At 43.7% G+C, this 144,179-nt stretch overlaps 1 protein-coding gene across 3 annotated transcripts; it reads right to left on the bottom strand.

Annotated features, from left to right (window-relative positions):
• Positions 1–42,861: 42,861 nt before the first annotated feature.
• On the bottom strand, positions 42,862–136,647 carry POMGNT1 (protein O-linked mannose N-acetylglucosaminyltransferase 1 (beta 1,2-)). Of its 3 annotated transcripts, XM_033916588.1 has the most exons (22): positions 136,361–136,646; positions 124,536–124,638; positions 107,704–107,819; positions 104,180–104,245; positions 103,833–103,946; positions 99,631–99,748; positions 90,641–90,739; positions 89,244–89,371; positions 88,311–88,381; positions 87,903–87,978; positions 80,593–80,676; positions 77,208–77,249; positions 70,102–70,160; positions 68,806–68,878; positions 61,726–61,854; positions 57,693–57,818; positions 56,483–56,547; positions 52,022–52,066; positions 51,332–51,467; positions 48,621–48,730; positions 45,179–45,211; positions 42,862–44,740 (listed from the first exon to the last, which is right to left on the bottom strand). In XM_033916588.1, exons 1-21 carry the CDS (start codon positions 136,454–136,456, stop codon positions 45,208–45,210), a joined length of 1,860 nt encoding a protein of 619 aa, XP_033772479.1. In that variant the 5' UTR covers positions 136,457–136,646; the 3' UTR covers positions 42,862–44,740; positions 45,179–45,207. The 3 variants fall into 3 exon arrangements, with proteins under 3 accessions (XP_033772479.1, XP_033772478.1, XP_033772480.1); XM_033916587.1 differs by lacking the exon at positions 45,179–45,211 and having other exon boundaries at positions 136,361–136,645; XM_033916589.1 differs by lacking the exons at positions 42,862–44,740; positions 45,179–45,211; positions 48,621–48,730; positions 56,483–56,547 and having other exon boundaries at positions 136,361–136,647.
• Positions 136,648–144,179: the final 7,532 nt, after the last annotated feature.

The raw sequence follows: 144,179 nt of genomic DNA, 5'->3' as shown, positions 1-144,179 counted from the left end.
ACAGAAAAATGCACAAAATCCAACCTCAGTTGCTCTTGGCTGGACCACTCATTCTTCACGACAACACTCACCCGCACATAGGGAATGTCATTGAAAAACTACACGACTACAGCTGGGAGGTGTTAACTCATGCTCCCTACAGTCCAGACTTTGACCTTTTTCCAAAGTTGAAACAACCTATGAATGGACATTGTTTTGCATCTCTGGAAGAGCTTTTTTCCGCTGGTACCTGAGCCATTTGGCAACTGAACAAAAATGGTGTTGGAATAATGGATGGATGGAATAATGAACCTTCCCAGACGTTGGGGCTCGGTCATTGCAAAGCAGGGAGACTATATTGAAGGATTGTAAAGAAATACTTGAAAAAATATATAAAACGTACATTTAAAAAAATTAGTGTGCATTATTTATGAAATGACCCTCGTGTATTACTTCTGTTGCTATTATCAGACATCTGTGGCAACCTTAATTTGGGGGTTTTGGTTCTCACATGTGGCCTGGACATATATTTTGAAATTTTTTGTTTGAGAATTAAAAAATTAGTTGTGTTTTTAGCAGCAGACTGACTAACCTACTGAAGAGGACTTTAAACTAGGAATTGTTGGGACAGGGTGATCAAAACCCATATAAGCCCTCAGGAAAGTGAATCACTAAATACCGCTGTTCAAATAAGAAAAACGGGGAGCAACGTCTGGAAAGCACTCTATACTAATGCTCGAAGTATGGGAAAGAAGGCTCTGGCTCTAGAAGCTGTGATGGAAGAGGCTGAGTTGGATTTAATGGCAATCACGGAGACTTGGTTCAAGAAGAAGCATGACTGGAATATACAGTGGTTATACTGGCCTAATCGGTTGAGAAAAGACAGGGGAGGAAAAAAAGGATGGGGAGTGGCGATATATATAAAAAAATCATATTAAAGCCACACAATTGCAAGATCTACAGCTTAAGGAAGAGGCACTGTGGGTCAATCTGGAAAGAGGGGATGGAAATTGTATTTACGTTGGTGTAATACACAGGCCTCCTTCACAGACAGAAAAAGTGGGCAGAGATTTAATAGCAGACGTTCAAGGACATAAAAAGATTTGAGGAAGGCTGCAAAAAATGGTTCAGGATTTATGCCATAAGACGTACGAGAAGAGACTGGAGGACTGAAATATGTAAATGCTTGAGAAAAGGGGAGAGAAGTGTGACATAATAGAGACGTTTAAGGACTTCAAAGTTATGAATATTCAAATAAATGTCTTCCAGAGATGTAGAGGCAGAAGAACCAGAGGATATGAATGGAAGTTGCAGGGAGTTAGACTTAGGAGTAAAGAATGACATGGGGACAAATTTTCCCCCGTTCCCATGGGAGCTCATTTTCCTGACCCGCCCCCACCCCATTCCTGCAAGCTCTGTCCTCATCTGCACAAGCCTCAAACACCCCAATAGCCCTTAAACCTGCAGGTGGCACCTTATAGTATGGTTTGGGTGGCCTCATATTTTCCACCAGAAATGTAACAGAGTGGCTTATGGGCCTGGGACCTCCTCTATGTGGTTCATTGGCCCACCCACAGGGCCACTTAAGACACCTGCTGCAGCTCTGCTAAGCTATCCCATATCCTGTTTTAGATTCAGGTATGTACTGTTTCATTCAGATCTTTGTGGAGTGGGTGGAGGCCAGTGACCACTAGGGGAATGTGTGTATGGGTGGGTGTGGGTGTGTGGGGAGGGTCATTTTGGGCACCTTTTTGGCGCTTAGGTGCTTTTAAAGCAAGTCTAGTTCAGAACATCTAGGTTCTGTCCAGAATGTCTTGGGAAAGGTTCGCTTATTACTGCAAGACATTCAAATCTAAGCCCGCCCAGAACATGTCTCCGACATGTCCCCTCTCCCCCCCCCCCCTTTAGTTTTGGATGCAGAGCAGCTAAGACACCTTTCAAGATGTTCAGAAAGATGGTTTTGAAAAATCAGCACTTGGATGTCCTGGCAATTAGGCTGTCCAAGTTAGGGTCCTCCTTTTGAGGACATGCACGGGGGGTCTGGACGGCTTTTCAAAACCCGGCGCTTTGTCTGGTTTTTGAAAAGCTGCATCAGGCAAGGAGGAAATCCGCGCTTGCGTGGACGCTGCGTGATGATGTCATGCAGACTTCCTCCTTGCTCTACAAGCAGGCAGCAGAGGCGGGGCTAGGGAGGGATTGGGGGCGGGATTAGGGTGGACCTGAGGGTGGGGCTAGGGGGTCCAGATTTTCCAAAAGGAAAATCTGGCAACCCTAGTCCCTGGGGGGGGGGAGGGGGGATTTTTACAACTTAGTGTTTTGAAAATGCCCCTCTTGAACAATAAGGAACAAGCATTTTGGAAAGATAAGGCATATACATGGCAACCACCTTGTTACATCGTGAAACTGTCACATGAGTCAGTCTCTCTCGTTCCTTATGACCTGAAAAACAATCATTAATCTAGCGAAATACATAAAGGCCTTCATTACAAAAGCATTATCATATCATAAACCAGGAACTGCTTCTTAGGTCAATAGTACGTATATATAATTAGTTCGCCCTGAAGGTGGCAAAAGCCAGAAGCTGCTCCCTATATTCACTAATGTGATAAGAGCCAGCCGCACTTTGTTCCACCTAGAAAGCTGGGCCTTGCACTTTTCCAATCTGCTCTAATTTGCTAGCAAATGCTTTCTAGATTACTCAGTGGCAGTGCCCCTGCCCAGTCCGTGAATGCAGGAGGCATTCCTTGGTCCACGAGTTCATTAAAGGGGTCTCTATTCCAGATCATGTAAGCCCTTATTACAAAAAACTACACTGGCTGCCGATGGAGGCAAGGGATCATCTTCAAATTTGCTTGTCTCTGCTTCAAAACCTTAACAGGCTCGTCTCCAGTCTACCTGTCGGATCACTTTGAACGTTCAGGCCTCACCCGCACTCGTAATACCCACCTAGTTACCTTCCCTAAAGGTCTACAAGAGGTTCCTCGATAGATCCCTGACATTTCAAGCAGGCAAATGGAATAAACGTCTTACCACTTTCATCTCTAGCTCACCCTCCTACCAAACTTTCAGGAAATCAATCAAATCCTATCTCTTTGACAAATTCCTCTGCCTCCCCCCCCCCCCCCCGCCTTGTAACCCCGCCTTGCAGTTCCGACATACCTCTGGATTCCCTGACCACTCCCTACTTGCTAAGCTATGCTGACTGACTTATTTGTAACATCACTGTCTATGTACAGTCTCTTACTCTGTTAAACGCTCTGAACTGTTATGGTACTGCGGTATGCAAAAATAAAGTTATTATTATTATTATTATCACATTTTCAGAGAGCCAGGAGAAAGACAAGACTTACGGCCTCTTTTACAAAGCCACGTGGCAACAGCCCCGAAGCCCTTTAAATCTCTATGGGCTTCGGGGCCGCTAAGCGTGGCTTTGTAAATAGAGGCCGTTAGTCTCCATTTCTTATTGAAAGTATTTTTCTTTAGCACTTGAAAACATGGACAAACCAGTGACCACTTAGAACATGCCCTGACTCATTTGAGTACAATACTTAGGAGCTGCTCCTGCCCCAAAGACTTGGAGGAAGAGAGAGATATAGAAGAAACCGTGGAACAGTCTCATTGTCCATCTTTCAGGATTTTAGATTATTAGTATTACATAGTAACATAGTAGATGACAGCAGATAAAGACCCGAATGGTCCATCTAGTCTGCCCAACCTTACCCTCTCTTTAAATGATTGATTAATTCCAATTTTTTCCTTCTTCTTAGCTATTTCTGGGCCAGAACCCAAAGCTCTGCCCGGTACTGTGTTTAGGTTCCATCTACTGAATTCTCCATCAAAGCTCACTCCAGCCCATCTAAACCATCCCAGCCATCAAAGCCCTCCCCAACCCATCCTCGACCAAATGGCTATATACAGACGCAGACTGTGCAAGTCTGCCCATTACTGGCCTTAGTTCTTCAATACATACCATTTTTTTTTCTGACTTGAGTTCATCCCACGCTTTTTTGAACTCTGTCACTGTTTTTTTTCTCCACCACCTCCCTCGAGAGCACATTCCAGGCATCAACTACCCTCTCCGTAAAGAAGAATTTCCTTACATTACTCGAGTCCACCACCCCTCAACCTCAAATTATGTCCTCTGGTTTTACCATTTTCCTTTCTCTGGAAAAGATTTTGTTCTATGTTAATACCTTTCAAGTATTTGAACATCTGAATCATATCTCCCCTGTCCCTCCTTTCCTCTAGTCTAGGGTATACATATTCAGGGCTTCCAGTCTCTCTTGGCGCAAACCTCCCACCATTTTCGTCACCCTCCTCTGGACTGCATCAAGTCTTCTTATGTCCTTTGCCAGATATGGTCTCCAAAACTGAATACAATACTCCAAGTGGGGCCTCACCAATCACCTATACAGGGGTATCAACACTTCTTTCTTCTACTGGTTACACCTCTATCTATAAAGCCCAGAATCCTTCTGGCAACAGCCACTGCCTTGTCATACTGTTTCTTTGCTTTTAGATCTTCGGACTATCACCCCAAGGTCCCTCTCCCTGTCCGTGCATATCAGCTTCTTACCTCCCAGCATATACGGCTCCTTCCAATTACTAATCCCCAAATGCATTGCTTTGCATTGAATTTTAGTTGCCAGATATTGGATCATTTCGCTAACTTTTGCAGAACCTTTTTCATATTTTCCACTCCCTCCTCAGTGTCTACTCTGTTACAAATCTTGGTATCATCTGCAAAAAGGCATACTTTTCCTTCTAACCCTTCAGCAATGTCACTCGCAAACATATTGAACAGGATCGGCCCCAGTACCGAACCCTGAGGCACTCCACTATTCACCTTTCCTTTCTTTGAGCGAATTCCATTAACCACCACACTCTGGCGTCTGTCTGTCAACCAGTTTCTAATCCAGTTCACCACTTTGGGTCCTAACTTCAGCCCGTCAAGTTTGTTCAAGAGCCTCCTATGAGGAACCGTGTCAAAGGCTTTGCTGAAATCTAAGTAAATTACATCTGGCATATGTCCTTGATCCAATTCTCTGGTCACCCAATCAAAAAATTCAATCAGGTTTATTTGGCACAATTTACCTTAAGTAAAACCATGTTGCCTTGGATCCTGTAACCCATTTGATTCTAGGAATTTCACTATCCTTTCTTTCAGAAACACTTCCATTATTTTTCCACCAACCGAAGTGAGGCTTTCCGGCCTGTAGTTTCCCGCTTCATCTCTGCGACCACTTTGTGAATAGGGACCACATCCACTCTCCTCCAATCCCCAGGAATCACTCCCGTCTCCAGAGATTTGTTGAACAAGTCTTTAATAGGACCCACCAGAACCTGTCTGAGCTCCCTCAGTATCCTGGGATGGATCCCATCCGGTCCATTCACTTTGTCCACCTTCAATTTTTCAAGTTGTCCATAAACACTTTCTTCCGTGAACGGCACAGAATCTACTCCATTTTCATGTGTAACTTTACCAGACCATCTCGGTCCTTCTCCGGGATTTCTTTCTGTGAACACAGAACAGAAGTATTTGTTTAGCATGTTTGCTTTTTCCTCATCACTCTCCACATATCGGTTCTTAGCATCTTTCAGTTTTGCAATTCCATTTTTCATACTTTTCAGGTGATCGACTCCACAGCATCTTGTGCAGAACCTTTCACACAACTTTGGTATAGACTAGTGTGGCTTTTCTTTATTCCATAAATCTTGCAATGATCTTTAATGATTTCTTCTTTGAAATTACAATCCAAACAAATCCTCATTGGTGCCCCTGAAGTATCCCTGTAGCAGTGGTAGAGAAAGACTGGTTGCTGATTGGAACGGCCACAATGAACCTTGTAAAGAGATCAGCCGTGATTAATATATTTTCTAATCCGGTCATTCAAGGTTCTATTACTGTAAAATCTACAACCAGTCCTGGGAATGTGGCTTGGAAGCATTTCATTTTGTTGTGATTCTGGAGAACACATCTTTAGCTAATATACACCTAAAGCAGGGAGGTCTCCTAGAATTCTTTGGAGAATTCCTTACCCTTGTGGCCACTTAAGATGACGGCCTAGCCATAAATCACAGTTGCAGACAGGTTCAGAAAACCATTAAGCAGACTAGGCAATTGTCTAGTGTGGGACATCCAGAAGGAGCAGAAGCAAAGCTTAGCTGAAAAGGCTCTGTGCCCTTTTTGCCCACTGCTGCTCTTTTCCCTAATAACCTTATGGGCTATTCCTGCTGAGTTTCATAGCTTCTTTCCCGTGGGACAGTCGAAGGTATTACAGAGCAATACTTTTAAAACCAGTAGGAGGAAATATTCTTTCACTCAGAGAATAATTAAGCTCTGGAATGTGTTGCCAGAGGATGTGGTAAGAGCGGATAGCATAGCTGGTTTTGAGAAAGGTTTGGACAAGTTCCTGGAGGAAAAGTCCATAAACTGCTGTTGAGACAGACATGGGGGAAGCCAGTGCTTGCTCTGGATCAGTGACATGGACTGCTGCTACTATTTGGGTTTTTGCCAGGTACTTGTGACTTGGATTGGCCTCCGTGAAGACGGGATACCATTGGTCTGATCCAGTAAGGCTATTCATATGTTCTTATGGGGGCCGCCGCGTGAGTGGATTGCTGGTCCAACCCAACAGCGTCAACTCTTATGTTCTTATCTTTTCCACAGGTGACCAGACAGATGTGCCTCTTAATTATTTTCCTGACATTCGTTTAGGTGAGCTTTCATTCCCCTTCCTCAATCGTGCAGTTGGATCTTCAGTCACAAGGGGATTGAAAAGTGGGTTTGGGCTGTGCTTCCATGTGGCACTCCATGTGCGGTGAGCTCCGCAGTGGAAGAAAAAGTCAGGATGCTGGGGCTCAGAGCTGAAAATAGTGTCTGATCTTCTGACTTAATAGCCAGCACACCCTGGACCATAATATCAGCAACACAATCATTTGCACTGCTGTTTACCTATTACAGCTCCGAACAAAAGCAAGCAACTGCATTTCCAATGAAGAACAAAGGAACCAGATATGAAGTAGAACAGGACTCGGCTCCCTTTTGCTAAACTGAGTTAAACTCTTAACACCCGGTAACGGCCAGTACGCAACCACATTAAGGGGCTTTGCAGTCCTTTTGCAGTTATCGAGGGATAAACTGGTTCATTAAGTGCTTTTTGTGTTAGAGGGCAGAGAACGGGTATAGAAGGTGTTTCAAGGTTAGTGTGTGTAATCTGCGTAGGGTTACCATATTTTATTATGGAGAAACCCCCACCCCATTCCGCCTCCAGTGCTGCCTCCAAAAAAACCTCTTGTCTCCTTTTCCCAACCTCCAGGCTGCATCTGGAGGGCCTCCAGCGTGCACGGATGTGTATGATGTCACCTGCGCATGCTTGTTGAAAGCTCGAGGCTTTCCAAAACCCAGACAAACTGCCAGGTTTTGGAAACCATTCGGGAACCTGGACATTCCTCTAAAAAGAGGACCTATCCGGCTTTTCCCGGATGTTTAGAAGAAATTATATGAATATTCATGTTGCTACAATTATATAAATGAATATGTTAATAAATATAAGAAGAAATGGGTTTATTTTTTTAAAAAAATTTCTATATAAATATTTTTTTACATATACTGTAGTTGTTGCATAGAAAGAAGATATAAAAAGATTTGATACAAGTATAGTAGAATAAAATTTTTATTTTTCTATTATATTAGGATAATGTGTATTGGTCCATATATGATTTTTTTAATAAAAATTTTTTTTAGCAAAATCCATCTATTATATTTATGTTTGAATTTATATGTATAAGCAATGCCTCTACCGGGTCAGACCTGAGGTCCATCGTGCCCAGCAGTCCGCTCACGCGGCGGCCCAACAGGTCCAGAACCTGCGTAATAATCCTCTATCTATACCCCTCTATCCCCTTTTCCAACAGGAAATTGTCCAATCCTTTCTTAAACCCCAGTACCGTACTCTGCCCTATTACATCCTCTGGAAGCGCATTCCAGGTGTCCACCACCCGCTGAGTAAAGAAAAACTTCCTAGCAATAAGCACATAAGCACATGTATGTATTTGAATATATTTTTATATGTTTCTGTAGACTCCTGAGACAGGCCAAGAGCCGAAACGCTGGCAGTGTCGGGTGTTTTATTGAATAAAGAATTCTTCGTCCCAGTTCTGTTGGCATGTACACTTCTTTGTGGGTGTCATTGACTTTTGTTGTGTATTTTGATCCCTTTTTTGTACTTGTATTAACACAGAGGGACATTTGCATAAAGACTCCTGGTAGAGCCGTGCATCGATATCTGAACGCATGGCCTCTACTATGAGCGGGAAACCTCAGAAAGCAAATATGTGGGGGGAGGGGGGAGGGGAGTATGCTAGATCCATGCACAAGGTTTTGTAACAAGCTTGGCTTCTTGTAGTGTCAGCACACATTGGCACTTGTATTTCTTTGCTTAAATAGGAGCCTTGCACGCGTTGTTTGCACTTGAAATTTAGGAGAGTCTCAGATTGTGGCGTAGAAGAGCAGGCGCCAATGTGGGCGTTCACTTTCAATTTTGTTTGGACAGGGGCACGTGCTTGTTCCTTACCATCTGCCTTCAAAACTCGCACGGGCTTCTTTCCGCTTGATTATTTTTTTAAAAAAAAACCCTCTCTGCAACCCTTCTACCCTACGCTTGCATCAAAAGTGGGTCATTTTCTCTCTGCATTTATTTAGTTTCTATACCGTTTTCCCAGGATTCACATGAATTTATTCAGGTGCTCAAGCATTTTTCCCTCTCAATCTACCTGGGGCAATGGGGGATTAAGTGACTTGCCCAGGGTCAGAAGGAGCAACAAGGGATTTGAACCCACAACCTCAGGGTGCTGAGGCTGTAGGTTTAACCACTGAGCCACTCTAGAAATCAACATGTAGTAAAAGTGAGCCAAGTATAGGACAATCAAGCCATTGTGACATCACTGAAGAGGTTGGCTCTTATTGGTGGAATGAGGCATTGTGATGTCACAATACCAAAGGCTGAAACTTTTCACACTATTCTCCCAGGGGAGCTCAGAACAGTTTACATGAATTTATTCAGGTACTCAAGCATTTTTCCCTCTCAATCTACCTGGGGCAATGGGGGATTAAGTGACTTGCCCAGGGTCAGAAGGAGCAACAAGGGATTTGAACCCACAACCTCAGAGTGCTGAGGCTGTAGCTTTAACCATGGCAGTACACTTTATCTACCTCATTAACAAAGATTTTTTATGTAACCTGCCCAAAGCTAAGACCCATCTACATTTCCTCTAAGCACGTATATCCCACCTGCAACCCCAGAGAGCTTCGCAGCTAAGCCCCAGTTGCTTTCTGCATCAGCCGCTAAATGACTCCCAGTACAAGGGAGGGTTGCTACGCTCACGGACGGCAGGGAAGTAATCGCATGAATCAGGCTGAATAGCTGAAAATTCGCCCTTCTCTCAGCTTCTTGTCTCTGGGGTGTCCTGTCTCAGATCCCAGGGCCCCAGGCCTGTGTATCAAGAGGCCCTTTCTCTAAGAGACCTGCTGAACAAGCTAAACCAAGGGCTCCTTTTACGAAGCCGCGTTTAGCACATGCGCCGTTTAATCACGCGCTACCCCTGCGCTAGCCGAGAAACTACCGCCTGGTCAAGAGGAGGCGGTAGCGGCCAGCACATCCGGCGGTTTAGCGTGCGCCATTACGTGCATTAAACCGCTAATGCGGCTTCGTAAAAGGAGCCCCAAGTTTCCAGGTTTAATCAAATTTGATATACCGCTTAAAAATTGTCTAAGCGGTGTACGTTACACTTAAAAAAAGAAATGAAAATATAAAAACTTTGGGGGTATTTGTCATAGTTTTAGTTTTACCCTTCTCTTATTTTATTTTAACTAAATCTTAAATTTTATTCAATTTTTCTAATTTTTAATATTGTGATGGTCGGTATATCAAGCCATAAATAAACTTGAAACTTGACCAAAAAACAAAACAAGATGAAGGGATATAAGTAGGAGGGGGGAGGGGAGAACTACGATCGTAATAGGAAAGAAAGACGGAAATGGGCGACACAGTAGGGAGGGGAGGCTATGCTCTTCCTGATTTAGATTTTGAGGGGAGTTGGAGGTCTGGGGGAGGGAGAGGATATCGCATGTCGTAAGCGTCCCTAAATAAAAAAGTTTTAAAGTTTGTTTTAAATGTATGTTTTCCAAGGGTAAATCTGCCCACCCTCCTTATTTGAGAATCAGCCCATGAAAAGTACGGGAACACTGTCACATTTACACCAGCTATTCCGTCGGCATCGATTCCCAGCTTTTCCACATTTTTTTTAAACTTATACATGCAAATGCTAATCCGTTCTTGCCTCCACTCAGTCTGGATAAAGATATCCGAGTAAGTTAGTGCACTGGTAATTTTATAAAAGCCTATTTGTTTCACCTGCAGAACTAGCTCTTACAATTAATTATCCCTTAATTGCCGGATGACAAATATTCTGTGGTGCTTCACTAACAAAGTGAGGCGTAGTTTGGAGCCACCGTATTATTGTTTTTAAATGAGAATCCCAGCTCCTATATACGATCTTTCTCCCTGCCACAATGAGCTATCATATTTATTTGCTGGAAGAGTATGAAAGAATGTTTTGTAGGCAAAGGGCCTGGAGCCACTGTGCAGGAACCAGTTGGACCAGGAAGGGCTGAAGCCAAGAGAGAGAGAGGGCATCTAGAGTTAGAACAGAAGAAATCCTGGCTGCATTGAGAAGACAGACTGGAAAACCAGGCCTGGCTTAATATGTCCCACCTGACATGGAGCTGCTCTAGGAAGAACTGGACGGCAATTACTTTTAGTGCTCCAGAAGTCCTATGGCCAAATGTTCAGCCATCCAATGCATGTTATCTGATTCCTTTAAAAATAACTGAGAAGATGGGTGCAGGGACACAAAGCCGGCAACCTCTAGCAGAAGAAAGCTCAGGGCTAGAGAATGACACAGTGACAAAAACTCATCACTGTTCTCGTCCCCGTGGATAACCACGGGAAACCATCTCTATGTCATTCTTTAAGGAGAGAGGGAAGAATCAGAGCATGAATGGACTCAGCCACCGACCATCAAGCCTTGCATTGAAGAATGCTGGTGTTGGACTGAGGTTGAGAGAGACACTATAGAATGACAGTCTCTGGTATCCAGAGTAGATATTGTGATGTCACAATGCCTCATTCCACCAATAAGAGCCAGCCTCATCAGTGATGTCACAATGGCTTGATTGTCTTAGACTTGGCTCACGTAAGAATCAGAGTCTGAATGGGCCCAGCCACTGGCCCTCAAGCCTTGCATCGAAGAATGCTGATGTAGAAGGACTGAGGTTGAAACAGACACTACAGAATGACAGTCTCTGGTATCCAGAGCAGATATTGTGATGTCATAATGCCTCATTCCACCAGTGCCTAAGAGCCAATCGCATCAGTGATGTCACAATGGCTTCATTATCCTTGGCTCACATAAGAATCAGAGTATGAATGGCCACAACCACTGACCCGTAAGCTTTGCTTTGAAGAATGCTGGTGTAGAAGGACTCAGGTTGAGAGAGACCCCGCTAAGCTAACTGATTTCACCACATTCTCCAGCAACGAATTCCAGAGCTTAATTACACATGTGAAGAAATATTTTCTCTGATTTGTTTTAAATCTACTACTTAGTAGCTTCATCGCATGTCCCCTAGTCCTACTAATTTGGAAAGAGTAATCAAGCGATTCACGTCTACCCTTTCCAGTATTTTATAGACATCTATCATATCACCCCCGAGCTGTCTCTTCTTGAGGCTGCAGAGTCCCAGCCGCTTTAGCCTTTCCTCATGGGGAAGTCATCCCATCGCTTTTATCATTTATGTCACCCTTCTCTGTCCCTTTTCTAATTCTGCTATACATTTTTTGGAGATACAGCAACCAGAATTGCACACAGTGTTTGAGGTTGGGTCGTACCATTGAGTGATACAAAAGCATTATAACATTTTCATCTTTGTTTTCCATTCCTTTCCTGATCATTCCTAACATTCTATTTGCTTTCTTAGCCGCCGCCGCACACTGAGCTGAGGGTTTCAACATATCCTCAACGATGAGACCTAGATCCTTTTCCTAGGCGTTGGCTCCTAACATGAAACAACTATAGTTTGGGGTTCTCTTTCCCACATGCATCATTTTGCACTTACTCACATTAAGGGCCTGTTTTACGAAGCCGCGCTGGCGGCTGCGCTGCGGTAAGGGCCCCATAGAGATTTAAAGGGCTTCGGGGCCGTTGCTGCGTGGCTTCGTAAAACAGGGGTTAAATGTCATCTGCCATTTTGACGCCCAGCATGTATGTATGATGTATGGATTGATATTGCCTGCACAATCTGGAACATTTGTGAAGGATTTCATAATAAACTCTTACATCGAGTACTTTGCATCCACAGGTTTGCTTTTGTTTTACATACCATCTACGCGTGATGTTAATTTTTGACCTTTGCAGCTGCTCCTCTAAGTTTACCATTCTCCTCATGTTATCATAGTCTCCTTTTTTTAAAGTTAATTGCTGTTGTATTGGATTTCCTGTATAGACTAAACTAAACTAAACTAAGCCTTAGGTTTATATACCGCATCTTCTCCACTGAAGTGGAGCTCGACACGGTTTACAGAGTTTAAAAAATATGGGAAGAGAGAAGAGAAAGAGTTTACAAAGCTTAAAAAGAGGGGATGTAATCAGGAGAAGAGATTATTATATGCTAGAGAAGAGCCAGGTTTTCAGTTGTTTTCGGAATAGTTGGAGGGAGTCCAGGTTCCGCAGCGGGACAGTGAGGTTGTTCCAGAGGCCGGTGATTTTGGAGAGGAGGGATCTACCCAGTTTACCTGCGTGGAGGATGCCGTGTAGAGAGGGGAAGGATAGTTTATGTCTGTGGGCAGATCTGGTGGTAGTTGGTGTCGGGGCGAGGAAGGATAGAGGGATTAGGGGCGGAAGGATGCTGTGAATGATCTTGAACGCCAGGCAGGAGCATTTGAAATGAATTCTGGAAAGTACTGGGAGCCAGTGAAGATTGATAAGTAGAGGGGAGACGTGGTCATATTTGCGTTTAGCAAAAATCAGCTTAGCCGCAGTGTTCTGGATAAGCTGGAGTCTGCGAAGACTTTTTTTCGTTAGGCCTAAGTAGATGGCGTTACAATAATCGAGTTTGGATAGGACGATGGATTGTACAAGGACGGTGAAATGCTTTTGGAGAAAATAGGATCTAACTTTCCTCAGCATGTGGAGACTGAAAAAACAAGATTTTGCCAGGGAATTCAGGTGATCGTTGAGGGAAAGGGAGGAGTCGATAGTGATGCCAAGGACTTTGCTTGAGAACTCAAGGTGCAGAGCAGGGCCTGTGGGTAGGGTGAAGAGGGCGGGCAGGTGAGCTAATTTTGGGCCGAGCCAGAGTAATTTTGTTTTTGATTCATTTATAGATTTATTCCAGGGATTATATCAAATATGACCGTGTTATGATCACTGTTATCAAGCACCATAACCTCCTGCCCCAATTCCTACTTCGCCTCTTGTCAGTTTTCTAAACCAGCTGCGCCAAAAAGCAGTCCTTGGTTTCATCAAGGAATTTTATCTCCCTAGCCTGCCCTGATGTTACAAGGTAGTTGAAATCGCCCGTTATTATCGTGTTACCCCAGTTTGTTAAGCTCCCTCATTTCTGATCAAATTTCAGCGTCTGTCCTTCCGTCCTGGTCCACGCCTATCACCAAGTTTCTTAAAATTTGATAGACCGCTTTAAAAATTGTCAAAGCGATGTACATTGCATTAAAAATATTAAAATTGGGAAAATATGATTTATACTTTAAATAAATACATGACACACCGATACATAAGGGGAGAGTGGTAGAACTACAATCATTTATAGGAGAGAGGGAGAAAAAGGATAGAACAATTAGGGGGGGGGGAACTACGCTCTTCCTTGATTATTATTTTGGCAGTAGTCAGAGATCTGGCTGGGCAGGAAGTCATAAATTATATGCGTCCTTGAACAGGAGGGTTTTAAATTGTTTGAATTTTATTTTACTTGTGAGGCTGATTTATATTTGATTTTATTGATCACGTGTTTTGCTGCAATTTTTGGTAAAGTTGTATTTTTATTTTGTTTGTAATGTTGTTCTGTGTTTGTTTATTGTGTATGTTTTTATTGTTCCTCGGATAGGCAGGTTATAAATTATTTTCAGTCTCTTATAATAAAATGCTAAGCACACATGCGCACTCTCACCGCCGTGTTGCCTGATCTGTAGTTCCGTGGCCGCAGAGTGCGCATGCGAGTTTGCTGGCTCCGGCCAGACAAAGTTCATTTTTTAGTTCAAAGCCGCCGCCGCGGCTCCTCTATCGAACTTAACCAGAGTCGGAGAAGACTTCCGACTCGGGCGGGGATCGAGAGAGGAGACGCAGTGTCGGCTTTGAACTAAAAAATGAACTTTGTCTGGCCGGGAATCTGGGGTCTGCAATGCGATGGTGCGGGCGCACAGAAGGCAGACATTGTGTGAGCAGGGCAGGATGACCGACTCCCAAAATAGGCAGCTGCACAATGGCCACTTCAACGCTTCCTCCTTGGCTGCTCAACGAAACGCGACAAAATAATGAACAAGCAAACAGACCCACGCGGAGGGAGAATAGACCTGTGAGGATGGTGGACCAGGTGTGAGTGTGTGGAGGGTCCATCAGGGTAAAGGGCTGGGGACAGGCAGTCTGCCCAAAGATTCAGTGCAATGGCCAGGGGGTTGGGTTTGAATTGGTACAGGCTCTGGTGTTGAGGTATTTTTGGCAGAGCAGGGAAGAGGAACAGGGGGAGCAGGGAAGAGGTGCTGCTGGACAGGAAAGTGGAGTGGGGAGGGAAATGCTGCTGGTGAGAAAAGGGGGTTTGGGTTGAAAGGGAACAGATGGGAGAAGGGGTCTGAAAATAGGGGACATGTGAGGGAAGGAGGCTTTACTAGCACCCGTTAATGTAACGGGCTAAAAAACTAGAAAATAAATAAATTAGTTGATGTTTTCTTCCTTTCTTAACTAACCTGGTGATGAATTCCAGTGCTCGGCTGCACTTACAGCAGGGGTGTCAAAGCCCCTCCTCGAGGGCCGCAATCCCGTCAGGTTTTCAGGATTTCCCCAATGAATATGCATGAGATCTATTAGCATACAATGAAAGAAGTGCATGCAAATAGATCTCATGCATATTCATTGGGGAAATCCTGAAAACCCGACGGGATTGCGGCCCTCGAGGAGGGACTTTGAGACCCCCGACTTACAGAGAAAATACGTTTGCGGGTTGTGTCGTAAAAAAGGTATCTTAAGATGGGATATGTAGGCGGTGTTGATTACTGGATCTTAGGGTTCTTGGAGACCAATAAGGGACAAGTAATCTGTCAAGGAAGTTTGGTGTATGGAGAGATTTTGTTTTAAATGTTAATAGTAAGATTTCCTATGTTATCGGGAGCCAATGTGATTTTATTAAAAATGGTGTTACTATCCTTTTCCCCGTTATCCATGGAATTTCTACCCTTCGTGATTCCAAGGTGTGTTTAGTCCATTCGATTTAAGGCCCTCTTTAACGCTATGCCTCCAGCAGTTCGAATTCCTGATGGATGTTCAGTCTTTCGTTAACCGCTTTGAACTCCAGTTGGTATTATGCGGTTTACAAATGTCCTTTAATTAATAATAATAATAATAATAACAACTTTATTCTTCTATACCGCCACAATCTTGCGACTTCTAGGCGGTTTACATTCAAGAGAGCTGGACATTCAGCGAGTTACAATATGCAGATAGTCAGAGGAAATACAGAGTACATCAACTTTAAGAATGCGAAAGTATAAAGTGTATAGTACGCTAAGATATTTTCGAGAGGACCTGCTAGGAAAAAGGTTGCGAATTACAAAAATACATCGAAAAATATAATATACAGTTTAAGAATTTTCAGGGGGGAACATATTAGAAAAAATGTCCCGAATTGCAAAATACAGTTTGATAAGGATTTCAGAGGGGGTATATTTGGGAATGAGAAAAGAAAGAAGTGTTCGGTGAAGATTCAGTTTAGGTGATATATTTGTCGAATAAGGCAGTTTTTATGAGTTTTCTAAAAGCGTTGTAGGTCAGTCTAGCTTTGTTAATGTAGTTGTCTAGCCAGTGTTGTTGTTTGTTTGCTTGGTACGTGAAGGTTCTATCCAGAAAGGTTTTGTATTTACAATTGGTAATGCTTGGGTTTGCAAAGAGATAGCGGTTTCTGGTTTGTCTTATAGGGCTGTAGAATACGAAGTGAGATAGCAAGTATATGGGAGTTAGTCCCCAAATTAGTTTGAAACATATGCAGGAGAACTTGAAAATTATTCGTGCCTCGACTGGCAGCCGGTGCAGTACTTTGTAGTAGGGGGTGACATGGTCGCTCTTTTTTAATCCAAATATCAAGCGGACCGCTGTGTTCTGAATAATTCTAAGTTTCCTCACTGTTTTTTTGGGTATACCCATGTAAATGATATTGCAATAGTCCAGAGTAGAAAGCACTAGTGATTGCACTAGTAATCTGAACGATAATGGGTCAAAGTATTTTTTGATGGTCTTTAATTTAATATCAGGAAACATTTTTTTACCACTGTGTTCGTGTGTTCGACCATTGTCAGGTGTGTGTCCAATGTGACTCCCAATATTTTTATTGTATTAGTAATCGAGTAATCGTGGTCTTTTGTACGTAACGTTGTGTTGGTAATTTTATCCGTTGGGCTTGCAAGGAAGATTTTTGTTTTTTCTGTGTTAAGTTTCAGTTTGAAGTTGATTGTCCAATGTTCTATTTTGGACATAATATGAGAAATGTAATGAATGACCTCCAAGCTGCTTTGTATTCTAGGAGAGTGGCTCTCATTCTTTCCCTGGATCTAAACATTAACGGCCTCTTTTACAAAGCTGCGCGGAAACAGCCCCGAAGCCCTTTAAATCTCTATGGGCTTCGAGGCCATTAACGCACCTTTGTAAAAGGAACCCTTAACCAAAACTCAAACATTTTGTTTTGTCATTAGCAATATCCTTATGTACTTTTATACGTCTGTCCTCGTTTATAACAATATGACCATTTTAATGTTTAGTCTTTGATGCATGACTTGTCGCATTAGGACCTTCAGGGGATGTATCTTATTACTCTCTCTTCTTCTTAATTCTGTTTATCTTGGCTCCTTCTAGGCATGTTTTATCCATCACGGCATCTGTCATGCACTTCACGGGATACGGATCTTTTGACGTCCAATCACATCACTCCACACTTCAGAAACACAACTTTCACACCTGTTCAAACGCGACGTTCATAGCATTCGATCGGTCACCTCCAGATATTTTCCAACACATGAACATTTAGGGCTCCTTTTACAAAGGAGCTTAGCAGGCGCTAAAATGCCCCGCGCCCTCGTCGCTACCACCTCCTTTTAAGCAGACGGTAATTTTTCAGCTAGCGCCCGCTAATCATCCTTAGAGTTTTTTTAACAGTTTTTTACAAAACACATTTCTGACACCAGTCGCTATTCACATGTTACTTAAAATCCACATTTTCAGATATTAAAGCACAATTTACTGTACGAATTTTTGCAATTAAATCATTTCATCACTTTAGGAGACATTCCATCCTATATAATAAAACCCTAAGCGCACATGCGCACTTAGGATTTCGTGTTCCCTGCCGCTGTGGTGTATGATCCGTGGCAGCCAACCCAGCGGCAGGGAACTTTCTGGCCACTCCCCTCCTCCCGCCCTCACTCACCCTGGAAGCCAGGCAAGCTCTCTCCCTGCCCGTGTCCTCGGCAGGGAACACACCTCGGCCCTCGCTCTCCGCCACCGCCGCCGCTGATCCTCCTGTAAAGAGCAGCCTGCGATGGTGGCCGGCTTTAGCGAACCTCGCAGGCCGCTCTCCAACTCGGTAGCACGTTCCCTCTGACGCGATCCCGTGCGTCAGAGGGAACGTGCTACCGAGGCTCTCTTCATCATCTGTCCCTGACTTTCCACATCACTAAGATGAGTACAGGGGAAGGAAAAATGGGCCACTTAGGAGGGAATTCAGAGAAATAAACCAAAGCTGAGGTAACAAATAGGTCTGTGGAAGAGTTTAATAAAGGATATATTTACTCTCCAAGTTCTTTTAATGTAGGGATGAGCTAACTGCGGCCCATGAGACCATGGGAAGTATACAGAGTTTGAAATACAATAAGCCAGTAAGCCTCAAGAAACGCAACATCAGTACACCAGAGAAAATTAATCAACAGCTGACAACTTGAGACTGAATGCCTAATGCCACAATTACCTAAGAGTAATTAGCTCATAAAAAAGAGCAGATAGCTTAACCTATCAGGGAAAATCAATGGGTAATAATATCATTTTTGGCAATCAATATTTTATTATGCTAATTGAGTATAATTAGAGCAAATAAGCAGGGAACAGAAATATCCACATGACCTCAAAGTACGTCAAACACAAAGATCAAAGCACACCAGTGTTTACAAGAAATTATTTATGACTTTTGGTGGGGCCCTATAGAGAATGCTTGAGAAAGACATGGGGTAGCCAGTGCTTGCTCTGGATTGGTAGCATGGAATGTTGCTACTCTCTGGGATTCCAGAATCTTGTTACTCTCTGGGATTCCGGAATCTTGCTATTCTTTAAGATTCTATAGGGAATGTTGCTACTCCTTGGGTTTTGGCCAGGTACTAGGGACCTGGATTGGCCACCGTGAGAACGGGCTACTGGGCTTCATGGACCACTGATCTGACCCAGTAAGGCTATTCTTATGTTCTTATTTACATCCACAAGTTGGCTTTGGGTTTTTTTTTAATATGTAAAACGTTCTTTATTTAATGCAAGCACATCAATAAAATGTAGTGCAACAAGAGATCAACAGTACAAACACTGCAATTTCCATGCCACAGAACAAGTAAATGATCACTTAATTGTCACACAAACAACCTATTTTATAAATTTTTACTCCCCCTTATACAAAGAGAGAAAAAGGACATAAGAAATCCCCTCCCCCCAGGACACCCCCACAGCCCAAAGAAAGAAAAACCAAAGTTTTAACTAAAATCTTCAGACTATTCACCCAAGAATCAGTCTCATTTCAAATGCTCTGTACAAAAAAGTCCCATATCCTCTCCCAAGGCATTATTTGATTTTTTTTTTCATGTTGACGCCATGATCTAGACCAAAGCTTCCCAAGTCTGGTCCTCGAGATATACTGGCAGGCCAGGTTTTCAGGATATCCACAATGAATATGCATGAGAGAGATTTGCATACCAAGAAGACAATGCAGGCAAATCTCTCTCATGCATGTTCATTGCGGATATCCTGAAAACCTGGCCTGCCAGTGGATCTCGAGGACCGGACTTGGGCAGCCCTGATCTAGAGGTAATACAAGCCTCAATACCTTACATCACTTACTATCCCATATTCCCCTGCCCAAGTCCCTCATTTTCTGAATGATTATAAATTGATCATTCCCCGTCTTTCGCCTCTTCAATCTGTTCAAAATGCTGAGCTGCTCTTCTCACATGACTCCTCTCCTCAAGTCGCTTCATTGGCCCCCTGTCCATTTCCGAATACAGTTTAAACTCCTCTTGCTGACTTACAAGTGCGTTCGCTCTGAAGCCCCCCCCCCCCATATCTCTCCTCGCTCATCTCCCCCTATGCTTCTCCCCGTGAACTCTGTCCATTGGGCATGCCCCTCTTATCTGTACCCTTCTCTTCCACTGCCAACTCCAGACTCCGTCCCTTCTTTCTTGACGCACCGTATGCCTGGAACAGGCTGCCTGAATCAATACGTCGTGCTCTGTCCCTGGCAGCGTTCAAGTCCAAGCTAAAGCCCCACTGCTGTCAAATATCTAGACCCACTATAACTCCCCCAACCCTGAAATATCCTGTCTAAATTAGATTGTAAGCTCTTCTGAGCAGGGTCTGTCTTTTGTGTGTTTAGAATGTACAGCGCTGCGTACGCCTTTCAGCGCTACAGAAATAATAAATAGTAGACCAAGATTGGCTAAATTTGAATCTGTTTTTTTCATGGCATCTGCCCCTTGGGATATTCTTCCTCTACAAATTCATTCTGCTCTTTTAAAAAAATTCAAATCTTTACTCAAAACCTTTTGAGGGTCTACGAGCAGGTGGATGATAGTCACAGAACAAATTATTGCAGTTTATGTGTCGCTTTGTCTAATTATTTATTTAATTTTCCAGCCTCTCCTCCCAAAGGAGCTCAGAATGGGCTACAAATCAGGTACTCAAGCATTTTCCCTATCTGTGCTGGCAGGCTCACTCACGCCTGGGGAAGCAGAGGATTAAGTGACTTGCCCAGGGTCACAAGGAGCAGCGCAGGATTTGAACCCACAACCTCAGGGTGCTGAGGCTGTAGCTTTAACCACTATACCACACTCTCCTCCCTGAGTCTATATAATGGAGTTCCTTTCTTATTTTAAATGTTTAGACTGTATACCACATTGCCTTGTTTGTTCAGTAAAAGCAGTAGGGAAAGATTTAATAAACTGTAAACTGTCTGCCTTAATCCTAAACCATATAGATTACTGCAATTCTTGCAATTACTGTCTGCCTTAATCCTAAACCATAGATTACTGCAATTCCCTTTAGTATGGAGTACATAAATCAGCTCCTCCACAATATTATGGCCAGATTACTCACAGGTGCAAATCGATTTGTTCATGTTACCCCCCAACCCTTAAATCTTAATGCCGGTTTACAGAGCATTTCATTCTAATATTCCTGTACCCTTTCCAACTTGACCCCCCAACCTAGGTGCAGCTCAATGTATCAACCCCCCAACCCTTAAATCTTAATGCCGGTTTACAGAGCATTTCATTCTAATATTCCTGTACCCTTTCCAACTTGACCCCCCAACCTAGGTGCAGCTCAATGTATCAACCCCCCAACCCTTAAATCTTAATGCCGGTTTACAGAGCATTTCATTCTAATATTCCTGTACCCTTTCCAACTTGACCCCCCAACCTAGGTGCAGCTCAATGTATCAACCCCCCAACCCTTAAATCTTAATGCCGGTTTACAGAGCATTTCATTCTAATATTCCTGTACCCTTTCCAACTTGACCCCCCAACCTAGGTGCAGCTCAATGTATCAACCCCCCAACCCTTAAATCTTAATGCCGGTTTACAGAGCATTTCATTCTAATATTCCTGTACCCTTTCCAACTTGACCCCCCAACCTAGGTGCAGCTCAATGTATCAACCCCCCAACCCTTAAATCTTAATGCCGGTTTACAGAGCATTTCATTCTAATATTCCTGTACCCTTTCCAACTTGACCCCCCAACCTAGGTGCAGCTCAATGTATCATCCCCCAACCCTTAAATCTTAATGCCGGTTTACAGAGCATTTCATTCTAATATTCCTGTACCCTTTCCAACTTGACCCCCCAACCTAGGTGCAGCTCAATGTATCAACCCCCCAACCCTTAAATCTTAATGCCGGTTTACAGAGCATTTCATTCTAATATTCCTGTACCCTTTCCAACTTGACCCCCCAACCTAGGTGCAGCTCAATGTATCAACCCCCCAACCCTTAAATCTTAATGCCGGTTTACAGAGCATTTCATTCTAATATTCCTGTACCCTTTCCAACTTGACCCCCCAACCTAGGTGCAGCTCAATGTATCAACCCCCCAACCCTTAAATCTTAATGCCGGTTTACAGAGCATTTCATTCTAATATTCCTGTACCCTTTCCAACTTGACCCCCCAACCTAGGTGCAGCTCAATGTATCATCCCCCAACCCTTAAATCTTAATGCCGGTTTACAGAGCATTTCATTCTAATATTCCTGTACCCTTTCCAACTTGACCCCCCAACCTAGGTGCAGCTCAATGTATCAACCCCCCAACCCTTAAATCTTAATGCCGGTTTACAGAGCATTTCATTCTAATATTCCTGTACCCTTTCCAACTTGACCCCCCAACCTAGGTGCAGCTCAATGTATCAACCCCCCAACCCTTAAATCTTAATGCCGGTTTACAGAGCATTTCATTCTAATATTCCTGTACCCTTTCCAACTTGACCCCCCAACCTAGGTGCAGCTCAATGTATCATCCCCCAACCCTTAAATCTTAATGCCGGTTTACAGAGCATTTCATTCTAATATTCCTGTACCCTTTCCAACTTGACCCCCCAACCTAGGTGCAGCTCAATGTATCAACCCCCCAACCCTTAAATCTTAATGCCGGTTTACAGAGCATTTCATTCTAATATTCCTGTACCCTTTCCAACTTGACCCCCCAACCTAGGTGCAGCTCAATGTATCAACCCCCCAACCCTTAAATCTTAATGCCGGTTTACAGAGCATTTCATTCTAATATTCCTGTACCCTTTCCAACTTGACCCCCCAACCTAGGTGCAGCTCAATGTATCAACCAACTGGTTGTTCCGTCCCCTGCCCAGCTGAACTGTGCTCTCATATATTGACCTCTTGGAATGGAACCCCTATCATCTGCAAGGAGACTCAATTTGGGATTGCTTCAAAAGAGCTTGGAAAACATTTTCTCTTGCCTATCGTGACGTGCAAGGTTGCAGTGCAGGGGTCAATGGGAAACACTAGTGTTTCTCTTTCTGTCCCTCGATATCAGTTGATTTTATATTATTTCATTGTAAATTGTTTTGCTGTGTCTTCACAATAATAAACTAAATTAAATCTCCTCTTTCTTTTGGCAGCTCTCTATATTCTCCTAAAAAATTACAGATTGGGGGGGGGAGGGGGAGGAAGGGAGAATGAGCAAGGTGAAAACGTTTGGGAATAGAAATATTTCCTGATTTTGACCCATTGATTTCTTACTCCTTCCTCTGTACAATTCTCTCCAAATCACTATCCTTTCCTAGGCTCAAACTCAAAGTTGGGCTTTTAACCAAATATATTTCACCTGTGGCTCCTCAGCTTCCTTGTGCCAATACAAATACCATACCCAGGAGTTAAAGATATCTGTTCTTAAAGCCCTCCCAAAACTCCCAGAGGAAGTGAAAACCACATTGCACTGGGAGTTCCCTTTCCCTAACCCAGTCTGCTTTCCATCTTTTCATATGAACAGCATTCACATAGTGATCAGAAGGTTCTTTTTTTTTTATTTGGAACAAACAACAGGTTAAAATTGCTGACGCCAGCCTCTTCCTTGCATTTCTTTAAAGCAAGCAGTGGAAACAGCCAGCAGATGCTTTGGAGTGAAAATCCAGGAGTAGGCAGGTTTAGTGTTATTACCCTACATAAAGCCTGCAGTACTGTACACATGCCGCACCTGTTCGGCACTTCCTTGAACTTTTGCCCAGCGACATGAGGAAGTGATCTTTTAGGACTGTGGGCACCACATGCAAATAAAAGAGTAACAGGATAAGACTGACCTCATTGGCGGTGGCTCTGCTCCCCCACCTACCTCCTCTTCTGGCCACTGTAACTTTAAATCGTCAGCGTGTACGTATGTACGTACGTCCTTCCTTCCCCTCGAGTGGGACCCTGCTGCATGACCTCTCTCTTGTGCTCCCCACCCCTCCTCCCCGGTGTTTGTTATTTTAAATCTTCGGGCAATGTCCACGAGATCAACGTGTTGCCGTCGGCCTGTCCCAGAAGGCTTCATTCAGCAGCAGCCCGCCTATGAGGAAACAGGAAACCGCTGCTGAATGAAAGACTTCCAAGGCAGGCCGACGACAGCACGCTGATCTCGTGGACGTTGCCTGAAGATTTAAAATAACGACCAGGGAGAAGGTAGGTATGGGGGAGTCAGCAGCCGAAGAGAGAGGTCATGCCGCAGGTTGTGGGGAAGAAAAACATATGCTACATGCCACGGGCTGGGGGTTGGGAAGGCAGGGGGCACAGATGCTCAGGGGCATGGGAAACACAGATGTTGCACATACTGAGAGAGGGTTGGGGTGGGAAGGCAGGGAAGGACAGATGTTACACGGGCCAAGGGGGAGAGGGTTGGGAAGGATAGATGCATGGGCTGGGGGGGTTAGGAAAGGAGGAAAAGAGAGATGGGGAGAGAATAAAATGCTGCCAGTGGGGGAGGGAAAAGGAATGGAAAATTGTTGGACATAGTTGTGTGAAGTGAGAGGGAAAGAGAGATGAAGCCCATGGGGAAAGGAAGAAAGAGGGAGAATTGTTGGACATGATAGTGGTGAAGAGGAAAGAGGGAGAAATATTGGATGTTGAAAGGGAAGAGTGGAATAGATTGAAAGGGATGTAAGGGAGCAATGTTGAACATGGTGGTGGAGGGAAGGGAGGAAGAGATGCAGCATTGTGTTGGAGAGAGTTGATGGAGAAATTTTGGGCAAGGGGATGGTGGGGAGGGACAAAAAGATCCGAGGGAACAGTATGTGCTGGAAGGAGAGAGGCTGATAATAATAATAATAATTTTATTCTTATATACCGCCATGCCCATCGAGTTCTAGGCGGTTCACAATAGTTACATTAGGATCCGCATTGACATGCCGATTTACAAACAATGTATTGGGTTTACAGGCAATGTATTGGATATACAAACAATGTATTGGATTTGTGGGAGTAGAAAGTAGAGAAGGAGGAAGCGGTCAATAAAGGGGGGGGGAGGGCCGAACGGGCCGATTTACCACGATTTATTGGATTTACAACATCTTTAGCCGAACTTGGCTGATGAAGAAGGAGGAGGGAAGTGAGCTGGAAGACAGCGATCAATGAAGGGGGGAAAGGGGCGGGCGTGTGGCCAGGTAATTCCGGAGAGGGGGCGTTAGGGGGCTTGTTTGTTGAATAGGTAAGTTTTGAGTGTTTTTCTGAAGTCGAGGTAAGTGGGAGCCTCGAGAATCATTTGGGCGATCCATGGGTTCATCTTGGCTGCTTGGAAGGCGAAGGTTTTGTCTAGGAATCTTTTAAGATGACAGAGCTTAAGCGAGGGGTAGGCGAACAGTTGAATTCTACGAGATTTCTTGTTGGTGCAGTAAAGGTTAAAGAGGGGATTGATGTATCTTGGCGAGAGGCCGTTTACCGATTTGTAGCAGAAGCATGCGAATTTGAAGAGTACTCTGGATTCGAAAGGCAGCCAGTGGAGTTGGTGGTAGAAAGGGGTGATGTGTTCCCATTTCTTTAGGCCATAGATGAGGCGGACGGCTGTGTTTTGGATCACTTTTAGTCTCCTGGTTGTTTTCTTCGTGGCGTTCAGGTAAATAATATTACAGTAGTCTAGAATGCTGAGAATGGCAGATTGCACTAGAAGGCGGAACGAGGAATCATTGAAGTATTTTTTTTATGGTTCGGAGTTTCCAGAGTACTGCGAAGCATTTCCTGACGCTGAGGTCGGTGTGAGATTCTAAGGATAAATGTCTGTCCAGCGTAACACCCAGGATTTTTACGGTGTTTTCAAGGGGGAAATCACCCCAAGCACCGAGAGAGGGACCTTGGGGTGATTGTGTCTGAGGATCTAAAAGGCGTCTAAATGGCTGTAGCTAGAAGGATGCTAGGTTGTATAGAAAAAGGAGTAACCAGCAGAAGAAGGGATGTGTTGATGCCTTGTATAGGTCATTGGTGAGGTCGCACTTGGAGTATTGTGTTCAGTTTTTCGAGGCCGTATCTGGCAAAGGATATAAAAAGACTTGAAATGGTCCAGAGGAAGGAGACGAAAATGGTAAGAAGTTTGAACCAAAAGAAGTATGAGAAGAGACTGGAAGACCTAAATATGTATACTCTGCAGGAGAGGAGGGACAGGGGATATATGATACAGACGTTTAAATACATGAAAGGCATTAATATAGAACCAAATATTTTTCAGAGAAGAAAAAATGGTAAAACTAGAGGGCATAATTTGAGGTTACGGGGAGGAAGACTTAGGCGCAATGTTAGGAAGTTCTTCTTCACGGAGAGGATGGTATATGCCTGGAATGCCCTCCCGAGGGAAGTGGTGGAGAGGAAAACAGTGATGGAATTAAAAAAAGCATGGGATAAAAATAGAAGACCTCTAATTAGAAAATGAAGGATGTAAATTAAAGAACTAAGGCCGGTATTGGACAGACCTACACGGTCTGTGTTCCATATATGGTGATTCGGTGTAGGGTGGGCTGGGGAGGGCATCAATGGGAACTCCACTAATATGGAACAGGAGGATGTTACTGGCCAGACTTTACGGTAGATGTCCTGCAAACAACGGGATGGTTGGATAGGCTGGAGTGAGCTTGGACGGCAACTTCAGCATTTGGAACCTAGGACAATACCAGACTTTACAGTCTACGGCCCAGAAATATCAAAGAAAAGACAAGTTCATCTAATCATGTATTTTTGAATGAGTATAACTTATGGGCAGACTGGATGGACCGTTCAGGTCTTTCTTTATCCGCCGTCATTTACAATGTTACTATGTTATCACAAAATCCAAGTGCAGGGTCTGAGCTTGAATTTACAATCCTCCTCCTTCAAGAACTCACAAAGTAGTGGGAGGGAAGTTTAATAACTTGTCCCCTTGCTGATATGTAGGAGACCCAAGATTTAAACTCTATGGGCTAGCTACAGCATTCTCACCGTTGGGATCATCATCATAAATATATTGCATGCTGGCATGAGGGAGACCTTGATTCACACCCAACTAGGACATTTGAGTTAACTGCAGTTGTGGAAGGCAGCATTCATAGTCCCTTGAAGATACAGAAAGAGGAAAATTATTCCTGGATGGATAACTGTCCAGTGACATAGTAAGGGGGTGGGGTGCCCCGGGCACAGCACCCCTCCTCCTCTCTGCCCCCTCATTGCTCCCCATGCATTCCCCCCTACCTTTTTGACTTCCCTGGTGTGAGGTTGCTACCCACGTTTTTCTGACATCACTTCCGGGACCCGCGCCTAGGAAGTAACATCAAAGGACAAGCTGACATCGACGTGGGCATGCTGCTTACCCCGAAGTTAAATAGGTATGGGGGAAAGGGAAAGGAGCACATGCGTGGCAGTGGGGGTGGGGGGCTTTACTTTTCTGTTGTGCTGGGCGAAGGGTTCTTTCCGCTACCTTGGTATCCGACTTACAGTTATGACTGCTCGGCTATATTCCTTTACTATTTCTAAAGTGTTGCAGCAAACGGCTGAGCAATTGGATAAGTGACAGGCCTTACCACTCTCGTTAATGGGGCTTGTTGCCTTGATCTGCCGCATGATGACATTTCCACAATGGCTGTATTTATTAGACGTTGCCTCTGAAGCTTTTGGAGAGGGATCTAAAGACCTTAGATAAATTCTTCTCTTGATTGTGTTGGAAGGGTAGGAAACCTAGACTCCGATACTCGTATCTGGTTGAACCATGGTCCCAGGGTGCTTTTGGGCTCTCTGACTTGGGTTTATATAATTGGGCTTGCTTGTTTGAAGGATTGGATTCTGATGGAACATCAATACATGCCACTTTTCTTGGAACTGGTTTATTATGCCCCGTATTCTCATCTTGTTTTGCTGCACCTAAATGGTAGGACTTTACCAGGGGAGGAGTGTCCTGCTAAGATGATTGTGGGCTGTGTGGGAGTTTTTGGTGCTTAGATTGAGAGGGAGATCTTCATAGCTCCACTTTCTTACCCTTGCGGGGCAACCCTTCTTTTATACCTGGGATGGACAATGTTGCTTTTGTAGCATGGGAGCGGTAGGGAAACATTTGGTGACAGATGCTGGTACCTTATGACCACTGGCTGGGGGAACACGTTTGCTTAATGTCAGGTGAAACATTGTGTTGCTTCCCTTCCAACTGGAAAGCTAAGTTGTACATTGGGACAAGAGCTCTGGGGATTTTTTCTGGGGGTGGCACCTTCGCTGTGAACACTTCAGTTTCTTCACTGCACAGGACACTCCGTAATCTTCAAGGAAATAGGGATGTCCAACCTATTAAGGCTGCTCGGGCAAGGGAACTTCAAATATCTTTGGATCATTGGGACCTGTTGGGTAAGACCCGGGGCTAACCAAAACTGAATGAGGGGGCGATCTTGAAGGAGTGTTATCTTAGGGTGTTTTATAGGGCTTATTTGACCCAAGAGCAATTGTATAAAATGGAAGGAGTGTTTAAAATGTAGGGAGCCTTTCACATTCCTTTTGGACCTGCTGGCTTATCCAAAGGTTTTGGTCCTCCATATGTCACTATTTGCAGAACCTTTTGGGGAATCCTTTGGAGGGCACAGTGGTGCAATTGGTTTGGATGCGCCCCATGCTTTTTGAGATTTCTAGGGGGCATCATCTCTTCTGTTGTAAGGTGTGTCCCCTGGCCCGCAAATGCATTTTGCAGTCTTGGACTTCCGCAGAGACCCCATCTTTTTTGGAAGTGGAGAAATCAGCTTCAGCTTCATGTCTTGGCTACCTGGGAAGCTAGAATGGTGGAGGGCCCATTTTCCCCAGGCAGATGGAATATATTTTTGCTTATTTGGGATGCCTATTTACAGTTTTTGCCTCCCCCCACCCCCACCCCCACCCCCCGGAACATAGTCTACTTTTGAACTAGTTGTGATTATATCTGTATAGACCTGTATTTTTTTCTTTCTTTCAACTGGTTATTTGGAGAACCACTTTGTGGAGATTGGCTATGTTCAGGGACTATAATAATAATAATAACAACAGTTTATATACCACAATACCGTGAAGTTCTATGTGGTTTACAAAAGATTAAGAGAAGGTACAAAATGATTGAAAATAAGAGAGGTGAACGAGAGAGGGTAAAAGATCTAGAAAACCGATATTGAGGAGAGGGAGATGTACGGGTCAGTTGTCTAGATACAACAGGAACAGGTATGTTTTTAGGCGCTTGCTGGGTGAGAGCAATTGTTCTAGGTCTTTACCCCATAATGCTGCTTGGTGTGAGAGGTGTTCATGGATTCTGGTTTCTGGACTTGCTGAATATAGGCTTTGTTGGGTTATCGTTGGAGTGGTTCTAGAAGTTGGGGGTTGGGAGGAAGGGATGGATGGGGGGAATATGTTCTATACAAAAACTTTTCGATGACTGGACTAATCTTTGCTGTCTTAGATTGAATGGGTTGCGGTTTTGTATCTTGTTGTTTGGTATTCTTTTGCCATCAATAAAATTATTAAAACATAAAAGAAATTGAAATGATTAATACTTTTGTTGCAAATACTACTATTTATCATTTCTATAGCACTGAAAGGCATACACAGCACTGTACATTTAACATTCAATACACGTAGCTTAAATACTGCCACAAAGATTTTGCGGGGGTTTTTTTTTTTATAATTAATTGCTGCATAAACTTAAAACATTGCCTTAGTGACCGCGCAACAAACATCTTGAAAGCACTCTTCTCGAGCTGATTAAACAATGAACCTTTCTCAGGAAGATTTAGAAGCTTTAGTCAGAAGCATTTTCACTGTGATGGCAATAAACTAACCAGGGCAAGGATGCACAAAGCTCCAACCCCACAGTAAAAAATACCATGGTGGGAGTGATTTTGCTTTATCTGGCCATGCTCAGCACAAGCAGCATGCAAATTATATGCATGCTATTTGTGTGGAGCAGCCCTGGTAAAAGGGGGAGGAACTGGGCCTGGCACTTGCTCAGAACAATTGCTAGCATAGCTCCTCAACCTGCCTGTCCTAACCTCTCCTTTGGACCGTGCCACTGCTCTCCCTACCTGCCGGCTCATCTGATTGCAGCAGGGGATTCCCTGTTTGGGGCTTCTCCTTCTAGCTCAGCTGATAGCAGCTCTGGAGTCTTCTCCTTATATGGTATTTAGGCTCCTCCCAGTGTATCCCAGGATGCACCAGGCAGCAGCAGGGCACCATTTTGAAGAGGCGATTTTTCCATACAGCCAGGTGGTGGAGGGGGGTTTGCAGGAGACGAGGGGTCACTCCCTGCCAAATCATGCCTTTCTCAATTGGTCCAGCTGTTGTGCATGTGTTGTATGAGTGCACAACACATGCACAGCAGTTAATTTTGCACAGATTATTCAGTGCGGGGGGGGGGGGGTCATTACTTTAACAACTCTTAACAGAGAAAGCTTTTGAGCATTAGGGCCTCACACTATTTCACTTTAGGCAAAGTGGATTATTTTCCTACTGCTATTAAGAAGCACTTGTTGCTGTGGCTATAATGTAAAGCACAACCACTGAAATTGTATTTCATCTCATTCAAATTTAATTCTTTGTCCCAGCGCACTTCACCTTTACTTTTTTGGTACCAGATTATTATTATTATTTTTTAATGTACCACCATGTAATGTAACTACATAGCTACAGGGGATCTTGTAATGTACCATTCAAATTTTTATTTTATTTTTTGCTTTGTTGATTTTCTTAGGCTTAGTGTTTACTCATAGCTCTTATTTCCAGTCTTGAACCTTGTAAGGAGACTTATTGACGAGTCACTTAAAATTCACTTTTTACATATTTTTATTAATTGAACTCTTTCCTATTTATTGAATTTGATTATTTCTTTTCTATGCTAAAATACTTGTTTATGGAATATGATTTCTAACAATTTATTATGCATGTATGAGTGCATCTGATTCATTTTGTTTTTTTATCTCATTTTGGATTCCTTTTACAACGCCACGGTAGAGATTTCTAGCATTGGCCAGCAAGGTAAATGCTCATAAGAGCTCTACGAGTGTTGAATTTACCTTAGTGGCCCATGCTAGAAACCTCTTCCGCGGCTTTGTAAAAACCGGCATTTGTTCATATAATAGTGCTTTTAAATTTATTATGTATATATCATTGAATTTTAATTAGTTTGTGTCACATTGTTGTTCTACTTTTTTTTTTTTGTTGTAACTTATGCCTACATTAATTTTAATAGATTGGACTGCTGATGAAGGCTTTCGCCAGTGTTGAGCCCCTACTTCATAAAGAGCTTAGGCCTTTGCATCCCATTCACATGCCTTGTTTGTTCCCATGTTATTTGTGTGACATTGGTATTTTTTTTTTTTTTTAGTAACATCCACACCCGATACAAATTTTTAACATTGACTCTGCTCCTCTTAGATTTTATTTAGCTCCTTTTTGAAAATTAAATGCTAACGTTTTGGACTTCCTGTGTACTTACTCCAGATATAAAATCAAATCTGATCATATTATGGTCAGTGTTGTCAAGTGAACTCTTTCACCAGATCATGTGGTCCACTAAGGCCTAGATCGAGAGTAGCTACCCCTCTCGGTGGGTCCTGAACCAGCTGCTCCATAAAGATGTCCTTGATTTCATCTAATAACTTTATTAGAGAATGAGACGAGATCGTGTTCCTGTGACAAACCGCAGTAAAGCCACAGAAACAGGAAAAATTGCTGCTGATTTATTCTGGGAATGGAAGCAAGGCCCTGTAGTAAAAAAAAAAAAAAAAATGGTCTTAGGTTGGACTCAGCCTCTCCTCCCCAGCTTCCCTCAGCACCTGTTTTACCTGAAGGAGCCAACTATGCAAGGGTGAAAATGGGATAGAAAGATGGCAGAGAAGCAATAGGAGATGGAATAGCGAGTAATAGATAGAATGACCTGGATGCAAAACCCAGAAACAAACAAAAACCTCAAAACTCCACTGGACAAAAGTGGAAGAAGCAGCAAAATCCAGTATTCAAAGAAAACCAGAAGAGTGGAGTAACTAAAGCAGCAAGTCCCCGGTTTATTGACATAAAAAATAAATTAAAAACCTAAATTAATAAAAACAATGCACACAATAATGAAAGTGTAGCGACTTGCCCAGGGTCCTATTTTTGCTCTAAGTTGAAATTGATATAAAAAGGTTTTCCCTCATTTGTAAAATTATAGTTGATAAATTAATCTGTATTCACCCATGCTTTCTTTTCAAGAGGAATTCTTGTTATGTTTTTGATATGCCAAAAATAAATCTAATATCCAATTAACCCTTTAATTGGCAAAAAGGTTGCTTTATGTAACTTGATGTTGAACAAGAGCAACGGTGCCAAGTAAACAGACATTTGGAGACGTAGATCTCCCATAAGAGCCATAGAAACACATATTGCTTCTGAGTAACAAAGCCAAGTAAAGGGTTAAATTGTGTTCATTATGCGGGTGGCATGCTTGAATTGTTTGGGTTGAATACAATTAAAAAAACTATTTCTTGTTTAGATTTTATGTAGACTGAAAGTAGTCAAAGGCAAGCAGAGGAGCTTCTGCTGAGCTTAAGAAAATTAAGATGGCCAAGCATTGCAGAAAGATGCTGAGGACAGAGAATAGGCCAAACTGGTGGTGGAACCCCCTGGACATGGTGCAGAAATTGCCAGTGGTGGCAACATAAGAACATAAGCAAGAGTAGGGATATGTCAGATTGAGATGCCGATCAATTGCTAGCCAGTGAATGGTAGCCAGTATTTGAAAAAAATGCTGCAAATTACCTTGAGCTAAAATTGAAAAGGAAGTCTAGACATCCACAACCGAAGTATCCAAAAATAAAAAAACGCTTTCAGACCTTTTTCGTGAAAAAGCTTCCTGAATGAGTTGTGAAAGATACCTGCATTACCTATCAGCCACAAGACAAAGAACTATCTTTTCTACCACACTGTAACAGTCACCTTCAACGAGTTCTTCAAGGTCACACAATGAGCAGCAGGAGGATGCAGGGTCTCGGGTGTCTGCTGGAACCTCAGTTCAATTTCAAGTTTACATCAACACTCTCCATAGTAAATGTCTCTCTTCCTGACTCACAAATACAAAAAATGGGGAACACCCTGAAACAATTATGGTACTCTAGCAAACCCGGTACAGCAGGAAACTATTTGCTCCCTGTACTACAGGGGTGTCAAAGTCATAAGCACACACAGATGCTTTCCTTACCGACAAACAAGCAGCAGGGGGCGGGGTTGGGGGGCAGAGCTGAGGCATAACGGGGCAGGGATGGATGGAACTGGGGGGCGGGTCTAGGGGGTCCAGATTTTCCTGACATAAAATCTGGTAACCTTACCTGCGATTAAAAAAATCCCTAACACACCTTGATAAAAGGGGGCCTTAAAGAATTGTACTAAGAAAGGTATTGTGGGTCAAAGCAATTGTAGATGCAATGCATCATATGCACCAAAACGGGGACGGCCATAGGGACCATTGGCGGTCGACAGTTGGTGCTCGCCCTCTCATCCATTACCCAATGTGCTTTATATCTTTGGGGCAGCTGCCGCGCAGAATTAACGAGCGGGCCTGCCCCGGAACCTTTCATTCTTTTTCCAGGGACAGGCTTGCTCATTGAAGATTTAAAGTACAACGCTGGTAGGAGGAGGAGTCAGGAGCCGATGACGGGCCATGCGCTGCCTATGCAATACATATAGGTTTAGGATGTTTCCTGACTTATGATTGAGTTTGGTCCATAAGACAAGTAACTTTATAGGCAGTGTGGCTCTTCTCAACTCAAACATCAGCCAATTCTCAAACCTTTAAAAAACACCCTCCTAATTTTTTCTGGCTCATTTTACCTCACCAGGGGTGGGGTGTGATGGTATTGCACTGCATAAAGGCTGCTTATATGCATGTGCTGGCACAGAACACACTATACAATAACTTCTATTTATAACCTGCTGCAGATTTTCAAGGACAAGGGAAGCCAGAGAAATGCAAATTAAGGCCCAACCAAGGTACAGACGAAGCAAAGTGGACGTGCTGAGGACAGTCTAAGCTGGTGTTTACAGAACAATTTACAACAGACAAGCCAGTTACCAAAATGTCAAGTGCAAAATGATACAGCTTAGGCAGATCTAATGTATTTCACAATAAATGTTACTTCTCCTAGTGAAAGCCTTTTACCTACAGGTCGTTAGTTCAGCCCCCACGCAGGTCAGTGATAATTCCAAGCAATTGAGAAGGGAGAGTGGTTAACTGCGGACGTCTTCCTTCATAGGAACTGCGCAGAGCTCTGAGGACACCTGGTGGAATTTGCTGTGCTAAGAGAATTATGTCCTACTTAATACCTCCAAAAGTACAAAAACTAATGCATGCTGTTTGAAGTCTTTGCTAAAATTTTCACATATATCCACATAAGACACTCACAATTATATGCACAAAGACAAGTGGAGAAAAACAGACCTTGATCTTTTGGCTCAAGAACACTAAAAAAAAGTGCAAAACGAGCCCACTATCATCACATGAGCTGAAAAAAAACTCCACTTAAACATCATACTTCATCGCTTTCAAATATATGTTTTAATGTGGATGATATAAAGCATGAATAATCAACAGCAAAAATCTTATGGAGTGGCGATAGCAATCAAATTGTAGGAGGCAAATACGCAAAAGAAAAAAGTGGTTCCAGAAATGCAGTATCGCAACAATGTCTCAAAGAAAAAAATGGGCAAAAAAGTAATCACTTATCTTGAAAGGTCCGTCATACAAGGAGGCCAATATCTTGCAGTGCACTGCACAGCTTCCCAACAGGGGACCTGTTTTGCCACCAAAAGGGGCTACTTCAGGGGAAAGACCTTTTCAACCTTCTTATTCACATTTCACCAAACAAAACTATAGAGTCTGTGTTCAAAGATGGGCATCTTTCAAAATTGTGTTGGCCATCTTTGAACATGCAAAACTTCTTCTTCACTAAGTAGTTGTTGAGAGTGTGAAGGTCTCGAACCTAACATTTGTAACTATGATTTGGATTATTCTTGCATTGTCCACATTAAATTTCATCTGCCGTTTGTATGCTGTTTTCCCAATTTCCTAAAGTCTTCTTGTAATTTTTCACAGGCCTTGTGTGTTTTTAACAACTTTGAAAAGTTTTGTGTCATCTGCAAATTTCATCACCTCACTTGTTCCAATTTCCAGATCATTTACAAATGTGTTAAATAGCCGTGGTCCCAATAGAGATCCCAGCAGCACTCCACTATTCTTCCATTGAGAAAAATGGCCATTTCACCCATTTTCCGTCCAATAACCAATTCTTAATCCACAATAGAACATTGCTTCCTAGCCCATGACTAATTTTCTCAAGAGTCTCTTCACCAATTCTCAAATAGATTATGCAGTTAGATTAGCTTTTAAGAAAATGTCTTAGGTTGAGTCTTTATGTAATCTAGGTACCTGCTGATGCTTTATTAGACTGATGAGTTAATTCTTATAGCAAAGGGTTTTCTTGCAACCATTTAATTTGTATATACTGTCCATTATTTATGACTGTGGCTATGTAAACCATATAGGTAATATAGCACAGTTACTTACCGTAACAGGTGTTATCCAGGGACAGCAGGCATATATTCTCACATGTGGGTGACGTCATCTACAGAGCCCCGATGCAGAAGCATTTTCAAGCAAACTTGATTGAAGATTTAAGTTTGCTCTGCTGCTCCACACATGCGTGCCTTCCTGCTCCACTAGAGGGTGCATCCCCTCGTGGTCTCCAGTTCACTTAACTAGCAAAGAAGCCAACCTCGGGGAGGTGGGCGGGTTGTGAGAATATATGCCTGCTGTCCCTGGATAACACCTGTTACGGTAAGTAACTGTGCTTTATCCCAGGACAAGCAGGCATGATATTCTCACATGTGGGTGACCTCCAAGCTAACTGAAAAGGGATGGAGGGAAGTTGGCAATTTAAGCGAATAGATTTCGTAAAACCGATTGGCCGAACCGGCCATCGCTCCTGGATAGTGAGTCCAGACAGTAGTGGGAGGTGAAGGTATGAACCGAAGACCATGTGGCAGCCTTGCAGATTTCCTCAATAGGTGTGGACCTGAGGAAAGCTACGGAGGCTGCCATCGCTCGGACTTTGTGTCCCGTTACTCGACCATGCAGCGCGAGACCAGCCTGAGCGTAGCAAAAGGAGATGCAATCGGCCAACCAGTTGGACAAGGTGCGTTTGGAAACTGGGTGACCTAACCGGTTTGGGTCGAAGGACAAAAACAGTTGTGGGACTTTCCGGTGTGACTGAGTGCGTTGGAGGTAAAAGGCCAACGCTCTCTTGCAGTCAAGAGTGTGGAGCGCCACTTCTCCGGGGTGAGAGTGGGACTTGGGAAAAAACACAGGCAAGACAAAGGACTGATTGAGATGGAAATCAGACACTACTTTAGGCAAGAACTTTGGATGGGTGCGGAGTACCACCTTGTCGTGATGGAATACCGTGAAGGGTGGGTCCGCTACCAGAGCTTGTAATTCACTAACCCGCTGGGCGGAAGTGAGCGCGAATAGGAAAATTACCTTCCAAGTGAGGAATTTTGGATGGCATTTGTCTAGGGGCTCAAATGGAGGTTTCATTAGTTGAGCCAGAACCACGTTAAGGTCCCAAACCACCGGGGGAGGTTTGAGAGGGGGGTGGACGTTCAGAAGACCCTTCATGAAGCGAGAGACTAAGGGATGGAGCGAGAGGGCTTTCCCTTCCAGGGGCTGATGAAAGGCCGCAATCGCACTGAGATGTACTCGAATGGAGTTGGTCTTTAGGCCGGAATGAGATAATTGAAGTAAATAGTCCAGGACCAGAGGGACGGGGACCGACACCGGGTCCTGGCTGTGGGAGGAGCACCAGGTTGAGAATCTGGTCCATTTTTGGGAATAGCAGGTTCTCGTCGAGGTCTTTCTGGAGGCCTCCAATATCTCCTTGACTGATTGAGACACGGGGAGAGCAGTCAGGGGGAGAGAAACCAAGCATTCAGATGAAGAGATTGAAGATTGGGATGTAACAGCGAACCCTGACCCTGTGATAGTAGAGAGGGAAACAGAGGCAGAGGCAGTGGATCTCTGACACTGAGTTGAAGTAGAAGGGAAAACCATGGCTGGCGTGGCCAGCGAGGGGCAATCAGGATCAGGGTGGCTTGTACTGTTTTCAGGTGGACAAGCGTCCGCAGTATCAGAGGAAACGGCGGGAACGCGTACAGGAACCTTCCGTCCCAGTCGAGGAGGAAGGCGTCTGCCTCGAGCCGGTCCGGGGAGTACATCCGGGAGCAGAAGAGAGGCAGCTTGTGGTTGTGGGGGGATGCGAATAGATCTATTTGAGGCGTCCCCCACTTTTCGAACACCTGTTGTAGGGTCTGAGAGTGTAGTGACCACTTGTGTGGCTGGAGGAGGCGGCTGAGTCTGTCCGCCAGACAGTTCTGTTCTCCTTGTATGTACACCGCTCGAAGGAAGGTGTTGTTGGAGATTGCCCATTTCCAGAGGCGCAGGGCTTCCCGGCAAAGGGGCCAGGACCCTGTTCCCCCTTGTTTGTTTACGTAGTACATTGCTACCTGGTTGTCGGTTCATATGAGAACCACTCGGTCGTGGAGCAGATGTTGAAAGGCTACAGCTGCGAGATAGATGGCCCGAAGCTCTAGCACGTTGATGTGGCAGCGACGGTCTTCTGCTGACCACATCCCTTGGGTGCGTAGGCCATCTAGATGGGCTCCCCAAGCGTACTCCGACGAGTCCGTGGTGAGTATCTTGCTGTGGGGTGGGGTGAGGAAGAGCAAACCTTTGGAAAGATTTGAAGAGTCGGCCCACCAGCGGAGCGATCGTTGCAAAGAAGGCGTCACTGTCACGGGGCGGTCGATCGGGTCCCGGTCTTGACGCCATTGAGAGGCCAGGGTCCATTGAGGAATTCTCAGATGGAGGCGGGCGAAGGGTGTGACGTGGACGGTGGAGGCCATGTGGCCCAGAAGAGTCATCATCTGCCGAGCTGATACTGAGGTCAGCAGGGAAAACCTTTGACTCAGACTTACTAACGCCTCTCGACGCGGAGGGGGGAGGAAGGAACGGAGGCGAACCGTGTCCAGCGTGGCCCCGATGAACTGTAGGGACTGGGAGGGGCGTAGTTGGGATTTTGGGAAGTTTATCTCGAACCCCAGACTTTGTAGGTAGGTAATAGTCTGTTGGGTCGCTGAGATAACCGCTTCCCTGGACGGGGCTTTGATCAGCCAGTCGTCCAGGTAGGGGAATACCTGGAGGCCCTGGGAGCGTAAGGTTGCTGCGACTACCACGAGGCACTTGGTGAAAACCCGAGGTGACGATGCTAGGCCAAAGGGGAGGACACGGTATTGTAGGTGCCAGTCCCCTACCTGAAAACGCAAGAACTTGCGGTGAGCGGGGTGCACTGGGACATGTGTATACGCCTCCTTGAGATCGAGGGAGCAGAGCCAGTCGCCCTCGTCGATCAGGGGGTAGAGTGTCGGTAGGGAGAGCATCCGAAATTTTTCCCGTACCAGAAATTTGTTGAGGCGTCTCAAGTCTAGTATTGGGCGAAGGTCTCCCATTTTTTTCAGTACCAGGAAGTAACGGGAGTAGAAGCCCTTCCCCCGTTGGTCGGGGGGAACCTCCTCCACTGCTCTCAGGCGAAGCAGGTCTCGAGCTTCGGAGAGGAGTAGGGGTAGCTGAGTCCGGTTGGGAGGGCAATTCCTTGGGGGGTTGTCCGGGGGAATGGCCCGAAAGTTGAGAGAGTACCCTGATGAGATCACGCCAAGGACCCATGCGTCCGACGTGACTTGTTCCCAGTGAGGGTAAAAGGCTTTGAGCCGACCCCCGATGGGAAGGGGGCCTGGGACTATGGCGGAGGGGGCCCGCCCCCTTCCGCGTATCCCGTCAAAAGGACGGGGATGGTTTGGTAGTCGCAGGCGGTTGGGACTTGGGCATGGCCCGGTGGTGGGCTTGCGGACGCCTGGGTGGGGGCCGCGAGAAGGCAGGGGTGGATTTTTGTGGGTAGCGGCGCGGAGGGGCCCTATACGGCCTGGACGCGGGCGGTTTGGGCTTTTGTCGGACAAGGAAGGCAAACGAGCGTTCATGTTCGGAGAGGCGTTTTGTAGCCGCCTCGATAGTGTCATCGAACAGTTCTTTTCCCACGCAGGGGAGGTTAGCCAACCGGTCCTGTAAGTTGAGGTCCATGTCGACCAGGCGTAGCCAAGCTAGTCGGCGCATGGCGATAGCAAAGGCTGCCTCTCTGGAGGAGAGTTCGAAGCCATCGTAGGCAGCGTGGAATAGATGGAGGCGTAGGTTGGAGAGGGATTCCAAGACCAGGCTAAACGCTCCTTGGCGGGAGGCCGGTAGGTCAGTCTCAAAGGCTCTCAGTAGTCCAATGAGGTGTTTGAGGTAGGATGTGAAGGTGAAAGTGTAGCTTTGCACCCTAGAGGCCATCATCGCATTTTGGTATAGTCTCCTGCCGAACTTGTCTAGGGTTCGGCCTTCTCGGCCTTGGGGGACCGCCGCTGAGACCCGGGAGGGGTGGGCCTTTTTTAGGGAGGATTCTACTAACAGCGACTGGTGGGAGAGCTGCGGTTGTTCGAATCCCGGGAAGGGTACTGTGCGGTACTTGGCCTCCATTTTGGAGGGCACGGCTGTGACCATATAGGGGGTCTCCAGGTTCCTGAACAGAGCCTGTTGGAGTATAGGGTTAGGCAGCAAGCGAAGGGACTCTCTGGGCAGTGATGGCATATCCAGTTCCGCTAGGTATTCTTTAGAGTATCTGGAGTCAGACTGGAGGTCTAAATTCAAAGCGTGGCCCATGTCCTGGACAAAGCGCGAGAAAGATGGTCGGGATGTTCCCGAGGCCCCGTGCGGGGTCGGTGAACGAGACCTTCGTCGGGTGGAGAAGGAAGGGGAGGCTTCCCTCGAGTAGCGAGGTTCCTGCTCCGATCCAAGCTCCGAAGCCGGGGAAGCACTGTGAAAGTGTTCAGGGGTCGTGGATCTCCGACGTCTCGAGGAGCCCCTCGGAGACGATGCCGGGGTTCGGGGTACCGATCTATGTCGGATCGGTGACCTCGACCCGGACTCCCTCGGTGAAAGCCTGATACCTCGGATCGGAGCCCCGGTCCGAGGGGGAGTTCGGAGGATGCGTGGGTTGGAGAGTGATAACTCCGCCACCCTCAGCGGTCCCGTACGAGGTGTAGGTGAACGTCCTCGTGGAGTGGGAGAACCCCGGGCCTTCTTAGAGGTACGGCGGTTCGAGGTTTCTGTCGGTTTGGCCCGACGTTTTGCCCTGTGGCGGTCTGTGGAGGGAGAGCGCCTCGGTTGCCTCGGCGAGGAGTCCGAGGAGGATGAGATGCGGCGAAGCTTGCGCACTTTCCCCCGGGGTGGCTCGACGCGAGGCTCAGGCTGGTCTGGCACATGCGGGGTCGAGGTCGAGGCCGGTTGTAGATGGGCCATTGCAGCGGACAGCTCCGACGAGATCATTGCTCGGAGTAGGTCCTGGAAGACGGGCACGGACAGCATCGAGGGCATGTCCCCTGCCTCGGTGCACTCCTCCGGGGGCGACCTCGTATCAGAGTATTCCCGTGTGGTGGAGGCACGGCCCGAAGGCTTGGAGGGCTTTGTAAGCATGGGACTTTCGCCATGCGTCGCCGGTGTCCCCGAGGTTGGTTTCTTCGCTGGTACAGAACCTGAAGAGAGAAGAGGGGACTTACCCGGAGCCGAGGCTTTCTGTTGTCCCGAGGACTTCGGAGTCGAGTCTCGAGGCGATGCCGAGGTATTCGGGGCCGAGGTCAAGGCCGGGGCCGACCTCGAGGCCGATGTAGAGGGTTGGTCTGGGGTGAAAAGATCCGCCATGTGGGCTTTCCTTCGACGGAGGGCCCGGTTCTGGAAAGTAGCGCACTGGGGGCAGGAGTCGGTTGGATGAGCGGCCCCCAGGCAGAGGATGCACCGGCGATGCGGGTCTGTGATGGAAAGCAGCCGCTCGCACCGGGTGCACTTTTTAAAGCCGGTCAAAGGCCGAGACATAGAATCGAAAGTGGCCGCGGCTCGAGTAGCCACGCGGCCACGGGGATCCGGAAGCCTCCGGGTCGATCAAACGAAGCAGGAATCAAGTTGAAGGTAAAACTTTTGCGCACAGCGACTTAAACGATGAAAAAACAAGAAATCGCGGTGCTAGAAGGCAGTTGGGGCAGAGCCTGAAAAAACACGACTTCTAGGCTCAGCGGAAAATTTTGAACTGGAGACCACGAGGGGATGCACCCCCTAGTGGAGCAGGAAGGCACGCATGCGTGGAGCAGCAGAGCAAACTTAAATCTTCAATCAAGTTTGCTTGAAAATGCTTCCGCATCGGGGCTCCGTAGATGACGTCACCCACATGTGAGAATATCATGCCTGCTTGTCCTGGGATAAATGGTATATAAATTTTTAAATAAACTTATTTTGCTTCATGCTCATGGAGTTCAAGTTACAATGAGTACAAAGAGTCGGGCCTTGCAGGCTGGTTACTAGTGTTTCATGTTTACTATATATAACGCCTATTTTAAGACAATTGCACTGGCTTCCCATAAAACAAAGAATACAATATAAGGTGTTATCGATAGTTCGCTAAGGTTTGTATCATTCAGCCCTTGCATGTTTCCAACAATTAGAGATATCTCAGCCAGGTCAGAACGTGGTATGTGATTTGAAGTTTGAAGAGAGATGGAAGTACACCAGGACCTCTATGTTTTCAATAGCTGGGGATCGGCTCTGGCCTGTCTTGCTGGGTCAATTACGTTTAAGTACAGAATAAACTAGCTTTAAAAAATGATTTCAAACAGTGGTTCCCAACCTTGCCTTGTCGGGTTTTCAGGATAGCCCTAATGAATATGCATGAGAGAGATATGCATATAATGGAGTTGTCAGGCATGCTAATCTGCTCCATGCATATTCATTAGGGCTAGCCTGAAACCTGACTGGCCTAGTGGGGGAACCACTGATTTAAAACATAGTTGAATGTAATGCTAGTGCAGGATTTAAGGCAGCTGTTAACATATGTATTATTTGATGTTATTAACTTATGTATGTTTTTTTTTTAAACTGCCTAGGTTTTAGGAAGTGTATATATTTTAAAATACATAAATACATTTGTGGAACCATAGCTTTACCCACGTCGGAACATCTTAAAAATATAACAACTGACATTCTGGGACAGACCAAAGGTCCATCAAGCCCAGCATCCTGATTCCATCTCAGCTTGGAGAAGAGACGGTTCAGGGGGGATATGATAGAGGTCTTGAGGGTGGTGGAAAGGGTAAATATGGATCACCTGGTTACCTTTTCCGAAAATACTAGGGGGCATGCAATGAAGCTACCAAGTAGTAGATTTAAAACAAACATGAGAAAATATTTCTTCACACAATGTGTAAACTCTGGAATTTGTTGCTGGAGAATGTGGTAAAAATTCAATCAGCTTAAGAGGGTTTGGATAATTTCCTAAAAAGAGAAGTCCATAGGCCATTATTGAGATGTCTTGGGGAAATCCACTGCTTATTCCTAGGATAAGCAGCATAAAACCTGTTTTATTACTTGGGATCTTGGTTGGCCACTGTTGGAAAGTCTGTCACAGTATGGCAATTCTTCTGTTCTTATCTAGCTAGATCCCAAGTAGTAAAGTAAAACAGATTTTATGCTGCTTATCCTTGGAATAAGCAGTGGATTTCCCCAAGCTTGACAAATGCGCTCTGGATGTAATAAAGTAAATTGAATCATAGTCCGACCCGAAGCAGCAGGTAATTCTTCTCCATTCCTGCTTATCAGCCTTATGCCGGGAGCTAATAGCAATAGCTGCCTCTCCACTTTTGGAGGAATAGGCTCGGGTCTCAACCCTGAGCCAGAGTAATGCTAATAACTTCAATAAGCATCTGTTTAAGCCTCCCATAGTCTGGGAACATAATGTAAATTATTTTCATTGTCACAAATGATCACTCTGCTCCTTCCTAAAATCATAGTTCCTGATAAACTGTCTCGGCACTAATGAGGGCCGAATTATCACAAATCATACAGAGCTAAGGGCTCCTTTTACTAAGCTGCGTTAGGGCTTCAACGCGCGCTACATGGCCCCTCGCGCTAGACCTTAACACCAGCATTGAGCTGGCGTCAGTTCTAGCCGCGCACCTTCGTAAAAGGAGCCCCACGTGTCACAAGTGAACACTGACAGAGGCACTTCTGAAAGCGTTGGCAACATTCTCATAGCAGCTGATCCTACAGAGAGGTCACAACTCCCAAGCTTAAGTTTACACTTTCAGTATTTCAAATGCAAATCACTGGAGCCTGTAAAATGGAAAAGCAAAAACAACAAATCATTTTGATTAGTGTTTTATTTGTCAGACTTGGCTAACAGCAGTGAGGACTCAGCTTTACCATGACTGATCCTAGCTTTTTCCAGCTTAAGGGTATACTAACCCACAGCTGCTACTCAAGATGACAGTGCCTGGGATTTGTGTTCCCTATCCTAGGAAGAGGGGAAGGGCCATTCGCTGTCTCCTATAGTTTCCAGAATCACCACTCCAATGATCATAAACCACAGAGTTTGGAAATCTACATTTCCTATACAGAATGACAGGCTCGACACACAAATCCATGCATCTGTATACATTTTGGTAACTTGCCCCTTTTTTTCCCAATATGAAACTAAGCTTGCCACCTGTCCTCTCCACCCACTAACTCCCTTGGATCAAACCAGGCCAAGCAATTGCTCATTCCTTCCCTGTCCCAGTACATCACTTGGCCCTTTCATGTTATCACAAGATTAGGCTTACCACCTACCCCCTTTCTATCTTAGATCTGAAATGACCTACGCTTAATGGTGGAGATGAGAATGCATACCTTTTCTTCTGATTTTAGTACCATAATTGTGGTTTACCCCTGTGCAAAATAAGCTTTCCAGTGTACTTTGACATAACAAACACTTCAACAGCTGCAAAACAGTGTGGCTGACATCATAAATATAAGTCTGTGGCTAGACCAATCCAGTGAAGTGTCGGAGTGTGGCACTTACGATGAATCCCCAAGAAGTGAAACAAGCATCCCATTGTAATCACAGAATCTGGGTTCTCGATACAAGTGCTAAGTAAATATTTCTTTGCTTATTCTCTCAATGTTAATAAATAGGGTTAGCACTTCATTTAAGTTAGCATATTGTGAATTCAGGGACAGGATGACCCTTTTTGCAAGGTTAACCAGCACCATACAACATATGCAGCAGCTGACTATATACACAGTACTCTGCTAACTCCTGAGCCATACTGAGCTGAGCTTTCACCGACTTGCCCACCTCTGCTGTCAGTGTTTCTCTAGAACAATGGAATCTGCTTGGCCATCCCTTCTTCTCTGGAAAAAAAATTCTTATCTTTTCTTCAATTTAGTAAATGAGCTAAGGAGTTCTAATCCCAAGTCTGCTTGTGTTTAAGAGTGACTGAAGTACAAAGGCCAGTACAAGAGATGCCTGGCTGTACAAATGTCCTCTGTAGTCAAGACTTATTCAGGTCTTCCTCTTGACAGACATCTGTAGTGAGTACAGTTCAGTTTTGCTCATCCCATCAGGGCTGCATGGAAGCTTCAGCAAGGCAGGCTCACATAAGAAAGCCACTGAAAATAGCATTTGCACATGCGCACATTAGTCACTCAGGAGAATCAAGTCCTAGTCTCATAGGATGCATAAAAAGGGATTCTAGAAGTCCACTATTCAAAGGTAGGAAAGCAGCGACTGCACACTACCCAATAATAATTACCAGTACCATCTTGTTTGGTCTTTGCTGAGCAGGCTTGAGACATCGGGTGAAAGTGGAAAGGGACATAGTGGTCGCATGTACTAGTGCCCTGGGTTGGGAGATCCCCCTGCCACTACATTTTAATTTAGTAAAAAGTTTGTTTAGTGTTACAAAAAGTAAACTTCTGTGTTTACAAAAATATTACAGCAGGCCCAACCATTCCAAACCCAGCTGAGTTTCTTCAGTTGGTCAAGATCGCTGGGCCCATTCTTGCCCCCAGGCATATGGAGCATGCTTAAACTTAGTACATGGTACTTATAGTGGACGGACATGGTGCTTATTTGTCTGTCTCTTGCCCCAGTAACCGAGATGTGGACTCCTTCATGTCTGCTCTGCTACAGCACCTGCTGCATCCTCCTTTGGAGGTGGTTCCATGTAAATTGGAGTCACTGAAGGCAGCTTCTTCACCCTGGAATGAAAAAACAAAACCAAACTAAAACACCAAGCTTACTTTCCAGGGAATAGAGTAGAGTATGACGGCAGAAAAGGGCCATCGGCCCAACAAGTCTGCCCACTCGAAGAACCCTCCCTCTAAGAATTTCCCGGAGCGAACTCACTGCCAAGAACCCTTCCTCAACAAGAAGCCTCATTACAATATATATGTTATATAAATTCATAAGAAAAATAATATAAAATATGGTTTATATAAAATACATTATAGAGATATCAAGTGTATTGTTAAGATAATTGTATGGAAAATGTTATAACACTTGTTGATATGTGAAAAAATCAATAAAAAACTTAAATAAAAAAAAAAGAAGCCTCTTTTTAAGCATTTCCCCGGAGCGAACCTACATGTTTATCCCATCGTCCCTTGAAGTCGAGTGCGTTACTGGCCTCAACTTACATAAGGGAAAACCAAAAATTGTCCAGCTTTCACCTGCAAAATAAAATCAAAAGGACGGAAGTTTGGTCACCTCTGCTCAGCTCAATCAACATGGTCCTAGGTAGAGGGTTTACGCTCTCAACAAATACTACCGTGGGAATTTGCACAATTATAAATTAAAACAAATTTTGCGGTACAGCACCATTTTTATTGATGCACTTTGGCTGAGCCACTCATTTGCTATTTATACAGTCTATTTGCTATTCTTTTTGCATTTTGAATCCAAGTTTCTTTATAGTTTGATATACTGACCATTGACATGTATCTGGTCGGTTTAGAATGCTAAAAGTTTAAATTAAAACAAAAGTAAAATGGGACAATAACATTGACCTTGGACGAGGCATAGACAAAATGATACGAGAGGGACTGGGGAACATAAGAAATGCCTTCTCCGGATCAGACCTAGGTCCATCTAGTCCGGCGATGCGCACACGCGGAGGCCCATTTAGGTACTCCTTTATGGAGACCCGGTTTTCCCATATCCCTCAATATGATTAGCAAGTTAAAAAAAAAAAGAAAAGAATAAAAGAGGGGGGTGGGAAGGATAAGAAGGGAGGGTAAATTGCTTCTTAAAAGCAGTTCTCATTCATCATTAATTGGAAAGGGTCTTATATTGCAGTTTGGAAAGCGTCCTGAAATAGGAAGGTTTTACATTTTCGAGGTGGAGGTGTGATGGTAGAGCATTCCAAAGAACAGGGGCTGTTGCAGAAAAGATGGTGCTGCGAGGGTAGAAAAGTTCCTTGATTGAGGGAATAGTCAGCAGATTCTGATCGGCCGATCTCAGTGCCCGGGGGCATGCCCAGGGAATGAGATATTTATCTAGAAAGGCTGTGGAATGAGTGAGTTTGATTTTGAAGGCAAGGAGGAGTATTTTATATGTTGTTCAGTGGGAAATTGGAAACCAGTGGGCTTCACGAAGTAAGGGAGTGACATGGTCATATTTTTTTGCTTTGTAGATAAGTTTGATGACGGTGGTTTGGATTCATTGTAGTCGACAAGTTTCCTTTTGGTTAGTCCATGCTATAATGAGTTACAATAATCGATGTGCGAGATAACAGGGTTTGGATGGATTCCTGAGGGATAAAGGGATCATGGGATACTGAGAGAAGTGCTGGGATGTAACACAAGTATAGAAAGCCAACCAGGTCGTGCATGTGCAAGACCGGAGGGTTAGGACTTCGATGGGAAAATAGGACTTCAATGAGAAACCAAGATGGCAAGGGGGCCTCTTCTGGTGATTCAGACAGGTCGTGACCTGTTGGGCCGCCGCGGGGGCAGACTGCCGGGCGGGATGGACCTATGGTCTGACCCGGCGGAGGCACTGCTTATGTTCTTATAATCAGAGAATGGATTAGGGCAGGGGTGTCAATGTCCCTCCTCGAGGGCCGCAATCCAGTTGGGTTTTCAGGATTTCCCCAATGAATATGCATGAGATCTATTTGCATGCACTGCTTTCATTGTATGCTAATAGATCTCATGCATATTCATTGAGGAAATCCTGAAAACCCGACTGGATTGCGGCCCTCAAGGAGGGACTTTGACACCCCTGGATTAGGGTTTGAATAGAGGAGGATTCAAGAATGGAAGTTATAGAGCGAATTATGTTACTATGTAATTAGTTGGAGTTTGTAGAAGCATTTTTGGGTCAATGAATGCAACCAAACTTATCAGGAGAGAATTTTTCATCCACAGGAAGATCATGGAACTGCTGTTCTAAACCAGACACACTGAAAAAGAAATAATTCACTCCCTTCTTTGACCTTTTCATTAGGGAAATCACTTAAGATAACAGGCAGTACTCTAGAGACTGATTTTCTCATGGCCAGCTAATATGTGCCTTGCTGAAAAAAACAAAACAGGAAACCCCCCCCCCCAACGTTGTACGCATTCATCACCAACTCTAAACCAGCCACAAAAATACACTCAACATCCCAATTCTTTGTTAGAAAAATAGGACCTAATATGTTACAGTTTGAGGTTTACTCTTTTGGGCATTCTATGCAACTGTGCAACAAAGAATTTGTGCAGAATCTCCCTCCCCCTCCTCACAGAATTTAGGCAGCTGCTGGGATTGAAGAATATAAAAGCAGTGGGGCTCCTTACTAGTTTCTTTTTCCCAATTTCCTTTCTGCATTATCTTTTTTCAGTGTAGGGAATGCCTCAGCTCTCAGTTTGAGTCCTGCAGTGCATGAGTCTATGCTCACAAGTGAAAGGAGAGTTCAGCTGGCGAATACAGGCACTGCATTGTGAGCCCTGCGGAGTCTGAATTTGAGCTCGTCCGTGCACTAAAGAGGACACACTGCAGAGAGAGCAAAGCAAATGAATTGGTGAGCAGTCCTGGGGCTTTTACACTCCGATCCTGGCACCTTTGCCTGATGTCTACCCTTTTTTTTGGGGGGCGAGGGGTGTTGGTAGCTGAATTGGCGAGTACAATTTTCTCAGACAATGATCGAATTGAATTGATTCATCGAAGTGAATCGATTTGAATTGGCAAATTGGGCAGCACTGACTCTGTGAAAGTGCTGCCATTGTTACTGCCAGAATTAGCAGCTCCAAGTTTTCCCTCAGGCTCTACAGACTGAGAAAGTAAAATCTCCCAAAGCTAAGACCTAAAGTTGAAAGGGGATAGATTCCGTACAAACGTAAGGAAGTTCTTCACCCAGAGTGTGGTAGAAAACTGGAACGCTCTTCCGGAGGCTGTTATAGGGGAAAACACCCTCCAGGGATTCAAGACTCATTTAGAGCACTGGTCTTGACCTGAGGGCCACCGCGTGAGCGGACTGCTGGGCACGATGGATCACTGGTCTGACCCAGCAGTGGCAATTCTTATGACCTATCACTATGATTGTATTCCTAGGGGAATATTGCCCTAAGTCTTAATAATCCTACATATTTGAGAAGTAACATTTTTTTCCCTATTATATTTTAATTCATTATGGCTCAAGGAGAGCAGTTATATTGCCCCAGGTTTAAATTTCTTGCAATAAAAAGCAGTAGGAGGTTACAGAGACCTCCTTGGCCAGAGGAAAAGTGGGCTTTCTACAGGCTCCGACACAAGTTATCTGGCGATTATCTACATAAGCTTTCAGACCATACAGGTCCTTTCTTAGGATGTGAAATTATAATTTAAACAAAAATATTTTGCTAGACAAAAATAAAATGTGTTAACATCAAAGTAGCCAGATACAGCCAAAACTTTAGTAACAATAACAAATGTTTAACGATGAACACTTTCGAAAGTACATGACTATGCTTTAGATCTGAACACAAGCACGCTGCTTTCGCTTTGATTCTGTCATGAGGTCAAATTCTTGGTCTATGTGCCATTAGCTTTTCAGGATCTCCGAGGCACGTGGTCCCTCAGTCTGCAGGAAAGGTGCTCAAGTCTACCTACGGTACTCACGAATAAGGCGAGGCAGGCACACCGACTACAAGGAGGTGGTTCTTCTTTCGGAAGAGGCGCCAAAGTCCCTTGTGGTTCCCACGGACATCCAGGTCCCAGATGTGCAGGCACTAAGAAGGGAAACAGCAAAGCACATCTGTAAAACATCAGTCCTGAGACAGGCACGAGTCAGAAGAGCAAGCTTCACAGGAGCAGAAACTCAACTGAATTGGGCAGGTGTTTTCAACCAGTAAATGGCTAGTCATCAAGAGTAGGGTGGGTTTTCTGAGTCTATTGATATATTTTGCCTAAGCAGCCTTTAATTCATTCAGGCTTTGAGTGAAAGGACTAGAATATATCTTCCTAACTTCAGACACCAAAAGTCACCTTAACATCCCAATGAAAAGTCTTAAGAGACTGAAGTTGCCCCAGAACAGAGGACCAGGTTTGAGAGGGCCAGTCCACTATTAGCGGAGCTGCACTGGTTGCCAGTTAAGAGCAGAATCCAATTTAACCTCGCAGGTATAGGAAAAACTTAACTGGGCTAACATTGGCCATTCAGGTCACACATTCCTTCCTCAACTCAAGAATGACCTAGTGCTACAAACTGCCTCTTCCCTCTCCAGGTCAAATCCAGAAAAAAATAAAAATAAAGATCGCTGAGTCTACATTCAAGTTCCAAGGTCTCAAGGTTTGGAATTGCCTTCCAGCATGCTTATGACAGATCCCTTCCTACCTTCAGTTCAGGAAATCACTAAAGACACATCAATTCTCACTGTAACTCAAGACATGAACTCTATAACTGATCCTTGATGTTACTGTTATAAATCCTTATTAATCTCATGTAAGCCACAATGATTTCTTTGCTGATAATTGCAGGTATAAGAAGCAGTATGGTATGGTATGATTAACTTTTTAAAAAGTATTAATATTCTACATTTCTTTTATACTAAACAACTAGCAACCATGCTGCTTTCCTACAGGTGGAATGGTCCGACTGCTGCTCCAAAGAATAAGCTAACTTTATATCTAAAGCTAGTCAAACAGTGAATCAGACTCCCAAAATAGAGAGCTGAACAGGGTCGTCTGGAATCCAGGAGTCCGCAGGGTTGAAAGCAGTTCCTGTGGGGCTCATGCAGGAGTATAGCTGCTGGCTCCCTTCTTAATTCTGCAGACACTCTCTAACAGGCCAAGGGCAGTGGTTCCTACACGCTGTTGGCAGCTGATCCAGAAGCCTTCCCTCAGACATGTTTGCATCAGAGGAAAGGCATTCTGGTCAGCTGACGGCAGCGTGTAGGAATCGTTGCCCACGACTTGTTGAAGCGATATGCCAGTAAGAAATGCTGCTTGACAGAGGAGAGGAGAACTGACTTCAGAAAGCGTGAATGGAAGAGAGAAAGAATGATTGGACATGGGTGTGGAGTGGGAGGGAAAGAGATGGTGTACATGGGGAAAGGGAGAATTGTTGGTCATGGGGACAGTGGGGAAGGGAGAGAGAAAGAGCTGTTGTACAATGGAGGGAGAGAATTGTTGGACATGGTGGAGAGAAGGGATTGAGAGATGAGGGAGAAATATTAGCTGTTGTGGTGGAGGGAAGGAGATGGAAAGGAATGCAATAGGGAGAAATGGTGGTGGAGAGATGCAGTATGGTGATGGAGAGGGGTGATAGAAAAAATGTTGAGCATGGAGCTGGTAGGAAGGGGTGAAAGATGCTGCATGGGGGTGAGGGGATGACACAGGGAGAAATGCTCAACATAGCTTTAGAAGGGGGAGGGAGAGATGCACTCTGAATCCAATCTCTCTCTTCCCACTCCTTATGCAGCAAGAGAGGGAGACCGAGATGGAGGACATGGAGTGAAGTGGAGAGGAAGAAATGCTGGGAAATGAGGGAGATGTTGGATCTAGGGACAGAAGGGCATTAGGATGCTGTACAATGGGAGGGAGGGAGAAATGCTGGACCACTGCAGGAGGGACAGAAAAAAGAATGAAGGAACAGGAGGATGTTGATGTGTGCGTGTGTGTGTGTGTGGGGGGGGGGGGGGAGTAGAATAGAAAAGTAAATGTTCAGATGACAAAAGGTAAACACCCCCCCCCCCACACACACACTTTATTCTGAATTTATTGACCAATATGTTAGTTTGGGGAAATGTGTATAGCAGATGTCTTTGTATTGTGTTTAATAGAAAATGAAATGTATTTCTATTTTTATTTCTCCAGTGTTGAAATACCTGAGTTTAATTTCTTGGAGTTCCCTGTTCAATTTTGTCTACATATTTTTGTTCCTTTGTTCTATATTTGGCGAGATATGCACGGGAAGGAGGAAGAAATCCTGTTGAGCAAGAGGCTCCTCCTAATTCCCATGGTTGATTGGATCATTGTCCTCACAAGAACCAATTGGTCACAGAAGGGGGAACAGTAGCAGCAGAAGGCCTTTCATTCTGCAATTCACTGCCTCCCAACTGTGATTTGATCCCCTTCCTATCTACTCCTCTTTCCTGTTAGAGACTCTTGCAGTGAGCTGGCTCTAGTGGCTGCAGCCCCCTTCACTGTTCCTGTTCTCCTAGTTTATCTGACACATCGAGGGCTCTTTACAAGAGCTGAATGGGAGAAGTCATGAGAGGCAAAACACACAATAGGAAAGAGGCAAAATTTTCTGTTTCATACACAATACTGAGACCAGCCATCAAGAACAGAATGTGAGTAGAGCAGCTGGTAATGACCATGACAGACACCTTTGCCAGTTGAGTCCAAGTGGTAAAATCTGCTTCTTGATTCATTCGGATGAACATCACATAAGTTTTGCCCTCTGTGTCTGGAATGAAGGAATCCTCACAAGGGTTTTTGCTATGATCCAAAAGTTTGGCCTCACTGAAACGAAGCACCAGAACTGTGAGCAGAAAGCATTGTACTGGGAAAGGAAAAAAAATCACCTCCAACAACTTATTTTATTTATTTAAAAATCTCTACACCGCTTCTATCCTACATGGCTTACAATCTTCACAAACACAATAAGGAGAAAGTTGATACAGGACAGTGACTGGGCTGATCTGACTGGAGGCAATGAAAGGAATTTACCATGCGTTTTAGTACACAAAGACCAGATTTACAAAAAGTGGGTACACTTCAGGTCTTGCCTAGTAAAGACCTTAGGCCAGGGGTGGGCAGCTCCAGTCTTTGAGGGCCGGAATCCAGTCGGGTTTTCAGGATTTCCCCAATGAATATACATTGAAAGCAGTGCATGCAAGTACATCTCATGCATATTCATTGGGGAAATCCTGAAAACCCGACTGGATTCCGGCCCTTGAGGACCAGAGTTGCCCACCCTTGCCTTAGGCAGACAAAGCTCATTTCATTACCATGCAACAACCATTAGGTATCTGCATGCTAACAATGACACTAACATTTTTGAAGAAGTACTATACCTCAGCAGCTGGTGAATTTCGACTTCGTAAGCATCCTTTCTCAAGCTTCGAGGAGGTTAAAAAAAAAAAAAAAAAAAAGCAAAGTATCACATTTAATTCAAATATCTTTTCCTCTACACTTAATCTGAGTATTGTCAAAGCAGCTGTAAATTTCATGGTACTAATAAAATTGATTTTGCACAGTCAGGATCCCTCACTCGCCAACACACAAGCTGCCCCACACACATAAAAAGGGAATGAGCTGAGCATGAGCAATCACAAGTTACTCAACTGGGTGCAATGTCAGCACCGTTTTGCAGGTTTGCTCACTCCCAGAAGTATCAAATAGAGATATCTTTGCCTACATAGCTAATAACTTGAAGGACTTGCAAATTTCAGCCATATTCTGTTTCTCTTCATGGCTCTAACTCAGGGGTGTCAAAGTCCCTCCTCGAGGGCCACAATCCAGTTAGGTATTCAGGGTTTCCCTAATGAATATGCATGAGATCTATTTGCATGTACTGCTTTCACTGTATGCTAATAGATCTCATGCATATTCATTGGGGAAATCCTGAAAACCCGACTGGATTGCGGCCCTCGAGGAGGGGCTTTGACACCTCTGCTCTAACTTGACTCCCTGTCAAATTTCACCTCACCTACAAGTGCATGTACTCTGCACAACCACATTATTTCTCCTACATCAGGGGTGTTAAAGTCCCTCCTCGAGGGCTGCAATCCAGTCGCTTTTCAGGATTTTCCCAATGAATATGCATGAGATCTATTTGCATGCACTGCTTTCAATGTATATTCATTGGGGAAATCCTGAAAACCCGATTGGATTGCGGCCCTCGAGGAGGGACTTTGACACCCCTGTCCTACATCCTTCATGACTTGTACACTTGCTAGGTAAGCTGCAATCTGTGCCCTTCTCCTAGGTACTTTCTCTCTTGCAGCACCATATGCGGTGCACAGTGATCCTTCTCTGGCCAAATATAAGTCCCAAACCACCACTTCTGAGGTTACTTTTAAATCCAAGAACACAGATTTTGTGATCATACCTTGTTCAAGTTAGAAAGGATTTATTGCAACAGCAGGTGACTGTGAGAAAATTATTTGCCTTGACTGTGCCTCAACCTTTTTGTTAACAACTTAGGTCAGGGGCTGCTTTAATGAATCTGCACAATGCTGCTTCACATTATAAAAAGGAAAGGGGACAACCAGCGGTAGCAGGAGGCTCTTAACCTCCATAAAGGGAGCACGTCTCAAACAAATGGTAACGGAGCCCACTAGGGCCCAGGCGATCCTCGACCTGGTACTCACCAACGGGGAAAGCATCTCAGAGGTCTCAGTAGGAGATACGCTAGCCTCCAGCGATCACAACATAGTATGGTTCAACCTTAGGAAAGGCTTCCCTAGATCAAACACGAAAACAAAGGTACTCAATTTCCGGGGCACAGACTTCGCACGCATGGGAGATTTCGTCCATCAGACGCTGCAGGACCAAGCGGAGACCGATGATGTAGAAGCTAAGTGGTTAACACTGAAATCAACCATACATGAAGCAACTAGCCGCTTCATAAAATCAGTAAATAAACGACAAAGAAACAATAAACCCCAATGGTTCACTGCGGAGATCTCGCACCTCATTAAGGAGAAGAAAAAAGCGTTTCTCTCCTACAAGCGCACGGAGAAAAGAGAGGCAAAAGTAGAATATAGGACCAGGTCTACAGCGGTCAAAATGGCAGTTAGGGAGGCAAAACTTCGAGTGGAAGAAATTCTGGCAAAAAACATTAAAAAGGGGGACAAATCCTTCTTCAGGTATATTAGTGACAGAAAAAGGAACACAAGTGGGATAGTACACCTCAGAAGACCGGACGGAAGTTACGTGGATGCAGATTCCGATAAAGCCGAACTACTGAATGAATACTTCTGCTCAGTCTTCACCTGTGAGGCACCGGGACACGGTCCGCAGTTGAAGGCAACACAAAGCACAGAAGACCTGTTTCAGAATTTTGAGTTCACACCAGGTGAAGTTTACAGTGAACTGGCAAGACTCAAGGTGAACAAAGCCATGGGACCAGACAATTTGCACCCAAGAGTGCTCAGAGAATTGAGCGATGTCCTGGTGAAACCGTTGGCTGAGCTATTCAATCTCTCCCTAAGTAAGGGGAAAGTTCCCCTGGACTGGAAATTAGCTAATGTCGTTCCTCTGCATAAAAAGGGTTGCAGGGCAGAGGCTGCGAATTATAGACCGATGAGTCTCACATCAATAGTGTGCAAGCTCATGGAAACACTAATTAAAAGCAAATTGGACACGATCTTGAATGAAGGGAATCTTCGGGATCCCAGTCAGCATGGATTCACCAAGGGTAGGTCCTGCCAATCCAATCTCATCAGCTTCTTTGACTGAGTAACAAGAAAGTTGGACTTGGGAGAGTCTTTGGACATCGTGTACCTGGACTTCAGTAAAGCTTTTGACAGTGTCCCACACTGCAGGCTGCTAAGCAAGATGGAATCGATGGGGTTAGGAGAGACACTAACTGCATGGGTCAATGATTGGCTGAGTGGCAGACTTCAGAGGGTGGTGGTTAATGGTACCCTCTCTAAAACATCGGAGGTGACCAGTGCAGTGCCGCAGGGCTCGGTCCTGGGTCCACTCCTTTTCAACATATTCATAGGGGATCTGACTCAAGGGCTTCAAGGTAAAATAACACTATTCGCCGATGACGCCAAACTATGTAATATAGTAAGTGAATGCAGTTTACAGAATTATATGGCGCAGGACCTGCTTACGTTGGAAAGTTGGTCCTCAACCTGGCAGCTAGGCTTCAATGCTAAGAAATGTAAGGTCATGCACCTCGGAAGCGGAAATCCATGCAGGACGTACTTCTTGAACGGAGAAACTTTAACTAGGACTTCAGCAGAACGAGATTTAGGAGTAATCATCAGTGCAGACATGAAAACTGCCAATCAAGTGGAGAAGGCTTCATCTAAGGCAAGGCAGATATTGGGTTGTATCAATAGAAGTTTCGTCAGCCGAAAGCCTGAAGTCATAATGCCGTTGTACAGGGCCATGGTGAGACCTCATCTGAAGTACTGTGTGCAATTCTGGAGGCCACATTACAGCAAAGATGTGCGCAGAATTGAATCGGTTCAACGGACGGCTGCCAGGATGATCTCGGGGCTCAAGGGTCTCTCGTACGAAGAGAAACTGAACAAATTGCAGCTCTACACTCTCGAGGAACGTAGGGAGAGGGGAGACATTATCGAAACATTTAAGTACCTCACGGGACGTGTCGAAGTGGAAGATGATATTTTCTTTCTCAAGGGACCCTCGGCCACAAGAGGGCACCCGCTCAAACTCAGGGGCGGAAAATTTCATGGCGACACCAGAAAGTATTTCTTCACAGAGAGAGTGGTTGATCATTGGAACAAGCTTCCAGTGCAGGTGATCGAGGCAGACAGCGTGCCAGACTTTAAGAATAAATGGGATACCCATGTGGGATCCCTACGAGGGTCAAGATAAGGAAATTGGGTCATTAGGGCATAGACAGGGGGTGGGTAAGCAGAGTGGGCAGACTTGATGGGCTGTAGCCCTTTTTTGCCGTCATCTTCTATGTATGTTTCTATAATTCAGATGTTCAAATACTTGAAAGGTATTAATGTAGAACAAAACCTATTCCAGAGAAAGGAAAATGGTAAAATCTTCTTTACAGAGAGGGTGGCTGACGTGTGGAATGCGCTCCCGAGGGAGGTGGTAGAAAAGAAAACGGTGACAGAATTCAAACAAGCGTGGAATAAACACAGAGGATCTCTAATCAGAAAATAATGGGTATACATTGAAGGAACTGGGCAGGCTTGCACGGCCTGTGTCCTGTATATGGACATTCAGTTTAGGATGGGCTGGGGAGGGCTTCGATGGCTGGGATGGTTAAGATGGGACTGGAGTGAGCTTTGATGGAGACTCCAGTAGATGGAACCTAAGCACACGACTGGGCAGGGCTCTGGATTTCTGGCCCAGAAATATCTAAGAAAAAGGACCATTTAAACTAAATAATTAATTTATGGAGCATGTAGGGTTGGGCAAATTGGATGGACCATTCAGGTCTTTATCTGTCATCATTTACTATGTTAAGAACATAAGAACTGTTGTACTGGGACAGACCAAAGGTCCATCAAGCCCAGTATCCTGTTTCCAACAGTGGCCAACCCAGGTCCCAAGTCCCTAGCTAGATCCCAAGTAGTAAAACAGATTCTATGCTGGTTATCCTAGGAATAAGCAGTGCTAGAAAATAAATCCTAAAATGATAAGAAAAAGACTGAGAATTTCCTGCTTGTAATTCCACACTGGAATTATTTGATTTCCTATTCCTATATTCTCTGAGTTTAAGTAAACAAAAAGTTAGACAAGCCAACGTCTGTTTTGACACCAGTATTGAGTGCAGTATAATTCTACATGATATGTATACTGTACATATATACCTTTCAACATTTTTAAGCTGCACACTGGGAATTGTGTTGAACTTGTGCTTTTTGAAGTAGGCTTCCTAAAAGGAGGGAAAAAGACAAGATTGTGAGGCAGTGTTAAATCCGTGCCTTAAGAAAACCCATACAGCAAAATTAAATCAAGGCATCTTCCTTGATGAGCTGGTTGGGCTGCAGAGAGAAAGTAATATATTTACCGTGTTAATATATGAAGTGATGGACTCAAATACAGCTCAATACAATTCCCAGACAGGATGAGCCTTCCGGATCCAGTCCGATGCACAAAATCTCACATCCTGCTATTGCAAATCTTTTTAAAATCACACTGCCCTGTCTGATGCGTTTCCTTCAGCTCTGCCATTGTTGCAATAAGCCCAACAGAATAAAATCATTGATCGATTCAGTACTATTATTCATCCAGAATTCCAGCCCTTTGAAAGAAGGTTTATGCAATAATGTAAAGAAGTTTTGTTTCTGTTGGAATAGGAGTAGCCTAATGGATAAAGCTGTGATCCTGGGGAACTGGGTTCAATTCCCACTGCTGCTTTTTGTGACCCCAGACAAGTCACTTAACCCTCTAAACTAAACTAAAACTTAGCTTTATATACCGGGTCATCAACCAGAGGAAGCTCGACTCGGTTAACAATAATTAATAAAAATATGCTAAAATTGCAAGGAGATTAATTTTCAAAATGTTTAGCAAATAGAAAAGTTTTTAAAGATTTGCAGAAGAATTGGAAAGGATTAGGACATCTCAAAGTTAAAGGAAGTTCATTCCATAATTGAGAAAATTTAAAAGCCAAAGAAAGGCTAAAGTTCTTGACTCCTTTAATTCCTTTCCTAGAAGGAAGGGAAAGTTTAAATTGTTGGATGCCTCTTGCATTGGGAAATCTGTAAACGTTCCACAGCAGGGGAATAAGAGAAATAAAAATACCATATAAAATTTTGAAAGTAATGGATACACATTTAAATTGAATTCTATTGCCCCAGGTACAAAACTCAGATTATCAGTCTGTTGGGGACAGAGGAAGTACTTGCATCTAATGTGTACAGCACTGTGCACATCTGCTGTCCAAAAGCAAGCTCATACTGTACCTCGTTATTCTGAAACCGACCAGCAATTTGTACATCACAATTTCCTCAGCATAGTTTTTCTGCTAATCAATTGCTCACGTGCTCACTAACAAAATGAAGAAAAGTGACTTACATGGAAATATCCATTCATGTTGAGTCCAACAATACCAAAATGATAGGAGCGCGACACGTCAGGAATAATGCATTCTCGGCCTTTCCGCTGCTCGGGGCTCCGCATCCATATATCCCAGTCCCAGAGCTACGGAAGAGAGAGATGATGATTGGTCACTTATCGAAGGGTGGCTTATAAAACACAAACTGGTCTGTGGATGTAGAAGTAGAATTGCAAATGTTGAACAGCATTAGGAAGTCTGCTATTAAAGCTTAAACATTATAAGACTGTGTTCCTCAAAGGATACCTCACTTTCACACTACCCTAAAGGAAACAAGGTGGTCTGCCCGAATGACTCAAGGTCTGTTAAATCTCTCTCTCTTTACAATCAATTTTGCCTTTAATTAATGATTCCTTGCAATCTGCTGTGGTTTGGCCTATTAAAAACAAACAAACAAAAAACCCAACCACCTACTTTGGACGTTGTAATTTTAGACCTTTCCTAATTTACCATTTTAGAAAAAGTGTTTTTAGTGCAGTTGCAGGATTTTGTTGAAAAACAAGCTGCACTTTCTGTTTATCAGTCAGGGTTTAGAAAGATTCACAGTACCAAAACAGTCCTATTAGATATTACTGACGATTTTTGGAAATGTCTGGATAAAGGGGATGATGTTTTGGTTTGATTCGACTTTAAGTGCGGCTTTTCATACCCTTGATCATCCTCTTCTTTGCTGATATTGGGATTTGTGATGTTGCTTTGCATCTCTTCCTTTTTGGATCAAAGATCACAGAGTGAAAGGTTTTTTCTCCCTCTTTTTTTTGTGGACTGTATTGTTGTAACTAAGATATGGAAAAATTTGCTTTCAGGAGTTGTATTTTAATTTCTTATTCAAAGTTTGTTTGCTTTGATGTAAATAAAAGACAATAAATAGAACAAAGATCACAGAGTGTGTTGTTGGTGTCCGATATGTCTACCTAGTTTACTCAAATATGGTGTGCCTGAGGGTGCTTTACTGTCACCATTACTTTTTAATTTGTATGTTAGACCAGCGATTGGTATTGCTTGGAAATATCAGATTCAGATTCATTCTTTTACGGATAATATTCAGTTATATAGTCCACTGGGATCAGATTGTCAGAAATCAAAGACTGGAGGACCATAAATAAGCTGCAGTTGAACTTCTTTGGTTAAATAGGGATAACTGTGCTTACTCTTGGCCTCCTTCTTCAGGCAATGCTACCCGTGCAGCTAAAAATCAGGTACATAGTTTAGGAGCATAACTTGACTCCGGATTGTCACTTACAAATCATATTTCTCAAGTGGATCAACTTCCTTTTATGTCAACTATGAAAAATTCAAATGTATTTTTCTGAAGATTTTGCTTTTATCCCATATACATTACTGCAATGCATTCATTGTAGGCTTGTCTGCAAAGACTGTAATTGCAATGTGTACAGAATGCCTCATATGTACTGTTCCTTTCTAAATACTCACCCCCCAGGGAGACTGCATATCGCAGTACATTTCAAAATCCAAGAGAAATAATAAATAATGGGAGGTGATCTTAAGCAATGGACCAGCCACCTTGACAGTGGAGGCTCTGAGCAAGTTACTCTGTGACGCACACCAGGTGTGCTATCAATATGCTTAAATTAAATATTATAAGAGAAATGTGTACAGAAAACAGCCGTTCATCTGCTGAAAAATTTGACCATTCATAACCATGTCTCCCTAGCACTGGCTTCTGGTTCCTTGGTTGTCTATTGGAAGACGTATCTAAGGTCATGGTTTTGGCCTTTAAAAACTTTCATAACATGGTTCCAGGTTATATGTTAAAGACATTATCTTAACAGGGATGGAACCAGGCTGCTGGCACTAATGTATAAAAAGGAGATAGAGCAGCTTTTAAACTGAGATGTGGGGGAAAGCCGACAGTTGCACGGGAGAGGATGGTTTGGTGTGAGGTATCCTTGGAGGATACTATTGAAACAGGAGATTTAGGGAGTCCCAGATGAAACAAAACCAGGAGGGTTTAAGAGGAAGGCAGAGTAAAAAAACTCAAACTTTCCCTGTCTTCTCAGCAGTCTGTAGTTGGCAAGGAAAAAAGCAATTTGAAGTGTCTGTATACAAATGATAAAAGCCTAAAAAATAAAATAGGAGAGTTAGAGTATATAGCACTGAACGATGAGATAGATATAATAGGCATCTTGGAGACCTGGTGGAAGGAGGACAATCAATGGGACACTGTTACCTGGGTACAAATTAGAGTGGATCAAATTGGAGGAGGGGTTGCGCTATATGTTAAAGAGGGAATTGAATCAAATCAAATAAACATTCTGCATGACATAGAAAGCAGTGTGGAATCCTTATGGATAGAAATTCCATGTGTGAAGGGAAGGTTGGGTTATACTACCGTCCCCGGGACAAAATGGGCAGACAGATAAAGAAATGTTTACAGAGATTAGGAAAGCTGGAGAAATGGGCAACACTATAATAAATGGGTGATTTCAATTACTAAAAGCCACAGGATGAGATAAATCAATCACATAAACAAAAAACTTTTATTTCCTACTGCTGAGATGGGACTTACAAAAATTAAATAATAACCTGTGGGGGGAGAAAAAGACCTCACAGGTACTCATCAAACCAGCCAAAGCTGCAAAGTGAATAAGCCCTCAGAGTTCATCACAGGCCATAAACAAAAACCTCCTCCCCAGACTTATCAAATTATGTCCCATGATGCAACAGCAGGAAAACCGCAAAAACTGAAGAAGTTTCTTCAATACATATGAGATGTGGAGTAGTAAATAAAGAAACATAGCATCTAAAAGGAAGAGGCAGTCTAAATCCAATTGGGTCTATACAAAGGTAAACTAGTCCAGATGAAAATTGCACCATCCATAAAAAAAAATCAAGTCCAAAATACTTAGCTCAAAAGGATGGTCACTTTATAACTGGAACACTCAACTCTGCAAAATTTCTCTGGGATTAGACTGTTCATACATCCAAGTAGAGCTGAAGAACGTTAAAACTAGCGACATGAATCCTCTTCAACTCCAAAAGCCAAAAGATGCAAGTCTCTATGGGAGTACCCCGTTTCGCTTGCGCGGTGTCAGGGGTTGAAACATAAGCACAGTACTGAGATGTGCCACCAGGCTGGGGGCGGTGTTGCTTGGCAGCGGGAGAGAGTTGGCATCTCTCCCGCTGTTGCATGGATGTGTATGGGGGTGTTGCTTGGTGGCGAGAGAGTGGGCATCACTCCCACTGCCGAGGGGGTGTTGCTTGGCGGTGGGAGGGGAGATGCAAAATCGGCTTTTAACAAGCATGCAAAAACCACTATAATTCATAAGATACGGCTATAATACACGCGCTCACCTGTTTTTACCATCCCCCCCCCCCAAAGTCTATAATTTGTGAATCAGGTAATTTCTATTTTGTTTCTTCAGCTACAGTCAAAACACACACACCACGAGATGCATTTTTCACAGGGCTGGCACTGTACTGGCATCCCCGGACCAGCTGTTGATTTTTTTTGCCAACAGCAGACACCGCTCTTGGAGAATGACTCGGCGAGGTTGAAGAATCCACTGGAGTGCTCATTTAAATATCAATTGAGCCTATTTGCATGGCAGTGTTGGAGACTGCTAGAAAGCTTGCAAAAGACCGCAATAAGCCGCTTTGATAATCCGCCGGTAAAATGCAAACAGGCTAAACCAGCTGGAACTGGTTTAGTGACCACGTTAAAGGCAAGCTTAAGTTTTGAGAATCTGGCCCTCTGACGAAATGAAACCACTGAGAAGCTTTTTCCGTAATGTGTAAATCCCTTAAACGGTCTAATAAAACTGAATGATCCACTGGATCAAAGGTTGCGGACATGTCCAATGAAAAAGGATGACAGGGAAACTGCAAGTTGCATGGCATCCTGTATAGAGTGATGTAAGCAATCTAATTGCCCTTTGTCTACATTTGTTGGCAGTGTAGCAAAACCCATGTGATATACATATATTTGTTAAAGATTAAAATGTGATGTAATACAAAGAATACATACAGTACCTTTTCTGGTGTTGGCCACTTTGCCTCCAGCTCATCCTTATAAAGACTCTTCCTCAATACCCATCCCAAGCCTGGCATGGTCTCCACTCTGTATAACAGGGATGGGTCTTCTGCTGTGTGCTCATAGCCCTGAACAACAAAGAAACAGCACTTTAATTTTCCAGTTTCCAGAAGATTCAAAAATTCAGAGAGCCTCAGGAGGGGCTCTCGGCTGCAGACAGGACTTATTGTAGCAACATATATCATGCATGTCAGCATTACTAGATGAATATCAGCTCGCTTTTAGGTTCTGCAGATTTCCAAATTTAAATTCCTGAAATAGTTTAGTTTATTAAAATTTGATCTATGTCTATGCAGATTTAGGCAGTTTACAATAAAAATATAACTATTAGAAAAGAACACCATAAATATGTTGGATGGGAGAGTTTTCTTTTATTTTTTCTGTATTATTATTATTATTATTTATTGATTATAAGTGCTTATTATGATTATTAATATATGTATGTATATTGTTTTCCACTTTTATTAGCTTTGAAAACTTTTAAAAAATTAAAAAAAAAAAGAAGAACACCATAATCACTAAACAGAATAGGCCTAACTCATACAATCCTAAAAAGAAAGAAATAGAAAATCCTCTCTCTCATTACTCTGTATTCCCAGGTACGCTAGTAATCTTCCACTCCTCCTCAGCCTGTAAACTGAATCCCAATCTAAAATTGAGTTTTCAATATTTTACATTTTTTCAAAACCATCTCTGCTCAAATAAGTTAAGGGTATTCCACAAAGTGGGGGTGATCCATGTACAAGCATTTGTACATGTCAATTTTTTTTCTGGACTATGGCAATATAGTTATGACCTTCCACAAAGCACAGTTACTTACCGTAACAGGTGTTATCCAGGGACAGCAGGCAGATATTCTTAACGTATGGGTGACGTCACCGACGGAGCCCCGGTACGGACCTTTTTAACTAGAAAGTTCTAGTTGGCCGCACCGCGCATGCGCGGGTGCCTTCCCGCCCGACGGAGGAGTGCGTGGTCTCCAGTTAAGATAAGCCAGCTAAGAAGCCAACCCGGGGAGGTGGGTGGGTCGTAAGAATATCTGCCTGCTGTCCCTGGATAACACCTGTTACGGTAAGTAACTGTGCTTTATCCCAGGACAAGCAGGCAGCATATTCTTAACGTATGGGTGACCTCCAAGCTAACAGAGAGGGAGGGGGGATGGTTGGCCATTAGGAAAATAAATTTTGTTTTTTTTTTTTTTTTTTTTATTTTTTATTTATAAATTTTCCATTCTTACAATATTTAAATCATACAATATATATTAATTATTACATATCCATAATATTATCATTATTAATTCATATTATTTAAAATATAATATGATAAAGATTATACAATAACATATAAAATATAATTCCCACTCCCTTTTTATATAATATATTTCCATTAATTAATCAAATCCCACCCCATTCGTATATAATTTTTATCATTGTGCTAAGAAACTAATCATTAGAATATTTTGTCAATGGTTGCCAAATTTTCTTGAAGTTAAGAAGATTTCCCTGTTGTAACGCTAATATTTTTTCCATTTTATAAATATGACAAACAGAATTCCACCAAAATGTATAATTCAATTTGGTATATTTTGTAACACAGATTGGCCGAAGTGTCCATCCCGTCTGGAGAAGGTATCCAGACAGTAGTGAGTAGTGAACGTGTGAACTGAAGACCAAGTGGCCGCCTTGCAGATTTCCTCAATAGGCGTGGAACGGAGGAAAGCCACAGAAGCAGCCATAGCTCTGACCCTGTGGGCCGTGACAGCTCCTTCCAGTGACAGGCCGGCCCGAGCATAACAGAACGCAATACAGGCAGCAAGCCAATTGGACAGCGTTCGTTTAGAGACAGGACGACCCAGACGGTTGGGATCGAAGGTCAGAAAAAGTTGAGGAGAGGATCGGTGAGCCCTGGTACGGTCAAGGTAGTATGCAAGGGCACGTTTACAATCCAGTGTGTGTAACGCCTGTTCTCCAGGATGAGAATGGGGTTTCGGGAAGAAGACAGGCAATACAATAGATTGGTTGAGGTGAAAAGCCGAAACCACCTTGGGAAGGAATTTAGGATGGGTACGCAGAACCACCTTGTCATGGTGAAAAACAGTGAACGGTGGATCGGCGACCAGTGCATGCAGCTCACTGACCCTCCTGGCAGAGGTGATGGCAATGAGGAAAAGCACCTTCCATGTGAGAAGTTTGAGCGAAGTAGTAGCAAGAGGCTCAAAAGGAGGTTTCATGAGGGCTGACAAAACCACATTTAGGTCCCAGACGACAGGAGGAGGCTGTAGAGGTGGTTTGATGTTGAAGAGGCCTCTCATGAAGCGGGAAACCAGAGGGTGAGCCGTGAGAGGTTTTCCGAGGATAGGCTCATGAAACGCAGTGATGGCACTGAGGTGGACTCTGATTGAGGTAGACTTGAGACCAGCATCGGACAGAGAGAGCAGATAGTCCAGAATGGTCTCTACCGCCAATGAGGTGGGATTGTGATGATGCAGGAGGCACCAAGAGGAAAACCGGGTCCACTTCTGATGGTAACATTGGAGCGTGGAGGGTTTCCTGGAGGCATCCAGAATGCGACGGACAGGCTGAGACAGGGTATCTGGAGAGGTCAGCCCGAGAGAAACCAAGCAGTCAGGTGGAGGGAAGACAGATTGGGGTGCAGTAGAGACTGATGCTGCTGTGTAAGCAGAGTAGGAAACACATGAAGAGGAATGGGCTCCCTGGAGCTGAGCTGGAGCAGGAGGGAGAACCAGTGCTGTCGGGGCCACCGGGGGGCGATGAGAATCATGGTGGCCCTGTCCTTGCGGAGCTTGAACAAGGTCCGCGACATCAGAGGGAGTGGAGGAAAGGCATAGAGGAACCGATCCGTCCAGTCGAGTAGGAATGCATCTGGGGTCAGACGATGCGGAGAGAAGAGTCTGGAACAGAACTGGGGCAGCTGATGGTTGTGAGGAGCTGCAAATAGGTCCACTTGCGGGGTGCCCCAGCGAGCAAAGATGGAGTGGAGAGTAGGAGGGTCCAGGGTCCACTCGTGAGGTTGCAGGATGCGGCTGAGCTGGTCAGCCAGGGAGTTCTGTTCGCCCTGGATATAGACAGCCCTGAGGGACAGATTGTGGGCTATGGCCCAGGTCCAGATTCGGAGGGCCTCCTGACAAAGGGGACGAGATCCGGTGCCACCTTGCTTGTTGATGTAGTACATGGCGACTTGGTTGTCCGTGCACAGGAGAAGAACCTGAGGGTAGAGGAGATGCTGGAAAGCCTTGAGAGCATAAAACATGGCTCTGAGCTCCAGGAAGTTGATGTGATGTTGACGCTCCTGAGGGGTCCAAAGTCCCTGGGTGCGGAGATCGCCCAAGTGGGCCCCCCAAGCATAGGGGGAAGCATCCGTGGTTATGACCATGGAATGAGGAGGCGGATGGAAGAGAAGTCCCCTGGAGAGATTTGAGGAGTTCAACCACCATTGAAGAGATTGCTGAAGAGACGATGTCACAGAGATGGGATGAGAAAGAAGATTCGTGGTCTGTGACCATTGGTTGGCAAGGGTCCATTGAGGTATCCTGAGGTGGAGTCGTGCCAGAGGGGTCACATGGACTGTTGAGGCCATGTGGCCTAGAAGGACCATCATTTGGCGAGCAGGGATGGATGGATGAAGGAGCACCTGCCGGCAAAGGTGAAGTAGCGTCCGGTGCCGGTCGGCAGGAAGGAACGCCCTCATCTGATTGGTATCGAGAACTGCTCCGATGAACTGCAGGCGCTGCGTAGGAAGCAGATGTGACTTGGGATAATTGATCTGGAACCCCAAGAGATGGAGGAAAGAGATGGTTTGATGAGTGGCTTGCAGCACAAGCGGAGATGTAGGTGCTTTCACCAACCAATCGTCCAAGTATGGGAACACTTGTAGGTTGTGGGATCTGAGAAAAGCCGCTACCACAATCAGGCACTTGGTGAACACCCTGGGTGATGATGCGAGACCAAAGGGCAGCACCTTGTACTGATAGTGGTGATTTTGTATCTGGAATCGGAGGTAGCGATGCGAAGCCTGATGGATTGGGATGTGAGTGTAGGCCTCCTTGAGGTCCAGGGAACATAGCCAGTCGTGTTGAGATAGAAGAGGATAAAGCGTGGCCAGGGAGAGCATTCTGAACTTTTCTTTGACCAAACACTTGATGAGGTTCCTGAGGTCTAAGATGGGACGAAGATCTCCCGTTTTCTTGGGTACCAGGAAGTAGCGGGAGTAAAATCCCTGACCCCTTTGGTCTGGAGGAACTTCTTCGATGGCATTGAGGAGGAGGAGGGATTGGACCTCCCTGAGGAGGAGAGGAGTTTGGGAGGAGTGAGAAGCAGACTCTACGGGAGGATGATCTATGGGAAGAGTCTGGAACCTTAGTGAGTATCCGTGGCGGATGATGTTGAGAACCCACAGGTCTGATGTGATGGCCTCCCAGCGTTGGAGAAAGATGGTGAGGCGGCCTCCGATAGGTTGAGGAAGAGGCATCGAAGGGTGGAGACTGGCTATGCCCTGGAGAAAGGAGTCAAAAGGGCTGAGGAGGTTTAGTCTGAGGGAGAGGCTTGGTCGCCTGGTGAGACTGAGAGCGAGCCTGAGTGTGCTGTTGTTGGCGAGGACGGCGAGATTGCTGCTGAGGAGGATTCAGCGGCCTGGCAGAGAATCGACGTTGATAAGAGGACTGAGGCCTGTATGGTCGTGCCGGTGGAGTTTTCTTTTTGGGTTTAATGAGGGTGTCCCATCTGGTCTCATGAGCCGAAAGTTTTTGTGTTGTGGTATCAAGAGACTCCCCAAAAAGTTCGTCACCAAGACAGGGCGCGTTGGCGAGACGGTCCTGGTGGTTTACATCAAGGTCAGACACCCTCAGCCAGGCTAGGCGTCGCATGGCCACAGCCAGTGCGGAGGCTCGTGAAGTAAGCTCGAAGGAGTCGTAAATCGAGCGCACCATAAACTTTCTGAGCTGAAGGAGGTTGGAAATCTGCTGTTGGAAGAGTGGGACCTTACGCTCAGGTATATATTTTTCTAGAGCAGAAAGTTGTTGGACCAGGTGTTTCATATAAAATGAAAAATGAAAGGTGTAATTGTTGGCTCTGTTAGCCAGCATGGCATTCTGGTACAGGCGCTTTCCAAATTTGTCCATTGTCTTTCCCTCTCTGCCAGGAGGGGTGGAGGCATAAACGCTGGAGCCTTGAGATTTTTTGAGAGTGGACTCTACAAGGAGGCTCTCATGGGGCAATTGGGGTTTGTCAAATCCCGGAATAGGGATGACCCGGTATAAGCTGTCCAGTTTTTTAGGGGCACCTGGAACAGTCAATGGAGTCTCCAAATTTTTATAAAATGTTTCCCGAAGGATATCATGTACAGGAAGTTTAAGAAACTCCTTGGGAGGTTGGTCGAAGTCCAAAGCTTCTAAAAAGGCCTGGGACTTCTTAGAGTCGGACTCAAGGGGGATGGAGAGAGCCGCTGACATCTCCCGAAGGAACTTCGTGAAGGAGGATTGCTCGGGCTTAGAAGTGGTTTCAGCCATGGAGGGTTCCTCATCTGTAGAAGAGGCATCCTCCTCGGTACCGAGTGGGGATTGTTCCCATAGGTCTGGGTCCCTGATAGCCGGTTCAGTATGGCGGGTTTTAGAAAGGGACTTGCCAGATCGCATGGATACGGTGCCGGGGGATGAAGACCGGCGTCGATCTCTGTCCCTGGAGGAATGGTGCCGATCCCGATCCCGAGACGACCGGCGTCGATCTGGGGCCTGGGAAGGGTCCTCTGCCGAGCAAGTCTGAAGTGCAGGCTGAGCAGATAAGACCGGCATGGATGTGTTCAACGGTACCGAGGGGGTGGATACCGGTGGAGCGGTGCGAAGCTCGGGCTGGACCGGTACCGGAAGGAGCGGTGCCAGTAAGGTTGGAAGGAGCTGTTGGAGTTGCTTCTGTAGCTGCTCCTGAAGCTTGTCCTGGAGGATGGCTGAGATTCGGTCCTCCAATGGGGGCACTGGTACCGCTTTAGATTTCTTCGGTACCATAGGTGCTGCTCGACGCTCCGGCGATGAGGAGGCCGATGACGAGGCACTCACCGTGATCGGAGCGGAGCGTTTACGGGAGTGGCGGGACGTCGGAAGAACCGGGGTCACCGCTGTAGCTGGAGGTCGCTCAAGGGAAGTGGAAGGCTTCTTAGCCGGCTTACCTGGCGCTATCGACCCCGAAGGAGGATCAGGCGGTGTCGATGTGGTCGGTGCCGATTTAGGCGGTGCCGTCGACGTCGGGGCCTGATCCATGGTAGAACCGGTACCGAAAAGAATATTTTGCTGTATTTGCCGGTTCTTAAGAGTGCGTTTCTTGAGAGTAGCACAGCGGGTGCAGGTGTCAGCCCGATGCTCTGGACCCAAACACTGAAGGCACCAGTTGTGTGGGTCAGTTAAAGAGATCGGGCGTGCACACCGCTGGCACTTCTTGAAGCCCGGTTGAGGGGGCATGAAGGGAAACATGGCCTCCGCGAAATCAAACCCGGAGGCTTGGATGATTACAACAGGCCCCGCCGGGGCCGGCTGCAAAAATAAGGAAAAAGACACGAAAAGAATTTTTTTTTTTTTTTTTTTTAGAAGAATGAAGTCGAAAGACAAAAATAGAACCAAAATTGGATCAAAAATCGCGAGCGGGAAGGCAAATTGAGAGTTTTCAACGGCCGTTGAAAAGCACATGCGTCTTCTTCGCTCCGCGGAAACGAAGAAACTGGAGACCACGCACTCCTCCGTCGGGCGGAAAGGCACCCGCGCATGCGCGGTGCGGCCAACTAGAACTTTCTAGTTAAAAAGGTCCGTACCGGGGCTCCGTCGGTGACGTCACCCATACGTTAAGAATATGCTGCCTGCTTGTCCTGGGATAATAGTTTATATGGTCGAGTGCTCAAATAAATGGTTTTATTATGTGGGCCATTCTTGACACCCTCTATCAGAATTCCTCCAGAAATAAATACACCACACACACAAAGACATGCCTATAAACTAAATGCCCCTAAAGCTTACCTACCTGATCATTCCAGGCTGAAATGCAGTACAAACTCTCATCTTCTTCTAGTAAATGTAATGTCTGACTCAGGAAACTAAAAGAGAACAGAGCAGCAAAGACTTCAGATCCATTTCCCACTAAGCCAAACACAAATGTAATCCTTTGAGCACACCAAGTATAAGACAAATATTGAATATAATTATGAATATGCCTTATTGATCAAAACACATGATGCCACTGTTGTGGATTTTTTAAAATAAAATTCTTTGATCCCTACAATAGTTTAAGTCCCTTACAATTTGGGTTTAAACTGTTCAAAGCAAATAGCTTCTGTGCTATGGTTTCAGATGCTAAAACATTTCTGTCAAAGGTAATAAAGTGATTTTGCTACAATCTGACTTGACTTGGCAGCATTTGCTTGATTATGCTACTTGCCCTCAACTTCTGAATCTGGGTTCCAGTTCTTGGTAGTTGGTTTGTGCCAGTCAGACTTTAGAGTGCCCCAACTCTAATGCAATGCTTATCAATCTTTTTGTGGCCATGGCCTTATGATTGCAACCAAAGAAAACTGTGATATTCCTCCCCCCATCAAAGAGACGCAGAATAAGGATGCACCCAGGTTATGATCTCATTTAGGCTCCTGACCCCCAGTTAGGGAAGCTTTGCCCTAGTGGCTACCCAGGCTCTAGTCAGAGACTCTGACATGGAGCCAGTTGCATGAGAGATCAGTAATTACCATGTGTTATAACATTGATCAGCCATTGAGGCCTTCAGTCCATGCCTATCCTGTGCAGAGGTCCTTCCAGAAGAGAAGAACTTGCAAGAGGAGCAACATACAGTCACCTCACTCCTTATATCTGTTTTAACTAAAAAGATCAAAAACGGACTCGCCACAATTCTGTTTTACTTCAAGTCACATGTTTATCTTTTTAGTTTGTGTTAAACTGAACCCTGATGATCTCTGCTGATATTCAATAAGGTCAGAGCCATCTGGACGTACTACAATGTTAGATGGAATTGGGATTTGGACAGCCATGCAATAAGGACATCTAAATGCCAGTTTTCAGACATCCAACACAACAGAGCTTCTAAAATAGCCACTATACTCTCAGCTTCTACTAGAGAAAGACTGTGGAGAATTCATTTTCTTTGTGAATACCACATCCACAGCAGACTCAACTTAAAAAAGGGAATCCAAGCTCCAGGCCTTACTAAGAAAAGTTGCAGATAATGTGCAAGTTAAAGGACAAATGCAGGGTGATCTCGCTTGAGGGGACAATATGGTATCAGAACCAGATATCTGGTAACAATCCTCACCTAAAAAAATCTATTGATATATCCAAGTCTTCTTCTAAAACAATAGCAAATTTGGCATCCTGTGGGGAAAGAAATCAGACACTCAGTTAACTGCACATTGACCTTGATGTTTGATAACCTATGGGACACAAACATATGAAGAAAGGTACTTCTGGAAGGCACTTGATGTGAAACAGAATCCTAGCAAATGTTATCTATTTTGTGCAATGACGAGAGAAATTATATCTTACCTGATAATGCTCTTTCCTTTAGTTCTACCAGTCCAGATCTGCGGATTGTGTATCAACCAGCAGATGGAGAGAGATGGAAAGTAATTTTATTTGCCCCATAAGGGTAGCATACAGGCTTAGAACACTCAGTATTTCAAATGACTAAGCAAAGGAACTCATATACAGAGTTGAAGAGAAGTAGTATAATGACGCATAACGCATGCCAAAATCAGACCCTCAGAACTGCAACTGAAGTCAGAGTAACTGAAATCTACTGATAGGACAAGCAACTAAAGCAGAAACTATTGTGGTGTACTGTCAAATCTCCAAAACTGAAGCAGGCGTGATTGTACTCCAATGAAACACAAATGACTAAGTGAAACAGATGGTACTGACCGCCACTGAAACAGAGATCGACAATGAAAGCACCAGAGTTTTCCCTAGTTGAAGGTGGAACTGCTTGAAGAAACAGCACATAAATCCCTAGTAAAGGCAGAACCATCCAAAGAGGAAACAAGCAATGTAGGAATCCACAAGGGTGGGTTTCTGGGCTGGTCAGGTAGGCCTAAAGCAGGGTTCTCAAAGTCCCTCCTCAACGGCCGCAATCCAGTCGGGTTTTCAGGATTTCCCCAATGAATATGCATGAGATCTATGTGCATGCACTGTTTTCAATGCATATTCATTGGGGAAATCCTGAAAACCCGACTGGATTGCGGCCGTTGAGGAGGGACTTTGAGATCCTTGGCCTAAAGGAAAGAAAATGACACAAGACAATTCCCCTTCCTTAGCATCCTATGAGACCAGTCCAGAACTAGTAGGTTGAAGCAAGGGAATGGAAGTGGAAGCCTATAGGCTAACAAGCCTAACCAAAAGCCTGGAAAAACTATAGGCATTAGAACAGAAACAAACCTAAAATAAAGAGGTCATGTTGCCAAAGATACTAGGAAGCCAAGCTTAACATATACAGAGGATTATATACCCAGGACAGTGAAAAGGGTAGGCACAATAGATATGGAGAAACAGGCAAACCCAAAGTAGAACTTAAAGAGGCAAGCTAATGCTTTAACATCCACTGAGAGACTAAAACACAAGAAAGAAAAGATTGAAATGGATGAGACACTGTCCGGGTGAAGTCTGGTGGTGACTTCAAAGCTAAAAAATAAAAATGTAAGGTTGAAAATCAGTAACATTGAGATCCTGAAATCCAGGAAACAGCAAGTCTGAAAGACATTGTATCTACAATGAAGATAAAATACAGCAGAGATTTTGACATATGGAATCACGAGAGACAATGAGACACTGAAGCACAGCTGGCACCACCATGTCACTGAGAAGCTGAGGTACAGCTTAATCTGTGAGGAGAAAGCAACAGTAACCTCACGAAGGCTGAATGAATGAGATTAAGTAGAACTGATTCTGTGCACAACGGTCTTACTGCCTCTATGAACAGACACTCAACTGTTTTGACAATCAGAAAGCCAGTCCAGTCCAGGTCATTTTATGAACTTATTTAAGGGAGTAAGCCCAGATGATTCTGTGAAGTTTCACTCAGCTTAAATTCTTGATGTGAGGTCCAGCTAATGTTGTGGGTTAAACCAACCCAGTTGTAAGGTTATAAATGCAGCTGACTTATGAGCTGAAGTTCAACTGAGTCCTTGAGACTGAAAGAAGCTGATTCTGAAAGAAAAGATGCAACTATTGATTCAACAAGAAACCAGGTCTGTTAGACAGGAAGACAAGCCTGAAGACCTCCTTAAAACAGGGATCTACACTCTTGCACAATAGCAAGAACCATTAGATCCAATTCAAAAGCAGGTGCAGTACAGTAGACCAGGTATCAGTTAACCAGGATTCTCACTAACTGGCAAAAAAATCGCTGGGGGGGGGGAAGCCCCCCGAAGCACCAGTGGCAGTATCCTGAGCCATAAATCTTCCCTCAAGCCCCAAAGCAGCTACGAACCCCTCTCCCTCCCCAAATCATCAGTGCGGTAGTGGTCCTGAGCCACAAAACCCTCCTCCCTTAAGCCCCTAAGTGGCAGAAGTAAGTGACAATCCAGAGCCACGAACTCCCTCGCTCACTCCCTTCCTTACCTAAGTGCAGCCAGTCAGTAGGAGGCAGCCTCGAAACAGACTGCTCACGGCAAGGCTTGTTTTGAAGCTGCCTCCTACTCACTGGCTGTGCTCGGGTAAGGAAGGGAGCGAGTGAGGGAGTTCGCGGCCAACTGCTTCTGCCACTTCAGGGCTTGAGGGAGAGAGGAGGGCTTTGTGACTGGTGCTTTGGGGCGGGAAGGAGGGGGGAATTGAGTGGGTGTTAGACACATTCAACCAGAAAACCAGTTATCTGGTATCCACCAATTCCCGTGGCTGCTGGATAACGGAGATCCTACTGGATAAGGATAGAGCCATTTAACTACCTCTGAAAACAGCCACCTATACTATGCTGCCAATTCTAAGAACTCAGAAGTCCATATTAAAACATTTTTTTAATCATTCTTCTGCACAGACTAAAGGTCAGTGTTTTCCTCAAGAAGCAAACAGCCTCTGGGAACTGGAGAGACATCAATTTAAGCAGCGGCAAAGTCTATTATAAATACCAACTTCCACTAGTGAAACAGTAATATTGATTGGCTGAGAACTGCAAAGATCTGCCATTAGGTCTCTTCCTGAAAGATCTATGGTAGCCCTTAGCTAGGCACTAGGAAGGATAAGATAAGCAATGATAAACCAAGCTAATAAATATTAGACTGAAGAGCCCAAATCAGGCTCGGTTTGGCAGAAAAAAAATTAGATTATTTTACCAACAAATGCTCTAAGAATAGCTTACCATAGTGATGGCCGCAGCATTTAATTAGGTACAGGAAGTAACATAGTAGATGACGGCAGATAAAGACCCGAATGGTCCATCCATCTGCCCAACCTGATTCAATTTAAATTTTTTAAATTTTTTCTTCTTAGCTATTTCTGGGCAAGAATCCAAAGCTCTACCCGGTACTGTGCTTGGGTTCCTACTGCCGAAATCTCTGTCAAAACCTACTCCAGCCCATCTATACCCTCCCAGCCATTGAAGCCCTCCCCAGCCCATCCTCCACCAAACGGCCATATACAAACACAGACCGTACAAGTCTGCCCAGAACTGGCCTTAATTCAATTTTTTTTATTATTTTCTGAGAGGAGTTATAAGGGGTCAGACCAATTGTCCATCTAACCCAGTATCCTGTTTTCACAGTGGCCAATCTAGGTCACAAATACCTGGCAAAAACCCATGCTACTAATCTCAGGGCATGCAGTGGCTTCCCCGTATCTTTTTTCAACAGCAGACTATGGACTTTTTCTCCAGGAACGGGTCCAAACCTATTTTAAACCCAGCTATGCTAACCGCTGTTACCACATTTTCTGGCAACGAGCTCCAGAGCTTAACTATTGAGTGAAAAAATATTTCCTCCTACTTGTTTTAAAGGTATTTCCATGTAACTTCCGAGTGTCCCCTAGTCTTCATAATTTTTTAAAGAATAAAAAAAAAAATCGATTCACTTTTACCCGTTCTACAACCCTCAGGATTTTGGAGACCTCAATCATCTCTCCCCTTAGCCATCTCTTTTCCAAACTAAAGAGCCTTTTTTTATAACAAGAAGAGTTCCATCTTCTTTATCATTTTGGTCACTCTTCTTTCAACCTTTTATTACGAAAACAAACAAATGTAAAGTACAATAGTGTACAAAAAGTACGAGTCATACAAGCTGTATTGAATAAATAAAAACAAGATCATAGAAGTCATGCAGTATTGGTTAAATGACAATATTTGTCCAGTGACGCCCAGGTTTTTGAAAGCTGGATATGGTATAATTTTTGATCCTACAAAACAAAAATTGGAAGAAAAATCTCAAAGCCCCTTTTCAAAACCGACCAAACACTGGATCAAAAAAATCATCCTCTATAATAAAACCCTAAGCGCGCATGCGCCTTTAGGACAGCGTGTTCCCTGACAGTATGGTGTGTCCCTCCTTGCCGAATTCCATTTTTGAACACGGAGGCAGGGAACATGCCGGCGACTCCCCCCTCCCACCTTCACTCACCCAAACAAACCACTGCTGATCCTCTTCAGAGCAGCCTGCTGAGGATCGCCGACAGGCTGTAGCGAACCTCGCAAGCCGCTCTCCACCTTGGCAGCACATTCCCTCTAACGCGATCCTGTGCGTCAGAGGGAACATGTTGCCGAGGTGGAGAGGGGCCTGCGAGATTCGCTACAGCTGGCCAGCGATCCTCAGCAGACTGCTTTGAAGAGGAGCAGCAGTGGCAGTTCGTGCCGGTGGGCCAGAAGAGAGAGCAATACAGGCAGGCAGGGGGCCAGGGGGAGAGGGAAAGAGGGCTGCTTTGGGGGGAGAGGTGTGCTGGGAGCAGACAGCAATCATGCTTTGCTCTGGGAAAGTAAGACAAACAGACAGACAGCATCCAAAGAGAGAGAGAGAGAGAGAAAAAAAAAGACAGACAGTGGCCAAGGAGAGAGAGAGAAAGAAGGAAAGACAGACACACACACATCTATTCTAGCACCCGTTAATGTAACAGGCTTAAAGACTAGTGATTGAATATTTATTTAAAGAAAGGACAAATCAGTACGGGCCAAAAAAGTTAGCTCATAAATAAATATATAAAACTCTTTTTGTCCCAGGCAGGAAACTCGTAGGTGACCAGCATCAGGTTAGTAACCTAAATAAGTCCTGCCCTGTTCATCATCTAGTCCTGTCACCATGCCATTCTCTACTTCTGAGTCTTCCTCCCTGAGCTTAATTGAAAGATGGTATCCAGCAGGAGGCAGCTTCCCTCTTATTTTGTAGAGGCACTTCAATTCCAAAAAATCCTCTGCCAGGGAAAAAATTTGGTGCGAAAAGAAAAGGACTTGACAGCATAATTTCCTAAGCTACATCCTTCTTCAGGCCTTGCCCTTTTCATTTTAGCTCTACATTACCAGCAACCAATTGTTTAGGAGCTTAACTGGCTAACTAGCTCAGAATCTGCAAGGTGAACCATCACCATCTGCTGGAGATGAAGAAATACTGAGTGTTCTATGCCTACAAGCTACCCTTACTGGAAAATGACAAAGAACTATTTTCTTTCTCTGTCTCCATCTGCTGGCCAATGGATAGAAACTATATGTTCTGGATGGGACTGCTCTGGTAGGATGCTAGAGGAGGAGAGATTTCATGTCCTTTTGCCCTGAAAACTATAATAGTGTAATGTTCTGAATAAAGATTGATTCTAGAACCTGCTTGCCTATCTATCTGGTTCTAGGTTAGGCCAATTGCAGTCACTGACTTACTTGTCAGCTCCCTTTTGCCCTAGACATACTGGAAATAAGTGAAAGGAGAGATGGGAGGAGTATGATCAGATCTCCTGAATCCCAATCCAATATAGCCCTGTAGATGACAAAGATGCATGCTAGGAAGAGGCTGCAAGGAAGGCTTTTTTTTTCTTCTTCCTCTTCCAAAAACTTTTTTTTTTTCAAATTCTTTATTCATTTTTCCATCTAACATCAAGAACACAATATTACATCATTAAAACCCTATAAACATCTCTTGTATTTATTTTAACATTTTCTTAAAAACACATTTATACCCTTCCCTCTCCCCTCCCACAAACATTTCAATCAAAAATTTCATATAAATATTATCAGTTGATCAAACCTTAATATAACTTTATACTTTCTCCCCTCCCCCCTATGTGCAAGTGTACCTTCAATGAATAATGGTGTCTAATCATTGCAATAGCTTCCAAAAACTTTAAATGGTAAAGCACTCAAACTTATCTCTATTGCTTCCCAGAGTAATGGATGAGAACCTTAGGTACTGCAGCCACAAATTTTGCAAGGATTTGGGGGTGGGGGGAACACCACCAGGTTGAATACTCAGTCTATGCTCCAACGGGAATCTATAGTCTTCCAGGGAAAGCCCCTACTTACAGGGCAGATATGTGGCCTATCTACTGAGAAGCTGAGATCTGGCATGTACAACTGCAACAATCATGACAATAGCAAAGTTAGCTCAAATGATAAAACCCTTTGGACACTAGTGTTGCCAGTACTGTCCATTCAATAATCCAAAAATGGAATAACAAAGTTAAACATCCTTGTGCTTAGACTTGCCAGCGTGTCAGAAAAATTGTCTCATACTGGGCATATGGGGGTGGGGGGTAAAATCATCTCATGTATCCCAATAATTCTTGACAGACTACATTAGATACCTCACAAATAATATATGTATGTTTTGCATGACATTGTTAACACTGCACCCATTTTTTTGTAGCTTATGAAAACTTGCACAAAATGGACAGGTTGACCGATGTCATTCAGACAGGAACTGAGCGATACTAGAATGTTCACAGCCAAGTCAATGAAGACTGGTGCAATGCACATAGCTCATGTTAGCCCAGATCAAGGTATACCAGAACTATGGAAGTGTGTGGCGCAGTGGTTAAAGCTACAGCCTCGGCACCCTGGGGTTGTGGGTTCAAACCCACGCTGCTCCTTGTGACCCTGGGCAAGTCACTTAATCCCCCCGTTGCCCCAGGTACATTAGATAGATTGTGAGCCCGTCGGGACAGACAGGGAAAAATGCTTGAGTACCTGAATAAATTCATGTAAACCGTTCTGAACTCCCCTGGGAGAACGGTATAGAAAAATTGAATAAAAAAAACAAAAAAAAAAACAGTGCCTCTGCTTTCAATCCAAGCTTTATCCTCAAATTGAAAAGGATAATAGGGAAGTCTCTTAACTAGAACTGGGCTCTACTGAAGGGATAAAATAACGAAGAGTAATGGGAAAGGGGATATTATAATCACAGCTTGTAAAATAACGCTGCTATGAAAGGGGTAGATGGGAGCACAATTAAGGGAAGACTTACTTACAGGATGCAGATTGAAAATTGCTGTCAAACTGGCCTTGTAGTGCTGTAGGTACAAAACAACTGATTAGCAACTTATCAATTTAATTTTCATTTATTTCATTTTATAAACTGCCTCTCACCAGAGCCACCAAGGAGTGTTACATCAAATAACTTTTACATCAGCCAGCTCCATATACCAAAACAATTATAGTAAATATCTATTAAGTATCCAATACCCATTGTTGACTTTAAAAATACATTCTTTTATCTTTTGATGAAAGAAAAGATAGCTTCATTTTCCATTGACAGCAGGATATAATCAGGGACACAAGTAGGCAATAACACTGCATGGCACTGGGACATATGGCTCTCCCAGAGCTCAGAACTACGTGTAAAAGTTATGAGTGCGTGTGGTCCTGCCCTACACAGCAGTCTCCCTCTGGGGCAGAACAGAAGTCCTTTTAGGTCAGTATCCTTCAGTACATTTTAGGGGGCAAGTATTTTTGTGCACGAATGAGAAGCAGGAATGGGTGTGTCATATGTGATTTTAAGGTGGCCAAAAGAGTAGAAAAGGTGAGGACAAAAGCCAGAAGGATGGGAGGAAGAGAGAGGAACAGCCAAGCAGGCGATAATGCCTCTGTGTAAGTCTCCAATGGGACCTCATGGAAACAAAGAAAACAATAACTGATACAGTAAAGTCCATATAGCCCATCCATAGCATCCTCTCTTTTCCTCCCCCTAAGAGATCTCACATGCCTGTCTCATACTTTCTTGAACTCTGATATAGTCCTAAGAACATAATAGCCTTACTGGGTCAGACCAATGGTCCATCAAGCCCAGTAGCCCGTACTCATGGTGGCCAATCCAGGTCACTAGTGCCTGGCCAAAACCCAAAGAGTAGCTGGAAGGTCACTGTACACATCCATCACCTTTTCTATAAATATTTCAAATTTCAAGTCTATTTTCATATACCACCTATCAAGCCGACAGAAGAGCGGGACTTGGGTGTGAATGTATGTGATGATTTTAAGGTGGCAAAACAGGTTGAAAAGGTGACGGCGAAAGCTAGAAGGATGCTAGGTTGCACAGGGAGAGGTATGGCCAGTAGGAAAAAGGATGCCCCTGTATAAGACTTTGGTAAGACCTCATTTAGAATATTGTGTACAATTCTGGAGGCCACACCTTCAAAAAGATAAAAAAGATGGAGTCAGTCCTGAGGAAGGCTACTAAAATGGTGTGTTTTCTTCATCATAAAGCATATGGGGACAGACTTAAAGATCTCAATGTGTATACTTTGGAGGAAAGACGGGAGAGGGGAGATATGATAGATACGTTTAAATACCTACCTAATGTAAATGCGCATGAGTCGGGTCTCTTTCATTTGAAAGGAAACTCTGCAATGAGAGGGCATAGGTTGAAGTTAAGAGGTGATAGGCTTCGGAGTAATCTAAGGAAATACTTTTTTATGGAAAGGGTGATAGATGCATGAACAGTCTCCCGGAAGAGGTGGTGGAGATAGAGACTGTGTCTGAATTCAAGAGGGCCTGGAATAGGCAGGTGGGATCTCTCAGAGAGAGAAAGATAATGGTTACTGGGGATGGGCAGCCTAGATGGGCCATTTAGCCTTTATCTGCCATCATCTTTCTATGTTTCTAAGAACAAAGTAAATGAAACACAAATTAACCTGGCATATTATGAATATACTTCTGCCCCACTTTCCTAATACATAAAAAGAGCTGTACTGGAGCACCAAGGAAAAATGAGCACTGTATGAGCCAAAAAGAAAGGTTATTTTCTTCCCTTAGTTATGCCCTCAGACAGTAGATTGAGTCAGAGGGAAAGTAAACTGAGCTCCAGCCCATTAGAGGGCAATGAGTTTCTCGGTATACTTGTAATAAAGCAAAGAGAAACCAAACACTGTACAAGTAGAACAAAATTAAGGACGGAAGACATTCAGAGCTTCAAAATCATTAACTTATGACAGAGTACACTAGACACTTATGAAATGCCATAACTACAGCGTTTCCCCCCAAATAAGCCCTAGTCGCCGGCAGCAGCACTTTCCCCCCGCCCCCCCCAAAAAAAAAAAAATTCACAGTCTCTCTCTCATTCTCCAACTATTCATGGCTATACTCCAGTCAGTATGTGTGTCTCGGAGCTGGCTATCTAGTCCTCTCACCTTGCAGTCTGAAGGAAAAAAAAACCAACACGTTTCAAGGTTCCTCACTATGGATTTGCTAACTGAAGGCTTGAAATCTAAGACGTTTTGAACTGTCTGGTATTTTAAAGCACCGCGAGCCTTGAAACTGCCAGACTTGCGAGCTTCTTACTGGGCGTGATATCACTTTGAGCAAGAAGAAGCATTTTTATTTTGACAGCGGAAATTCAACAAGAACAAAAACATTTGAGAACAAGAATTGCCGGGCGCCTGGGGATTTCTCGAGCTCTGCACTAGAGCTTTAGCTAATGAAAGGGTACTAAAAGAACTCAAACATGAAATTTCTGACCTGCTGTTAGTGATCTGTAACCTGTCGCTAAAATCATCTGTAGTACCTGAAGATTGGAGAGTGGCCAATGTTAAGCCAATTTTTTTTAAAGGGCTCCAGAGGAGATCCGGGAAATTATAGACCAGTAAGCCTCACTTCAGTGGTGGGCAAAATGGGAGAAACAATTATAAAAAAATAAAAGTGTGTAACACATACACAAACATGATTTAATGAGACGGAGTCAGCATGGGTTCATGGGGAGGGTGGCACAGAAACAGGGCCAGGGCCCATCTGCTGTGTGGGCTTCCTGTTAGATTGCAAACTTACACAGAACCCAGAAGTCTGAGTGCACATTGTCCTAAAATGCCCTGTGTTAACTGCTGTTACTGTCACCATAGCTTGGTTAAGTGAAAAGGAGGAGAGAGGAACAGAAGCTTGCTATTTTCTTTCCATCATCATGGGATCATTTGAATTTTTAAAGTGTTACAATGATAAGTTTGGTAAATATTGTTCTGGTCTATAGGTACCACCAGTTTTTCTGCATTTTTGCCACCATAGATTACCATGGCCATTTCTATGAATGTTTAAATGTGATTGACATTTTTAAACCAGTTTCCTGGCTCCCAATTATTCTAATCAGCAACTACAAGCAGATATGTGCTCTGGGTACCAGTTAGATTGCAAGACTGCTGGGACAGACAGGGGAAAATACTTAAAATCTCTTCATGAAAAGGTGGTTAATAAATCTGAAATAAATAAGAAAACATCCACATGGATTGAACGAGTCATTTCAATTCTTCAGTCCATCTTGGAAAGCTAGGATAAAGGGATTGCTCTTAAGCTTATGTGTAAGTAAGAGTGACATGTTTGAGATTCCCTGTTACAATATTTCTCTACGAAAGAGATGAGAGGTTGACACACCTGGGAAACTCTCGCATTCTTAATGCTGATAGGGGTATGTTGGATCCCTTTCAGACCAAATAATTCCACCACATCCATTGGTTCCTGAAAGGAAAAAAAAAACACACAACACGGTTACAAATCTGTCAGGTTCGCTGTTTTCACCCTCATAAGACATCCAAAAGCCCAATCAAGTACCTCAAAAGCATCTGCTTCTATCAGGCTAAAGAAGCAGCTCTCTTTCAGCAGTTAAATATACAGTTCTGCCCTATAGAAATGATAAATAATAGTAGCAGCAACAGCTCTATTTATATATCAATTCAGGTAAATTTTGTTTACACGTACAGAGCACGTCTGGTCATAAAGTACCAAAGTAGGACAGTTCTGGAGCAGAATAGGAGATTTCTAGTCAGCGTTAAAATGAACTGCCGGCTGTTTGAGATTTGGATATCAGTAGTCTTGTAAAGGTTAGACTCCTACACTTAGATTTTATAGTCTCACAATCTCCTGCATGACTTCAAGGACTATGCTTCAAGCAGAAATTAACTCTGGCTTACATCTGCTCCTTAGCAAGAATTGCTCAAGGCCACTCAACTGATGCAACTTTGGACCAGCATTCATCAGGCATGTACTGAGAGCAAGATGATCTTAGCCACTAAGGAACCACAGACTTCTAAATTCCTAGGAGGAGGAGGAACCAAGTTCCTAGAACTTTGGGTGATGCAACATGGTTATTCTTGGAGTGGCCAAGGTCAGGAGGTGAAGAGTAAGCAAAGTTGCTTACCTTTAACAGATGTTCTCCGGAGACATTAGGGGAATGCAGCCACACTTGTTGGTGAAGTCCTCTGACTGAGCCTGTGTGCTGGTGCTCTTCCCTAGCTAGATAAGTTTTTGAGCTTACTGGGCATGTGCAGGAGTCCCTACACCTACAGCCCTTCCCCTCAGCTTGTCAAGTTTTGTCTCGAGCAATGAAAGGAATGAGACGAGGGGATGGAAGGTGGGCAAGTGGGGCTGCATTCCCCTGCTTTCTACGTAGAACATCTGTTACAGGTAACCAACTTTGCTTTCTCCGAAAACAAGCATGGGATATGCAGGCACCCAAGCTTAACGAAAGATAAGGGTGGTGGACAAATGAGTCACAGTGCAAATAGGTTTCCTAAGACTAATTGGCCAAAACGAACATGCTGTGCTAAGCTCTGATCCAGGTAATAGTGCTCTGTAAAAGTATGCACTGAGGACCAAGTTGCAGCCTTGCAAATATCTTGAATAGGAATGGATTTCAAACTTGCTATTGAAGAAGCTGTAGCTCGTACTTTATGAGCTCCAATTGAACCAGGTGGTTGCAGGTTGCTCTTATGTAGCAAAAATTTATGCATTGTTCTATCCAAGAAGAAGAAGCTCTTTTTAATGTTGGCTTTCCTCGGGTAGCTGGATTGTAGGAAATGAATAGTTGGTTTGTCGTCTGACGTAACTGATCAGTTGCTTTGAGGTAAAAAAAGTAATGCTCCTCTTCAGTCTAGCATGAGGAGAGATTGCTCTGCTGTAGAGGAATGAGGAGGAGGAAAAAATGATGGTAAAGTTACAGTTTGGTTTAAATGAATATCCATGACAACTTTAGGAAAGAATCTGGGATGAGTTCATAGTTGTACTCTATTAGGGAAAAATTAGAGATAAGGATAATACATGACTTATGCTTGAAGTGCACTAACTCTTCTGTTTAATTCTTTATTTAATTTTATAATTTGACATAATAAAAAGTCAATTAAAGAAATATTCCAATACCAGTCTCCACAATACTTAACAAGATAATCAAAAAAAAAGGTAAATTTAGATGAAAAAAGAAGGCAGAACAAAAATACAATAGGAAAATTACAATTCTAAGTATACTGGATTGAATAATTAGACCTCGATAAGAGGGGAGAAAGCTACATACGCTGAGTTTTCAATCAAATATTACTAAGAAAATAAAGATAGCGTTAAGTGGGGAAAAGAACCTAATTAAACTAAGCAGGTTGGAACAACAATTCTCTCAAGAATATTAAATTTGCTCTTTCGCAGAGATAAATTTTATCAGCTGCTGAGGTTCAAAATAAACATGTCTATTCCCCTGATAGACCATCACACATTTACATGGGTATCTGAGTATGAACGTAGCACCCAACTGTAGGACCCTTGGTCTCAAAATGAGAAACTGTTTTCTTCTCTTTTGGGTCGTCCTTGACACATCAGGATACATTCTCACCGTTTTAGTCATAAATGGTATGTCTTTAAACTTGAAAAACAGCTTAAGCATCCATTCTCTGTCAGAGTCTATAGCGAACTGTACTAGCAGCGCTAGTGACTCATTATCTGACCTCTCAAGGAAATTTGTCAGGTCCAAACTATCAGCAGACAAATTCTGCTGGTCTGGTTTCTGAACAGATAATGATCTAGTTGGTAAATAATATATTTTAGTGAGAGGTGGATAAGAGGTTTCGGGAACTTTCAAAATCTCTTTCAGGTATTTCTTAAACATATCTTGTGGAGAAATAAGTGGTAATTTTGGAAAATTTATAATCCGAAGATTACTTCTTCTGGTCATGTTTTCCAACATTTCAACCTTAAAATTAAGATTTCCATTGTCCCTAACTCACACCGAGGCGTGGGACTCCACAGATTTTATTCTGGTCTCATGACCCTCCACTTTTGTTTCCACACTAGATAGTCTATTTTTCAGTTCCAAATTTTCAGAAACAACAGTAGTATATCGTGTAGTAAGTTGCTGTATTTGAGATCCTAAAGAGAGTTGTAAAGTAGATATTGCTTCCCATAATGTTTCCATAGTGAAAACTTTGGGCCTCTGCATAGGTGTTAGTTCAGACCCCAGACCCTCTGTTACAGATAAGTTACCTAAAGCCTCAGCTGGAGATATGTTCAGTTTCAGGAAATCTTGAGGAATTTGCCGTTCCAATTTCTCCGGGTGCACAGATGACTGGTTTGGCTTCCCTTCTCCGCTTGCCGAGATATCTCCCGAACTCGGTTGTGCTGGTGAGGGAACACCCTGGGACGCTCCGACCTCAGTCTGCTGGTCTAACGCCCTCGGGCAACTCGGAGGACTCCGCTTCGAGGGAGTTGCTTCGAGGGAGAGAACTGACGCTTCAGCTGGCACATCTCTCCCAGCCGAAGAAAACTCCGGATGACTCATTCCAGCCCCGCGCTGGAGGAAAACATCCATCGGGCCCGCAGCTGTTGCCGAAGATTCATCCGGGAAGACCCAGAGCTTAGACTTGCGTTTTACCATCGTGGAAATGAGAACCAACAGCTCCAACGCCTCCGTAAGTGCTTAACTCCAGCTACTCGCCGCCATTTGCTAAGCCGCTCCCCTGCACTAACTCTTCTGGCTGAAGTTAAAGCTGTGAGAAAAACTATTTTCAAGTAAGAAAAGAAAGCGAAGCAGAACCCAGTGGCTTAAATGGATCCTGCATTAAGATATCTAAAACCAAACTCAGGTCACACGATGGAGGTGTGACCCGCATGGGATGACCACAAGCATGTTAGTGGCAATAGATAGGAGCTGGAAGCGAGGCACAAACCAGTGCTGTGAAGAGCTGGTAGAGGACTTAGTTTATGATGGCTTGTCCTCTTTGCAGTTTTTCCCCTTTTCCCATCGATGTCAGAATTGTCTGCTTCCTTCCTCTAACAGTGCTGAAATAGGCCTTGGCGACACCAGGTTAACATTAGCACGAAGAACCCCTGAGAGAAAAAGTGCTGGCAATCGAGTTAGGCTACAGGAGAGTACAAAGCAACAGCTTTTTCTTCTTACGGCCTGCTCGATGGTGCCGGTTCTTTTACTTCAAATGGCACTGGCGTCAGTTGGCTGCCCTCTCATTGCTGAACCACGACAGGGCTCTGGGAAGAGAGTAAGCGGCGAAGCTTGCGGCTGCATTGCCATTGATGAATTTCTGATGCAAAGTGTTAAGAGCCACTAACCGTTGCAGCTAAGGAGAGAAAGAGACTCCTTTTACTTATAGCCTGCCGTTTCTGCTGTGTCTCCTCACCCCCCCCCCCCCCCCGACAGCATCAGGTCTTCCCTCCCCATGTGGTACCAACACAGGGCCCTGGGGGGAGGCAGCGAGCATTGAAGTGTGCCGCTTCGATGCCTTCCTTGAAGTTCCAGCACAAAGTGCTGACTGGAAACCGCCATACTTCGCGGTTATACTGAAAGGAGAAAAAACTGCTTCAGGATCCTAGTGCCTACCCATAAACTACCAGCGCTGCTTCTGAAGCAATGTCCAATGCAGAAAAAAAGCTCCAAAATATTGTCTGATTTCTTCTTTTTTTGGAAGAAAAACTTTTTTTTTTTAAGGATTGAAGGGATTAATTAAAGTTATTACCCTCTAGTACATTTATGAATAATTTGGGTTTTGTTTTGTTTTTTTCTATTCTGAGGAAGAGAGGGGAGAGCTGTGACCTGTCAGGCACGGTCGAAGAAAAACTCACAAGCTGAGGGGAGGGGGGTTCTAGGTGTAGGGACTCCTGCACATGCCCAGTAAGCTCAAAAAGCTTTCCTAGGGCTCAATCAGAGGACTTCACCAATAAGTGTACCTGCATATCCCCTGCTAACTCCGGAGAACACCTTGTTTCCAGAGAAAATCCCTCCACTTGAGAGGTATCATCAAATATTTTTATTGAGCTCAAAGGAAGGGAAAGAGACAACAGAACAAAGCAATAACAAGCTCACAATTTGGAAAAACTGAACCTCAACACAGCAACTCTCCCCCACCCACCATTTGAAAGTTATAAAGGGAACATCTCCAGAGAGTATGGGGTTGGTCACAGCCCGTCAATAAAGGTCTGGCCCAGGCAGCAACAGTTCCTGCCCTTGGCAGCTCACCTGTGCTGGACATCGCTTCAGAGTTCTGCTGGCAAGCATATCACCTAGAGTGCCTCTCCCCGACAGGTTTGTATACCTGGGGAAAAGTCTGAGGAGGCATAGTGAAGCCTGTAGGGTGATCGTATGTTTCCTCTGAAGTGATTTATGCAATAGTAGGTTTATTGTGAATTTCCCAAGCATCCTAGCTTGTTCAGTGCATAAGTCTCAATTCTCAATTATAGAGTTTGACCACTTCAGCTGCCAACTGTTTTAGGAATAAAATATCTTATTTTTATAATACCTGGCCCGGATCATTGCTTGTCAACATTGTGGTTCAGTGGTTAAGGACTTAGATCTGATCTGGGGAATGTAAATAAACAGAGCGCTACATATAAATTCCATTACACGTTTTGTTCCCCGTGCACTGGTTCCCTTGGGGTCCAGGAGTCATGTGAGCAATCACCTGAACACCTATCTAATATGCCTAGGTACAGATATAAATATTCATCTAAATGTTAGAAAGGCAGAATGTCTGGCAGATCAGCACTAAGAGCTGAGAGTGACATTTCTGGAGGCCTGTGGGTTAGAGTTGAAAAGCATGAATAAGCTGCATCAAAGGAGCTTGCCCCGCTTTGGTCCAGTTATATTTGGCTCTATAATCTTGCTCTTTATTCTATACTCTGCTTAGGGCTTGAAACCTACTTTATTAAAAAATGTATTCCCACATTTATTTCACAATATAATGTTGACAAAGTATCATTTGAACAGGCCAACTGCATGCAATATATGTCCCCAAAAAGACCCCAGATACAGAGCCAGTAGAGCAGCAAATTGAACTTTTGAAGATAAGATTACTATTATCTCCAGAATGAATCTGTGTTGGGCATTTTTCTGTGTACTGTCATTTCCCTTACTTAAAGTGGGGGACAGGAATGAGCTCCAGGAGAAAGCTGTTGGGGAGACACTGTTAACTGCTTTCTGCACATTCTCAGGCAATGAATTCCACTTTAATTGCAGGTTAAGTGAAGAAATATTTTCTCCTCTTTTAAATTTACTTAGTAACTTTATTGCAAGCCCCCAAGTCCTACACATTAAAACATTAGCCAAATAGGTTTTGGGGTCTTTCCTGTCATAAACGGGTTTAAACAGTTCTCAAGCAGCAACCATTTCTTTCATCAGTACAGATAATCCTCATCACTGTTGAATAGGGCCTCAACTCACTCATTTTTTTCAATAATGGGAGAGCACTATTTTCCTGCCACTTGGGTTCCTTGAATCTGCCTTTGCCGAAACAGAAAATAGAGGGGATTTAAGAACCTGAAAGAGGCATCACAATTATCTTTAAATTTCCTAGATGCCTCTTCCCTTCCACTCCCTTCTCCTCCTTTCCCGTGACCAGCATTTTGCCTTACCGGTACCACCTGCATGCTGTCTCTGGATGTCTGATCTCATTGGAAGCCAACAGGACGAGCACATGCAGATGCAGCTTCAATTGCCCAAACTTCAGTGTCAACAGAAGCATCAGAGGTAGCATGCTGGAAGTACCTGTAAGTTGAAATGCTAGTTACCACGGGACTGGGGAAGAAAAGGACATGCTGGACAGGGGGAGGGGGAAGGAAAGACAGAAACATGTGCTGACTTAACTATAAATCCAGATCCCAATTTTGGGGTTTTTATGCCCAAAAACCTGAGCTTGTAGTTGACTATATATGACTCCGGATATTCAGTGCCAGGTCACCTCCAAACACTAGCACTGATATTGAGGGTTTAACTTTCCCACTGCTGACTGCCAGGGCCTATGCAGGTGCCAGCTGAATATAAGAGTTATATAGGTGCTGGTTGAATGTTTACCTTTTAAAGTTCCCCAATTCCCCTCCCAGCCCCCAGACAAAGCCCCCTTTTTCCCCTCCCTGAAATGATGAAGTCCTCCCCCACCCCACCTCCATCATCCCTTGGGCCTATTTAATGTCTCTGGTAGTCCGTGGGGACAGACACGAAGTCTCTTTGTTCCTGCCCCTTGCAACTTTCCCTATGATTATGAAAATGGCTTTTGGTAGCACAAAGTAGTAGTTCTTGAGCTGTCCTAAATTTACCCACTTAGCTATGTGGGTTTCAAGTTTATTCATAACTTATTATCCCACCTATCAGATAGGCTCACTTAGGCAGCTTACAAACTAAAATGGAGAGGGGAAAAGGAAAACAAAGACATTGCAAAACAGGAAGGGAAAGAGGGGAGTACTACAATGTAAGTGATGGGAAAGAGGGACCTTCATAACCTCAGGCTCCTCTCTCCTATCACCACCTGTATCGACTCTGACCAGCCCTTTTTAATGGATAGTCAGGGGTGATATTCAGTTGTACTAAACAAGACAGTGCCACTGAATGTTGGAGGGCAGGCAGCAAGCCTCTCCTGCCCGCTTAAATTAATTTGAATATCGGTTGGATTAAAAACAAATAGGAAAGTAAAACATAGTCGCACCTCGTAATAGCCATCTATAAATACAGTGATCATCTGAGGTACAACACCTTGAGCTGACAGCAAGGACCGAAGCATCCTACAAAAAAACAGAAATGAGAGGTGACTGGTATGCACAGCTGCTAATGTCAGCAAGTGAAGAATATGTTTTGTCTATAAAATACTATATGTATTAACAGTTGCCTTCCAAAGATCTTCAGCACCAATTAGTGTTTTCTGAATACGTGCTAGCTTGTATCAAACAATTAGTGTACAAATCTTTCCTGTGTGCTTCTAATACATGCAATGTTAACATTAACCAGGCAGTTTTCTCTTTTAAGAAACCACTTTTTATAGTAAAGCAGGCATGTGACCTAGTCTGGCATACTGCTTACTCACTGAGCGATACTATCAAACTTGTGCCTTGCTCACCTGTACAGGTAGTTGGGTCTGTTTCCAGCAATGACTGCCACTGGCACATTTAAAACTTTGGTATCTTTAAGCTGAAAATAGAATAAACAGCTCTGGTCTGAGAACAAGCACAGGACATACAGTAGTAGAAAGCATAATAAACATTATGGACTTTTGCAGCTGTTAACAGCCAAGCTATTTTATTTGTAGAAAAAATACTGGGTCACAGGGACTTGGTTCAATTTCTAGGCCATTCCCAAAACAAAACAAAGCAACAAAATATAAATGTAAACCAGTGGTCTCAAACTTGCGGCCCAGGGACCACTTGCGGCCCACCAGGTCTTATTTTGAGGCCCTCGGTATGTTTCTCATAATCACAAAAGTAAAATAAAACAGTTTCTTCATCATATGTCTCTTTAGCTATAAATGACAATATTGTTATTAAGACATAGCCAAAAGGAAAGATTTATAACCTATAAAGAATTTTTACCTCATGCAAAATTGTCATTTCTTTAATAAGACATTAGCTATTTTTTCTGAGGCCCTCCAAGTACCTACAAATCCAAAATGCGGCCCTGCAAAGAGTTCGAGGTTGAGACCACTGATGTAAACCAATTTGTTGTTTGATTTTGGGGAGGATAAAATAGTTGCTTCCAATGAAACTGTGAAACTTGGTAATGCTGCCATTTAATCTCACTCAAAAGGCTAAGGGAGGGGAGAAGCATCCTTAGCTTATGACTTGAAACTTTTTGCTATTGACCCTCTCCACCGACTCCCAACACGATACAAAGTTCATACCACATAACACTATACCTGAGTAGTTTCCTTAGATTTATCTAATCTAATCTAATTTCCATCTTATATACCGGATCGTGCCTGCCTCAGCCTAACCCTTTCCCAGTTCCTTGCAGGGACTCCCCAGTCATAAGTCAGGGTTTTGCTCTCTCCACTTACAGGGTCCGGATTGAATTCAATGGGTGTAGGGTCGTTGCAGCTGCAGACACTGCCATAACCTTCTACTTTGCTGCAGAATCTTTTCCGCCTTCGGTTCAGTTCTGTGTCAGGCCAGTGGCACTCTGCATCTGCAATCAAAAGCTCTCAATCTCAGGGAAAAAATACAAACTTCATAACTAGCTACACAGTTCAAGGAATGGAATAAAAGCTCAGCTAGAAATTTGCTCTTGTGGCAAAAAAGTTTGGAGCCCCACAACAATAGAATCCGTAGCTGGTCACTGGGTAACAACCTCTATTTCATTATCTTTTCTTCTTTTTAGAATTTTATTATGTAAACTACTCCGATACCATCTTTCACAGGTAGCATGACAAGTTTTCCAATAAACTTACTCACACAGCAAGGGCAAGAGTCCAAGAGATCCTGGTCTCAATATTCACCCGGTGGCAACAAGTATTTTTTTTTTTAATACTGAGTGTTGCTAGCTAAATTAACCCTATTCAGTGCCAGGCCATATCCAGGCACTGGCACTGAATATCCAGGACTAATTCAAAGTGCCTGGCCACCAGAGCTTATGCGAATCCTGGCTGAATTATCAGCCTGGTCATGCATAAAAATTATTTCTAGATCCCAATCCACCCCTAGTCCTACCTTGAAAAATCTCTGGTAGTCAAGTGGTAAATGGGCAAGAGCAATGCCCACTTGTTCCTGCCCATGTCTGAAGCTGCAACCTCTAGCGACAGCCTCATAAGTCTTCAAGTACCAAACTCTGGACTCAGCTTGCCCCTAACCTCACCGGTTATAGAGGCAAAATTCAGCAGTACCATCCAGTTAGGTATCAGTGAATATTGCCACTTAGCTCCAGACAAGTGATATAAACATCCAGGAGACTCTTCTAGCCATAAATTGCTCTGAATATCAGGCAGCCTGGATTTTAGACATATCCTCTAATCATTAGGCTGCTCTTAACAGAAATGTAGTTTACAAGGCTTCCATTGTACATTCTTCTGCGTTTTAGTCTGGTAGTTCTTTGCTAGTTATTCAAATGGAATCCTGCCTAGACATTTCATCCAAGTCTTTGTAATAAATCTTTACAGCCTATTAGGATCAGAAGATGATCTTAGTTTTATTAGCTCTACTCTTTGAATAATATATTTGGAGGTCCCCCAGTTCTTAGCAGCTACTTTTACTTCAATCATGTTCCCTAGCTCTGGCCAACCAAAGGAGCAGGAGCCCAAGCTCGAACCGAGATATTAACCCATGCCAAACGACTGTTCAAACACATTACTTTGGCAATGTTCCTCAACACTCGTTGGCACACAAGACACTGCTCTCATCTTTTCTCAATCAGGGCCATCTTCGCTGCTTAAGACAGTCATTCCAAAACATATAATCCTACCTTCCTGAGAGGTTAACTGGACATCAGTCTTCAACAAAATAGGGTCACCCCAAGAGGACAGAACTGGAGATTTCGAGTGTTTCTCACCATAAACCTGGCCTAAAAGGAAAGAGCAGTCAAAAGCATATATAATGTTTAAAAGTTACTTTCAAAAACCCAGTCCATCTGGCAACCCCTAACTGATTTCTGTGCTGATCTATAATTTCATGACGTATCTATGATATTGCCCTCTTTCTGAACCACTGTGATAAGAATTCTGATTGACGTCTCTGTTTTTTGTAGCTGAACAGTCATTTATTATTATTTTTGCTTACCGTCTGATTTCTCATCTTTTTCTTTTTGTATATTTTCTTGAATTTTCAGTAATGCGCTGGCTGTATTTGGCTATCCTGATAAATAATAATTTCTTATTGCATTACTATTGTTCTGCTTGAACTTACCTTGTTGGTTGTGTTCCTTGTTTATTGCACTACTTAAATGCTAATAACAGTTTGAACTGAAAAAAAAAGTTACTTGCCTAGCCAAAAAATGTTTTAAGCGAGAAAGAACTGCACATAAGGAAACTATAACCATATTAAACAAATTCTAGTGATTAAAATGTTCTGTAAACAACATGCATAAACCAAGTAAATCCATAATCCATACACCTTCCACACAGAGACTACTTAGGTTGGTTAGTGATACAGATTGCTGAACAGCAACACAGACCTACTGAAACAGTGAGCTAAACTTATGGCAGGCAAAGAAACCCTGATAATCCTCCAAGCAAAGACATTAACATAAGAACTGCCATCTCCGGATCAGACCTTCGGTCCATCAAGTCCGGAGATCCGCACACGCGGAGGCCCTGCCAGGTGTACACCTGGCTTAATTTATAGTCCACCATATCCTTATATGCCTCTCTTAAGGAGATATGCATCTAGTTTGCTCTTGAAGCCTAGGACGGTCGATTCCGCAATAATCTCCTCTGGGAGGGCATTCCAGGTGTCAACCACTCTCTGAGTGAAGCAGAACTTCCTGACATTAGTCCTGAACCTGTCCCCCCTTAGCTTCATTACATGTCCTCTAGTCCGTGTCAAATTGGACAATGTAAATAATCTTCTCTGCTCTATTTTGTCGATTCCTTTCAGTATTTTGAAGGTCTCGATCATATCCCCACGCAGTCTCCTTTTCTCAAGGGAGAACAATCCTAGTGTTATAAGTCTGTCCTCGTATTCCAGTTTCTCCATACCCTTCACCAGTTTTGTTGCTCGTCTCTGCACCCTCTCCAGCAGTTTTATATCCTTCTTTAGGTAGGGAGACCAATGTTGGACGCAGTATTCCAAGTGTGGTCTGACCATTGCCCTATAAAGCGGCATTATAACTTTCTCCGATCTACTCGAGATTCCTTTCTTTATCATGCCCAACATTCTATTTGCCTTCTTTGCCGCTGCCGCGCATTGTGCCAACGGCTTCAGGCTCCTATCTATCAGTACACCCAGGTCCTTTTCTTGTTCACTCTTCCCCAGAGTTGCACCTGACATTGTGTACTCGTATTCCTTATTCTTATTGCCTAAATGCATTACCTTGCATTTCTCCACATTGAACTTCATCTGCCATTTCTCCGCCCATGTTTCTAACCGACACAAGTCGCTCTGGAGTTTCTCTCTATCCTCCTGCGATCTGATTGCCCGGCATAGTTTTGTATCGTCTGCAAACTTGATGATCTCACTGGATGTTCCTTCCTCCAGGTCATTGATATAAATATTAAAAAGGATCGGCCCAAGTACCGAGCCCTGGGGTACACCACTAGTCACTTTCTCCCAGTCGGAGAACTTCCCATTTATGCCCACTCTCTGCTTTCGGTTTTCCAGCCATTTGCCTATCCATCTTTGTATATCCCCCTCTATGCCATGGCTTTGTAGTTTCCTGAGAAGTCTTTCGTGTGGAACTTTGTCGAACGCTTTCTGGAAGTCCAAGTATATTATGTCCACCGGCTTCCCACTATCAATTTGCTCGTTTACGGTCTCAAAAAATTGGAGTAAATTCGTCAAACATGATTTCCCTTTCCTGAATCCATGTTGACTGGGTTTCATCAAGTCGTGTGCGTCCAAGTGTCGGACTATGCTATCCTTGATCAGTGCTTCAACCATCTTGCCGGGGACAGACGTAAGACTCACAGGTCTATAGTTGCCTGGTTCCCCTCTCGATCCTTTTTTGAAAATTGGGGTGACTTTCGCTATCCTCCAGTCGTCCGGTATCTGTCCAGTTCTGATTGTCAGGTTTGCAAGTTTTTGCAATAACTCTCCGGTTTCAACCTTCAATTCCTTTAAGACTCTCGGGTGAATTCCATCCGGTCCAGGGGATTTGTCACTTTTAAGTTTGTCGATCTGATAGTATATCTGGTCTAAGTCCACTTCAACTGTGGTGAGGCTGTCTTCTATTTCTCCTGCAAACACTTTCTCCGCTTCAGGTATTGTTGAGGTGTCCTCCTTCGTAAAGACGGACACAAAGAAGGAATTTAGTTTGTCAGCAATTTGTTTATCTTCCTTGATGTACCCTTTTCTTCCCTGGTCGTCCAGGGGTCCCACTGCCTCTTTTGCAGGTTTTTTCCCTTTCACGTATCTAAAGAAGGGCTTGAAGTTTTTGGCCTCCTGGGCTATTTTTTCCTCATATTCCTGTTTTGCATCCCTCACCGCCTTGTGACATTTCTTCTGATCATCTTTATGTTTGTTCCAGGCTTCGGTTGTCTTTATGCATTTCCATTTTTTGAAAGAGTCCTTCTTTTCTTTATGGCTTCCTTCACCTGTATGGTAAGCCATGCCGGTTCTCTTTTGCTCTTTGTTCTCCGATCTTTGGAAATCCTCGGAATGTAGAGATCTTGTGCTTCTGTGATAGTATTTTTCAGTAGGGACCATGCCTGATCTACCGTTTCAAGTTTGTCCACCATCTTCTCGAGTCGTTTTTCTACCATGGCTCTCATGCGATCGTATTTACCCTTTTTAAAGTTCAAGGTGGTGGTTAAGGTTTTGGCATGTTTCCCTTTCCCAATGTCAAGTTTAAAGTTGATTACATTGTGATCACTCGTTCCCAGTGGAACCATGACTTCCACTTCTGTTATCGGTCCCGTGAGGCCATTTAGGACCAAGTCCAAGGTGGCATTGCCTCTTGTCGGCTCTTTTACCATTTGTTCCAGGAAGCAATCCCCTAGCACCTCCAGGAACTTGGCCTCCTTGCCGCAGTTGGAGGTTGCTAGTTTCCAGTCTATCCCTGGGAAATTGAAGTCTCCCAATATAATTATATTGCCTGTCTTGCATTCTTGTTTGATTTCCTCCATCATTTCTGAGTCAGTTTCCTCCACCTGTCCTGGGGGACGATAGTAAAGGCCAATTTTCGTATCTGCGCCATATTGACCAGGAATTTTGATCCAGAGTGACTCAAGCTTCTCTTTCATTTCTGTTGTAACCATTTCAACAGAATCTATTTCCTCCTTAACATATAGAGCAATACCTCCACCTTTCTGCCCTACTCGATCTCTTCTATACAGTTTGTATCCCTGTAGTACTGTGTCCCATTTGTTTTCTTCATTCCACCATGTTTCTGTTATGCTAATGATATCCAATATGTCATGTCTTGCTATTGTCTCTAGCTCCCCCATTTTGTTACCTAGACTTCTAGCATTCGTATACATACATCTAAGTTCCCTTCGTGTTACCTTTTTGGACCTTCTACTCTTGGCTGTCCCTGTAGTTTCAATTACGGTATCCTTTACTGCTCCTGTGTTATCACCCTTGCTTGCTGTGTGGTCGTCCCCTCCTGTGTCTGAGTTGTCCCTTCCTGCTTTTTCTCCCTTATTGGCTGTGAGTTCGTCTTCACTTGTGTAGGAGTAGTTGTCCTTGGCTTCTTCGTCGGGGCATCCTGCTATCCGTGCCATCGACCGGTGGTCGACTGTCGGCTTTCCCCTATCTTTCAGTTTAAAGCCTTCTCGATTGCCTTCTTCATGTTGCCTCTAAGGGCTAGATGCACTAAAGTCAGCGATCGTTGCTAAACCTGTTTTCACAGCTTCAGTGATGATGATCGCTGTTACCAACCCAACGCACAAAATGGCCCACTGCGTGTTTTTCCCCTCGATCGCCCATTTTATGATCCAGCCATGCAAATTAGCTAAAACCCCATGCAAAATAGCCAAGCGGTTACGCTCTTCCCACTCTTGGTTGTGTTCCCTTTGCAATTGCTAATAAAGACATTAAAAAAAAACAACATCACTTGGATATGCCAGAAAAAAAAAAAAGGGGGGGGGAGTTAGCAATCATAAAAACCAACTTGTCTAGACCTGACGATAACTGTGTTACCCAGGCTATTGCAATTAGTCAGGAGATTCAAAAACATCCAACAAACCTTACATCTACCCCACAACCATATCATTAAATAGGAAAGAAAGGGTAGTGTTTAATACTTTACTTCTTCTGAATGGGTGAAACCACTCCAATTATCACACGGAAATCTTTTTCTGCACCAAAATGGCTTTAAAAATAATCATTCAAAAACAACTCAATTCCATGCATCAGGGGAGTTCTTAGAACATAAGAATAGCCTTTCTGGGTTAGACCAATGGTCCATCAAGCCCAGTAGTCCATTCTCACAGTGGCCAATCCAGGTCACTAGTACTTGGCCAAAACCCAAGGAGTAGCAATATTCTATGCTACCGATACAGGTCAAGCAGTGGCTTCCCCCATGTCTTTCTCAATAACACAAGATGTTCCTCTCTTGGTTAGCTTTAGTTTCAATTTCAGTGAACATATGTTAAAAACTCACATATTTAACTGAAGTATCTGTCTTAATATGAGCTGGAAGTTTAGCAATGGTAGCCTGTAACATATAGCTCAATTTCAAGGAGCCCACCATCAGACACTCCCAATCTATTGAAGTTCCTCTTGGTCACCTAGATTTTGCAGCCTCAAAGAAATAGTATAGATCTTAAAATCAGGCAATTCCAACTGTAAGAAGAGTCTAGCTTTATGTCTTGTTAAAGAAATTACTTAAGTCAAAAAAGTCCAAAGGGAAAATAGTTTTCAAAAGCAGGGAAACAATGTACTCAAAAATCAGCATTAAAAAATGCTATAATCCCTTGCAACAACTCATTAAACCTCACACTACATATAGATATATAAAAGATATATGCTCAGAGACATGGAGACCATGTGGAAACTCAGCCCCAAATAGCGCCTCACTGCTCAATCATTGCATATGTATCTCTATAACTGTTTTCTCCAAATCTTCAGCGAACATAATATACTATTAGAGCAATGACTTCTCTCCTGAAGCGACATTTTGCTTCCTTCCTCAGGGAACCCAGATCCACTTTCAGAGCTCATATATCAATTGGAGGGTCTCTATAAGTGGTTTGAAGCATTTTTGAGGAATTCAGTGCCTATCATTTTTGCAACTTATGAAGACCCAGCCTAGTGGTTAATGCAGCAGCCTGAGAACCTGGGGAACCGAGGTCAATTCGCACAGCAGCTCCTTGTGACTGGGCTTATGATTATAAAAACAGAAATGAAGTATATCAAGTGCTATTCCCTTTCCCTACAGAGAAATCATTAGGGTTATGAGCAGGTCCAAGGCTTCTGATGTACCAGTTGTGCTGGTCCGTAACAGAGATCACCCGATTACAATGGGCGCATCTCTTGAAGCCACTGGACTTCGCACAAAATACTGGGGCTAAATTAAACTCTTCAAGGGTGAGCAAAAAATGGGCATGCTTAAATTGAAGTCAAGACTCTGGCCACTAAATAGGCCAAACACCACAAAAATAAAATAAAATTTAAAAATGCTACAAAAACTAAAATAAAATAAAAATAAAACAGGAAAGGGATAAAAACATGAAAAATTGAAGAAAAACAAAATTAGGAACCCAAAGGAAGGCACTTTGTGGGCATGAAATTCCTGAGGAGAGAACACGCTCTCTCAGATCTACAGAAAAAGTAAGACTGAAGGACCTCTACTCACATGGACTGCATTGCTAAAAGTTTCTATTTTTAGAGCTAGTTAGCTGCATGTGGGACTCCAACATGTCGTAGGCCAGCTGTGAGAATTGAAGGCCTATTTGTGATAAGAACATAAGAATAGCCTTACTGGTTCAGACCAATGGTCCGTTAAGCCCAGTATCTGGTCTTCACGGTGGCTAATCTGGGTCACAAGTACCTGGCAAACAGCCAAATAGTAGAAACATTCCATGCTACCCATCCAGGGCAAGGAGTGGCTTCCCCTATGTCTGTCTTAATAGCGGACTATGGACTTTCTCCAGAAACTTGTCCAAACCTTTTTTAAAACCAGCTACGTTAACTGCTCTTATCACATTCTCTGGCAACACATTTCAGAACTTAACTGAATGAAAATATATTTCCTCCTATTGGTTTTAAAAGTATCTCCCTGTTAACCTCATCGAGTGTTCCCTAATCTTTGTAATTTTGATGAAGTAAAAAAAAAAATATCGATGTGCCTATTTTACACCTTTCGGGATTTTGTAGACTTCAATCATATCGCCCCTCAGCCATCTCTTTTCCAAGCTGAAGGGCCCTAACCTCTTTAATCTTTCCTCATATGAGAGGAGTTTCATCCCCCTTTATCATCTCGGCCACTCTTCTTTGAACCTTTTCTAGTTCTGCTATATCTTTTGTTAGATAAGGCAATCAGAATTGAACGCAATATTCAAGGCAAAGTTGCACTATGCAGCTATACAGAGGCATTATATCATTCTTAGTCTTGTTTACTATCCCTTTTCTAATAATTCCTACCACCTTGTTTGCTTTTTTGGCCACAACCGCATATTGGATAGAAGGTTTCAGCGTATTGTCTACAAAGACACCCAAATCTTTTTCGTGGATGCCGACTCCCAAGGTGGAGCCTAGTACAAGGGCCATTCAATAATTTAACTACCTATGAAAGAACATAGCAAGCATGTTGAAACAAGTCTGTGCATGTTGTGACATGTCTTAAGGTTACTCATGCCCAGTTTTGCGGCTCATTACAAGTCTAACATGCCAAGAGACAGAATGTCAGGAAAGTCCTCATGTGAATTAATAAGAAACTGATAGATTTGGAGCACTGTTTAATGGTGAAATTTCTCACAAAAGAAGGGAAAAAGCCAAAGGAGATCCATGAATGCATGACTGCAGTTTGTGGGGAGTCTGCCCTAACATCCTACAAAGTGAAAATTTGGAGCAAGCAGTTTAAATGGGGCAGAGAGTCCATTGAAGATGACCCTCTCACTCAATAGCCTGCAAAAGCAACTTTCACAGAAATGTGCAAGAAAGTCAAGGATTTAATTATGCCAGACAGACGAATTAAGGTTTCCCGAATAGTTGAAGAAATGGGCATCTCAGCAGGTACAGTTTAGAAAATAATTTATGAAAGTTGGGCATGTCCAAGGTTAGTGCAAGATGGGTTCCAAGAATGCTGACGCCATGTAAGAGGGCCACAAGGCTCAAGTGCTGGCAGGAGTACTTGGAGATGTTCTGTGAAGACCAAGTGATTTTTTTTTCATCATTTGGTGACTGGAAATGATACTTCGGTCTATTACAGAGTCCCTGAGTCCAAAATGGAGTCACTGCAGAGAAAGCACAAGTCATCCCACACCCCAAAAAAGTTCAACACAGAAAAACCTGCAGGCAACTGTCTTCCGAGATGAAGGATTTTTGCTTCTTGAGTTTGTGCTACAGAGGACAACCATAACTGTAGAGAATTACATCAACACAAAGATCGCTTTGTAGGAATCAATCAAGGAGAAAAGACGAGAAAAAACAACTCACAGCTGGCATGCTGCTTCTTCACGACAATGTGCCAGTACACATGTCACGACAATCACAGGCTGCCATATGAGAATGTGGGTTTCAGCAGCTGAACCATCCACCCTACAGTCCTGACCAGGCTCTCTCGGATCATTTCCTGTTCTGAGTTTTGAAGAAATCTCTCTGTGGACAATGGTTTTCAAGAATGCTGTGACTTCCTGGGTTGAAGGTCAAACAAAAGAATTCTTTTCAAAGGGGATAAAGTCATTGCAGGAAAAGTGGATGAAGTGTATGGAGCTATCAGGACTATATTGAAAAATAAAAAAACATTTTTTTGAAAACTCTTTTCTTTCCTACTGAAGTAGATAAATTATTGAATGTCTCTCATATCTGGTAACTATGATTTGAGTTATTCTTCCCAATGTGTATCACTTTGCATTTGTTCACATTAAATTTCATCTGCCATTTGGACGCCCAGTCTTCCAATTTCCTAAGGGTCTGCCTGCTAATGCTTTGTGCATCAGCCTGTCAGTCACTTACCATCTGCACATTTTAGACAGAGTTGTGCCTTTTCCTCCTCTTTTTGATTTAGAGGTCATATCCAATGAAAGTTTGATAAAGAATCTGTCCATAAAAAATTTCTCTCTTAGGTTCCATGATCAATACTACAGTGAAACAAAGTTTGATAGATGGAACAGGGAACCTCAGACACAAACACTACAGCCTTTTAATGCTGCACTTCTGAACACCAATTCAAGGCTAACTTCTAGTGCTCCAAATAAATCCCAACTTCAGTATGTATTATAATAAGGCATGAACAAGAGTAGCAGGATATAGGGGCAATAGACAGACAGAGCACTATAACCGTAACATAAATGATATTTGTAAGTGGCAAATGTGGACAAAGCAGCCACTCACCAGAAAATAAATAATGCTATCATGTCATTCACAGCTATTTAATATGTTGACCTACTTCAAAATTCACAGTAAAATCAAGACCTACAGGTTTCCTTAAATGTAGCTAGTTTTCCACTTGATATCTGCTCAGTCTATATATTAAAATCACTTCTCATTCAATTACACAGAGAAAAAGAGAACGAAGCTTGTGATGTGTTTTCACTCTAATAAGTCTTCAAGATCAGCTGAGGACAGTACCATACTTGCTAACGAAACCTAATCACTATTCTACATACATTAATTCCCTTAAGACACAAATTTTACCTCCTTTTTTCACCACGAATGTCCACATATCCCTCCAGCCAAGGGATAAGGCAATCTGGCTGCCCATGCTCTTCAGGAGATTTTTGGCCGTATCCTTAAGATAAAAGGAGCCTTCATCCTGGAAAAATAAGCCCCCACAACTTTTCAGTAAGGAGTATTTATTTTCTTCTTTATTTGCCTTCATGTGCTTTCTAAGTCTCAACCCAATGACAGAATGCCCAAGCCACAAAGGATCACTCACAGACTAAGGTGAAGCTAAGAAGGGATGCTCCTCTTCAGTCATCAAGCTGAGCCCCACAGACTCCGTGATTCAAACTAAGATTCAGCTGTGAAGCTGTATACAAGCTAAAGCTCAGTTTTCACACACCTGTAGGGGCAGGAGTACAGCACAGGGGTGGCAACCCACAAAAAGTGCCACTGCCAGCAACACCCTGGTGGTGAACCTCTTCAACTGGCAGAGCTTAGGGATCCCCAACAGCCTTAGACGCAGAAGCCCAGAGCTACAATATGAGTAGGCTGGAACCTCAAAATCAGGTGGTACAGACACCCCCCCCTCCCTCCCTCCCATGGCTACACCACTGGCCTATGGTGGAGCAGGTGAGTAGAAAGGCACTGGGGGAGGGGTAGAGTGGATTTTGGAAGTAGAGTGTGGATGGCACCTGGTGAGCCCACTGTTAGTCAATCCAGAGGGTCGGCTAACTGAGATTCTACTCTACACTTCTCCTTCCCTATTCGCGGGAGTTAGAGAAAAATCGCAAATAACTTTTGGCTGGCTCTGATCCACCCCCAGACCTTACCTGGTGGTCTAGCAGTGACGCGGGGCAGGAGTGATCTTCCTACACTCCTGCCCCCTGCAGAGCCGTGCTGCTCAGTTCCCATGGTCTCACGAGACTACAACAGGATCGCCTCCCTCCACCTCCCATCGCCCTCACACCATCTCCCATCACCTTTCTCTGCTTCTGATCGCCTCCCTCCAAGTCCCGGGGCCATTCTCAGGGGGGGGGGGGGGGCCTGGGGAAAAAACCGCAGATAATCGAAACTGCGAATAGGGAGGGGGAAGTGTACTTGTATTGTGTCATAGAGAGCTTCCTTCTAGAGTTTATCGAATATAACACAGATATAGTCATGTGAAAAAATTAGGACACCACATGAAATATTCAGTTTTCTTAAAAAATGTTCACATATTGATGTCAAATTTTTTTTATCTCTGGAAAAGAAAGTGATGTAATTGCAGGTAAACAATAAAGATTTTCCTCGATTTACTCAAGAAACAAAAGATATCCACAAAAATGTGTATTCTAACTGAGGAATAAATTAGGACACCCCCACATATCCTCCCACTTAAAGTGGCTCAAATCACACACAGATGTATCATATCAGGTGCACATGATTACAACATCGTTACTCAGCATTTTGAAGGAGGTTTGCCCTACTTAAACCTCAGACATTTAGTTTGGTGTGCTCATGACTGCTGCAGTGAGAGTGAACACCATGGTGAGATCAAAAGAGCTGTCTGTATCCTTCAGAAAGAAGATTGTAGCAGCTTATAAGGCTGGTAAGGGATTTAAAAAGATCTCGAAAGAATATGACATTAGTCATTCCACGGTCCGGAAAATAGTGTTCAGCGGCGACAGAGGGAAGCAACAACAAGCTACCGGGTCAGAAACAGGAAAGGACCAGCCACAAGAAAGCGAGAAGCACACAAGAGGGCGAGGGCGAAAGGGATGGGAAATGGAGGCTCCAGGATCAGGAAGAGCGACCCCTGCAGCTGTACCTCTGGAGACGCAGTTAGCGTGTGACTCGCTCTGACAGCTCTCACTGCGTCCTTAGATTCCAATACTGGCAGGGGCTGTTCGTCAATACCTCCAGTGGAAGCATCAGCAACAGTGGTATCTGGCAGGCAGAGGCGAAACTATGAACAGGCTTCTCCTGGCCTGCCCCATTGGGGCCTTTCCTCTGCCGCGTTACTGATGACACGGGAAGAGGAAACACTGGCGGTCAGTCTGTTCATGCTGCTGTTGTAGGAGGCCCGAAAGTTGATGTCTCATGGGGAGGGGGCGTCAATCAGGAAGTGCTGCACAGGGGGATAGGAGGAATATAAGGCTGCTGCACAGGGGAATGGGAGGGAGGTCGGATGTAAGGCTGCTGCACAGGGGGATGTGAGGGAGTGATGGAAATCTGCTGTACAGGGAGATAGGAGGGATGGAAAGCTACTGCACATTGGGGGGAGAGAGGATAAAGGAAGAATTGTTAAACATGGGGTGGAGGAGATGGAGAGATGCAACAAAGAAGTAGAAAGGGGTGAGGGAGAAATCTTGAATTTGGTGAAGGGGAAGAGAGACATGCATGGAGAAGAGAGAGAAATGTTGGACATAGGGTGGAAGGCAGGGAGAGATGCATGGGGAGAAAGAAATGCTGCATATGATAATGGAGGGGAGTAAGGAAGAGATGTTGCATGGAGGAGATTAGAGAGGTTTTGCCCAGGGCACAAGGCAGGGAGAAAAAGAGAGACAATGGGAAAGAAATGTTGATATGACAGAAGAAGGGAAGGTACAGAGATGGAAGATGGATGGTGAGCATGGAGAAAGAAGAAAACATCAATTGGGCAGGAGACCCTTGTGAGCAAGTTAACAGACAGACAACAAAAGGTAGAAAAATAATTTTATTTGCTGTTTTATGATTATAATGTGTCAGATTTGAAAGGTGTATCCTACCAGAGCTGGTGTTAAAGACAGCAAGCGTGAACTAGGACCAAAAAGAGAGAGGAAAAGTCTTTATCTATTTTGTTTACATCACAGAGCCGGCGTGGGGTTGGAGAGGTTGTAACCCTATACTTCTACTAAGACTAAGGGTTCCTTTTATTAAGGTGCACCCAAAGATCTCCAAGGTACTGCAGTGTTCTTATATCTTCTTATATCTCATTTATTTTACTTAGTATGCTTGGGTGATTTATATCCTTTTTTAATATTGATTATTGCTTTTCTAGTTGTTCTGGGTGACTTATATTCTTTTTTAATATTGATTATTGCTTTTCTATTTGTTTTTGGTCTAATTCTAAGTATATTGTGGGACATTGGTTTAATAATTTTATAAAATATACTTAAATAATACATTATATATTGTTTCTATTATTTAATATACATTTTAATCCTTTGTGGCTATTGATTATATAGTGTTTAGACACATTGATTGGTTTTGATTTGTAGATTATAAATGTTTTTTGTTAAATATATGGTTCTAGTGACTATATATATATAGATTTTTCTACTCCATAAATTACAATACATTGATTTCTAGGGATTATACATTGGTTATTTTTAATCTCCTTGGGATAATACATTGATTATTTTTTAATTACTTAATTAGTATTTATTATTTTTAATTACTTAATTAGTAATTATTAACTTTTAATTACTTGATTATTCATTTTTGATTCGTTAATATATGAAATGTCTAAATTATTTTGCTGTGACATCTAGATTATTGTTTGATTTTAATTTTATGTGTTGTTATGATTAATTTTAAATTTATATGATAATTATATGATAAACTTACACGATATTAGTTATTTATATTTTTGATGTTTGGTTTATTAAAATATATGGTTGTTTGCATTGGTTTATGAAATTGTTGTTTCTTTTTTAATATATTCTTAATATGTTTTTAATATATTTCTAGTAACTTGTATGTATTTAATATTCTTATTAGCATATATTATGTTATTGTATTTAATATTCTTATTAGCATATATTATGTTATTGTAGTGTTCATATGTCTCTATATGCGTTTCTATAAATTTTATATATTATCTATAGACTCCTGACGCAGGCCATAGGGCCGAAACATGTACATGTCGGGTCGAGTATTTTTGGAAGAATAAAGAATAACCTGATTGTCCAGATGAGTTGAAAGACATCTTTATTTGTTGCACCTTTTCTTATTGGACAATTCCACTTGTTTTTATTGTTCTATCTTTTGTGGATTTGTTTCCCCTGTGTTTTGCGATTATTATCCCTTGCACCAGATCCAACGATGAAATAAAGACCAGGTCTAAAGTAGTTGCAGTCATTCATGACCACTACAAATGAGACATTTACCTAATTAAGGCAATTCTTTACAAGTAGGCATTCTATTGTGGCTCATGGTAACAAACAGATGTAACAGGTAAAAAGTGTGTGTAAAGAATGAGACCTTCAGCTTACCTTCACAGTAAAGATCAGAACACGGCCCTGGGCCACCATGTTGAGGAAGAGAACAAGGGCTTCATCCTCATGAGGAGAGTAAGTATCAAAAACCCTCTTTGCCATCACATGACCCTAAGATTTTAAAAAATAGTGGTAAAACACATAGTATATTTTCTTCTATTTTTCCTTTGCATTGGTAACAAGGTAAACCAACAGTAAAGTTCAAAGCATTGACAATTCCATGCAAAAATCTGAGAGAATGGGCAAGTAAGTGGCATGATCCCTAGATGGCCTTGCCTATTTCCACACTATAGCATGTTTCTTTCAAAACCACAAAGAACAAAAAAAGCAGCCAGAAAACATACCGTGGCCTGGTTCAGCACTATGACATGGATTCCTCGCCCTTGCTCCTGAACCTCATCTTCCAGGACCTGAAAAACAAAATCAGTTCACATGCCAGTTCTGAAAAACTATACTGACAAGCTTTAGTTTTAATAGAAATTTATTTTTAACTTATATTTTACTAGCATTTTAAAAAATCCCAGTGTATTATTTTTATTTAATAAAACGATACTAGATATCGAGTCCAAAATTACTCAAATATGGCATATATAAGTGAATATACAGTAAACTCAGTTATCCAGCACCCATGGGGATTGATGGATGCTGGATAACTGTAGTTTCTGGTTGCTCGAGAGTTACTATAAAAATAGTTTTGTCTCCTTTCCCACCTCACTCTATTATCCCCCCTCCCCCCACTTGTAAGTACATCTGTCCTTCCCTTCTTTCTATCCCCCCTCTCCCCCCACCTATGGGTCCAGCATCCATCCATCACCCCTCCCCTGCTGGACCCTACCTCCACAGTCCTACATACACTTCTGGTCCACCTCTCCCACCTCAGGTCGTCTCGCCTTCCCTCTGCGTGGGTCTGGACCCACTTAAGGCTCTTCCAAAGCAGCAGTGGCAGCCACAAAACTCCCTCCCTCCAGTCCCCGAAGTAGCAGCAGTAGCCAGTCCAGACAACACCCCTCCCTCTCGCTGGACCCCAGAAGAAGTAGGCAGTCAATCCTAACAAACCCCCTTCCTCCTCCGGCTCCCGAAGCAGAGTCGGTCCTAACAACCCCCCTCCCCCACTTACCCAAAGAAGTAGTAGCAGCCAGTGAGCAAAGGCAGCGCCGTAAACAGGCTGCTTCTGGCCACCACTGGGTCACAAAGAGCAGAGTGGGTTTGAATCCACAGTCTCAGGGTGCTGAGGCTGTAGCTTTAACTACTGTGCAACACTCTTCCCCTTACTGACCAACAACTCCCCTCCTTCTCTCGAAGCATTAGCGGCAGCCTCTGCTCACTGGCTGCTGCTACTGCTTCAGGTGAGGGAGGGAGAGTGTTGTCAGGACTGGCTATGTTTCAGGGGCCGAAGGGAAATGTGTGTGGGGGGGGGGAGGGAGTGGGGTTTGTCAGGACCGGTTGTTTCGGGAATCGGAGGGCGATTTAAGGCTGCCACTGTGGGGGCTAGAGGGAGGGAGATTTGTGGCTGCCACTGATGCTTCGGGGGAGGGAGAGAGGTGGGTTGTTCGGTCAGTAAGGGGAAGAGTGTGGCGCAGTAGTTAAAGTTACAGCCTCAGTACTCTAAGGCTGTAGATTCAAATCCATGCTGCTCCTTGTGACCCTGTGCAAGTCATTTAAATTCCACCATTGTCCCCACATTAGACAGACTGTGAGCCCACTGGGACAGACAGGGGACAATGCTCGAGTACTTGAAGAAATTCATGTAAACTGTTCTGAGCTCCTCTATAATAAAACCCTAAGCGCGCATGCAGTTAGGAGGTCGTGATCCCTGCTGCTGTGATGTGTGCCTCCGTGGCCACATTCCATTTCTGGTGCGTGGGGCGACTTGCGGCGCGTGTGCCGGCTTGGAACGCGTGCAGTGGATTGAGCGGCAGTTTGTCTCAGCAATGGCAGGAAGGTGTCGTGCGGGTGCTGCGAGGTGTCCCATGCTGGTAAGAAGTGGAGAGGAGAGGGAAATGAGGCTGCTTTGGGGGGAGGGGTGTGCTGGGGGGCATACAGCAATCATGCTTTGCTCGGGGAGAGGGGGGAACAGAAGGGCCACGGAGAGACAGGCAGGCATGGTGCAACAGAGAAATACAGGCAGGCAAGGGGCCAGGGAGAGAGACAGACAGACAGCTGCCAAGGAGAGAGAGATAAAGAAAGACAGACAGGGGGCCAGAGAGACAGACAGCAGCCAAGGAGAGAGAAAGAAAGACAGACAGACAGGGGGCCAGAGAGACAGACAGAAAGAAAGACAGACAGACAGCGGCCAAGCAGAGAGAGAGAGAGAGAGAAAGAAAGACAGGGGGCCAGAGAGACAGACAGAAAGAAAGACAGACAGACAGCGGCCAAGCAGAGAAAGAGAGAGAGAGAGAGAGAGAGAGAGAGAGAGAGAGAGAGAGAGAGAGAAAGAAAGACAGGGGGCCAGAGAGACAGACAGAAAGCGGCCAAGCAGAGAGAGAGAGAGAGAAAGAAAGACAGGGGGCCAGAGAGACAGACAGAAAGCGGCCAAGCAGAGAGAGAGAGAAAGAAAGACAGGGGGCCAGAGAGACAGACAGAAAGAAAGACAGAGGCCAAGGAGAGACAAAGAAAAAAAGACAGACAGTGGCCAAGGAGAAAGACAGACAGACAGACAGGGGGCCAGAGAGACAGACAGAAAGAAAGATAGACAGACAGCGGCCAAGGAGAGAGAGACAAAGAAAAAAAGACAGACAGGCAGCGAGTACCCTATGCAAATGCATTACAAGGAGCTCATTGGCATTCTAATGAGCTCTCCTTGTGATGCACTAAAGTGAAACACTCTCCCTGTACCAAACAATCAATGTTTAAGCTGCTGCTTAAAGAATGACACCACCACCACCATAATCTTGGTGAAGTTGCGGGAGGCTGTTGCCAGGCCGAACTGGAGAGCTACAAACTGGAAATGCTGAATAATAATAATAATTTAATTTTTATATACCGCCATACCACAAACAATTCAAAGCGGTTTACAGGAGACGAGTGTATACAGACAGCGACAATACAGAGAACGTTCAAAATTACATTGGCATGTTAAGGTTAGTCAAGTTTATCTAGAACTGTTTTGGAAGTGCATCAAGGTTGAAGTGGGGTCAGAGAAATCTGTCAAAGAGATAAGTTTTGATTCACTTCCTAAAAGTTTGGTACAAAAGTGCATTTGAAATGAAGTTGGTTAAACATTTGTTCCATTTGCCTGCTTGAAGTACATGGAACCACAGATATCTTCTGTGGTCCAGAAAGATGGGAATGTGCAGATATGCTTCCGTGAGGTCCAGAGAAGCTAGAAATTTTCCCGGAGCTACAGCAGCAATGACCAAACAGGACTTCAACATAGATTTCCTGTTATAGAATAAGGCTCAAAATAATTATGCTATATCACAATTACAACTATAATGAGAATTCCAGTGTGCTATGCCTTTCTGGTGCTAAGTTTTGCCAACTTTCAGAAAAGACAGAAAATATATATTTTTTGCAGATGCATGGGTGCAGGAGATTTGAATCTGCAGCTATATTCTGAGAGTTCTTACTTGTATAAATTCTGTAATTAGTTTATACCGCCTATTGAGAAAACATCTGCTTCTTTTAAAATGCTCTTGTGCTCTGGGAGGGGGCGTGCTGGGGGACTTCACCATGTTTTACACTAGCAGACAGCTACAAAACAAGTTTTAATTTTTTTTTTTACATCTTATGTGATTTATTTCACCAAAACTCAGTTTTAATATGAAAAAAAGAGCAGACTTTGATCAGTTACTTGTACCCTTAACTAAACAGGACTGAATGTCATAAGGAGGAATGACACAACTTATGATTTACCAGCACCACTCACCGTTGTGCCATCCACAGCAACGTAGACCTTTGATCGACTTGAGTAGACTTCCACATCCAAGACCTTCCTTCCAGTGACTGAACGCCTGGGAGGCTCTATGTTTTGTACCACTTCATCTATAATCAGAACAGTTATAGAAAGCTGAAAAGTATAGAACTAAAAATATAAGTCAAGCAGGATACTTCACAAACAATACAAAACTACTTGAATATCCAGAACAAATGTTGGAAATATACTGTATTTTTCACTCCATAAGATGCACTTTTTCCACCCCCCCCACAAAAAAAGGGGGTTGAAATAAGGGTGCATCGTAAGGAGAAAATGTAAAGTTTTCGTATAGATCTTAACCTTCAGATATGGATATTTTCAGTGAATATATGGGACATAACTACATTGTTTTATTCTGGAAGAGACCACCTACCCTAATGCAAATATCAAAGAGTGAATCATGTCAGCAGATGGACCAGTCATATTACAGATAGGTTTCCTGTCATTATACATATTTGGTAGTAGTAAAATACTTTTGTCATAAAGTATTTTGTAAATATGAACCGAGGAAGTTGAAATTTCCAATCGTTTTCAGACAATATGTCTGTATGATTTAAAATGAAGGTCCCCTAAAAATTTTCTTTGGTTGGCCAGCATGAAACATTAGTAGCTGGGCAACAGTTCATTTGACATTATTGCTCCTTACAAAGATTATTTAATTTAGGAACGTTGTACAGTGGCACCAGGCTACTGAGGTCTTTTCCCTCCTTTTTTAAAGAACATTAATGTAGTTTTGCATTGTTTGTGAAGTACTGTATATACTTGAATATAAGCAGATTTCTGGACCAAAAAAATGGCTCAAAAAATGGGGGGGTTCTGCTTATATTCAGGTCATCGTGCCTGCCCCTCCCCCCCGGACCTGTTATAGGCCTCCGCCTGGCCTGCCATAAGACCTGGTGTTCTAGCAATGGGCTGGGACAGGAGGGATCCCTCCCACCTCCTATCCCAGCTGACAGTGACAAAGTTTACCTCCTTCCCACCTTCCCTACGTACCTTTCAGTTCCCTGGTAATCCAACAATGGGCCGGGACAGGAGCGATCTTCTTGCGCTCCTGCCCCGTGCATCACTTCTAAGTCACCTTGCTGCCTACCGGCTTATCTTATATTTTAAATACTACCTTATATATTGTTTTATGTCTTAATTTTTACACTTACTTTGTTTAATTTAAATTTTAGCCTGATTTTACTTGTTACCTATTGCATTCAGCCTTCTTCTCCCCCAAAGAGATTGCCGCCGCGCAGCGGCGGCGGCGCTGACGACTCCGCCCACTCCCCATTACCGGTAGCGTTGACTATAAAATCATCTGCTTTGCGGCGCACGCCAAAGGAGCGCACCTAAGGAGCAGGTCCTGCTCCTTTATGCGCTCCTTCATGCAGCTACTTCAAACTATAATCCATTCCTCTGTACCTACCTTCGCATCATACAATACTCCTTCCATTAAAATCTCTTTAAACTTCATATCCCAAATTGGAATTTCCCTTATTTTACTCTACATTTCTATTCTTTTCTTATTACCCCAAACATTGACCTACTCCAATTCATCTCTATTTCTACACTCTAGCCCCAAATTTATGGATCCCATCCCTACCATTTGGGGCCACAGACCCTTAAAATCTCTTCCTCCCTCTAACTCTTCTACTATTCGGCCCAGGAACTATATTACTGTTCCAATCTCCTCTAATCCCAACTCTCACCCGGCTTTACATCACTTCTCTCCTAAATTGAACACAGCTTTGATTAATGTACGATCCATTAAAAATAAACATCATCTGATACATGACATTATTATCCAATACAACCTTCATATTCTTTGTCTTACAGAAATCTGGCTTACCGATGGAGAGGAGGCATATTTGACCCAAGCATGTCCTCCCAATTTTAAGGCAATTCTCCAACCCCGCCCAAATAAAAAGGGAGGAGGAATAGCAGTTATCTTCCATACCTCGATCCCTCTTCAGACCAATACCACCATCTCTTACTCAGACTTTCCAGTAGAATCCCTTCACTTCACTTTAAAATACTCCCCCTCCTTTAATTTTCTTCTTATTTACCTCCCCCCTCCTATAACTAAAACCTCTTTTTCTTCTCTTATTTCTGCTATCTCAGACTTTAATACCTCCTATCCTGACTCTATCATTTTAGGCGACTTTAACATACACTTTAATATTCCCAACCACTCTAACACCGCAGAGCTCTTAACCTTAATCTCTGATCTTTCATTATCTCCTCTTATCTCTATCCCCACCCACTCCGCTGGCAACACCATTGACATGGTCTTCTGCCCTGACTCCCTATGTCACCTCTTTAAAAACTTTCAATTTCATCCTCTTCCTTGGACTGATCACATTCTAATTAACTGGCAAATGGATTACCCAGACCTTTCACCCTGTCTTAAACAAAAAACAAATAAAAACCACTACTCTCCCAGTAATATTAATAAAATACCTCTTTCCTCTATTCAAAATTCGTTCAATTTAAACCTTAATGACTTTTCTTCACTCTCTGTTGATAAACAGTTCTCCCTTTGGGAAGTCTCTACAAAATCTTTAATTGACTTACTAGCACCTCAGCAAGAAATTTGCACCCATCCCAAACCAGATTCAAAAAACAAAAAACAACAACCTTGGTTTGACAATAAACTTACCTTACTTCGCCAACAACTTCGCTCTGTCGAACAAAAATGGCGCAAAACACGCCTCAACAATTTTCTAATTCTCTACAAGGAAAAAGCTTCTCAGTACAAAATTTCCATACAGCAAACAAAAAAAGAATACTATTCTAAACTCATTTCTACCACCCGTAACTCATCATTGCTCTTCAAGCTAGTTCAATCTCTCTCCAATTACTCTAAAAAGAAATTCACTCCTATAGCTGCACAACCTTCAGCAAAAGAGTTATCACTCTTCTTCGATACCAAAATTAAAAACATCAGGTCAAACTTAGGACCTTCCCCTACTCCTCCCCTTTCATACTCTATAGACGATTCCTCCCACCTCTCCTTCAGCATCTGTTCAAATTTCAAAATGCCCTCTTTAGCTAATCTTCTTCTTATTCTTCAATCGCTTAACACTTCTAATACTCTAACAGAGAGCTTACCCCCTCTCCTCCTCAAAAAATACTTTTCCTTCTTTGGTCCATTTATCTGGGAAATGATCTCTAAATCCTTTTCTGACCGCATAGTTCCTACCTCTTGGAAAACAGCACTTATAATTCCAAAATTAAAACAGCACAATTTAGACCCTTCTCAGCCAAAAAATTATCGTCCCATTGCCAATTTACCCCTCATCTCTAAACTCACAGAAAAAATCATCCATACCCAATTGACTGAATTCATTGAAAAAACTAATGCCCTTCATCCTTGTCAAACAGGCTTTCGCTCTTCACACTCGACCGAACTGTCTTTGCTAGGCCTCATCTCCACTATTCACTACTATCATGAGCACCAAAAATCGGTTCTTCTTATTTCCCTTGACCTTTCCGCAGCCTTTGATACTATTGATCACTCACTTCTTCTAAATCGACTCAAAGACTGCGGTATTTCAGGTCCAGCTTATCAATGGTTCATCTCTTACTTTACTGAACGTAGTTTTTCAGTACAGGTAAAAAATGAAATTTCTCAACCACAAGGATCTATTTTATCCCCACTACTATTCAATATTTTCCTTTCTCCTCTCCTCACACTAGCTCAATCTATTGGTTTCACTATTTTCGCCTATGCAGATGACATCCAACTTCTCCACCCAATCAGCACCTCTAATACTTCAGATGTAACAGACATAAATCATAAACTTGACACTATACATGACTGGCTATATACTAACAAATTGTCTCTCAATATCGAAAAATCTTCAGCTCTACTTCTACCAATTAAAAACAGTGAATCTTTGCCAGATAAAATTGCTATTCAATCCACTCCTATACAAATGGAAACAAAAATAAAACTATTGGGAATCATAATCGATAAGGATCTCACTTTTCACGACCAAATCAGTTCAGTTGTAAGAATTTGTTTTTTCAAACTCCATCTTATCCGCTCATTAACCTCGATATTAGGAACAGAAGCAATTACAATTCTAGTGCATTCCCTTGTCATCTCTCATTTAGACTATTTTAACTCACTCTATACTGGTCTCCCACAAAAAGAAACCCGCCGTCTACAATTAATACAAAATACTGCAATAAAACTCATTTATAAAATAGGCAAATATGATCATGTTACTCCACTTTTGAAAGATGCACACTGGTTACCAATCGCGCACCGCATAACCTATAAAGTCATCCTACTTATTTTCAAAATAAATCTCACAAACCAGCCTCTATTTCTTCATAAACTTCTTATCCCCCATAGCTCTCCACGAATTCTGAGGTCTACTGACCAAAAACTATTACGAATCCCTTCTATCAAAGAATTCTATAATACTCGAAAAATAAATTTTACAGTTGTTGCCCCTACATTATGGAATGCTTTACCTCAACAACTTAGAGAAGAACAACATCTAGATAAATTCAAGATCAACTTGAAGACATTTCTATTTCAAGATGCATTTTCCTTTCCTTAGTTTTATTTTTTATTTCTATTTTTTTCTTTCTCTTCCCTCTTCTCCTCATTTACTTTATTCATAAACTCTTCCGATTCCAATTCATGCATCCAACCGCTTTAAAAAAGCGATCCTACCCAATATGTTTTTTCCCATCCCTACTTCTCCCTTTCTTCTCTAAAATATGTAACTTTCCCCCTCCCTTTCCCTCTTACCCACACGTTCATGTTAGTCAAACTATGTTTTAATGTTCACTCACTACATTTTATATTTAAAATTTTTATAAATCTTATTGTAAACCGGCCAGATACTTTGTGATGGTCGGTATATTAAAAAGTCAATAAACTTGAAACTTGAAACTTGCCGAGTCTAACCTCAGTCTCTCAAGTTTACTGCTAACAATACCTTACTATTTTCCATTAAGGGGATGATCATTATGACTGTCAGTGTTATCAGCCCTCCCTGCCAAAGATGCAATAGAAAAAAACCTGATCTATAATGCAGAATTGAGGCAAACAAAACAAGAGCAGAGGAGATAAAAACCAACACACAAATTTTATATCTCTTACAAAAGCAAATATATAACAGTCAATCACCTATATACTGCCTTTCATTATCAGCTTGATCTCTCCATCTTTGAGAGAAGGCTGACTTTTTAGACTTGGTTCTGATCAATGGGCTTAGGTAATTCATACTTAAATACAGTCAAACAGTAACCACCACATTCATTCTTTAGAAAAGGTATGCAGGATACACCCAAGTGAGACAAAAGAAAAGAAGGAAAGGATAAGAGGCCAAGAGCATGAAGTTCAGTACAGAGATTCATCAAAATAAGTACATCCAAATATCCTACTAAAGAATTCTTTTAGAAAAAGCAAACAAGTTCAATATCAGACTTACTCACCTAAGGACTTCATTCAGAACAGGTCGAGTAAATAAAACTAACCTAGCTGTTAGTTTAGACTATTTTCTAGTTGATAAAACAATCCTGTGAGGGACAAGCACACAGACTTTTCACTCTTATACTGGATATCTCTGAGAGCTTGCTTCTGTAATGAACATGTCTTCTAATTCAAATGTTATGGATGTTTATTTTGCTATCTAAATTTTTAGACCTTTTCATTATGTTGCCTTGCACTGCAGCCTTGGGGCCAGATTCACTAAACGCAAAGATCATGTCCTGATCAGTTTGTGATCTTTTCCCGATCCGATTCACTAACCTTGTGGCCGATCAATCTCCCACCCGATCCGATCCACCCATGCAAATGAGGGGAAATTGCCTGCTTAAGTAGAAAGGCAGTGGTTCACTAAGCAGAAGAAGAAACACCAATTGGGGTTGCTGATCCGAAAAGAAGCGACTGCTGAGGATCATCTTGCCAACTCTCCTGCTCTCTGCCGCCAAATTACTCCCCATATTTTTGCAAAACGCAAAGTGCAGTGCGATCACATGGTTTTAACCTGCGGTTTAAAAGTGTGTTCTGTTTTGGATGCAACGTGTTCTGTTCCTTATCTGGCTAAAGCGTGTTCTGTTCCATTCCACTCAAGTAAACTGCAGTCACCTCTCCCCCTTTATTTTGACTTCACTTGTGCCGAGAGCAAGCGCATGCACGGATCGTATCTACAGCCATCCAGAATGGTCTGCGCGTGCGTCATGATCGCTCTGCAGCGATCTGTGGGGCATGCATCCTGGACTCGTAGTAAATCGGTCACCCGGCAAGACTCAGCCATGGATCGCCCAACAACAGTGAGTTAGTGAATCCAGGCCTTAGTCTTCATTCCCAGTCCGAGGGCCATCACCACAACAGGTTTTCAGAATATCCCTATGAACATGCCAAACAGATTAGCAGTATGCGAATCCCTTGAGCACCAGAAGAGCAAGGCTGTAGTTCTTGATGTGGCTGCAGACACACTAACACTGCTTCAAGTAAGAGTCTGCTGCCAGAAAAGCATTCTTCCATTGTTTCTTTCTTGAACTTTTGCCACATTTAAATGGAAAATCAAACTCCCAATTCTCTCCTCACATCTCTATTTTTGCAGAAATATTGGACAAACTGATTGTATGCTCTAAGTTCAGTATGGGATATTTTCCCTTTAAATGTCAAAAAACAAGGGTCCATTTAGATTCTCACTTTAATAAGGACTGCATCAGTTCAGTTGTGACAAAAGCGGATTTTTACACTTTCAGTTTATCTGGCAACTAATCTGTGCATTATATCGAGTGTGAACTATTTTAACGGCTTGCATTTGGGCCATCCAGAAAGCTACTGGAAAACTATGGCTTTAAGCAGAACATAGCAGACAGTCTATTGGTGGGGTTGTAGACACTGAGATCATATCCACCCTAGTGCTATAACAGCTGCACTGGCCACCTGTTGAGTTGAGGATTATTTTTTAAGCTGTTTGGATAACACATAATGCTTTATACATTCAGCATTCAAATTATTTGTGGGAACAGTCCTTGTTTTCAAACTTAGACCACTCTTGGGGGGGGGGGGGGCAGTTTGGTAGGCCCTTCTGCAGAAGATAGCTGACTGAAATGCATTTTGGCCTTATGCAAGCTTGGTATTTCACAATGATCTAAAAAATGATTAATAGATTATAATAAGAAACAGAGAAACATAATGACAAATAAAGGCCAAATGGTCCATCCAGTCTGCCCATCTGTAGCATCCACTATCTTCTCCTCTCCCCAAGATTAAGGAGACTGGAATAGCAAACTTTACCATCTATTGCTACTTGAATGGGATTTTCATAGATGGAAGAATCCACGTACAGGCTTCTGAAGGGAGACGCTGGACTTGGGTGCCTGATCTGGATTGTACCTGTGGGTTCTTTTATATTTTCCAGATGATGAATGTGCTTAGACTACAAACTCACACATTCACCTAGGAACCAGCAGAAGAATGATCAGCTCACACAGCTTACGGTTTCAGATGGACTGTATTCATGGCAGTCTTCTTTTCTGGGGCTTTTAAACAATGGCGCGTGTGTTGCTGATAAATGAGCGAGAAACCAAGCTATCTAATGTGACATGCTCAAATGCCAGATAGATTCACAACTAACACTCAGCCCCACAACCCTTTTCTCAAAATATTTTAAAACAGTATTTGGTAAAAAAAAACAAACAAAAAAAAAAAAAACCCCCAAAACAAACAAACAAAAAGAAAAGCATTTCCACCCCAAACTTCTCCTGGGTCTCAATGCATCACATAAGAGCACTACAATGATAGGAATATAACAAACCATTACTCCTGGGAGAGTTCTTCACAATACAGAATTTGCATGAAAAGTCCAGCAACTCTTGAGTGCAGAATTTACAAATTCCCACATAAACTTTTGGATAGCCAGCTCACTCAAGTACAGCAAAGTAGAGAAGGTAGCTCCAAGGCGGCGTGAAGAGAGAGATGTGAAGCCTCATTTGCTCAAAGACAGAAGCTTTATGAGCCTGCAGAACAAAGAACCATTGTTCTCATCTTCCTGCATTGTGCCGCTCTCAAGATAACGTGAGCCCTTGCAGTGTCCAAATCCCGCACCATTATCATGAGACACAGGAAAATGACAGTTGTTCCAGGGCTGTGCCGACAGCATGCATCAGTGAACAGGAGAAAACAAGTGAACGGCGGGTGGAAGCTATCAGCTAAAATAAAGCGGCAACAGTTTACAGGGTGACAGGACAAAAGCATGCCGGACAAAGCCGCGCCGACATTTCGGCAGACAATTGCACACAAGACTCCAGCGCACTGCTGTAAAAGTTAATTTCAAAGTGCGCCGATGGGGGGGGGGGAGTGTAGGGGGACCCCCCCCCACTTTATTTAATACTGTTCGCACTGACAAAAATCAGGAAAAAATTAAGTTTCCTCTATAATGGGGGTTCCAACTCCCCAATCCCCCCAACGGCTGCGCGAACACTATTAAGTAAACACCCCGTCGGAGCTCTTTAAAATTAACTTTTCCGGCAGTGCGCCGGAGTCTTGCGCCTAATTGTCTGGGCTCAAATGTCGGCGTGGCTTTGTCATGCAGGCGAATGACTGTGAACCGTTTACAGACTAGGGGAGATAGGGTTAAGGAGAGTGCATTGAAAGCGATGAAGTTGGGAAACATAGGGCAGAGTGGGTGTAGGAGAAAGCAATGTTACTTACCGTAACAGTTGTTATCCAGGGACAGCAGGCAGCTATTCTCACTAGTGAGTGATGTCATCCGACAGAGCCCCGATACGGACGTCTCATAAGCATATTTTGCTTGAAGAAACTCAGAAGTTACGAGATGCCCGCACCGCGCATGCGCCAGTGCCTTCCCGCCCGATGGTCCGGGCGTGTCTCCTCAATTCAGGTAGCTAGCAGAGAAGCCAACCCAGGGGAGATGGGTGGGACGTGAGAATAGCTGCCTGCTGTCCCTGGATAACAACTGTTACGGTAAGTAACATTGCTTTATCCCAGAACAAGCAGGCAGGTATTCTCACTAGTGGGTGACCTCCAAGCTAACCTCAATGGGATGGTGGGAGAGTTGGCAACTTAGGAGAATACATTTTGTAATACTGTTTCGCCAAACTGTCCATCCCGTCTGGAAAAAGTATCCAGACAATAATGAGAGGTGAATGTATGAACCGAGGACCAAGTGGCAGCCTTACAAATCTCCTCAAATCGGTGTCGATCTGAGGAAGGCTACAGAGGCCGCCATTGCTCTGACCTTATGGCTGTGACTTTACAGGGAAGGGGTAATCCAGCCTGGGCATAGCAGAAAGAGATACAAGCCGCCATCCAATTGGAGATGGTGCGCTTCGATACAGGTCGTCCCAACTTATTTGGATCAAATGAGACAAATAGTTGAGGAACAGTTCTTTGTGGTTTGGTGCGATCCAAGTAGAAAGCCAAAGCACGTTTACAGTCCAGAGTGTGAAGAGCTGATTCTCCAGGATGAGAATGAGGCTTTGGAAAAAACACTGGAAACACAATGGATTGGTTGAGATGAAATTCAGAGACCACTTTAGGCAGGAATTTCGGATGAGTGCGGAGGACAACCTTGTCATGATGAAATACTGTGAAAAGTGGATCCGCCACCAAGGCCTGAAGCTCACTGACCCTGCAAGCAGACGTGAGGGCCACCAGAAAAACCACTTTCCAAGTGAGAAACTTCAGCAGAGCCTTGTTGAGAGGCTCAAAAGGAGGTTTCATAAGTTGAGAAAGGACCACATTAAGATCCCAAACCACTGGAGGAGGTTTGAGAGGAGGATTGACATGGAAAAGTCCTTTCATAAATCTGGAAACCACAGGATGAGCAGAGAGAGGTTTCCCTTGGAGAGGCTGATGGAAAGCCGCAATAGCACTCAGGTGGACTCGTATGGATGTAGACTTGAGGCCAGACTGAGACAGGTGTAGAAGATAGTCCAATACAGAAGACAGGGAGGCTCGCTGAGGCTCCTTACGATTAGAAACACACCAGGAAGAGAATCTAGTCCACTTTTGGGAGTAGCATTGTTGAGTAGCAGGCTTCCTGGAAGCCTCCAGCACCTCCCTCACCGCCTGAGAAAACTGGTGAGAAGTTACGTTGAGAGGAACCAAGCTGTCAGGTGGAGAGACTGCAGGTTGGGATGAAGTAGAGACCCCCGATGCTGAGTAAGCAGTGAAGGAAACACTGGTAGAAGGAATGGCTCCCTGCTGCTAAGATGAAGTAGAAGGGAGTACCAAGGTTGTCTGGGCCACCGAGGAGCTATTAGAATCATGGTGGCATGGTCGGATTTCAATTTGACCAGAGTCTTTTGAATGAGAGGAAATGGAGGAAACGCATACAGAAAGCGAGTTCCCCAATCCAGTAGAAAGGCATCTGCCTCGAGACGATGAGGAGTGTAGATCCTGGAGCAAAATTGAGGTAGTTTGAAGTTGTGGGGAGCAGCAAAGAGGTCTATCTGAGGCGTTCCCCACTGTGCAAAGATCTGATGAAAGGGGCTGGAATGGAGTGTCCATTCGTGAGGCTGGAGGAGACGACTTAAGTTGTCCGCCAAGACATTGTCCTTCCCCTGAATGTAGACAGCTTTGAGGAAGGCGTTGTGGAGAACCGCCCAATCCCAGACTCTGAGAGCTTCCTGGCAGAGGGAGGCCAAGCCCGTGCCCCCCTGCTTGTTGACATAATACATGGCAACCTGATTGTCTGTGCGAATGAGGACCACCATGTCGTGAAGCAGATGTTGAAAAGCTTGAAGAGCATTGAAGATGGCTCTGAGCTCCAGAAGATTGATTTGATGGAGTCGGTCCGCACTGGTCCAGAATCCCTGAGTGCGAAGACCATCCAGATGAGCTCCCCATGCATAGGTCGAAGAATCGGTTGTGAGAACCTTCTGGTGGGGAGGAGTGTGAAACAGCAAACCTCTGGATAGATTCGAAGAGGTCATCCACCAAAGCAGAGACTGCCGAAGAGCAGGAGTGACTATGATGTGTCGAGTTAACTGGTCTGACACCTGTGTTCATTGAGAAGCCAGGGTCCACTTAGGAATTCTGAGGTGAAGTCTGGCAAAAGGAGTCACATGAACCGTAGAGGCCACGTGGCACAGGAGAACCATCATGTGTCTCGCTGAGATGGACTGGCGAGAAGACACTGACTGGCAGAGGTGAAGAAGAGCATCCAGGCGCTGAGGAGGAAGGAATGCTCTGAGCTGAATGGTGTCCAGAACCGCCCCGATGAAGGGGAGAGACTGGGTAGGCTGTAGATGAGATTTGGGAAAGTTAATCTCGAAGCCCAAACTCTGCAGGAAGGAAATAGTGGTCAGGGTCACCGAGATGACCCCTGGAGCCGAGGGGGCCTTGATGAGCCTGTCGTCGAGGTAGGGAAATACCTGAAGACCCCTGTTCCGGAGTGCAGTGGCCACTACTACCAGACACTTCGTGAAGACTCTGGGAGACGAGGACAGGCCGAATGGAAGCACTCAATACTGCAGATGTAGATGTCCCACCCGAAATCTGAGGAACTTGCGAGAGGCCGGATGAATGGGAATGTGAGTGTAGGCCTCCTTGAGATCCAGAGAGCATAACCAGTCGTTCCACTAGAGGAGGGGGTAGAGAGAAGCAAGAGTCAGCATGCGAAACCTCTCCTTGACCAAAAACTTGTTGAGGACCCTGAGGTCCAGAATGGGTCGCAGGTCGCCCGTCTTCTTCGGGACGAGGAAGTACCGGGAGTAAAATCCCCGGTTGTGTTGGTCCACAGGGACCGGCTCGACAGCCCGAAGCCGGAGCAAAGCCTGAGCTTCCTGAAGAAGAAGGGCGGTCTGTGTCAAGTTGGAAGGATACTCTCTTGGAGGGTGGTCTGGGGGGACCCGATGGAATTGAAGAGAGTACCCTTCCTTGATGATGGTAAGGACCCAGTGTTTCAAAGCATCTCATGAACGTTTGGTCGAGAAGTTTATGCAGAGGCAGGCGAAGAGACTCCGCAGGAGGATTAGGCAAATGCATGGTGTCGAGGTATTCCTTGGAGTACCGAGAACCAGAGTCCAAGGTAATGTCCAGGTCATCCGCCATCTGCCTGAGGAAAGACGAAAAAGATAATTGATCTGCCAGCACAGGCCTACGAGAAGGACTGTACGAAGTCGAGGCCTCGGGATCCACAAAGACCTGGGATCGACAGGGTGAATAAGAGACACACGGCTCCTCGAACTCCGGCCCCTGCGGAGGAGACATGTCCGACGAAGAATACCCCATTCGCGGCAGTTTCTTCTGCAGTGATTCTGTAGAGTGCCGCGAGGAGTGCTGTGATGAATGTCTGGACCGATGCCCCTCTCGGTGTCGGGAGGGGGATCTAGAGTGACGATGCTTAGAATGGTCCCCAGATGCCTCTAAGGAGTAGATAGGACTCGAGACCGTAGAGCGCAGAGGCGGGAGATTCGACGCCTCTCGAGATGCAGTCCAGGCTTGGTAAGGAGTGCGGAAGATTTGCGATGCCCAGGGCTTCGATTAGCCGAAGAGGGATTCCACACCTCTTCGTCCGGAGGCGTTATGGGCTCTAAAGGGGGCATGTCACTAAAGGAGGCCTGCCTCGAAGGACCGGCCGCCAATCGCCACTCCTCCTCGCCAAGCAGCGAGAGCGACCGGCAAGGAGGAATAGGAGGGGGCAGTCCGCCCCCCGGAATCGGAACCGGGAGGTCACCCTGGATCGTTGCAATCAACTTGGGTCCCATGGTTGTCATAAGCTCGACAAACTGAGCCTCCAAAAGGGACTGCAACGAAGCCGATAAGGAGGGATCCGCACCAAAAGGGGGCCCTCCTGCACGGTCTTCGCGCTCCTTCGTGGTCGAGTGCTTTTGCTTGGAAGCCTTCGGCACTTTAAGAACCACGGGTGGAATGGGAGGAGGCGGTACCTGATCCGAGGAGACGGAGGAAGGCACCGGCGCTGAAGGCGGGGTCGAAACCGGGACAAACGAAGCCGGTTTCAGCAGACCGGGTGTAGCAGGAGTGGTAGAGGGCTTCGTAGATGCAGGCGAAGCGCAAGCCGAAGTCGAAGCTGAAGATTCCTTCGCAGCTTCCATCTTGAACATCGACTCCCACAAAAAACAGCGAAGCTTAAACGCCCGCGCTGTGAGAGTGGAACAAGGCCGGCACAATTTCGGGAAATGTTCCGGACCAAGACACTGCAGGCAGCGTCGATGCGGATCCGTTAGCGAAAACGCGCGCTGGCACTTGCTACACTTTTTAAAACTGGTGATTGGCCAGGACATAGGCTGAAAAAGCTCCGCCACAAGGTTGAAGGAGCGGGGCCTGAGCCACACGGCCGACCCGGTCTAATCGCCGGAAGAAAAAAAAATGTTTTTTTGAAAAAAGTAAACCAAAGAAATAAAACACACGATAAAGAGCAAAACAAACTCAAAACCGCGGCAATAGAAGGCAAAAGAATGGGAATTCAGTCAGCGCAGAATCGAAGTAAAACTTCTCAGCTCCGCGGAAAGAAAAGAACTGAGGAGACATGCCCGGAACATCGGGCGGGAAGGCATTGGCGCATGCGCGGTGCGGGCATCTCGAAACTTCTGAGTTTCTTCAAGCAAAATATGCTTGTGAGACGTCCGTATCGGGGCTCTGTCGGATGACATCACCCACTAGTGAGAATACCTGCCTGTTTGTCCTGGGATAAGAATAGCTCACTGCCTTAGGAGTTAAGGTTTTTCGTTTTCATGGATTTCAATTTGATAATTTCTTGAGCCTAAGAGTTTTTGAGACAAAACATTTAAAAAAACAACCTTCTGATATTTGGAGCAACAATTATGTACTACTGCTGCAAGCAGGGCTGTGGAGCCGGTAGATAAATCCTTCAACTCCAACTGCTCAGTTTCTGGTACCCACGACTCTGACTCCAAGTACCCAAAATTGACTCCGACTCCACAGCCCTAGCTGCAAGTACTGGCAACTAAAAGAAGTCAACACTGCCTACAGCTTGGAGCCTCCCTTATACTGTAGCCTAGTTTATAGGAGAATTTACTATACCACCACTATATATTTTTTTTTTTTTTAAAAAGGGGGGCCGTGGCAGTTTATAATAGCTAATTGTGTGAGAAACATGGAACAAGGGAAAGTTAATCATTCAACAAAAGAAAAGAAATCAAAGACATATTACAGAACACACTGTGCCTTTCTGATACAGTCTCTGTGCCTTCATAGGCATGGAAAAACAGGCGAGCTTTTAGTGTGATCTTAAAACAAGCACAAAGAGGCCGGAAAATTGAATGGTCAAATCAAGGGGACACTGAGGGGGCAGATTGTCAAAACTAAAATCTGCCTTTAATGTGCTTGCTAAACCAGTTCCAGTTTAGCTCTCTTCCGCCACCAAGCAGCAATCCCCCTATGCTTTCCCCGTTACCTTAATTACGATGGCTGGTTGGAAGGATGTCTACTCTCTCTGACCAGCAGGCCCACCTATTCAAAATGGTGGGCCTTCCCCTCCCCGGTACATCCTGGGATGCACCAGGGAGGGGACTGAGGCTCTGATTGGCCCAGGTTGTTTAAGGCCCCTCTTAAAGGTGTGGGGGGGGGAGGGAAGGGTGAATTGCTCTGTGGTGCGAGAGAGTGGGCATCTCTCCTCCTGCCAGGGGGTGTCGGGGGTTGAACTACTTGGCAGCAGGAGGGGCATCTCTCCTGCTGTCAGGGGGTATCAAAGGGTGAGTTGCTTGGTGATGGGAAAGAGTGGGCATCTCTCCCACTGCAGGGGGTGTCGGGTGGGAGGCTGCTTGACTTCAGCAACTCGATTTGTTGGACTTCAGCGACTCGATTTGTTGGGTATTTTATTGGGGGGTTGTGTTTATTCTGCACATGTGCCCATTGCTTTGCCATCACCAGCAAACCTTTGCTACTCTCCGCCAACCTCATTTGCATAACCATTTTTTTGGAGAATGACTCATTTTTTAAATCGCTACAATATGGCTGTGACAGAAGTCCATCAGTTTTTAACACAAATTTTTTGAGAATATAACCCCGAGTGTCATGTTGGTTCCAAATGGCAATGGGATGGTTGCAGAATGGTTAAACAATTTGTATATTGAGAATAAATAGGAAAGTATATATAAGCAGAAGTAAAAAAGGTCAGCCAATCTCTGTTATATCTGTGAACCATGTATACGATTCATAAACGTATTATCTAGATTTTTTTCCCCCCTTCAGTCAATATAAAAATGTTTAAGCTGAAAAAAGAGAGGTATCGGCCAAATAAGTCAGAACATCTGTAAAAGGCAAAGTATGCTTTAACAATAATCTCACCTCCAAAAAAATAAACCGCTACACACACACACACACAATACAAAGTTTTGCATCTGAGTAAGAACCCTTTGTTCAGTTTTGAAGTTTAAATTACTGCTGGAAGACAGGGACTACACTTCTCCCTCTGTATTCGTGGTTTCTGCATTCTCGGTTTCGCTTATTCGTGATTTTTCGCATGCAGACTCTGCCCCCAAAAATCAATCAACTCTTAACCCAAACTACATTTGAAACCGAGATGCGGGTGATCAACCTTCAAGTAAAAGAATCATCCTGTATAATACATTTTGCCTTGCTACTCCTGATTCAAATAAAAATGAAAACAAACGAGAAGTGCTTCTGCCTTGGGCCACTACAGTTTGCTTCCTCACCCTCTGAATATTCACATGCAAAATCTGAGTTACATCACAGAGCAATTAAAGTAAAAACAGTGCCTTTTGGAGGGCTCACCTGACAGAAATGGTTTATAGTCTAAAGCGCGCAAGGACAAAGGCGCACTGACAACCGAGCGCGGACAACTGAGCGCAGGACTTCATCGCGCCGAAGAAAAATCATATTTTAAAGGGCTCCGACAGGGGGTGTTGGTGGGGAACCCCCCACTTTACTTAATAGAGATTGCGCTGGCGTTGTAGGGGGTTATAACCCCCCTCATTATACTGGAAACTTAACTTTTTCCCTGTTTTTTAGGGAAAAAGTTAAGTTTTCAGTATAATGTGGGGGGTTACATCCCCCACACCCCCCCAACATGGCAGCGTGAGGCAGCAGCGCAATCCCTATTAAGTAGAATGGGGGGTTCCTCCCCACACCCCACATCAAAGCCCTTTAAAATACAGGTTTTCTTCGGCACGATTAAGCCCTGCGCTCAGTTGTCTGCGCTCTGTTGTCAGCGCACCTTTGTCCTCGTGCGTTTTTGACCCGTCACCGACAGAAACACTTGTGTGATGGCGAATCTATGAAGCTCTGAGGAGAGCAGCCCCACACAATCCAGAGTGCAACATAACAACCCAGAAGATAGTGCAGGAAACGCAAGTGCCGAGTGCTTGGAAAACTGACACGTCCTTCACGCAGGCCCCTGCCCCCCCTCTCATTGCGACACAGAGAAGAAGCAGAGCCTGCACGAAGCCCAGCCAGCCCAACCAGCGAGATCGAGAAAGAGTGAGCTGCTCATGTACGCGGCATCCGGCACACTCCCAGGTACCTGCAGAGTCTCTAGTTATTTGCGGTTTCAATAGCAAAAACGCTGTTACAAAAAAACCCACAAATAACATATAAACAGTTATTTGCGGTTTTTCCATATTCGCGGCTATGTTCCACCCACATCCACCGCGAATACGGAGGGAGAAGTGTATATTCTTTTGGTCAAGTATGCAGAATTTTTGCATAGTGTGCATAATTAGAAGTAAATCATGCTATTTTTGTATTGGAGTTTTAATACCAATCTACAGCCCTCCTTACCACGGGCACAAATGCAACCAGCCAGAAGTGAGGCAAACAGAAGATCACGTCTCCTTCTCCAGACACTCACCATAGTCTTGTGCTGATTCTTCCTTGTTTGCAGCTCTCCTTGTTTCCAAGATCAACTTGATGTTTACAATCACTGTCACGAGGAGAAAGAGGACAGCACCCACCTACAAACAAAATCATCTGATGTATATAACCACCTTCATTCAAAAAGGAATCAGTTCTTCAGGCATATATAAGCAACTACTATACCTCTGCAGAATGCTAAAAATTTGCCAAAAGACAACAAAATGCCTAGCTAACTAAAGGGATTTGTGGGAAAATTATGGAGTCTCGGGTGAACTGCCCATAATAAAACTTAAGCACACAAGATAACCAATTCTAGCAGTCCTCCCAATTAGCTGTTCTAAATTAAGAGTGGGGTGAGCTATGGAAGGTGTATGATGGGGTGCTGAAAAGTTCTCAGCTCAACCAAATTCCTAAATTCTGAAAAGAGTTATCTTGTTTCTGAGGCTTTTGTAACCCACAAGCAGTTTGGAATTTTGTTATATCTTTTCTATTTTAATAATTGTTTACTCAGGTACTTTAGCTCGATTGTGAGCCTTCGGGACAGATAGGGAAATTCTAAGTACCTGTATTTTATTGTAAACCGCTTAGATCTGTAATATGCTTAAGCGGTATATCAAATGTTAATAAAACATAAAACAAACATTTGTAATGAAATATTCATTATAAAACACCTCTTCAAAGCTAACTAACTAATTTAGAGCCAGTTTTGTAAGTAGAATAAGTTGACACGGATTTTAGCTGACACTAGTGGGGGATTTTTTTTGTGTTAATGATATTTTTGGTTCACTATCACCAAAGCACCGGGTTTTAAATAAAGCCTTTGAGTAATACACTATTTTTAAATTGTCCATAAACTATGCAAAAGTGCTCAGTACCCAATCTCCTGCATTGGAGCTGCATGAAGATTAATTAGGAACCATCATTGCACTTAAATGTCCTTTCTTGTGTGTCTCATATCCTGGATTAAACATATTTCTATAGTTTGTCCCTGTTCGATGGCAACTCTTTTAGTACAAGCCCCAAACTGGTTTTTCAAACATGGCTCCGCAGAAGGCCACCACTATGTGCTCCTATAATGCAATATGGACAATTTAAAATTAGTTTTTTTACTCAAAGGCTTTATTTAAAACCCGGTGCTTTGGTGATAGTGAATCATTCTGAATGCACCATAGGGATTTATCGACATATACTCCTATTGGTAAGGTGATATTTTTGGACCACGTGGTCAGTTTTTGCTGAATAAGAACGTGCGCTGTTAGGGCTAGTCTCGGTTAAGGTGCTGGTCTTTGACCAGAGGGCCATCGCGTGAGCAGACTGCTGGGCATGATGAACCACTGGTCTGACCCAGCAGCAGCAATTGTTATGTTTGTGAAAACAGTATTAGACTAATAGGAATAGATCCACAGGTTTGGCAAAGTGGATTCAGTTTCACAGCAGATTTCTTAAGCTCAGTGCTAGACTCTTCAGCAAATATGCAGTAGGAACTGCACACAATGGATAACAGAATAATATGGGATGAACTCTCAGTTATCCAAGAGGTATATCGGAGAAGAACTACATGGGGCTACATTAACATGCTTGAGTACCTGATTGTAAAACCGCTTAGAAAACTTTGATAGGCGGTATATAAAATCCTAATAATAATAATAATAATAATAATAACAGAATATTGTAGAAAAGAGTACATACCTAGAGGTTTAAGGATCTATAAGGAACCTAGAATGTTTAATGGCGATGATGAATTTAATAACAAGTGGAAATCAATATTAAACAAATGCTCACTAGACTTAATGGTATTATAATTGATAAAACGAAGAACCTAAAGATTTGAAGAAGACATTCATAAGAAGGGGTTATCCAGCAAAAACAATTGCTCCCCAAGCAAGGATTAAATAAAAATATAAATAAGAGTAATCAGGAAGTAGACATCACATATATGTACTGACATTTGCACAAAATAGTTATGCAGTCTCTAGGATCCCGAGAAAACATTGAGAGATGCCGACGATCACAGGGGGATTTAAAGATCAAGATTTAAGAACTGCCTATCGTAAAACAAAAAATTTGAAAGAAACGTTGTCCGTCAATACTACCTGAGATTAATAGTAATGAGGAGCTAACAAAGAATGGCCATACTATGTATGCACATGTCAGATGTATAGAATTAGGGAATGTATGAATGTTTTTTGTAACCTGACAGATAATGAGGACTATAAGTTACGGCACCCCTCCAAATGTAAAACAGAGGGGGTAGTTACCCAATTAGGTGCCCATGTAATGTGGGACAAACCTACAGAAAATTGAATATACGTCTTAATGAGCATAAAACAACATAATAAGGGAGGTTATAGGGGAACCATTTGCAAAACACTGTATTGACAAGAAACATGAGTCCTTTTCCTTGAAAGTCCTAGTGATTGATGTAGTAGAGAGGAGGGGAGGGGAGGTGGGGAATTCAGAAGATTTCTAGCTCAGAAAGAACAGAGATGGATCTTTCGGTTAAAAACCCTAGAACCAAAGGTCTGAATAGGAGTATGGGGTGGCAACATTTTTATTAACATTTTTTTCATTAGCGCTTCCAACAACACGCACCAATACCACTGAAAACAATATGTGTGGGTCATGGCGCACTGATTATTATGTAATTATAACAGCGGCAAGAGTACCTGTAATAAAGGTGTGCTAATACGGTTTACTAATGCTGAAAGAGTAACCAATCGGGTCATGGATAATTTTAATCACTTTACAGCGTCCCTTTAAACACACTGGCGCCATTTTTATACATTCACTCGAGAGACCAGCAAAGCGACAGAATAAAGCTAAAGTAAGGTGAGATGGCAATTGACAACAGTACTTTGAATGGCTTAGAGGAGGGGTATCAAAGTCCCTCCTCGAGGGCCGCAATCCAGTCGGGTTTTCAGGATTCCCCCAACGAATATGCATGAGATCTATTTGCATGCACTGCTTTCATTGTATGCTAATAGATCTCATGCATATTTCATTGGGGAAATCCTGAAAACCCGACTGGATTGCGGCCCTCGAGGAGGGACTTTGACACCCCTGGCTTAGAGTGAGAGGCTGACCAACGATTTTTCCATTTGTAGATAAAGCATTGCTGCCAGATAATTTTCCAGATGCAGCGGGAGGGAAGGTAACCCCGCAAAATGCAGGCCGTGTCGGTTGATGACAACGTAGCAACAGGTGACTGTCACAAGCAGCAGCGACATATCCATAGTGTGCTGTGGGTTAAAAGTGACAAAAAGGGAGCACCGCATGAACTATGGAGGCAACTATCAAAAATTCTTTTTGATCTTAGTGAACTGATTTAAACAGGAGCACTTGTAAGAAGATACAGTTACCTGTTTTGCTCATCATGGAAAGCTCCCCAGGCCAAGTTTATTAAGACTGGCACTGAAGGCAGAATTGGTTGCTACTTAGTTGCATTTAGAATTACTCCTATAAATGTTAAGAAGATAGTGTATATAAAACAATAGCCTCTATAGGGGTCCTTTTACTAAGGTGCGCTAGCCAGACGTGTTAGCGTTTATCGTGCCTTAGTAAAAGAGGGGATAGTGTATATAGTGTATATAAAACAGTAGGAGAATAAGGAACAAAAGAAAATTAAAATATAAAATAAGGCATATAAAACAAAGAAAACCAAAATATATCTAAGGGAGGGGGGGGGGGTGCCTATGACGTGAGCAGGAGCAAGTAAGTTACTCACAAACAAGACCCAAATTGGATATAAACAGCTCCATATTCTGAGGCTTTTTTACCCCGCAAGCAGTTTGCAATGAAAGTGTCAGTATAAAACACCTCCAACGCTAACTAACTAATTTAGAGCCCGTTTCGGAAGAGAGATAGATAAATCCTTAATTATGAAAGCTTATTTCCAGAATAAGCTTCTTAAATTTTGTGGAGATATTGTAATGATTTTTCCAGATGTGACCCAAGCCACACAATTGAGAAGATAAGCCTTTTTGGCTTTAAAATCAAGGGTGTTGGCTTTGGGAGCCACATTTTACTTAAAGTTTCCATGTAAATGCTTAGTGAAGTATAAGGAAAATGAATATGTATACTGGGATTCTATTCAATTGGAACAATTTTTGCAACTTCATGAAACTTGTAAAACATCCATCTGAATTAATATTAGTTTGGAATTTAGATTTATGATGCACCATGAAAGTTGTTTTTATGATCATGTTTATGTTTAAATATGTTGATTTGTTAATATCAGGTTGTATTCTCCCATTATGTGGGCTTGAGGAGATATGGATAATATTTGGAAATTCTGTTTTATGAATTCTGTAACTTCCTTTCTTTATTATTATTTGTAAAAATGATAATTTTGAAAACTTAATAAATTAAAAAAACAAAAACAAACCCTAACTAATTTAGAGCCCGTTTTGGAAGTTGAATAAGTTGGCACAGAGTTTAGCCGTTGAGCTCCATGTCTGAACACTAGTGGGGGATTTTTTGTTTTGTTTTGATATTTTTAGACCACATGGTCAGTTTTTGGATTGGTTTGTCAAAACATGCATTAATCTTACCATATGCATTAGTATGATACCTATCATTCTCTCTGCAAGAAAATCTCCAACCTCTACCTGTCCAAATTAGACTGTAAGCTCTTCTGAGCAGTGACTATTACGCCTTTCTGTGCCAAAGAAATTATAAATAGTAGTAGCAGCAGCGTGAGGCAATTTTAAAAATATAGCCCATGAGCACTTACTGACACCTATTTTGTAGGCAATAAGGCCTCACAAGTGTCAGGTCAGAACAACCCCAACAAATCAGCACGCACACAAAATAGTCCTGACAAGACAATAAAAAACCCAAAAAAACAAAAGAGCTCCTGCCGACAATTTGGCCCTTGACTCTCTTACCCATGCTGTTGCTGTGTCCCCTACTGCAGTGGTCCCCAACCCTGTCCTGGAGGACCACCAAGCCAATTGAGTTTTCAGACTAGCCTTAATGAATATGCATGAGAGAGATTTGCATATAATGGAAGTGACAGGCATGCAAATTTGCTCCATACATATTCATTAGGGCTATCCTGAAAACCCGATTGGCCTGGTGGTCCCCCAGGTCAGGGCTGGGGATCACTGCCCTACTGTGTCCTGCTGCAGTGCGCCCAAGGTTACTTGCTAAGGGCTGGTCTTAGGTAGGGGCAAGAGAGGAGGAGGAGATGCTCAACTCAAATGGAGAGAGGAAGTTATGCTGAGCCAAGACATGTAGGGAGTTATGGTATGAGCGGGAAAACTGCTAGACCCAGGGTGTGGGAGGGAGAGGAGGGAAAGGGCACAGGACAAGAGATGCTGGGCACAGAGTAAGAATAGAGACAGAGACACAGGGTTATGCTGGAAAAACTAGGGTGGCTAGGAACACTAAGCGGGCAGATGCTCAACAGAGACAGAGGAGAGGTGCTGGGCAAAACAGGAAATTTGTTGAGTGCATTACAGATCGCTCAGAATTCAGTGGTTAGAACCTTTTTTCCATTTGGAAAGGACTGAGCATGTCACTGAATATTATGTGAAGCTATACTGACTGAAATTAGAAGATCGTATACATCTCAGGTTGCTTGTGATGATATACTTGTGTTTGAATGGTTTGGCTCCTGCAAGTTTGGTGGGTACTATTCATGCTTATGTCCCTCTGTCAAAATTTTGCTCTGTCCACAATGGCGATTTGTCTGTGTCATCTGTAAGGGACCTGAGATTGAATTCCGCACATGTGCCTATGTTCTCCTATAGGGGACCCCAGGAATGGAATCTCCTACCTTTGTATATCAGAAAGCAATGTAATATCCATGGGTTTAAGAAGTTATTAAGGAGACACTTATTTTGCAATATGAAATATGGGCATTAAGACAACTGTTTAGGTGTAATAATAATTTATTTATATGCCACCATACCAGGGAGGTTCTAAGCGGCTCACAGCATGAACAAACAATACATACATTTCAATAAAAAATCTTAATAAAATACTGCAAAAAAGTCAGTACATACATTTCAGTAAACTTGATTAAAATGGAAGTGCAAACCATGCAGGTAAGAAACATAGGAATAAAATGCAACATGGTGGAAATGAAAAGAAAGCACTGGTCGCTTATTTGTGTCTGTTTTTATATGTATTTTATGTACTTTTTATTATGTATGTTTATACTTGTGAGCCGCTTTGGGAAAAGCGGGTTATAAATAAAATAAAACAACAAAAACAAACCGATAGGGATGTTGAGAGAAGATGGATGATAAAGACAGAAGAAATGGCAAGGGCTATTTTGTTGGGCTGCTGGGTTCACACACAGAAGCAGCCACTCTCCACCTCCCCTACATGCCCCTTCCACTGGAAAAAAAAAAAAAAATATATATATATATATATATATATATATATATTTATATTTTTTTTCTAGCATGCATATTCAAAAATTAGAGTAGGGCACCCTAGTGTGTCCCGCAATACGCCTTTTCTTTCTAACATAAGTACACACTAATGCAGGGTAACAAAAGGTCCCCTTGGGCCAGTGAGTTAAATGCTCCGACACACTATGAGTAGAAATCTCTAATGTCATTTAGTAAAAGGAGTTCTTAGCTTCCACTGTTTGGGCCCACAACAAATGTGAAAGAAAAAAAAAATCATTCAGAGCTAGATGCACTGAAGTCAGCAATTGTCACTAAACCAGTTTTAGCGACGATCGCATTTGCCATCCTAATGCACAAAACGGCTCACCGCATGTGTTTCCCTTCGATCGCCCATTTTCCAATCTGGCCATGCAAATTTTCCATTTAATATTAAAATCCCATGCAAACTACCTAAGCAACTTAATGCACCAACATCATATGGCAATGCACAAAAAAAAGCGACTGGTCAAGACCAGTCACTTACCTGTCTTACTGGCACTTTTTTTTAATGGGCACAGATGCTGTGAATGTGTTACACATGCACAATATCTGCCCCATTTAAAAAAATAAAAATAAAAAAAAGCATTCCCCTCTCGATGACTGCAACAGGGACCGACTCCCCGCTGTGCCAGCAAAAATCTGGAGGAATGCCCACTCCCTCCTACCTTGCCAACCTTCTCCCCCCCTCACCATGAGAGAAAAACTGAGCAAGGCCTTAGGCATCTGAGCCAATCAGGGCCTTAGGCCCCTCCCTGTGCATCACATGAGACTCAGAGCTGTCTTCCTCCTGCTCTCTTCAGACAAAGGTACTGCGGTGGATGGATGGGGGGGGGAGTTTGGGGGAAAAGTTCAGAGGAGCATCTGGTGGCAGGAGGGAGTAGGCATCCCTCCTGCTTTTTTTTGTGGTGGTGGTGGGGAAGGGGGTAGGGTAGATGATGGTTCGGGGGGTGCCCTCCTACTGATTTTTTCTTTCCGATGGGGGTGGGGGGTCAGCATGGCCAGAAGGAGTGGGCATCCTTCCTGCTGATTTCTGCTGGCATGGGGGAAGGGATTGTTCCCCAGTGCCGTTCATCAGGGGGATATTGGGGAGGACCGTCATTGGCAGGGTGGGGAGCTTTTTTCAAGGGCAGATATTGTACGTGTAAAACACACACAGCATCTGTGCCCATTAAAAAAAAAAAAGAAAAAGTTTCCTGGCCTGAACAGCTGAGTGGCAGGAGGCTGCTTCAGGGCTTTTCCTACCAGCTCTGCGCATGTGCAAGAGTTGCTCTCACAGCAATCAATCGAATGGGAGAGACAGGAACTACGATGAACCTCCAGGCGAATCATTTGCATGCAAAATTTTTAGTGCATCAACAGCTCTTTTAGAATCGGCCAAAAATCAAATTGGAGCAGACCCATTCGGTCTTACCGATCCTGTTTAGCACATCTAGATCTCAATGTTAAAGGATCTGTGGCCCCTAGCTGAAGACTGTCACAGCAGGAATTACAAAATGTACACTGTCACAGAGCAACAGTGCTGGAAGAGCAAAGGAGCAGGAGAAAAGTACGAAGTCATTATTTAATGGTAAGAAGAGGATTACGGAATTTGGAATTTATATGGTCAAAACTGGACTTTTCTTTCATCAATGAGTTCTTCCTTTCTTATTTATTGCAGCTGTGTTTATATGTAATGTAATGTAATTTATTTCTTATATACCGCTACATCCGTTAGGTTCTAAGCGGTTTACAGAAAATATACATTAAGATTAGAAATAAGAAAGGTACTTGAAAAATTCCCTTACTGTCCCGAAGGCTCACAATCTAACTAAAGTACCTGGAGGGTAATAGAGAAGTGAAAAGTAGAGTTAGAGGAAAAATAAAATAAACATTTTAACAAGACAGCATTGATCTAAATACTTTGGAAGGTAGAAGAGAGTATATGTGCTTTTGATTTGAGGACACGAGTACTGTATGTTACTTTTCGATTTTTTTTTTTTTCCAAGTCGGTGTTTTTGACTGGCTTTTGTTTAATGCAAAGTTTGATCAACTCCTGGGGGGCCTAGGTCACCACAGCAACTAAAAACGACCCCAATTTTATTCCCTGAACTCTGGTTGCTGTTGCCATCAACACAGACGCTTCTTTAGCAGCAATGTGCAGCTCTCACGGATGAAAATTTACACCCCAAGACTAGCACAGAAATTTCTGTCCATATGGTTCAAACTCACTGAGTCATGAGGTGAGATGAGAATTTCTTTTTTGGGAAGGGGAGCAGAGTACAAGGTGAGATGGAGTGGCGATGGTTGAGAGAAACAGCAGGCTGAAAAGAAGTTGAGTATGCCTGGCAGGATGACCCATGTACTGGGGGATAAGGCGATAATAAAGGGAGGGGTTGACCGATGGGTACAAAGAGTGGGATGGGGCTGAGATTTCTAAAGATGAAGGGGACTATGAATGAAAGAAACTGGTACTGAAAAGAGGGAATGATAAACGAGTGACTCATGGGGGGACAGGAAATTTTAAAAGAGAGCTGTAGAAAGGGAGGATTACAGGCTGGCTTGCAGAGACTGGCAGCACAAGCAAGGTATAGTAGTGGTGAAAAAAACATTATTGTGGACAGCAGGCTCCACTACTGATACAGTGTCAGGTTACAAATAACCCATCAAGGGTAATAGCACAGAAAGATAAACAACCGAGGCATTTTAGCATATAAAATAAAACTAGATTAAGTCCTTGTGATTCCACATTGGGCAGACTGGATGGACCATTCAGGTCTTTATCTGCCGTCATCTACTATGTTACTATGTCATATCTGGTTATAAAGTTTTGACTTCTATGTCATGAAGAGGATGGAATCAGAATGCAGTACAATGAACATATTTAGCACAGGTTTCTCACCTAAAACTGCCCCTCAAAGCCAGCCTGAAAACCCTATAAAAAGGATGGGTGATCCTGGGCAAGTACATGTTGGAGCTGTCTCATCAAGCATCACCTCCAGAGTAGGCAAGCAAGAAAGGTCTCACTAGGCACCCTCCCCTTCCTCCCAAGAAAGGAATGTGTGGCTCGTTCAGAACAGCCCCCAGAGATAACCTTAAATGGTTTCCAAGGGAAAGGCTCGTATGGGTATTGGTGGAAATGTGGGCGACACTCCAAGGTTGGTTGGAGGAGAGATTCTGACTCTGCACAGCCTTCAAGGTTCAGATTACCTTATTGGCAGAAGGACAGCTTTACATGTGCTTCCCTAGTAATACATTTTGCAGTTAGGTTAAAAAAATACAAAAAGAAATACTTTGCAAACAGCAACACTTATATAAAGTTACAACGTGATCAGGTACTTGTGACTTGGATTGGCCTCCGCAAAGACGGGATACTGTTTAGTTATGAAGATGATTTTACGATCATTATTCCATTTTTTACCTCTCTGTGAAGTTATTCCTAAAGCAACAGAAGTATTAGGTCTGATGGAGCAATGGATGACTGAATTGAGACTGAAGCTTAATTCAGAAAAAATTAAATTTTTTGTTGCTTCACCGTGCCCGTTTGATACTAAAACATCATTGTGTATCAATAAATTCAGCTATCCTATTCAATCTATCATTAAGGTTTTGGGACTAATACTGGACCAGGGCTTGACTATGAAGAACCAGGTGGACTCTTTGGTTAGAAAGAGTTTCTTTACTCTTTGGAAGCTTCAGTCTGTTAGGGCGTATTTTGATGTTTCATCATTTAGAGTTTTGGAACAGTCTCTCATACGAAGCCAGCTTCATTACTGCAATATTGCCTATTTGGCAATTTCCCAGAACATGCAACAATTGCGAATAGTGCAAAATGAGGCAGTCAGGTTGACTTTTAGGTTGAAGAAATATGATCACGTAACACCCTCCTATCGAGTGCTCGCATCTGAATTTTGTTTTTCCGTTTGTTACGAGGATATAAACTTTAAAAACATCATCAGCATCTTGTTTCATATCAGGCAGCATTATAGGGAAATGATTTAGAACAATTGTTTTTGCTTACTGATACTTATGGGGAATTTAGGAGATATCTAAAAACATCTGTTTTTGAAGTATTTAGGCAGCTGATTCGTAAAAATCTTATTATGCAATATTCAGATCATTTTACTGTTTTTAGTTATTGGCTTCCAACTTTTTTAGTTCTATTCAACTTTTTATTGTATTTTTTAACTATTGTAGACCGCGTAGAACATTACAGCCTAGCGGTATATTATTATTATTAGATGGACCATTAGTCTGACCCAGTAAGGCTATTCTTACGTACTCACGGTGAAAGATCATTAAACAATTTGTAGCCAGGATACCAAGACAGAACTTTTCCAGAAAGCTTTTGATTTTCTAAGTTTTGGAAAACTTGCACAGAGCAATAACAGGAACCCATTTACGTTTCTATTTCTCCAGTGTGGCGTAAAGTCTGGTACTTTTCAGTTTTCAGGTCATTTTTTGAATGGGGGGGGGGTCACCTAGCACAACCGTCATCATTCTAGAGCAGTGTCTCTCAAACTGCGTGCCGAGGTGCACTCATGTGCCTCCTGAGAATGTAGGTGTGCCATGGCACACTGAGGAGGAAGAGAGGCGCCTGCCAGCTAACTTCCCTATGCGGTACAGCGCTGCCCAATTTGCCGAAGGCCTGCATGTTTCCCCCTTCTCTCTAGTGTCCTCTGGCTTCCCCCCTGGCCTCCCCGTCTCACCTTTAAAGCTAATTACAGCAGCCTGCAGAGGATCGACGGTAGGTAAAATGATTTTATTTTCAATATAGTGATTGAAATGGGTCAGTTTTGTGTATATTGTGTGACTATGAAAAATGAATATATATGATATTTGTTAGACTTAGGGGGTACTTAGCTTGAAGTAGTTGAGAAACATTGCTGTAGGCAATCAGCTGGCGCCAGTGCCTCTCCTTCTCTTCCCTGCTGGCACCCCCTACTGGCATCTGAGGGCCTCTGCACATGTACGGATGTTAGCATGATGATGTCACGCACATGCATGATGTCATCACAGCGACGTCCGCGCACTTCTGTCTGCCTCAGGCCATGGCCACTACCTTTAGTGTGCCCCAGCTCGAGAGCGTTTGAGAGACACTGATCTAGGGCAGCGGTCTCCAACTCCAACCCTTTGCAGGGCCACATTTTGGATTTGGAGGTACTTGGAGGATCTCAGTAAAAATAGTTAATGTCTTATTAAAGAAATGACAATTTTGCATGAGATAAAACTCTTTCTAGTTTATAAATCTTTCCTTTTGGCTAAGTCTTACTAATAATATTGTTATTTATAGCTAAAGAGACATTTGATCAAAGAAACTCTTTCATTTGACTTTTGTGGTTCTGCTAAACCTGCCCAGGGCCTCAAAATAGGAGCCGGCCTGCGCGAGCTTGAGCCCCAGCGCTCTAGGTCGTCCAGCAAGGCCTAGGGGGAGGCGTCTCACCTGACACAGCCTCCGGTTGCCGACCTTGTACTTCCACGCCAGGTACCAGCTTCGGCTCTGTGGCCGGAGCTCCCAGTTCTGCGGAGGCGGCTGCATGAGGCGGGCGGCGGCGACACTCGCTCCTCGGTGCGCAGCATGGGGCGGAGAGGCGGCCTACCACCCCCCGGCGCGGTGAAAGCCGCTTGGCGTTCCCCGGATGCGCAGCGCGTGCCCTCCCACAAACAAACGCTCGCCGCGCGCGCTGGGGCCGCAATGGGCGCAGGCGCGTTAGGAAGCTGGCCGCCGCGCCGGAAACGCTCTCGTCTTTTTTCCCCCCCGCCCGCGGGCGGAGTCGCTCGGACGCCATCTTTGATGTGGGCAATGAAAGGGCAAGTGCTAAAAAATACAAGTAACGGATGGTACTGGGAAATGTTTCTCTCCTGGAAGTTGTAAATTTAGTTAAGGGCAGGCTCATTTATGTCTTTGTTTAAATGGTATGATTTATTTTGCCTTGTAGTGAAATGAACCCCCAAAAAACAACACATTATGCTCTTCTTACTGTATAATACATAGCAGAGCTAGATTACACTATGCTTTATGCCAGGGGTGTCCAACCTTTTGGCTTCCCTGGGCCACATTGGCCAAAAAAAATGTTTCTGGGACCGCACAAATGCTGCTTTAGGGCATATAGTGATTCTTCACACTTTACTCTCTCCTCCACCCACCCACCTGCTGTAGGCTACTGCCTAGGGCTGGGAGGGAATGTTCTTTAGGGGGCACCAACCCTGCATATTAGGGCTACTCAATTCCACAAAAGTCAGATGTACACTATCTGAGAATGTATAAAATTCAAAGTGCAGGTGTAACCATCCGTTCTCAATGGAGGAAAAAGCCTCAGACAAGGGCCCTCCCACCTCCACAATGGTGGAATAAAGGTGGTAGAGCATTCACCTCACTGGCTCAAAAAACCTCCTTGGACTAAAAGGACACTGCACTGTTTTAAAGTGTAAAAAAATGAATGTACTGGGTGATAGATGAAAAAACACCTTATCAACTTCACTTAGATGATCGGTACACCGACAGTGGCCAGCGTTTCACTTCTCAGCTACCTCAGGGTGTAACGTCTACGATCAAAACTTTTAAACGGACGCTGAATGCGTCTCAAACATCAACATTTGTGGAAGTGTTAATTTATTACAGTTGGTTTTCCACAGTATCTAAGTTGGACGGTTACTCAATTCAACAGCCACAGCCAGACCATCTATGTTTCACCCGTGCTCTGCTGCCGCCACCCCCCCCCCCACCCCCTTTACAAATACATGCTATGCCACCTGAGTGCCTAGTTCCAGTATACCACTTCACCGCCCAAATGACATTTGTGCAGCAACTAAGGGGAATTCATCATCACGTGCTACTGCATTATCGCAAACTAACCACTAAAGACGCCCATTATATTCCTATGGGCATCTTTAGCGTTTAGCATGCGCTAATGTGGTACGACCGTTAATGAATTCCCCCCTTCCTTAATGTCACTACTGTATATATTTAAGCACATGCCCTCAGATATTTGACACTATTTAACCAGTCAGAAATGGCCACACACCAGTTAAACAGTGTTTTTTTCGCAGTTAGCAACTTATCCAGTTTGGCGCTTAAGTCTGGCCACATAAATAGCACTCCTGTCTTTAACTGCTAACAACTTAACCAGTCACTGCTGAATATCGATCTAATTAGTTAACAGAAAAATCCACATATTCACTGCCATCAGTCGGATATGGCTCAGCCTTGAATATCTGGATTTAATGCTTGTGACAGACAGCAAAAGTGTTGCCTGCTGTCGGCTGAATATCAGGCCCATGGCATCAGCGCTGATTTGGGTGCTGTGTTGGCTACTGATATTTTCCTTTGATTCAGTTGTTCTGTTATTAAACAAGGTACTATTATGGATGATTAAAAAACAATTAGGCAGTCACTGTATGTGCATTTATAAAGCAGGCACACAGAACCAGCTCTCATTAGTGCACAAATTCTTACATTCAGGTTTATACCTGCTTCAAAGAAGATATAAGTGTATTTCTACTCTATGTATACTTTCATAAATTATAAAATATACATTGCATCTTCACCCCTCATTTTGTCCCTCGGCTCTCCAATATTCAAGGCTAACCATCTCAAGTACATCTATTGCCTGTTCCATTTTTTTCAACATGACCATCTTGATACCATGCTCCAGTGTCTCAGCTTCCTCTCTCTGGAACTCCTTAACCCTTTACATTCAAGTGGAGCCATCAATTATTATTTTTCCATGGCCTTTCACACTGAACCACCAAACTGGCAACCTCTGCATTTGGATTTCATCTAGCTTCTCCTAGGCTTGACAATTTAATCACAGAATGAGAAAATGTCTTATCTTCCCCTTAATACATCCCATCCTCTTCTTCCCTTTAACAGTCTTGGTAATCTTTCCCTTCTGCTTCTCTTATTTCCTTATCTTTGACTGTGTCTGTACTAGAGGTCTGCAAGGGAACGGGGATTGCTGGAATCCCACGGGTAAGGATCCCCCCCCCCCCAGGTCTACAGGACTCCCGCGGGAATTCTCTCAGGTCTACGGGATTCCCACAGGGTTCCCCCTAGGCTCACAGGACTCCTGTGGGGATCTCTCTCCCCCCCAGGCTTGCGGGGTTCCCGAGGCCTGGAAAGAGAATTAGTAGAAGATAGACAAAAGCAGAAACTGGGACCAAGGTGATGGAAAAGCAAAATGTCCCACCAGCTACAACAAGGGAGATGTTCATTTTGAAGGGGGCGAGGGGGGGGGGGGCTAAGCCACCAATTGTGTTTAGTACAAAATGATTATTTGCTGAGTTTGTTTTGGGGTTTCCAGTTCAGTTTTGGCACATTTTTCTTATGCAACCCTTGTCCTGAAAAGTGCTTTAAATGATTTTGATGCTGTATTGTTTGATTCTTTACTCGTTCCTGCATTAAAAACCATTTGTGGATCTTGAGGGACCTCTCACAAGTTACCTTTGCCAGATGGTGGAACCAGAATTGTTTGCTCTACAGATATAAGCTTTATATTGCCAAAAAATCCAACTCTTTTATTTCTTTCAGCAAGAAATGGTTGACCCTACAGTCACATGACCTAATGTCTATTCTAATTATTTCCAGTGATGTATGCATCTCTTATTTCTGTTCACTGTTATTTGTTTATATTGTATTTTATTGTTGATTTAAATAAATTAAGACTTAAAAAAAATCAAAACTGTCAGAAGTAATTGCTGCTTTTTATGGGGACAGGTACGGTAACTTTTATGGGGAGACGGGCAGGAACAGAGGAGATTCCTCACCGGGACGGGCGGGGACAGAGGGGATTCTGGAGGGGTCGGGTGGGGACGGGCGGGATTTCTGTCCCTGCACAACTCTCTAGTCTGTACTACCGTATCCTCATTATGTTTTGACCATTGTAAACCGCTTAGAATTTTACTTACATAAGCAATATACTCAAATAAATTGAACCTTGAATTTTGAATCCTGCTGTTCTCAAACTATTTCCTTAAGAATGGTTAGTACTGTGTATAGGTGTCAGAATGGGAAGGGGGGCACAGGGGCCGTGGCCTCCCTAAAAATTGGAAGTGGCTCTGCTCCCCCACCCACCTCCTCTTTTAGCCGCTCAAATTTAAAATTTTCAGCGTGTGCCATGTTATTTGTTCCTTCCTCCCCCCCTCCCTCAGCAGGACCCTGTGGCACGACATCACTCTTCACCTCCCGACTCCCCCACACCTCCTCCTCAGTTGCTGTTATTTTAAATCTTCAGGCAGCTGCAGTATCAACAAGCTCAGCCTTCTGCCTGCCCCGGAGCCCTTCATTCATCAGCAGTCCACCTAGGCAGGAACAGGAAGTCACTGCTGAATGAAGACTTCCAGGGTAGGCCGATGGTAGAAGGCTGATCTTGTTGATGCTGCGACTGCCTGAAGATTTCCACACCTCCTCCCCAGTCGCTGTTATTTTAAATCTTCAGGCAGCCACGCCACAGCGTCAACGAGTTCTGCCTTTGGCCTGCCTCGGAAATCTTCATTCAGCAGCGACTTCCTGTTCCTGCCTAGGGGGACTTTTGCTGAATGAAGGGTTCTGGGGCAAACCGAAAGCAGAAGACAGAACTCTTTGATGCTGCGGCTGCCCCAAGATTTAAAAATAATAGCGACTAGGGAGGAGGTTGGGAGCTGAAGAGAAATGTGCCACAAGGACCTGCTGGGGGTGGGGGAGAAGAATATATGCTACACGCCATGAGCTGGGGGTAGGGAATTGGGAAGACAGGAAGGACAGATGCTGCATGGGTCGGGGGGAGGCGTGTAAGGACAGATGTACGGGCTGGGAAGGACAGATGTACGGGCTGGGAAGGATAGATGCTGCATAGATGGAGTGCTGGAAAGGGAGGGAAAGAGAGATGCTGCCAGTGGGGGAGGGAAGAGAAAAAGAGCATTGTTGGACATAGGTGCATGGAGTGGGAGGAAAAGAGAGTTGGTGTACATGGGGAAAGGAAAAAAGAGGGAGAATTGTTGGACATGATGGTGGAGAGGAGGGAAGGAGAAATGTTACACTGGGAGGGAGGAGAGATGACTCAAAGAAGGGAGAGATGTTGGATTCTGGTGATGGAAGGAGAGAGAGAGTTGTCAGACCACTGGAAGGGGAAAGAGAGAGAGATGCCAGACCAAGGAAGGAGAGGAGAGAGAGAGATGCCAGACTGCAGGAAGGAGGGAAGAGAAGGAGAGAGATGTTAGACCATGGGAAGAAGAGAGTTGCTGGACCATGGGAGAGGAGAGAGATGCCAGACCATGGGAGGGGGGAAGGGGGAAGACAGAAATGTCAGACCATGGGAGAAGGAAGAGATAGTGCACAGGGATGAAGGGGAGAGAGAGGGAGGAGATGGTGCACAGCAATGGGTGTGGCAGGGAAGAGAGACAGAAGAAATGGGATAGATGGGAATAGGAGTGAAAAAAGAGAGAGAAGATGGTACACATGGATAGATGGGAAGACAAGACATGGTAAAGTAGATTTTGAGAAGAAAGCAGAATAATGGAAGAAAGTTGAATGTTAAAAATTAATGCCAAAGATGGATGTAGGTTAGAAAGTGAAGAAGGAGAGAAAAACAGCAAATGGATAAGAAACACAGAGCACAGAGAGAGTGGAAGTGCAACCAGAGACTGGGAAAAGATGATAGAAAAATAAAATCACCAGACAACAAAGGTAGGGAATATGATTTTATTTTCAATTTAGTGACTGAAATGTGTCACGTTTTGAGAATTTATATCTGCTGCTGTCTATAACTTGCACTGTTCAGGAAGAAATTATTTTTCTATTTCTCTGGTGTTATAACGCATGTAGAGTCTGGCATCTTAGGGTTTCATTTGTGTATATTAATTCTTTTACCTCCCCATTTACTTGGTTTTTAGTGCTGGCTGTGGCAGTAACACAGTGTCAGAGCTGTTACCGCCATAGCCAGCGCTAAAATCCGTATTATGGTTTTTTTAAAAGGAGGGGGGAGGGGTTAGTTTGTGGGTCTGTGTTTGAATAGGGGTTATCTGTGTTGTGCATGTGCGACTAAGGCCAGATGTTCTAGTAAGAATGAACGTTGAGAAGCATAGAGTGTAGTTTAATTTTGTGGTTAACCATTATGTATTGTTAATAAGATTATACTGTATGTATATCGTATAAAATAGAATGGAAACAATGGAGCTTGGGTGTGGTCTGGGACGGAGCTTTTGGGCCCCCTCCAAACAAAAAATTGTTCCAATGTTAAGTCTTTCAAAGACTAGGTAATGTTTTTGTCAAGGAATGTAGTAACGAACATTCCAGATTGAGTTCAAGTTTTGGAAACAACTATCCATTTCTCGTCTGAAGTCCGATACTTAGGTGTGAGATTGGATTCACGCCTATCCTTTCAGTCTCACCTATGTGCAATGGTAAGGAAGATTTATTTTAAACTGAGATTATTGAGTAATCTCAGATCATAATTATCCAGAGCCAATTTTAAATATGTTCTTCAAACAATTATCTTCTCTAGTCTGGATTATTGTAACCTAGGGCTCCTTTTAGCGTTTTTAGCGCATGCAGCAGATTAGCGCACGCTAACCCCGCGCTATGCGGCTAGAACTAATGCCAGCTCAATGCAGCTTAGTAAAAGGAGACCCTAGTATTGTTGGGTGTCTCCGCCACTGCGATTCATGCTTTACAAATAACCTCTATTCTTTTCCCTGGACAAATAAGTAAGGAAAAGCTGGTGACCACAAGAGGGCAGCTCACCCCTTCCAGCTAGGCAGCACCTGCTTCTATCTTCAGGGCACTGTGCCAACACTTCTGGGACAGTATTCTGTGCACTGGTATCTCCCTATTAGTTTGGCAACAGTTTTAAAGCTCTCGGGAGGAAAATGTGCAGAGAAGATATGTTAAACTCGCAGTGAAAGGGAGAGCAGATTCAGCTGCAGTGCACAGTGGGCGATTTATAATGAGAAACACTGTTTTTGCAATGTTTATTCTGTGAGAAGACAAGTAATGATTTTTTTTTTTTTTTAAATCTTATTCATTATCCAAGAACCCTACTGCTGTTCCCTAATCAGAGCCTCCCCCCAGTCATATTTTGGGCACCCTTCTCAGGAGCTGGTGTAAATAGCTGAAATATGTATGTAGGTTTTTGATAACCTAAGGGGTCAATATTCAAAATGATTTAGCAAGCCAGAAAGGACTCCTGGCCAGTTAAATCACCTGTTTGGGCTAACTGCTAATTTTCAGCAGAGCTTCAGAGGTTAGTGCTCCCCTTCAAGCTGTTCAGAATTTTGCTGCACACCTCATTTCATCGTTATGCTCACATTACTCCTCTCTTTAAGTCGCTTCAATAGCTCCCTCTGCACTTTCGCATTACAGTACAAACTCCTCTTACAGACCTACAAATGTATTCACTCTGTGGCTCCTCAGTATCTCTCCTCTCTTGTCTCTCCCTATGCCCCACCCCAGGTAAGTCTCTCTTGTCGGTACCCCACTCCTCTACTGCCAACTCCTAACTCCGTCCCTTCTGCCTTGCTACGCTGTATGCATGGAACAACCTGCCTGACTTGGTACGTTGGGCTCCGTCTCTGGCAGTATTCATCTCCATGACCAATGGACTTTCCTGCCTCAATCACCACAAACCCCGCCAATCAGGTTGGAAGGAGAGAGATGTATTAAGGGTGGGGCAAGGAGGAGGAAAGGTGCTGGGCAGGGAAGTCAGATAGGGAAGAGATTGATCTAACGAGAGGGTGAGGAAGGGAGGGGGCACAGGGAGGGAATGAGGTGCTGAACGCGAGTGGGGGGAAGGACAAGAAAGGAGAAAGATGCCAGAACCTCTAGGGAAAGAAGGAAGAGAGAGAGAGAGAGAGAGGTGTTGGTCCTGCAGAGGGGACAGAGAGAGGAACACTTGATGGACCCCTGAAGGAGGGTAGAGGGAGGGAAGAGAGAGGGAGAGATGATGGCACTTGGCGGGGGGCATAGGAACACGGAACACTTATGTTGGCCAGAGCAAGAATAAAGACTCAGAGATGGGAGTTGCTCAACAGGGATGGTGCTGGGTCACATGGAGATGTAGAGAGAAGATGGATGCTAGACATGAAGAGAAAAGAAGTGTCAAATGGAAAAGAAGACTCTGGCAAAGCAGTTAAGGGAAGAAAGAGGAAAGCAGAAACCAGAAGCTGAGCCCAACACAATAAGAAAAATAAAATGACTAGATAATCTAATCTAATCTAATCTAATCTAATCAATGCTTAAATAGGTTCAAGGTGACTTACAATGCAATTTAAAGGGATACAATTTAGAA

Source organism: Geotrypetes seraphini, chromosome 12, assembly GCF_902459505.1.
Source record: "Geotrypetes seraphini chromosome 12, aGeoSer1.1, whole genome shotgun sequence".
Classification (NCBI taxonomy): domain Eukaryota; kingdom Metazoa; phylum Chordata; class Amphibia; order Gymnophiona; family Dermophiidae; genus Geotrypetes; species Geotrypetes seraphini.
This window is presented reverse-complemented; position numbering and strand designations above follow the sequence as displayed.

Excerpts from the sequence above, each read along its gene's own strand:
- POMGNT1 (XM_033916587.1), bottom strand. The coding sequence starts at position 136,456 with ATGCAGCCGCCTCCGCAGAACTGGGAGCTCCGGCCACAGAGCCGAAGC. Across the intron at positions 124,639-136,360 it reads GCAACCGGAGGCTGTGTCAG|GTGGGTGCTGTCCTCTTTCT; the intron begins GTGAGACGCCTC and ends TTTTGTTTGTAG. Across the intron at positions 107,820-124,535 it reads AGAATCAGCACAAGACTATG|ATGAAGTGGTACAAAACATA; the intron begins GTGAGTGTCTGG and ends TTCTGATTATAG.